The following is a 144,179-nucleotide window of genomic DNA, read 5'->3' as shown; positions in this document are numbered from 1 at the left end:
AAAACAATTACCCAAAGTGGAAGAAAAATAAGACACACTTTGAGATCTAGGAGTAAACCCACCACAAAAGTCAGAAAGTGATTGATAAGGAAATATGAGGGGAGAAAATCCCTGAACTACCAAAGCTCTTAAGAGAAAGGAAACTCAGTTAAAAATCTAGAATCCAAGCAGATAAATCTTTAGGAAAGATACTACTATCAGAAGGGCAGATAGTTGCAAACTTCTCTAAATAAATAGTCCAAGGTAAAGGAAATTGAATCAACATGTGGTGAAAGATAGAACCTTGTGGATTCTCAAGAGATCATTAAATCATAAGATGTTCTGAAAGTGTTCAAAAGAGAAAACAGACTCTGGAAAGAAGTTAAAAGGAAAAAATGGCAAAATTTATGGCTTGCACAATAAAAATAATTAGTAGAATAGAAAAACAGGAATCTATGATAGTATCTTTCCAAAGAAATAAAAAGGAACAATTGATTGAGAACACAATATACTGAAGTGAAGGCTTATTTGAAAAAAAAGAAACAAAAAGCAATAAGTTTAAGAAAACATATGACCTCCCAGAAGACCAGAAGAATATGAAAAATTAAAAAAAAATCTGACTACCACAATGCAAGAAACAATACAAGAAAACTATTCAGAACATATGAATACAGAAAACAAAACTCTAATCAAAAGAATCCAAAAAATCACTCCAGAAACCTAATAAAACAAAAAATATTTTGCTTCAATTTCCAAGAAACATAATGGTTTCAATTTCAGTGACAATTTCAACAACAAACAGCATCTAGTCTTCTGCAAGTAACCAGAAAAGGGACCTTCAAATATAAGGAGATAGAACTTTAAATAAGATGACTTTTCTGTACCCATCAAAAATGGAACAATGTGTTCTGAAGAAAAAAAGGAACTCATTATAAAAACCAAAAAGGCATAACCAGCAAATCTGAACTTAATGATGAAAAAAGGACATTGTAAAAAACAGAGCTCTTTGAAACATTCCTTAAAATAATATAAACAGGAAATCAAACTAGCAAATACTCAACTCTAGAAAGATCACAAAGGTAAACAAATGCAATTACTAAGGCAAGCACTAATGATGATGTAAATTACCCCATAGCTAGAAACAACAAAAGAAAAAAAATAGGTTGGGGAAAACAAACAAACAAAAACAAAACTACACTGCATAATTTAAAAGAAGAAAAAAAAAAGGCAACAGATAAGAGTATTGGCCCTAGAGTCAGGAGAACCTTAGTTCAGAATTCATTCTCTTGACATGTCCTAGCTGTGTGGGCAAATCACTTAACCCTTTACACTTCCAAAAATATACCAACAGAGGATTCATTAACAAATTTCTTTCTAAATGTTCACAAGGGGGTAAATTGAAATTGGAACTTGAAGAAAAAGGAATAATGGTAGCAGAAGAACAGGTCTGGACCTGGACTATGGACTAAATCTCTCTCCACCACATGAATCAATGTATTTTGTGGAAATAAGCTGCAGAATGGAAGAGAGCATAAAAGCAGAGAAGAAAGGTGGGAGATAGAAGGGAATATGTGATGAACATTTATTAAGCAAATGGTAAACAACAAAGGAAAAATAACTCATGGAGTCTCTCAGAAAGAAAAGAAGCCACAGAAGAATGAGCAAGGTGGCAAAGAGAGGAATTGAAAAAGGGAGAAAGAAAAGGGAACATGTCAACTCACTAATAAGAAGGGGTCCCATTGAAGAACACACCCAAGAGGGATGTGATATAATCTTTAATGGAAAATAGGGACCTTATAATTAGTGTAATTTTCTGGGAATTTGTGCTCATGAAGATTACTTTCTTTGGGAGAATTATTGCTGAATTGTCATTTGTTGTTCATTTTCAAAGAGGTCCATGACATTTTAGGGTGATAGCTTGACTTCTGCATGAATTGGATTTAAATGAGGCAGAGCTGTACAAAGTTATTAAATTCACTCTCTCCTTTAGTCATTGAAGTGCAGTAGGACAAAAGTCAGGATGACTGGTGATGGTCCAGGATGCAATGGATGACCCTGAAGTCTTCCATGTCTGACCAAGCTCTAAGCATTCCATGATGCCTCCTTCAGTCAGCATATACATTTTTTTGGCTAGCTAGACTTCCTATAGGAACTTCTTTGCAGAAACATAAATTTCAGCCTGGAATTGTATCTCTAAAGACAATATTTTGCCCCAGGAGAAGGGGAATCTGAGTTCCAGGAACAACCAGAACAACCAGGGAAAGCATGTACCTACAGAGGAGATTCCATAACAGATGGGAAAGAAAATAATTATAGAGAGTCCATTGGATGGCCTCTTTCAGGTACTGATATTTTGAATGAAGAATCTCAGAAATAAGAGTGAAGGGGTAAGAGCTATAAGATTATAATATAAATTGTTTAGAAGCAAGAACTCAGACTTGATACTTCAGAAATTTTAATTCTATGCTGACTATAAAGAGACTAAAAGAGGAATCAGGAATATAAAGACCATTAATCCTATAAGAAAAATTAGGACAGAGAGAAAGGGAAAAGAATTAATGAAAAGAACAAGATAAAGAAATCCCTTTTAGAAAAAAAGGTGCAGAAAGTTAAAAAAAAACATGCCTCTAATAAACAAAAGAAACTGAAGAGGAAGAGAAGAGGGGATTTTAAAAATTAGTTACTTAGCTGACAAGGCATAAAAAGAGGGGAAGGAAGAAAGAAAGAATTAAATAAAAAGGAACCAATAAATTAAGTAAAACTATAATAATAGGGAAAGGATTGACAAATAAGAGGTAGAGTTGAGGGTAAGAGAGAAAGGTGCCCACGAGAATAGGTTTATCTTAAAGTAGATTAAGTGAAAATAATTGTAAATATAAAATTTATCTTCTAAGAGAAAAATGAAAAAGTTATAATAGAGTAAAAAATGGAGGAAAACATAAATCTAATTCTCATAACTTTAAATGTGAAGAGATTTAAAAAATCCATTAGAATTAAAGAGTGATTGGGTGGAGTGATAACCTCCAATCTGTTGCTTAGAGGAGAAAAATACTGAAAAGGAAAGACTCACACAGAATAAAAATGAGATTTATATCCACCAATTAAATCCAAAAGAGGAGTTGAAATGATGCTATCACATGAAGGAAGACAAAAATTAATAATACAAGAAGGGATAAGCTTTGAAAGCAAATTATGCTGAAAAGAACCAAATTCAACAAACCAACACCAAAAGCAAACCTTTATACTCTAAATGCCACAACATTCAAATTTATAAAGGAAAAATTTATTGAATTACAAGAAGACATAGAAAGTAGCATAGTAATAGCAGATGACTTTAATGTCTCTGGGTCAGATTTTGATAAATACTTAAAGGGACAACTAGAGAGATAATTTAAAACTTAATTTGCTCATTCATTTAATCTGACCACTAATTTGATAGGTTTTTTTCCCCAAGACACATTGAATTGAGCAGCTTTTTTGTTGAATTGATAAAGTTGTTCATTGTTTTAGCATCGTTTATACAATCAAACTGTATTATATGTTGAATGTAATACTTCAAAAATTTATATTCCAACATCCATATATAGTACTAGCTATGTAGACATATTGTAGTATAAGCAATTTGGGTGAATGATGATCAAGGGAAGTGTTTCTTAAATTTGGCTTGTCATTTCCTTCATAAATCCTGGTTTACCCTAACTTTATACAAAGAGAAAATATCTGAATAAAAAATAACATAAAAGAGGCAAGGATTAGGATTTGGTGGAGAGGAGGAAGGAGGTTACTACATGAATTTGGAACATCCAGGCAAAGGCTCAGAGTCAAAGATGAAGACTGTATGTAAGGAATCTGCCAGATGGCAACCAACTAGTTGTGAATGTTTGACTGTACTAAAATTATAACTCACTCTCTGTCACTCCAGGGTGCTATCTTGTTACAAGGCATGCGGTGACAGAAACTGTATCAAGATTGCCCATTGCTGGAAGAAAAATAAAAAAAGCCATGTTGGGCTTATGTTATAATGAAGACACAGAGAGTAGTATGTTCCCTTTAATAATGTCACTGATCTTTGAAGAATAGAAAATGTGCATCTGTGAATATAAACACATGCAAGTTTCTTTGTGCATGAATTAGAGTAAACTTCCATTACCACATTGGTCCAAATATAAATCACAATTCCTCTTCTCCCCTCTAAATCTGGCCCTTCTAAAAAACCTGAGTCTAGTAACACCCTTAGTATTGGTCAGAAATAAGGGAACAATGAAAGGGAGTCTGCCAGATGGTACATTATAAGTTGTTTTTTTTTTTTTTTAAGTATCAACATGTAGTGTTATTAGAAACATGAAGACAGTGCAATGTAGCAGAAAGAGTGCTGGATTTGAAGTCAGGAGGGTTCAAATATGAGCCCTATCTCTTGCTATTTGTATGACTTAGGCCCTCTTTGGGCATCAGTGTCCTTATCTATTAAATTAGGGAATAGGGCTATATATCTTCTAAGATACCTTTCTAGTCTAAAGCTATTATTCCATAAACAGTTTAGAAAACAGTAATAAAAGAGGTAGTAGCCCTAATGTGGCAGATGGAATGATAGAATGAGGTTAGAAGCTTTCCTTGGAAGGGAAAATGGCATCCAGATGGTAGATGTCATCTTTGTCAATAATGTGGATATTGAACAAACTGTTCAAGAGAGAAAATGTAATGATAAAAATGAATAAAACATTCAAGTGGAAAGAAATGTGAAAAGCCCTGCTTTGATAGTGAATACATTTTCTGCTAATTTAGTGTGATATTTCCTCATGAAAGTACATATGCACATACTTATACATAAGCATATTTAGAAATATATAGATATAGATTAGATCTGTCATCTTATTGATACAGAAAACTCTTAAAGAGGAAATTCCCTTCCAAATTCAGTTCTCTGCCATTTATAATCTTAATTGTTTAGAATATTTTGAGGTTAAGTGATGCCCAGGGTCACACATTCAGTATATATCAGAGGCTCAACTTGAACTCAGGCTTTCTAAACTGGCCAAAGGCAGCTCTTCTTTTATTACTCATACAGCTTATTACACATACATGTATGCTTGCATGTGTGCATATATACATACATTTCTTTTCTTAGAGATCTCATTTTAGAGCTGTCATCTATAGTCAGGGATAATTTGTTATGGCAATTTGGATAGAATAACTTTGTAATTATATAAAAATCTTAGTGGTTTATGCAGTACTACCAATCTATAAAATTTTACCGAATAAAATTATAACATATGGATGATTATAAGGAGTTGATTATAAATTCTTTAGAGAATTTAAGAGAACAAATTTCAAAACACTCACTCTTTTAAATATATAAAATAGATATGTTAATTATCAGTTATATCTAATCATCATATGACATCCCATCTGGTGTTATTCACTCAGCCTGCACTAATATTAAGTAAGTTGGGTCCCCAGAGGGAAAACTACTATTATTTTTAGAGTTCTTGGTGCAGTCCTGAAGATGGTTATTCTCTTTATACCACTAACTCATGAGCTCTTACCTGTCTGCTTCCTGTTAACAATTAGACAGTGGAATAAAATCTTTTTTCTTTTTTTTTTTTTCTTTTAGCTTTTTATTTTCAAAAAATATGTATAAATAGTTTTTTAACATTCATCCCAGCCTCTTCCTTAGCCAGCAAATGATCCAATATATGTTAAACATGTGCAATTTTTCTATACATATTCCCACAATTACCAAGCTGCATAAGAGAAATTAGGTCAAAAAGGAAAGAAAATGAGAAAGAAAACAAAAAGCAAGCAAACAACAACAAAAAAGGTGAGAATACTATGTTGTGATCCACTCAGTTCCCACAGTCTTCTCTCTGGGTGCAGATGGTTCTCTTCATCACAAGTCTGTTGGAACTGGACTAAATCACCTGGCAGTTGATAAGAGTCATGTTCATCAGAACTGATCATCACATGATCTTCTTGTTGCTCTGAACAATGTTCTCTGGATTCTATTCACTTCACTTAACATTAATTCATATAAGTCTTTCAGGCCTTTCTAAAATCAGTCTGCTGATCGTTTTTTATAGAACAATAATATGGAATCAATTCTTTAGCATAGAAAAATATATACTCAGAGATATAATAAAGAAGAAAAGTTATAAAGCATTTCCTCTAAAAACATGGTATATACACATCTTACAAAGACAGTTTGTGAGGGGAAAGAATAGGCACAAATTTAAAGTATAATGATAGTAGGGTACATATGGAGCCAAGTTAACTCACCTATCTGAATCTGCAGGTTCATGATTTTGGGGAGGCTTTTTGTTTTTTTTTGTTTGTTTTGGTTTCTGGAGGGTCTTTATGAACTCTGCTGAGGTGTATAGCACTGATGACGAAAAGTTGCTTCCGTGCTCAACTGAACTGATTTCATGCAAAGTATGGTGTCTTAGATGGATAGGTGAATTCACTTTTGGAATGAGTCAAGCAGATTCATCGGCTACTAAGCTAGCCAGGGCTCAGTGAGTGCTGGGATGGATCAGGCAGCTTGCTTAGCTACTGGACCCAGCTGCAACTTGGCTAAGATGGTTGTTTAGTTCCTTGGCAGTTCATTTCAGAATAGCTTTGGTGGCTAATGTGACCACTGTGCTCATCACAAACCATAGTTTCTCTGCTAGAGAGGTCAAGCTGCTGGAAACCCAGCAGTGGCTTTTTCATAGACAATTATAGTCTTTTACCACCTTCAGCCACAAGCTTGTCTGGGTGGTACTATTTCTTCAACTGGAGTGCTGCAAAGATCTTTTTTAGCTGAAGTTCCATGAGTCTCTTTCATAAAGAGAATGATTCTACCTAGGATTGGCAGAAGCCTCTCCTTATTAACTCCTCAGAGTGTATTACTCTGACCTCCAGGAAAGAGGTAAGAGAGATTTAACTTCCCCTGTTTATTATTTCTTCCTGGTTTATGGGTGACTTTCCTCAGTTTTAATCTCTATTTTATTTATGATGATCAGTCATATTCCCATTGAGTTTTATGTAGATGAGTGGTTGGAGTTAAATTTTTTGAAAGGTAGTGGTCTTGCTGGCCTTTTCGTAGATATTTGAACTATTTAAGACTAAGATTCTTTTTTACATTCTTTTTTATTACAGCTTTTTATTTTCAAAACATATGAATGGATACCCTTGCAAAATCTTGTGTTCCAAATTTCCCCCTCCTTCTCCCCACCCCCTCCCTTAGATGGCAAGTAACCTAACATATGTCAAACATGTTAAAATATATATGTTAAATCCAATATATATATACATATTTACACAATTATCATGCTGCACAAGAAATATTAGATCAAAAAAGAAAAAAAATAAGAAAGAAAACAAAATGGAAGCAAACAACAAAAAGAGTGAAAATGCTATGTTGTCATCCATACTCAGTTCTCACAATCCTCTCTCTGTGTGTAAATGGCTCTCTTCACAAGATCATTGGAACTGGTCTCAATCATCTCATTGTTGATGAGAGCCATGTCCATCAGAATTGATCATCATATAATCTTGTTGTTACCGGGTACAATGATCTCCTGGTTCTGCTCATTTCACTTAACATCAGTTCATGTAAATTTCTCCAGACCTTTCTGAAATCATCTTGCTGATCATTTCTTATAGAACAATAATATCCATAATATTCATATAACAGAACTTATTCAGCCATTCTCCAATTGATGGGCATCCACTTTTTAGTTTCCAGTTTCTTGCCACTACAAAAAGAGCTGCCACAACATTTATACACACATGGGTCCCTTTCTCTCCTTTATGAGCTTTTTGGGATAAAGTAGAAACACTGCTGGATCAGAAGTTTGCACATTTTGATAGTCTTTTGAGCATAATTCCAGGTTGCTCTCCAGATTTTGAGTTTGATCAGTTCACAACTCCACCAACAATGTATTAGTGTACTAGTTTTCCCACATCCACTCCAACTTTTATCATTTTTTCCTGTCATCTTCGCCAATCTGAGAGGTATGTAGTAGTACATCAGAGTTGTCTTAATTTGCATTTTTTGAGCAGTAGTGATTTAGAGTGCCTTTTCATATGACTAGAAATAGTTTCCATTTTTTTCATCTGAAAATTAAGACTAAGATTCTTTATGAGAACTGGAGAGTTTCCTTTGCCTCTAGAAAGGCTTTCCCTTTACATTTCAATATTTTGGGTCCTTTAACTTCAAAGAGGGAACAATATTACAATTTAAGTAATTAAAAAACTAGTTGAAGCTTTGTCAGCCTAATTCCACTTACTTTGTATATTCAGTGCAAAAGACTTAGAATCTGAAGATATGAATTTAAGTCCCAGCTCCTCCATTTACCAGTAATGTGAATTTAGGCAAATGATGTACTTTTTCTGAATTTTAGCTTCCTCATTTGAAGAATGGTAAATGGAACAGTGGACAGGGCACCCAGCTTGAAGTCAGGAAGACTGATCTTCCCAAGTTCAAATCGGACCTCATTTACTAGCTTTGTGAGCCTCAGCAAGTCATTTAATCCTGTTTGGCTCAGTTTTCTCATCTGTAAAATGAGCTGGAGAAGGAAATCGCAAAATACTTCAGTAACTTTGCCAAGAAAACTGCAAATTGAGTCATGAAGAGGAGGAAATGACTGCAAAATGACCATACAACAAAACAAAGGGTGCTATTGTGAAAAGAGTACTGAATTTGGAATTGGGAAAACCAGGGTTCAGATCTCACCTCTGAAATTTTCTAGCCATTTTATCTTGGCTAAATGACTAAACATGCCTTAATATCAGTGTCCCTACCAGTCAAAAGGGATTAATGATAGCACCTATCTTATTGTATTGTCATAAGGCTCAAATGAGATAAATATGTTTAATAAGAGGAGAAAGGTAGGGATTGGACATGGGATTTCATTGTTATAGGGAATTGCTAGATAGAAACTCTGTCTAACAAAGCAGAGTGGGAAACTTTTCTTCAATTTATAGTATTAAAAGAGTAGCCAAGGAGCAGTGGTAGGTTAAATAATTTGCCATAATCTTTGTAAAAATAAAACTCCAGTTGCCTCATAGGAACAAGGGGGATAGCTAGCATTAATATAACACTTTAAAGAGGGCAAAGTCTTTACAAATATTATCTCATTTTATCCTCACAACAACTCTGGGAGGTAGGTACCACCTCAGGAAGCTCTTGATTTCAGGCCAAATATTAGCCTACCCCAACTAAAATCTGATCAGATAATCTAAATAATTTACAAACTACTCTCTATAATTATTTAAAAGTAATAAGTATTATTTGAAGAAATACTCTATAATTTATATTTCTCATGAACTTTGTGTGTGTGTGAGTGTGTGTGTGTGTGTGTGTGTGTGTGTGTGTCCAGCTTGTTTTAGTGGAAAGAATTGGATTAAGTCAGAAAGATCTTGATTTAAATCCTTCTTCAGCTACATTCTAATTGAGTGACCATTTCTAAATCCTTTAACCTCTCAGCGTCCCAGACAAGCCTCTAAGATTATAAATTGTTGATCCGCATCTTATGAAGAAAGGTCAGAGAATTCCCTATACTGCCTGAGGAAAAAAAAACATTCTCTTTATGAATATTGGCTGATTTTTGTTCCAACTTGTCCAACTAAGTGAGTTTTTTCTACAGAAACATACTAATAATCTTTCTTGTTATAGAAGATTACCACTCATATTTTCCACAGTTGTTTTAGATTAAAATATATACCAGTGTGATGACCTACAGAGAAAACCATAGTTGAAATATCATGCAGCAACAGGTGCAAATGTTAGTATATTTGTCTGGCCTCTAGTCAGTTCTGAAAAAAACTAAAGATGACTTCACTCAGGACTGGACAAGAATTTTCTAGTTCAATTAGTTCAATCCTGATGTAGTGCTCTAATGCTTGGTTCCGTTCCTGGTGTGAGTGCTGTTGCGTGACATCTAAATGTCCTGTTACAGTGTAGTGATCTTAGTCTTTTTTTTAATTCTTGAGACTCAAAAGCAAACCCAGCAGTTCCTATTTGTTAAAACCTTCTACAGATGGATTCAGTGAAAGGTTAAAAGCTCCAAATCAAGCACTGCTAAAGTCAGTGGAAAACAGAATTTTTGAGATGTCCATGATTTTAATAGCAATTGATAACAAAGAACAGAATTATCTTGTGTAAGTTAGTACAACCTTCTAGCCCCCAAAGCACAAATAGTCATCCATCTGTCCAGGTTTCTCCTTGGAAGTGCTTGGCTAATGACATCACTATGATTGCCACCACCCTTGTGGCCCTCCTCCCTGGGGCTGACTACTTTAGTTGCTGCTCAGAGACTGGGAGTCCAGACTGCACTGGAAGGGCAGTGAGAGAAGAGCAAAAGCTCAGGATCAAGATCCAAACAAGAGTGCATCATCTATCCTCTCCTGGTAATGAAGAATTGTGATTTAATGTTTATATTGAATGTCTGTATGCATGTGTGTGTGTGTAAAAGTTGTAAATGAGAGTAAGAAAAATTATTGATTTTGAAAAATGTGCTTAGAGGAAATAAACATTATATAATTAATATTCCTTACAAAATAAAGTGAATAGTTTTTTCAGGTTCCCCCTCACATTCTATGAGGTTATTTTCCTTTTAGACTGGACTTCTAAGGTTTTTTTCAGCTCTAAATCTATGAGCCTCTTACCTTATTGGGGGAATGCTACATCACGAGGTAGTGCGATAGAGTGAAAAGTGTACAGGATTCAAGGGTGGAGGGTTGTATTTAATTGCTGTCTCCACACCTGTGTTACTTTTACCTCCTTTTTTTCCTCTTTAAAGTGAGGGGGCTGGACTAGATGAATTTTAAGGACCTTTCCAATCCAAAATCTACAAGTCCATGAGAGGATACACAAGTAAAATTGGATGGAAGATCGAGAATTTGGCTCTGAATTTGAAAAGTGGTGAAAATTGTCTTTAAGTCAATCAATCAAGAAGGATCTATTAAGCAACTACTATATGTCAGATGAGAGAGAGCCATGGTATAGTGAATAGAGAGCCAGTGGCCCCAGAGACAGGAAACCGTGAACCTTCCTGTAGCAGGACTAGTCCTCCCTCTGACACGCACTGGCTCTCTGACCTTAAGCAACAATCTAAATAACTTGTTAAAACTATAAATTGCAGAGAAAATTCTATTCTTTATTGGTAATCAGAGTTTCCATACCTAGGAATTCCTTATACCAATGATGGGCCAATACCAATACAGTACAATGGATAGTGTGCTGGGCCTGGAGTTAGGAGGACTCATTTTTCTGAATTGATACCTGGTCTCAGATACTTACTAGCTGCAGGACCTTGGGCAAGTCACTTACCCCTGTTTGCCTCAATTTCTTTTTCTGTAAAATGAAATAGAAAAGGAAATTGCAAACCACTCCAGAATCTTTGTCAAGAAAATCCTAGTTGAGGTGAACAAGAATTGGATATGATAGAAATGACCAAACAATGATACTAATGATATCACATCTTTAGTCCCTATCTCTTTGTGCCAGATATAGTGCTAAATTCTTGAAGATAATTTTCTAGGAAATAAAAGTTTGCTGTTCCAAATTCTTAATAAATTTGCTTCATGTATAAGAGACAGCAGCTTTGTAAAAATGACCTGAGAGTTCTTAAAAACTGTCACAGGCTGATAATCTTCATTTATTTATTTATTTTAGTTTCCAAAGTGCCCTTGTATTACATTTTCTTAGTTTAATGATGAAAATACTTTAAAATTGGTTTTCAAGTGTGAGAATGCAAGATGCTTTATGATGCATAGTAACAAGTCTATTCAAGGTCACCCTCAAAGAGCAAGCAAGTCTGCAAGATAAGCAATAAGAAAGAGGCAATATGTCAGCCAGCCTATCAGAAGAGAATACTCTGCTGGGAATTTACAGCTATTCTATTCTACTAAATTTGTTAATCCCAGTAATCAGTCATCACAGCATTTCAGAGCTGGAAAGACTCTCATGGTTTATCTAACCCCACACATTCTTTTATACTCACTATTGTTGTACACAGTTCTGTTCAAGAAGTGAGCTTGGTTCAGGCTCAGTGCTTAGACTTAGGATCTAGAGCTAAAAGAGACCTTAGAAATAATTCATTTCACCCCACTTATTTTCCAGTGGAGGTGATACCCAAAAAAGTTAAATGATTTGCTGAAGGTCATACAGGCTTTTTGACATCAAATCCGGTGCTCTTCCTGTGCACTTTGTCTCTCTTGCTAAGTGAGTGATCTTTGAACAAACTATTAAATCTCTCTGACAATCTGCTTCCTTCATTGGAAAGCTGGAGTGATAGTTGCATTATAGGATTATCATGAATAGTAAATGGAATAAAATGTGTAAAAATTTTCTGAAAACTATAAATTACTTTACACATGTAAAGTATTAGAACTATTTCCTTCATCTCCAAAGTTCTGCTGACTTACTGCTGTGTATGGTTCTATCTTTAAAATACCATATTAATCAGTAGCAGATATTCAGTAGAACTTTTCAAAAATGTTCTTATTTGAGCCACACAGCTTTCTTGTTAGGTAGGAAGGGCAGGTCTTATTATTCTTAGTTTATAGATTAAAAAAATGAAAACTTATTAAAGTTAAAGTGATGTGCCTCAAGTTATATAGTTTGTAAAATGGAATGCTGGGATTTGAACATAGGACTTCTGGCCTATTTTTCTTTCCCCTTCATTTTTCTCTATTTCCCCCCCCTCCATTCTTCTAGCAGTCAGTTGAACAGAAAAAATCTAATAAAAACGTAATTTAATTATTTAAAAAATAAATTTTTATTGATACCTTTTATTTTTACATTGCTTTGCAAGTTTCCCTTTTATCCAACTGATTAAAAAAAACTGAACTTACTGGGTTGGATTTTTTGATTGTGTGTGTATGTGTGTGTGTGTGTGTGTGTGTGTGTGTGTGTGTGTGTGTATGTGTGTGTGGTCTATAAAGAGATCCATCATGGTTCTGGATTCAGAGGACCTGAATTCAAGTCCTATCTCCATAGCTGTCCCAATTTATTTGGTTTTTGGAGAGAAAATATATAGTCACAGTGTTATCTATATTATGCATGGTTAGTAAATGCTTAAATCTGATCAAATTCATAAAATAGGTTAGCATAATACCATTCTTTAATATTTCTTGAGCACCCCAAAATATGCTAGGCACTGTACAATATTTGACACCAAGAGATAGCCCCCTCCTTTTTTTTTTGAAAAGTTTATAATCTTAACACAGCATGACTAAAACTAAATGGCACAAACTCTTATCAAAATAATAGTGCATCCAAACTTAGCACTTACTACAACCGACTATTATGTGAGAGGTGTTTTCAGGATTATATTGATGTGAAGTTTGCAAAATTGCAGGTATTGGATAAGGTGGGAAGCTTCTCTGTACTCCTGCCTTCAGAACTGCATCTATAAACTTCTAAGAAAGAAATAGCATTCATTCCAAGCAATATAAAGAGTTTTACAGCTTCAGTGTATATTTCTTTTTTGCTCACTGACAGGAGATAAAGGACAGGCAGTTGCCCGGGAAGGTTCCCTCAAGTTTCCTTCTGATTCGTCTTGAGCATGGAGAGATCCACGAGGGAGCTGTTTCTCAACTTTACTGTGGTCCTAATAACTGTGATCCTCATGTGGCTGCTAGTGAGATCATATCAATACTAAGAAGTTGAAGCTGGAAATCCTGCCCTTGATGAGCACAGAAGAATCCTTAAGAACATGGGAGCTTTCCTGTGCTGCATTATGCCTAGGGATGCCTTTGCCTGCAATTACCTATGTCTGGATGTAGCTAGGGTAGGATGAGGGTTTTCTCTTTGCAGAATCATCTCTGTCCTGTGCCAATATTGTTTTTTAGGGCTTTAGGTCTGTGATCCCATGCTTCTATGATATGTGGCAATGTGATTTTATGTTTTTCCAAAATTTCTTTGGCAAAAGTTGCTTTCAAGTCAGCATTGGCTATGTTATCTGACACTATAGATATTAATTAAAAAAAACGCACCACTTGTTTGAAATGGGGATCATTGTGAAACAGGATTGTACAATGTGCCCTCTCCATCCCTCCACAGCTCCCATTTGTCAGCCCCTCTGCCAGCCTCTGTTCCCATTGTTGTTTCAAGAGTAAATTAAAAATCAGCTCTTTGGTAGAAAAAACGTGATGTAATTAGTCACTATGGCTGTCATTTAAATAAAAAAAATTAAACCTCAAAAAACATCATTTGGAATTCTCTTTCCTCTCTACTAACATCATCTCTTTTGATTGGGATTAATCAGTAGAGAGGGCTCTACACTAGGAAGAGGAATTTCAAAAGCTTCTAAGCAAAATCCTGCTTCCTAAGAAGGGAGAACTCACTCACTTATGGCCAGGGTAGGGGTTCTAAGCATGAAAATGACAAAGGGCTTGACTATAACACAAGCATTCTTGGGTTTTGAATAAACAGTTTCCAAATCCACAGCTAGACCACAATAAACAGTCTCCAAGTCCTTAGAGTCAATTGACGTTGTGGTTGTTCAGTGAGGCACAGAAGGAGTGAGTTTGGCCAGGAGCAGCAGTGGGGCACCTGGTTAGGTTCACTTGTCAAACCAGGGCATTCTTAGCAGCTACAAGCAAGGGGATGAAGGGGTAAGGTGAGGGGGTAGGGATGGAGGTTCGAGGGAGTGAGAGGGGTGGAGAGGGGAATTGTGCCTTAAACTCAAGACACAACTTCCTTGGTGGACCTTACTTCTGAAAAACCAGCTGTCTACTAAAAATATCTACACAGTTTGCCAATTGTCTCCCCCATCACACTGTGAACTCCTTTAGGACAGGGGCTATATTTTGTCTTTTTTTTTTTTGGTATCCATAGCACTTAGCACAGTGCCTGACACATAGTAGGTGCTTTAACAAATGCTTATTGACGGACTAACTGATTGAAATACTTTCAAGAGGTAGAAAATACTAAAAACTGGAGCTACCAGGAAAGGTTTTATATATGAAATAAAATTGTAAAGGTTGGCGGGAGCTAGCCCATAGAGGACAAGATTTTGTTACCTCTTGGTAACAGGATGCAAACAGAAATATAAGCTCCTAAGAGTCAGTGCTGATCACCTTTTTATCTTTGTATGCTGGATGACAAAACAAAGAGAGGGAATAAGCACTTATTAAGTTTCTAGTAGGATCCAGGAACTATATTAAGTGTTTTACAAATATTATCTCATTTAATCCTTATAAAAACTGCGAATTAGGTGTTATTATCACACCTTTAATAGTCATGAAAGCCAAGAGAAGCAGAGATTTACTGATTTGCTCAGGGTTACAGAACTTTTGAGTATCTGAGGCTGGATTTGAATTCAGACATTTGTGATCCTAGGCCTAACGTTCTATCCACCAGCTGCTTACAAAGTCACTTTCACAGTGACTTGCACATAGTAGATACTGAATGTTTTTTAATGGAATGTTAGGTGAATTAGGGGTCACTGAAAATTTTTGAATAGGAAGAGGACATTATCAGTTCTAGGTAGGAAAACAATCACTCTAGGTCCCATTTTCTTATTTTGTTTTGCTTTGTTTTTGATTAATTAATTAATTAATTAATTAAATATTTTCCCCAGTTGCATTCGAAACAATTTTTTTACATTTGGTTTTTTTATTATAGCTTTTTATTTATAAGATATATGCATGAGTAATTTTTCAGCATTGACAAGTGCAAAATTTTTTGTTCCAATTTTTTCCCTCCTTCTCCCCATGCCTTCCCCCAGATGGCAGGTAGACCAATACATGTTAAATATGTTAAAGTATATGTTAAATACAATATATGTATACATATCCAAACAGTTATTTTGCTGCATAAGAAGAATTGGACTTTGAAATAATGTACAATTAACCTGTGAAGGAAATAAAAAATGCAGATGGACAAAAACAGAGGGATTGGAAATGCTATGTAGTGGTTCACACTCATTTTCCAGAGTTCTTTCTCTGGGTGTAGCTGGTTCTATTTATTATTGAACAAATGGAAGTGATTTGGTTCATCTCATTGTTGAAGATGGCCATGTCCATCAGAATTGATCATCATACAGTATCGTTGTTGAAGTATATAATAATTTCCTAGTCCTGCTCATTTCACTCAGCATCAGTTCATGTAAGTCTCTCCAGGCCTTTCTGAAGTCATCCTGCTGATCTTTTCTTTCTTTCTTTTTTAATAATTATAAATTTTTATTGACAGTTCACATGCATGGGTAATTTTTTGCAACATTATCCCTTGCACTCACTTCTGTTCTGATTTTTCCCTTCCCTCCCTCCATCCCCTCCCCTAGATGGCAAGCAGTTTTATACATATTAAAAATGTTGTAGTATATCCTAGATACAATATATGTGTGCAGAACCAAACAGTTCTCTTGTTGCACAGGAATAATTGGATTCCCTGCTGGTCATTTCTTACAGAACAGTAATAGTCCTTAACATTCATATACCACAATTTATTCAGCCATTCTCTAATTGATGGACATCCACTCAGTTTCCAGTTTCTGGCCACTACAAAGAGGACTGCCACCAACATTTTGGCACATACAGGTCCCTTTCCCTTCTTTAGTATCTCTTTGGGGTATAAGCTCAGTAGTGACACTGCTGGATCAAAGGATATGCACAGTTTGATAACTTTTTAAGCATAGTTCCAAATCACTCTCTAGAATGGCTGGATGTGTTCACAATTCCACCAACAATGCATCAGTGTCCCAGTTTTCCCACATCCCCTTCTGTTGGCATTATCTTTTCCTGTCATTCTAATCAATCTGAGAGGTGTGTAGTGGTATCTCAGAGTTTTCTTAATTTGAATTTCTCTGATTAATAATGACTTGGAGTATCTTTTCACATGGCTAGAAATAGTTTCAATTTCTTCATCTGAAAATTGTTCATATCCTTTGATCATTTATCTATTGGAGAATGGCTTGATTTCTTATAAATTAGAGTCAATTCTCTATATATTTTGGAAATGAGGTCTTTATCAGAACCTTTGACTGTAAAAATGTTTTCCTAGTTTATTGTTTCCCTTCTAATCTTGTCTGCGTTAGTTTTGTTTGTACAAAAGCTTTTCAACTTGATATAATCAAGATTTTCTATTTTGTGATCAATAATGATCTTTAGTTCTTCTTTGGTCATAAATTCCTTCCTCTTCCACAGGTCTTAGAAGTAAACTATGCTATGTTCTTCTAATTTATTTATAATCTCATTCTTTATGCCTAGATCATGAATCCATTTTGACCTTATCTTGGTGTACAGTGTTAAGTGTGTGTAGTGTTCTCTTTTCTCAAATATTATAGTTCTCTGGGAGTAGGTTTCTTGGGGAGCTTCTGGAGGCAGCCTTAGTTTCAATTCAAAGTAATAATCACCTCAAATATAGTCAGGTGTTAAAGGTTCAGATCCTTTTATTGTCTCTTCCAAAATAGCCCGGTTAGTTTTCTTAGAGGCTTATCTCTCTGTTTGGTTCCAAGAACTCTTGCAGCTTGTGTTTTGTCACCTCCAGCTTCAGCTTCAACCTCCAGCTCCTCTGAATCTCCAGTTCTGAATCTTCTCCCTACTGAATTCTGGTTCTGTCAATTTCCCGAATTGACTTACTTCTGTCTCCTCCACTGACTGACTTCACTGACTCTAAGAGTTTCTTATATATGATCTCTTAAAGGTGTGAACCTAAAGGTTGACTCCTCCTCTGAGAGAGTGGGATTGTTGGAGGTGTAACTTTGTGAATCTCCTGGACTTGTGAACTCTAATGTGTGAGCTAATGTCTGAACTCTCAAAGGTGTAAATGTAAGCATTGTTTCTATCAATTCCAGTGAATTAACACTGGATTCTAACGAGCGTGGGTCAATGCCTAGTTTCTGGCATACTAATTTCCAATTTTCCCAGCAGTTTTTGTCAAACAGCGAATTCTTATCCCAAAAGTTGGAGTCTTTGGGTTTGTCAAACACTAGATTATTAAAGCTATTCACTATTTTGTCCTTTAAACCTAACCTATTCCACTGATCAACTAGTTTATTTCTTAGCCAATACCAAAATGATTTTGGTAACCGCTGCTTTATAATATAGTTTTAGCTCTGGTACAGCTAGTCCACCTTCATTTGATTTTTTTTTTTTTTTTCATTAGTTCCCTTGAAAGTCTTGACCTTTTTGTTCTTCCAGATGAATTTTGTTGTTATTTTTTCTAGGTCATTAAAATAGTTTTTTTGTGAGTCTGATTGGTATAGCACTAAATAAATAGGTTAGTTTAGGTAGTATACCTATAATATAATAAAGTCATCTTTATTATATTTGCTCGACCTATCCAAGAGCACTTAATATTTTTCCAATTGATTAGATCTGATTTTATTTGTGTGGAAAATGTTTTGTAATTTTGCTCATGTAGTTCCTGACTTTTCTTTGGAAGATAGATTCCCAAATATTTTATATGATCGGCAGTTATTTTAAATGGAATTTCTCTATGTAACTCTAACTGTTGGATTTTGTTAGTGATAGAAAAGAATGCTGATGACTTATGTGAGTTTATTTTGTATCCTGCAATGTTGCTAAAGGTGTGGATTATTTATAATAGCTTTTTAGTAGAATCTCCGGTGTTCTCTAAGTATACCATCATATCATCAGCAAAGAGTGATAATTTGGTTTCCTCATTACCTATTCTAAATCCTTTAATCTCTTTCTCAACTCTTATTGCCAAAGCTAGCATTTCTAATACAATATTGAATAGTAATGGTGATAGTGGGCAACCTTGTTCTACTCCTGATCTTATTGGGAATGGTTGCAGTTTGTCCCCATTACATATGATGCTTACTGATGGTTTCAAATAGATGCTACTGATTATTTTAAGGAACAGTCCATTTATTCCTATATTCTCAAGTGTTTTTAATAGGAATGGATGTTGGATTTTATCAAATGCTTTTTCTGCATCTATTAAGATGATCATATGGTTTTTGTTAATTTGATTATTGATATAGTCAATTATGCATTCCTGGTATAAATCCTACTTGGTCATGGTGTATTATCCTGGGGATGATTTTCTGTAATCTTTTTGCTAATATTTTATTTAAGATTTTAGCATCAATATTCATTAGGGAGAGCAGTCTATAATTTTCTTTCTCTGTTTTCAACCTACCTGGTTTAGGTATCAGTGCCATGTCTGTGTCATAAAAGGAATTTGGTAGGAGTTCTTCATTCTCTATTTTTTCAAATAGTTTATATAACATTGGAGTTAATTGTTCTTTAAATGTTTGGTAGAATTCACATGTAAATCCATCTGGTCCTGGGGATTTTTTCTTAGGGAGCTGATTAATAGCTTGTTCTATTTCTTTTTCTAAAATGGGACTATTTAAACAATTTACTTCTTCCTCTGTTAATATGGGAAGTCTATATTTTTGAAGGTAGTCATTCATTTCACTTAGGTTATCAAATTTGTTGGCATAAATTTGAGCAAAGTAACTCCTAATTATTGCTCTAATTTCTTCTTCATTGGTGGAAAGTTCTCCCTTTTCATTTTTAAATCTAACAATTTGATTTTCCTCTTTCCTTTTTCTAATCAGATTTACCAAAGATCTATCCATTTTATTGGTTTTTTTCATAAAACCAACTCAGTTTTATTTATTAATTCAATAGGTGTTTTTTTTTACTTTCAATTTTATCAATTTCTTCTTTTAATTTTAGAATTTCAAGTTTAGTATTTGATTGGGGTTTTTAAATTTGGTCCTTTTCTAGCTTTTTAAATTGCAGGCCCAATTCATTGATCTTCTCTTCCTCTATTTTATTCAAATAAGCCTCTAAAGATATAAAATTTCCCCCTATTACTGCTTTGGCTGCATCCCACAAATTTTGGTATGTTGTCTCATTGTTGTCATTCTCTTGGGTGAAATCCTTAATTGTGTCTATGATTTGCTGTTTCACCCAATCATTCTTTAGGATGAGATTATTTAATTTCCAATTACTTTATGGACTATTTACCCCTAGCTTTTTATTGATTGCAGTTTTTATTGCATTGTGATCTGAAAAGAATGCATTTACTATTTCTGACTGTCTGCATTTAATTTTGAGGTCTTTATGTCCTAATATATGGTTAATTTTTGTATAGGTTCCATAAACTGCTGAGAAGAAAATGTATTCCTTTTTGTCTTCATTCAGTTTTCTCATCATACTCAACTTTTCTAATATTCTATTTACCTCTTTAACTTCTTTCTTATTTGTCTTGTGGTTTGATTTATCTAATTCTGAGAGTGCAAGGTTGAAATCTCCCACTATTATAGCTTTGCTATCTATTTTTTCTTTCAGTTCTCTTAACTTCTCCTTTAGGAAGTTAGATGCTATACCACTTGGTGCATATATGTTTAGTATTGATATTGCTTCATTGTCTATGCGACCCTTTAGCAAGATATCGTTTTTTTTCCTTATCTCTTTTAATTAGATCAATTTTTGCTTTTGCTTGATCTGAGATAAGGATGGCTATCCCTGCTTTTTTGACTCCACCTGAAGCATAATAGATTCTGCTCCAGCCTTTTACTTTTACTCTGTATTTATCTCCCTGCTTTAAATGTGTTTCCTATAAACAACATATTGTATGGTTCTGACTTTTGATCCAGTCTGCTCTCCATCTCCACTTTATGGGACAGTTCATCCCATTCACAATTATGGTTAAAATTACTAATTTTGTATTTCCTACCATCTTATTATCCCCAGATTATGCTTTTCTTTTTCTTATCTCCCTTACCCCCCTCCCCAGTATTAAATTTATGGGCACACTTGCCTCACACAGCTCTCCCTCTTTAGAATCCTTCCCACCCACTTTGAATCCCTTCCCCTTTCTACTTTTCCCTTATTACTCTTTTTCTTTGCCCTTTTCCTCTCCCACTTTTTAATGAGGTGAGAGAAGTTTCACTGTAAACCAAATATGTCTATTATTTTCTCTTTGAATTTACATTTGTTTTTTGTGGTGAGCTTTTTCTTCTCAAAACACAGCCAGGTGATAAAAGTTCAGATCTTTTATTGTTTCCAATATAGCCCGGTTAGCTTAGAGGCCTATCTCTCTGCTTGGTTCCAAGAGCTCTCTCCAAATGTCTTTAAATCCAAAGGTCTGGTCCTTCAGCCTCTGCCTCTGCTTTCTTCAGCCTCCCCAGCTCCAGTCTTCATGTCATTCCAGTGAAATCTCGACTTGTAGCGTCTTCCTCTCAAGACCTCTCCGACTGGCCCATTGGCCTATTTATGCTCCTTCCAGAGAGAGGGATTATGGGTAGTTCTACTTAGTACCTTGTTTCAGGTTCTGCCCAAAACATCTTCTTGTAAGATTAGATCAACTCTAATTACTTAGCAGTTAGTAAGGATTCCAACATCTCCCCCTTTCTTTTGTTTTAAAATATGAGATGGAAGATCTCTCTTATCTCCTTCTGGGGGGCCCAGGCACCAATTTGCCGCGGAGAGAGGGCTTCTGGCGTAGCTCCACTGAAGTCCGTCAAAAGTGTTCTCTGCAGCAGAGTCGTTTCTCTCGAGTCTAGCGCGATCAGCCAGCCAAGAGGAAAAAATGTATTCTGGAATGGCTGTCTCGCCTTATATCTGAACCTTCTGAGAGAATGGGATTATGGGTTTTCTCCCATAGTGCTCTCTGGCCCAAAGAGCTTTAAGGTGTGGACTTTGAGTAAAGGTGGAACACAAGCCTTGTCTTGATTAGTTCTACTTAGTACCTTGTTTCAGGTTCTGGCCAAAACAACTTCTTGTAAGATTAGATCAACTCTAATTACTTAGCAGTTAGTAAGGATTCCAACATCTCCCCCTTTCTTTTGTTTTAAAACATAGGGGGTTTCTGAGGGGGTACACATAAATCCATCAATATGGGCCAGAACTTTGTAACAGATATACATGGTATACATAAATCCATCAATATGGGAGGCATTATACATAATTTACATGAGCACATAGCAATATAACACAGGCTAGTAGTAATGTAACAAATAACAAGAATCAATCTGAAAATTTACACATGTCCATAAGTCCTAGAAACAGTCCAATAGGATTCCATTGTCCATTAGTTCATGTGCCAGGAATCTAATAATTCTTATGAGCACAATCAGCAACAGAACCACCCGATATTTCTTGGGTCTTCTCCTTTGTTTCAAGGGTCTGCTCCATCTTTCTGCGATGGACAAGGCGAATGCGGCTCGTAGGCACCCATCTGATTCCTTCTCCACCTGTAGAGATGCAAGCAAATCCTCTCCCCCAAGCAGTTAGCCTATCTGGTCCCTTCCATTCACCACTTTCTGGGTCTCTCCACATCACCTGGTGATTATCTAAAGATAGTGGAGCTGCTCGCACTGGACACTGCTCTTCTGGTGGGTTATAAAACCTGTCTGCTGGAGCCAGTGCATCTTTATCAAAGATTAAAAAATTAATGGTATAGAGAACTAAATTTAGAAGTTCTCTAGGGTTACCCGTGGCTCCCCCTTTCTTTTGTTGGAGGAGTGTCTTAATGTCTCTGTTTAGTGTTGGCAGGCCTTCAACAGCAGCCCTGCTTAAAAAACCGAAGTACTCATTTTTAACCCCAATTGTTGTAAAACGTCTCTTCCCCACAGATTGATGGGGATTTTTTCAACTATAAAAGGAGTAAAAACTCCTGTTTTGCCTTCAAAAGTCCATCTCATAGGGGCAGCACTAACTTCAGCTGCTATTGATCCTCCTACTCCAGACATATAGGTATCTGCTTTAATCTTTGGCCAGTGACTGGGCCAACTGGCACCTCTAATAACTGTACGATCCGCACCTGTGTCTACCAATCCTTCCAATGGTAGGCCATTTATATAGATAGTGAGCATAGGTCGGTCAGCCATTACTGCTGCTGTCCAGTATATTTCTGGTTTTTGTGGTCTGGAGTCAGAACCTGGGTGACTATCACGAGGCTGCTTATTAGGATCCTGTATGAGTAAACCTGATGCTACTACGTCTCCTGGGTGATAAGTCACACATTGACTACCTGTATTAGTGACTGGGATATTATCTACACATTCCCCAGTTTCCCATATCAGTGTGTGGATGGACACTGTTTTGTACATACAAGAAGGTGAAATGGTCAAGCCTACTGTGCCTGGAGGTAAGGGATCCATAGGCTGGAGAGGAACAGATTTCACCTCTCCAGGGGGTATCTCAGTTGTCCCAGCTGCATACAGCTCTATTCTCCCCAATTGTAATTCCCTTCTGCCATCAGGTTGCTTCCTGGCTGGTTGACTGTGTAATCCCCTTCTCCCATCATATGGCTTTCTGGTTGATTGGTCATGTCTGGGTACTGGGCTTCTAGGCACTCTCTGGGTGCACCATTGGCTGCCATCATGCCCACTTCATGGGTGGAACAAGGGGGAGGGAGAGAGACAGAAACACAGTCACCTTCTCCTGTAAAGCAGAATTTGACAAGATTAGAAAAAGCATTAATTAAAGCAAAAAATGAAGGAGAAGATATATCTGATTTTATAAATGCATATCCTGTGATTGAAGAGCTCAACTCCTCAGGTCAAAAAGAGAGAAAATACACTCCTTTTAATTTGGGAAAAATTAAAGATTTGAAAAAGGGTTGCACTCTTTATGGGGCTACATCATCTTATGTGAAGATGTTACTGGATAATTTGTCTTATGAAATCTTAACCCCGAATGACTGGAAATCCATCACTAAAACATGTCTTGAACCAGGACAAAATTTATTGTGGCTTTCAGAGTTTCATGAATTATGTAGGATTCAAGCCCAACACAATAGGCAAACAGGAGCTATTGTACAAGTTGCTTTTGACCAACTAACTGGAGAAGGTCAGTATGCAGAGAGTTCAGAACAGATTTATTATCCCATAACAGTGTATGAGCAAATTTCTAAGGCTGCAATAAAAGCTTGGAATTCTCTTCCTGGACAGAAAGATGGAAATAATGTTTTCACAAAAATAGAGCAAGGTCCCAATGAACCTTTTGCAGATTTTGTGGGACGTTTACAAACAGCTGTAATAAGAACCATTGGAGACAATGCAGCAACAGAAATAATGACTAGACATTTGGCTAAGGAAAATGCCAATGAGATTTGCAAGAGAATTATATGGGGGCTAGACAAAAATGCTCCTTTAGAAGAAATCATTAGACGCTGTGCCACAGTGGGCACAAATGCTTATTATGCCCAGACTATGATGAACATGGAAAGACAAGGTCCTTCTTGGCAGAGGAATTCTAGAGAAACTCGTCGATGTTTTCAGTGCAGAAAAATTGGACATTTGAGAGCTCAATGTAGAAATGGAGATAGAGCGAGAAGACAGGGTGAGAGAAAACCCAAAACATCTTCTTGTAAGATTAGATCAACTTTAATTACTTAGCAGTTAGTAAGGATTCCAACAGTTTTTAAGATTTTTTAGTTCTAGATTCTCTCCCTTACCCCCAACCACAATTAAAAAACTACATGTGAAGTTATGCAAAACATTTCCACAATGTTTTGTGGTCAGGTTGTGAAAGAAAACATAGCTCTTCCATCCTAATGAAAATAAAAACCTCAAGAAAAATTAAGTTTAAAATAGAGATAGAGAGAATAATAGAGAATGCTTCGATCTACATGCACACTATCAGTTCCTTCTCTGGATAGGGATAGGATTTTTAAAAATCCTTCAGAATAGATGTGGATGATTATACTACTCAATAATAAAGTCATTTAAAGCTGGTCATCTCAGAATATTGCTATTACTTTGTATATAGTATATTTCACTTTGTTCATGGAGGACTTTGTAGTTTTTTTTTTTTTTTTCTCCTGAGTGCATCCTGTTCATCTAGGTCTCATTTTCTTTAACTCCCTTTGAGAAGGTTGGATAAAATGATCTTGAAACTTCCTTTCTCCTCTAAATTTTGTCATTCCATGACCCATTGTATAACATAATATTTGACATCAGTCAAGGTTTGTCAACTGCCTGGGACTTGAGCTGGGATGTCAAGGCTATATTTCTATAATTTATGGGTATGCATTAAAAAATACTTTATGCCTATGGATATTTGCTATCATTATGAAAATAAAGTTAATCACTGGCTAAATAAATGTACTACAAACTGGGAATGAAATATTCAAGAGAACCTTACATATACATTTATAGAAGTAACAGAAATTTGCCATTTTAGATCCCTGCTAAATGGTGTAGCTAAATAGAGGGACCACTCTAAATCTTGGAGAACACTTTTATTAGTTATACTTGGCTCTTGAGCAGGACTAAAGACACAACTCAAGGATCATTAAATTTCTTCTATGGCACAGTAGATAGAGTACCAGCTTTGGAGTCAGCTTTTAGCGTCTGGGGTCAAATCTGGCCTCAAACATTTACTAGCTGTGTGACCTGGGCAAGTCACTTAACCCTGCTTACCTCAGTTTCTTTAACTGTAAAATGAGCTAGAGAAAGAAATGGCAAGCTACTTCAGCGTTTTTGCCAATAAAACCCCAGAATGAGGTCACAAATGACTGAAATGATTTAACAACAACATTTCCTAAAATCACCAACAAAATCATATCTACATAGACAAAATAGAAAGCAAATTTAAGGATTTACATAGATAATTTAGGTCTCAAATTATGCCCTTAGGGGCAAAACAAACCCTGAAATACTTCAGATTGACTATCTTCAATAATCTGATCCACTAGTTAAATAATTCAGGCAGTTTTTCAGTATGTATTAAATAACAGCTAAAGTTTCATAAAAAGGCTGGTAAACAATATTAATAGCCTTTATTTGCCTGTGGTTGTTCCCGACACTGTGTCACTACATCTTAAATACTTCCTCTTCTCTCTCCCTCAAATACTCTTTCTTTTCTGAAAATATATGCCCAATTTTTTAACTGAATAATTTCCTGTTTTAATTTTTCAATCATCCTTAGAGACCAAGCTAATCTTCTTCTCCAAATAAACTTTTCTTCATCTCTCTAATTTTGTTACCTAATTTTTCCCTTTGCTTTACTCCACTACAATCACATTACAATTAATCTGGATAATTTTGAAAGCAGTTGAGGAAAAAAAAAGGGAAAAGGACCTATTTGTCCAAAAATAAGTAGTAAAGAACTGGAAATTGAGGCAATGTCTATTAATTGGGAAATGGCTGAACAAATTGTGGTAATGTAATGTAATATAATATGATATAATGTAATGGATATAATGGAATAGTATTGTGCTATAAGAAATAACAAGTAGGTGGATTTCAGAAAAACCTGCAAAAACTTTTATGAATGATACAAAATAAAGTGAGCAGAACCAAGAGAACATTGAACATAGTAATAGCAACACTGTATAAAGATCAACTATATATGACTTAGCTATTCCCAGCAATACAATGATCTAAGACAATTCCAGAGGTCTCAGGAAAAATGCTATTCACCTCCAAAGAAAGAACTGATAAGAGTCTGAATGCAGATGGAAGCATAGCATTTTTGCTTAATTTTTCCATGTTTTATTTCTTTTGGTCTGTTTGTTCTATTATAACATGATTAATATGGAAACAGTTTTACATGATTTCACATATATAAATCTGTATTGAATTGTTTACCATTTGAGAGTGGAGAAAGGGAGGGCAAATTTGGAATTCAAAACTTTAAAATGAATGTAAAATTTTTCTTATATATGATTTAAAAATAAAATTATATATGTGTGTATATATATGTGTGTGGGGGTGTTTTGTGTGTGTGTGTGTGTGTGTGTGTGTGTGTGTGTGTGTGTGTATGTGTGTTGATAGCATTCCACGGAGGCTAATTTGGTTCCTTCTTTATCTCAAATTTATTTATTCTCATCCTGGCTTGTTTTTCTTACTTTTTTGCTTGTGGAGTTGCATAGATATTTTGGAAGGGCTTTCATTTGTTCAGGGTCAAGATGTATGGTCTGTGCTTGGGCACACGATTAATGCTGTTGAACTATTAACAATAAAGGAGGCATTGGTTGTCTAGTTTTTAAAGGCAGTGGAAAGATAATCAGATGCTGATTTCTCATTTAATCATTGGAAAGGGAAGACAGCTTGTATATCTAACAGCTATTTCTTCATGAAATATGTATTGTTTCACTTTCTTTTGATCTTTCAGTCATTATCAACCTGTCTACTACTGACAGGGTTTATAAACCATTCAACATTGCCTGATGAATTGGACATGCTTTGAAGTTTAGCCATCAAAAAAGTGCAATGGGTAGAAATGGACCATTGTTCCAAACTAGAATCAAATTACTGCTATAAAGCAAATTGGGCAATTTTTGCTTATGCCATAGTATAAAGTATTTTAATTTTAACTGTGCACTCTTCTAAAAAAGTCTAAAGTTTGGTCTATTTATCTCAGAATACACTAACAAATTCAATTCAACAAACATCTTTTTAAAAAGTTTGATGGATGATTTTTGCTTTTTATATTATTAAATTACAATTATCAAATTACACCAATTAAAATACACTTAAGCAAAACAAAATAGCACATTGACCATACTAGGATCAATACCCTATTCTGTTGATTGTCCCTTTCCCCACATGCTCTCTATCCCCGCCTCCTCCCATTCCCATCAAGGTTTCTTCAGACACTATGGAGCAAAAGTAATTTTATCCAAGAATGTATTTCTATTGTGTGCTTTTCTGTATTACATTAGAAAATAAGTGTGCATTGTAGAAGAGGCTTATAATGGATTCATGATATCATTTTGGGGGGAATAGTCTCTGTGTTGAGCAGATTATAGCTCATTTTTGCCTTTTTTTCCCCAAGAGAATCTTTTCTATATCTTCTCATACTTTCTTTAAAGGAAAATCACTGAATGTGTATGGAACCTTATTTGGAGGGGTCTTTTAATATTATATGGATACCATTGGACTGGTCCCTTGTTTTTGAAATATGACTGCTCCACCCCTATTTCTAGTTATCTAGATGTTTTTTTCTTTCTTTCTTTCTTTCTTTCTTTCTTTCTTTCTTTCTTTCTTTCTTTCTTTCTTTCTTTCTTTCTTTCTTTCTTTCTTTCTTTCTTTCTTTCTTTCTTTCTTTCTTTCTTTCTTTCTTTCTTTCTTTCTTTCTTTCTTTCTTTTTTCTTTCTTTCTTTCTTTCTTTCTTTCTTTCTTTCTTTCTTTCTTTCTTTCTTTCTTTCTTTTTTGGCTGAGGCAATTGGGATTAAGTGATTTGCCCAGGGTCACATAACTAGAAAAGTGTTAAGTATCTGAGACCAGATTGAACTCAGGTCCTCCTGACTTCAGGGCTGGTGCTCAATTTACTGTACCACCTAGCTGCCCCTATCTAGATCTTTTAAACAACATGTTGAATGTAAGTCTTCTTTGGTAAAAATATCCAGCAGAGGAAATACTTGGACAGGCCGTTTACAAGGAAGTTTCACAATCAATGCCTCTATTGCTTTAAGAATTTATAAAAGTCAATAGTTCTTCCCAGATTTTTCCTTCAATATCCCTTTCTATATCTTTTATCACATACTTTATAGAATCTACTCTATACCCAGGGATTGGAAACTTGACATTAAAATTCTTCTTAATGTAGTCCCAGTCCTAGATGGGTTTGAAAGTCCCTGAAAAATAGATCTATGATCCTGTAAATGTTACAGGAGCTATGACTCTTGGTGTTGAGAGATTTCTGATATGGAGAAATGAAGGAAAAAAGAATGAAATTATGAGAGAGGGCATAGACTTTGACTGACAAATAGGAAGCCTCCAAAGTTATAGGTATATGGGGAAAAGCCAGCAATCAACATGTCCCCCGATTCACAATGTCTATACCTCAGAGATCACTAAGAGATCCCTAAGTGAGCTGAGATTTCATTTCATTCCTGGGTCAGAGTCTTCTTTCTAACCTTCTGTAGTCCATGACCTACAATACTCTTCATGGATCCCTCAACTAGTCTGTTACTTGCTTTGAGACACATATACATATTTTATATGTATGCTCATAATTTATAATTTTCTTTTGTGTAATAAGCATACGGTAGGATTATTGTTATTGTTCAGTTGTGTTCAATTCTTCACGATCCCATTTGGGGTGTTCATAGCAAAGATACTGGAGAGATTTGCCATTTTTCTTTTCTAGTTGATTTTACAAATGAGAAAACTGAAGCAAACAGGGTTAAATGATTTGCCTAGGCTCACATAATTAGTAAACATCTGCGACTGGAATTGAATTCAGGAAAATGAGTCTTCAGGTCTGAACCAGCTAGCTGTCCTATATATTAGGAGGAGAATCTTAAATTAGGCAATTTACAATTTAGGTCTGGGGCAGAAGAATTTCCCTCCCTACAGTGACTAGGAAAAGTGGTTTTTATACTAACCCCACTCCCCACAAAGAATCATGTCCCTAAAATCCAAAAATCTGAGATACATTAGATGGATATCATTCTAAGCCCAATATCCCTCTTAAAGATAGAAAAGTGAGGGAGTAACTGTCTAGTTAGAACCATTTATCTGTTTCTCATAAAGGTAGAATTTCAATCTTCCTGAGAGCTGTGGTAGGGTATTCCAGATACATCTGTATCCATCCATCATCTCTGTCTCTGTCTCTGCCTCTGTCTCTCTGTCTTTGTCTCTGTCTCTGTCTCTCTCCATCTGTCTATATATCCTTCTATCTAGCTATTTAGTTATATTAATGGGCTACCTGTATTCTGTTATGATATCATTTGTTACATTTGTTCTATCCCTTTAGGAAAAAAATTATTGCATTTTTTTCTGAGTAAATAAAATGAAAATTACTTTTAGTAGCAACACCTCTATATAATGCATGCATGAAAGAATAGTAGTAGTATATAATTCAAACTCTAGCCAGTAGCATCTGATTGAAATCTTGCTTGTAAATTGCCTGATTTCCATTCATTTACACACTTTATATTCAAATGCAGAGCTGAGATTCACGGACAAATCCTGGAATAAAATGGAAAAATATCTATTTTCAGCGCACTGAATATTGTAACTATGTGGTGCCAGGTCTTTGAGTTACAAATAAAGGTCAGCAACAAAAAAACCAAGCCAAAAAGTGAGATATTTTATTTAGACTTACTTCTGGAAGTGGTATATTTTAAGAAAAACATTAATAAGCTAGAGAATTTCTGGCAGAGGCTGAACAAGATGCTGAAAGATCTCAAAATCATGTCATATAAGAATTGACTGGAAGAACTGAGAATATTTATCCTAAAGCAGTGAAAACTGGGTCAGAGGGGAAGGGTATATGGGCAGCTTTGGTTTTTGAAGGTTGTCATAGGAGAGATAAATTAAGCTTATTCTTCTTGGTTTTAGAAAGCCAAAATAGAGATCAAAGAGGCAAACTTGGTTGGTATAAGGGAAAACTACCCAACAAGTTCTCTCTCTTGGGGAGTCTTTAATTAAAAACTAGATGATAACTTTTGTGGTATATCACAGTACAATTCCTTGTTTAGATATGGGTTGGACTATTGACAATTTGCTCTAATTCTTAAATTTTGTGACTGTAACATCATCACTGTGGATATTTGCTTTGCTAGTGGTAATCCCATCTATATCTACTCATTTGTGTATTTTCTGCTCAAGACACATTGTAAATATTCTAGGCAGAGGTTCTTCACCTGGATTTAGGCATGTTTTTAAAAAAAATATTTTAATTTGGAATATTTCATTCATCAGATCACCAAAAGGGTTCAGGACCCAGAAAAGATGAAGAATCTCTGAGTTAAGGGATATATCCAAAGCATCAGGGGACTTACTCTTTGACTAGTTCATAATCTCAGCAACCCACTCATTCTGCCCATTTATGATTTCTCACTCTTGCTACAGGACTGGTCTGCTTCCTTTTGTGATGTTATCCTTAATGATGCCTTTACACTATTTCAAGATGATAACATTCTTTAGTTGCCAAATTTCCCATGACAGTTGCCAGCAATTTTGATTCCTATGAGGTCACAACAATCCACAATTCATAGGCATTGAGTATCAATTATATCAGCAAGCATTCTTGTACTAGACACTAGGTTGTGCAGAAATTATAGAATCAAAAATGAAAGGTTTCTTTCCAAAACACTGTTCTACATCCAGTAATAGGGGACAATACATATATATTTTACATACCTACAAGTATGCACAAAATAGTTATATGTAAAATAAATTAAAAATATTTTAAAGAAAATTTTATTCTATTTTCAGCCCTAAGTTGTCTCCCTCTCCTTTTCCTTTCTCACAAATTGAGAAGGCAGGAAAAGTAAAACCCATTACAAATACATAGAGAATGTGAAATAAATTCCCACATTAGCCACATCAAGAAAAAAAGAAGGAAGAAAGAGAGAAAGAAAGCAGGAAGGAAATAAAGGAAGAGGGAAAATGTGCTTCAGTTTTTAATCTGAATCTATCAGCTTCCTAACTCAAGGTGGATAACATGTTTCCTAAGGTCTTTTCATAATATTCTGAAATTATGGTTGGTCATTGTATTGATCAGTTGCTGTCTCAAAACTTTACAAAATACAAAAAATCTTCTCCACTGAATTATTTATAATGAAGGTGGAAAGGTTAAGTTGGAATCAGGTGACCATGGGTTTAAATATCAGGTGGAAGAATGTCTATTTAATTCATACAGGTAATAGGGAATCACTGGTGTTTATCGAATAGGGGAGTGACAGTCAAACTTGTTCATTAGGAATATCACTTTGGCAGCAAGCTGAAGGATGTACTGGAAGAGTAGAGTTGGGTGTTGAGACAAGGATGATAAATGGGAGACTAAGGCAATAAGCTAGGCAAGAAGTAATCGGTACCTGAACTAGGGTGGTAGCCCTGAGAGAATATTTTTTTTAACTATACCTGTACTTCTTCAAATTGTCTCAGAGAAATGCTTGGAGACACTGACAGATGAAGTATCTTGCCAGATCAGGGTGACACTGCTTATCAGAATTGGGACTTAAATCTATTGAGGAATTCTCTTGATTGAGAAAAAAAGGATTACTTGAAAGAGGTATACCTGTTAGTTGTGGGATCCAGTGATTATAGATCAAAAGTAGAAGACCAAACTGAAAATAGATAAATATATTAGCATGCTAAGAAAAGTTATTAATTTTGAATAGCATTTCAGTTTCTTATGATATAGATCTGATTTTTATAACCTTTCAGACCCTCTTAGAGAAAATAGCAAATCATCAGCATGGTGCAGCAACTTAAGCTGGACAAGTAAAGTATTTCACAGGAGATGGGAGAGTAGAGAAAGACAGGGAGCAGCCAAGGAGGAAAAAAAAAAGTATTTAGAATTCAGTTGGTGGTATTTACTATCAGAATAAGAAAACAATCCTTGCTCAAGGGTAAAAGATTACACAAAGTGAAAAAACTTCAAGATATCTTATCCAAGGAGGTAGGATTATCTGCTTTAACATATCCTTGAATAGTTTGTTGATGTTTTCTTTCTCCTTTTTGTATTAGATTGCCATGTAGTTGGGAGTTTAGTACATCAAAATACTTCTCATTCCTATTTTTCACCTACAAACCCAAGTTCATGATAAAAAAAAATGTCTTTTGTAACATTTCATAATAGGCTTGTTGAACCTACTCATTGAACAAGCCAGCCTGATCTATTTCTCTCATTCAATTTTGGGTTCTGTTTATTAGCGCTGCAGTATCTGAAAAAGATGGACTAACTCAATGGTCTACTCATCTAAGAGGATACCATAATCCAGGCAACATAGTTTTTCATTTGGTTTATTTTTCTAATGTGGATGACTAAATTGATGTATTTTGACTGACTTTGGATTTCACTGGAGACATTCCAGTGTTCTCGAGTTTAATGAAATTACCATGCTGTTATTTCCAAGCAGATATAATGATTAATAATAATAATAATAATGTTCACATTCCATAATTTTAGGGTTTACAAAGTGGTTTTCTCCCCACAATGACCCTATGAGGCAGGTATTAGTATTGTTATTATTATTATGCCATTTTATATATAAAGAGGAGCAGAGAAATTAAATGACTTACCTAGGCTCATACTATTAGCAAAGATTGAATCAAGACCTGGAACTTAGATTTTCTGACTCTTAAGACCCGTTCTTTTCACTATACTATGTTGACTTTCATGACATTAATGAACATTTTATAACTCCCTGCTTTATTCTTGATTGATGTCGGTACTTGGTGAATTGTTAAGATTATTTCCATGGTTGCACCTCTCATAGAAGCTTGCATGATGTTACTATATTAAAATCTTGTTTGACCAAGTTAGAGTTTATTTTAAAATGAATAGTGAGTGAGATTTTAAATTTCTACCCTTCTAAGATAATTGTGAAATTTAAAACATTCAAGAGAATATAAGCAAAATGAATGTTATTCTCATAAGATTTTGTAGACAAAAATAAATAGATGAATTGGTAATTGCTGATGTCCTTTTAGTCACCCCTTTTTTGGGGGGTGATAGTACCATTCATGACTTTTCCTATTCTTTTAAAATTTTTTTCCTTTTGAAGGTATCTTGAAATATTGCTTTTGATTTGAATTTTTAAAATATGTATCAGCCAGCACAGTTTTCTTCTTTTTCTTTTGAATGTATGTAGCAGAATTTTAAAAAATGATTGCTTATTCTACTATAAAAAGAACTGCTACAAATATTTTTGAATACATGGATCCCTTTTTTCTTTCTTTGATCTTGATATATAGATATAGAAGTAATATTTCCAGGTCAAAGACTTTGCAAAGTTTAGTGAATTTGGGATATAATTGCAATTTGTTTTCTATAATAACTGGACTAATTCACAGTAGTATATCTATATTTTTGTAACCCTTTCAACTTTTGTCATTTTCTTTTTATGTCATCTTTGCCAAACTGATGTGTGTGAGGTAGAAACTCAGACTGGCTTTAATTCACATTTCTCTAATTATTTAAGATTTGGAGCATTAAAAAATTTGGTTTTTGATAGCTTGAATTCCATCCTTTGAAAACTCTGTTGATATAGATAGATAGATAGATATAGATATATCTATATCTATCTATATATTATTTATCTATTGGGGAATGACTTTTTATTTTTGAAGTAGTTTACTATATATTATTCCTTGGATATAACAGCACACTTCTGAAATAAAATTTGCACATTGAAATATATTTCCTTAAAGCCTTTTGCATTTATTGCCTTCTTTCCTTTTCTCTCTCTTCCTTCATCATCCTGACATTTCAGTTGCCCTAAATATGTTTATTTTAATACCATGGGGATTAAATCTGCCTTCAACTGGCTCTCCTTTCAAGTCAAGACTCTTTTATCTGCAGCCAATTGGCTCTCCAAAATAAATAAGCATTCTTTCCAACTTCTTAACCTACTGTAAAAAATAAGAGTACAAGTCTTCTAGTCTGAGATATACAAATACATGGGCACTGACCTAGGAGATTCCAGAATAAAGCACTTCTTTCAAAAAACAGTAGGATTTTGCCCTGTATCAGATTTCTTGCTGCCTTCAAAGGGCGAGGTGGGAAGAGAGAGAAAAGAAAAAAAAATGTAAATCAAGATCTTATAATAGTAAAATAAAATAAAATAGAGAATGAATTTTTTTTAAAAAAAGCAATAGAATTTGGGAAAAGTAAAAAGGAACTTGGGGTCCAACATGATGGAATACCAATGGAATAAGTTGAATTATTGGTCTTTGGATAAATTTACTGGCCATTAGATTTGGCATTTTAAAAGTCATTGGTTCCCTTGGAGAGAGTGATTTCAGTTGAGTCATGAGCTTGGAATCCAGAGGATTTAGAAGAGGAGAAAAAAAAGAAAATGTGGAGGTAAAGAGTTAGTCTTTCCTAGAAATTTTGTTGTGTTAAGGGAGAAGAAGAACAATTTCTTAAAGGAATGCTAGGAATGATAGGGTCAAATAAATTTTTTTTTTTTTTTTTAAGGAATGAAGAAGTACTAAAGATAAGGGATATAGATAGCCTTTTCTAGAAGTTTGGGATGAAAAAAAAAAGGGAGATCTAGAATAATAGCTTGAGGGTTTGGTAAAGCCAAATGAAAATTTCTTAAGGACAGGGGAAAGGAAATATAATCTGTTTTCCGACTTATATTCAATGTCTTTCTAGCTTATTAGAAAATTTCAGTGCTTACTCTTAATTGGCACAGCTTCTTAAAAATCTTTGAAGTTTCATGGAATAGTAGACAGAGCCCTAACTTGTAATCAGAAAATACATGTTCAATCTCAGCTCTATTATTTGCTACCTGTGTGGCATTGATCAAGTCACCTATTCTCAGTTTTCTCATCTGTAAAATGAAGAGGTTGAACTAGTTAAAGGATTCTTAAACTTTGATCCTTGAAGTAGTTAGGTGGTGTAATGGATGAAATTCTGGACCGAGGGTCAGAAAGACCTGAGTTTAAATGTGTCCTCAGACATACTGAAAAAGTCTTTTAACCTCTTTTTGCTCTAATTTTCTTATCTGTAAAATAAGGATAAAATAGCACTTCCTTTCCCGAATTGTTGCAAGGATAAAATGAGATGATATTTGTAAAGCTCTGTGCAAACCTCAAAACACTATGTAAATGCAAGCTCCATACTATTTGATTTAAAAATTGATAATTATATTTTAGCATAATCAATTTTATTTTATGAATTTAATTTAAAATATTATTTTGAGAAGGGGTCCATATGCTTCACTATCCTGCCAAAGGGATCCATGATACAAAAAAGGTTAAGAACCTAGAAATGATGTCTAAAGTTTATTTCCTTTCAGCATGGTGATTATGTGAGTGGATTTCAGGTGAGCAAGATAGCCTGTCAAAGACCTAGAAGCCAGATATATCCTGTTAGGTTAAGAGAATGTCAAGGAGACCAGGAAAGGGTGGATATATCTGGATAGATATTTTTCCTCCCTCAAACCCTCTCCTATTTCTTCTTCCCTATTAATATTAAAGGTACCACCATTCTTCCAGGTATCCTAGTGTGTGACCTTGACATTGTCCTTGAATTTTTTTTCTTTGTCACTGCCCCTATCCTCTGGCTAATCAATTGCTAAATCCTGTTGCATTTACATTTACAATATCTCTTATATATATCCCCTCTCCTCTTCTACTGGTTGACCTTCCTAAGTTGCTTCTCCCCATTTTAGTTTATCTGTCACTCAGTTGTCATATTGATTTTTCTAAGAGACAGATCTGACCATGTCACCTCATCATTCAGTAAACTCCTGTAGTTCCCTATTAACTTCTGAAGTCACATATAAAATCCCCTGCTTAGTTTAAATGTCAATTACCATCTGGCCCCTTCCTACTTTTCTAGTCTTCTTATACTTTATTACTTTATTCCCCTGAATATGCTTTGTGAGAAAGTAAAACAGTCCTGCTTGCTGTTTCTCACACAAGACACTCCATTTCTCAATTCTGCATTTTTATTAGCTATTTCCCATGCTAGAATAATCTCTTCTCATTTCTGCCTCCTGGCTTCCCTGGTGTCCTTTAATTCTCAGCTATTAAAACCCTACTGTCTGTAAGAATCTTTTCTTAATTACCCTAAATGCTGGTTATATCTGAGATTGCTATTTTATAATCTGTCATATTTGTCCCTATCATTTGTTTTTTATTTTTCTTTCTTTTTCTTTTTTTTATTCTTATGTTTTTATTGAACTAAATACAAGATAAGAAAAAATGGATAGAAAAAAGAGAAAGAAAAATAAAACAGAACATTGTCAATGCCCAGTAGAATATCAGGGAGAATTCAAAATATATAACAATAAATTTCAATTCCAAGAAAGCATATGTTGTAATGAAAGAAATCATATTATGACTGTCTACCTTTTCTTTGCTTCCTTGTAGGTTTTTTGTTCTCTGCTGTCTACTTTTTTACTTTATTCTGTTTTTCTCCTTTCATCCCTCCACTTGCCCCAAGCAGGCTACAGTTAAGTCCAGATATATTTATATATACATATATACACAACACATACACATATATACATACACATACCTATTTCTCTCTCTCTCTCTCTCCATCCATATACATTCATATAAACCTACCCACATATATCTATATTTATATATACACATACACAGAACAACATGCAGGCATATTTATACATACATGTATCACATATACACACATTTACCCATGTGTAAACAGGCATTTAAAACAAAATTAGTTTATATTATGTAGATTTCTCTCTTGATTGACTCTTTAATTTTGACTTTAAGTGCAATGACTACTAGACTTACTTTTTTTTTTTTCTAATAAATTCTACTCCTGGTCCTTGTAGTGTTTGTGTATATCTTTTCTTTCCTATCCCTGTTAACTCTTCTACTTTAATTCTACTCCTTAACTTGCCTTGCTATTTCTTAAACTCTCCCCACTTATAGATCCCTTATCTTCTTCCCCTACCCTTTGCTTCCACTTCCCCTACACCTCCCCCATTATTTCTTTATAAATTTTGAGAGGGTGCTATATCCTTCATGGTATATATGGAGTATTACCTATTTAACCCATTTTTTATGTGATTAGGTTTTCAGAACTATGAGCCTTCCTCCCCGCTTTAATGTCTTTATGTCTATTCTTCCTCTGCACTTTATTTGTATAACACAATTAATATATATATTTTTAAACTTTCCCTGGACAACTTTGCTTTTTAGAGTGAGAACATACTCAACTCTGCCCCAATCTTTCTTTTGAACTACCTAATTACTGATATAATCTTAAATATATGGTACACATTTCCATGTACATACAATGCTAAATTCCTTGAATTTTTGATATTGGCTTTTATATTTTAAATTTTCTATTAAGTTTGGATTTGGTTGAAAGTTCTGAAAAATCTGAAAGTTAATTGAATGTCTATTTTTCATTCAATGTTATGGATAATTTTTTGGATATGATATTTTTGGCTGTAGATCTGATTCTTTTGACTGCCAAGATATATGATTCCAGGACTTGCAGTCTTTTATTGTGGCTGCTGCTAAGTCCTATATAATTCTAATTGTAACTCCAGCACATTTGAATTTTTTTTCTTGTTTTTTGCAAAATTTTCTCTTTGATCTGGGAGTTTTAAAATTTGGCAGTAATATTCCTATGTGTTTTCCACAAAGTATCTCTTTAAAATGGTGATTGGTGGACTTTTTCTACTTCTACTTTCCCCTCATGTTCTATCACTCTGGGACAATTTTTTTGGAATATTTCTGGCATTGTTGTGTCTAAGTTCTTTTTTCTGGTCACAGCTTTGGTAACAATTATTCTTGTATTTTCTCTTCTTGATCTGTTCTTCACATCTGTTGTTTTTCTTCTATTTCTCATTCTATTCTATTTTTTCATTCTTTAGAATCTGTTTTGTTATTTCTTGGTCTCTCTTAGCTTCACTGGCTTCCCCTTGCCCAATTCTAGTTTTCTTCTTTAAGCCTCTGAATCTTCTTTTCAAGTTGGTTCCCCCTCCCCGTCCCCTCCATAATTTTCTTTTTTTCTTGGATAGTTTTTTTTTTAATTTAAATTTTAGTTTTTCCTTAATCTTTCTCATTTGATTTTTAAAGTCTTATTTTTGGGAATTCTTCCATAAACTCTCTAGAAAGGAAGCCATTTACCATTATTCTTTGGGGTAGATGAAGATTTTTTTTTACTTCAGTGTTCTCCTCTGAAGATGAACCTGGATCTTTCCTATTATCATAGTAAATTTCTATAATTGAGTTCTTTCTTCTTTGCCTTTTTTTTATGAGAACAATTAGTGTTAGTACCTCTAATTGTGTGGGAAAGATAGTGTTTCTACCTTGACTTCAGCTCTTCCCTCTGACCTGGAACCCCAACCAAGAACTCCTCCCTCCTGCAAGTGCATGCAGCCATCAGCATCCCTGCTTCTGCACCCCCAGTGTGCTGGTTCTTTCTCACCCAAATCTGAATCTCTGCAGCACAGGTGGGCCTGGCATTCCTAATCAACCCAGTTCATTCTGTTCCACCCCCTCCCCCAACTCCTCACATTGTCTATTTATTGTTCCTCAAACTTTTTAAATAGGGGCCAGTTCACTGTCCCTCAGACTGTTGGTGGGCCAGACTATAATAAAAACAAAAACGTTGTTTTGTGGGCCTTTAAATAAAGAAATTTCATAGCCCTGGGTGAGGGGGATAATCGTCCTCAGCTGCCGCATCTGATCTGCGGGCCGGTAGTTTGAGGAGTTTCTCCTGCTGAGGTTCCAGCCAAACCCAACTAGCTCCCTGGAGCTAGTCCCTTACTTGGTGTTTCTGCAGAGCTGGCCTGGAGGTGTTTGCATTTCACACAGGTTAATCCCTCCATTACATAACAGGAGTAATTTTTCCCTTTCTTCAACCCTAACTATAACCCCTGACCCTAAAATACACCCTAACCCTAATCCTAAAATGTGTCCTAACCTTGGCTCTAACTCCAACCCTAACTTTAAACTCTAACCCAGACTAGGCCTAAAGCCTGGCACTTAGTAAAGCCTTAATTAATGTTTGTTTCCTTGACTTATATAATTATTTGAAGTCTTTCACAAAATAAGTACTTGGATGACTGTTAAATTGAATTTAATTAACTTTTCTGACTTATTCCTATTATCTATAAACTTGCTAAGGCTTCCCTTAACTGCCACCCCCATCAGCAACCATCATAATTTTCTTTTCCCACTCTCAAACTTCCTGATAATCTAGGTTTTCTGCTTCCTCTCATTCATCACTCCCTCATTTCTTAACTGGTATTCTAACCTGCTAAGATTTTATGTAACTATTCTCTACAAAGTCACCATTATCCTTGTGACTTCCAGACCAAATACAATGGCTTTTTTCAGTATCCATCCTATTTGACCTTTCTTCACTATTTGCTAGTATTGGTGGCCCCTGATCTTAAAACTCCTTTAATTCTGTAGATTCCCTTCCTATGTACTTGTCTATTTCTTTTATATCTTCTTTATCATTCCTTCTAATTATGGATTTTCCCTAAAATGCTGTCTTAGGCACCTTAATCTTATCACACTCTCTTTTAGTGAGGAAGTTAAGGCTCAGTGGAGAATTATAGAGATTTCTGGAGTCAGAACATCTGGCTTTAGATCCTCTCTTTGACATTAAATATATGATCTTGGATAAGTCATTTTAACTTGTTACACTTCAATTTCCTTATCTGTAAAATCAGGGGAATGAACTAGACCAGTGGTTCTCAAAGTATGGTCGAGAGCATCCTGGAGATCTCTGAAACCTTTTTAGAGGGTCTAAATTCAATTCAAAAATAGTTTTTATTTCCAATATGGTAAATGTCTATAAATATAATCCAGATAAACAAAAACTCTTTGGAGAGAACCTCAATAATTTTTAATAGGATAAAGATAGTGAAAACAAAAGTTTGAGAACTACTGAACTAGACCTTTAGACTATCATTTAGCTCTAGCTCCCTTCCTTCCTTCCTTCCTCCCTCCTTCTTTCCTCCTATCCTTCCTATTCCCAGTGTCTAACACAGTACTTAGTCCTTGCTTTTTGAGGATCCTTTGATCTTTTCTATTTTTGTGGTTTCAATTATTGCCTCTATTTGTATGAAAAGCTGCCCAAGAATAGTTTAAGCCACCTGGCCCAGATGAACTACATCCTTGAGTAATAACAATAACAATAATAATGGTGATAATGATACTATTAAACAATTCATATTTAAATAGAACTTTTATAGAATAAAATTTAAATAGAACTTTTATAGAAAGAGAAGTTTTATGAATTACTTTACTATATTACTTCACTTGATCCATACTACACCTGTGTAAGGTAGGTGCTATTATTATTTCTATTTTATAAATTAGAAAATTAATGCTCAGAATGTTTGTCATTTGCCTTGATTCACAGCCATTAAGTGTCTGAGGCAAGATTTGAGCTGAGGTCTTTGTGGCCCAGAAGTCTACTGCTGTAGCCACTGTGATGCATAGAATTGCCAGATTTGATTCATAAGTCATCATTAGAGATCTTGGAAAGATTATGAAAAAAATGGAAAATTTACTGCAAGATTGGAGAAGAGCAAATGTTGACCTAATTTGCTTAAAGTTACACAACTACTTAGTGACAGAATTTGGATCAGGACCTAGCTTTTCTGACTCAGTGCTCTTAGATTAAATTACTAAAAGAGGATGTTCCTAGAGGAAAGGGTCACATGAAAAAAGGCTCTGGAAGGGACCTGGAGATCATTTAACCAAACTCCCTTATTTTTCAGATGAAGAAATAGAGACCAAGAGACTTGCTCCAAGTCCCATTTCAGCAAAAGGAGTTGGGACAGGATGTTAGGCTTTCTTTTCCAATGCCAGGATTTTTTTCATTTGTTTGTTTAACAATAGCACAGAACATCAGAAAATTGCCTTATTTTGGAGGGAGTGGAAGAGGAGAGAGAAGGATCTGTCTTCATAAACTGCAGGTGTTAAAATTGTGAAGCTAGTAGCTGGTTTTCTCTCCTTGCTCTCAAGGAATATGATCTAAATATGAGCCATTTGGAGCTCTGTAGCCTTGGCCAAGCATGCTTCCTAGTGAAACAGTATCTTTCTCTCTTAAGGATCCAAAGGAATTCTTTCCACTGCTTCCCTTTACTGGAGAGTGGAAAATAGACTTGACTGCCAAAAAGAAGCCTAACCTTGCTGCTGACACATCCTTTCGTTTCACCATGCAGAAATCCCTGGATTCAATCAATCCTGACCCTAACCTATAAAGTTAACCTAAGCAGGAAGATAAACAAGTAGTTTGGAGCTAAGTGGCACTGGATTTGGAGATAGGAAGACCCAAGTTCAAATATGACTTCAGACATCTACTAGATGTGTAAATTTGAGCAAGCCATTTAACTTCTGTTTCCCTCAGTTTTCTTGTCTGTAAAATGAGTTTAATAATAGCTCTTATCTCCCAGGATTGTTGTAAAGATCAAATGAGATAACATTTGTAAAATGCTTAGCACAATGTCTGCCACCTGATATGCACTACATAAATGTTACCTGTTATTGTTATTATTTATTGTTATTAGTTAAAGACAAACTCTTTTGCACAAATTTGATAGGGCAAATTTGCCTTTGTACATTGACTTATATATTTTGATTTACACATTAGAAAAATCTTTGCTGATTTATAGGTAGCTTGAATCTTATCTCTAGAAGTCAACTTTATTCTGCTCATCTTTCCTCCAAAGCAATCCAGTAAGAATCTAGTATGTCTAAGGAATTAGAGGCAGGATGTTGTAGTGAAGCAGAAGTAGGCTTCAGAGTCAGGAAGACTGATTCAAAAGTTCTTCTTCAGGCCCATGTTGGTTTTTGTGATGCTGCACAAGTCCCTTAACTTCTCAACAATCTTAACTGATTACATGATCCAGATTTGTCTTAAGTTATGAAGTAATTGATGATTTGCACTGAGAGAGGGAGTTTCTTATATCAATAAGATAACAGATCTATCTCTAAAACATGGGAGTTATTAAGGATAAAAAGACAAAATGAAAAATAATTCTTGTACAATTCTAACAGTTCCCATTCTTAAGGAGGTCCAGTTCTATTGGAATGTAATTTTCTTACCTTACTTTCTTAGTCATTTGTTTTGTATAGGAGTTGTGCTATTTGCGTTGTATCCAACTCTTTGTGAGTACATTTGGGGATTTCTTGGCAAAGATACTGGAGTAGTTTGCTTTTTCCTTCTCCAGTTTATTTTGCAGATAAGGAAACAGACAAATTGGGTTAAGTGATTTGTTCAGTGTTACACAGCTAGTATCTGAATCATATTTGAACTCGGGTCTTCCTGATTCCAGACTTGGCACTTTATCCACTGCACCACCTACCTGCCCTTAAGAAGTTTACTTTAGACTGTTTAACTCTCTTCTTTGTGGTTTTCTTTCATCTAGTTTGCCTCTCTTTCACTTGTCCTGCTGGGTCTGAAAATAATCCTTCTCAAAGTACTGTCACTCAGCTCAGAGAATGATTAAAAAAAAACCCAAACATAAAAACAAAAGAACCCCAATCTGCTACTGCAGTTATTAACCTTCCACTACTTCCTAGCTGGCACAAACTGTCAATTCCTGTCAAAACAACTGCAGGGAATCTGTCATACAACTCTAATGGGAACAGAGGAGAAAAAAGGACTTATTCCTGCAGAAATTGCAAAAGTCTGTAACTGGGTCATCTCAGTTTCTACTTTTTCTTCTTAAAGATATGGCATAGATTTTCTTTTACTACAAGAACACAGCATGTCATTTCCACTAAAACTTCATTTGTTGCAAAGAAGTGAACACAGCATTTGTGAGTAGTATTTACAGAACACTGTAAGTTCTTTAGGGAGATACAAAGTTTATTTGATCTTGTCCTCATGGAGTTCAGAAGCTAATGAAGTATCTTTGTGTATATATGTGGGGATGAAGGGAGATGATATGTAGCAGTCCTAGGCTACCTAACCTTTGAGACAATCCCAAGTTTTCAGCTTGGGTCCTCAGAAAGTTGACTACTTTCTCAAATTGTAGCAGTCTTGGGCTACCTCACCTTTGAGATAGTCCCAAGGTTTCAGCTTGGGTCCTCAGGAAGGTAATTACTCTTTCAAATTCTATGTTTTAGAGGTACTCTGTGGGTCTACCTTCCTAAGTAGGTCTAACTTACTTAGTTAATATACCTCTCAGCAGTATGTTTATGTTAAATAGGCAGCCAAAAGACCTAATTGGTTCAAAGCAAAGATCTTTTCTAAGATGATCTAATAAGAATATTAGGCAAACAGTATATTCTCCCATAAATTTCCCACAAATATTTATCAATTGGGTCAAAGTACACAAACTTAAAGTATACTGGTAGAGAGGCAAATGTGTAGAGAACACATGTGGTTACGACAACTCACTCTTTTGGCACTGAAGGCGCTCCAGTTTCTTTTCCTTTCTCATTCTGTCCTCTGTTTCATGCTAGGAGCAATATTTTTACTGGATGGGTCAATAGGCTGAGCTCGCTGGGTCTGCTTTTCTCCATAGCTCTACTCTTCACTGACAGGGGAATATCTCTTGAATATAAAGTCAATTATCTTTTCACAATCCCTGAATCAAATATCCACCTATGAAGTTCTGTGTTTCTTTCTGTCTTTTTAAAAAAGCTGCCAAGGGTTTTGCTTATTTTAAACAGCCAGTAGATAGCTGGCATTTAAGTGGCACAATATGTAGAACATTGGCTCTGGAATCTAAAAGACCTAAGTTCAAATCCAGTCTGGGGTATTTACCAGCTGTGTGATTTGAGTAACTCAAATAACTCTTATTTGCCTTAGTCATCTTACCTCTAAAATGAGGATAATAATAGTACTCACCTTTCAGGGCTGTTATGGGGATCAAATGAAATAATAATTGTAAAGTGCTTATTATAGTGATTGGCAGATTTTAAGTACTTATAAGGTTAGCTATTATTATTAGAAGTATACTTATAGTTTGTTTTCTAGTTGTATCAAAATTCTTATTTTATTTTAAATCAAACTGCATATTTTGAAAAGGCATGAATATATCTCTGTATTTAATTTTCTTGCCTCCCTCTAAATTCAGAGAAATCAGCCTTCAATATGTCTTACTGCTAGTTTGGAATCAGAAGTCCTATGTTTGAATTCTGCATTATCTGAGTGGTTTTGGACAAGTCACTTTGCCTTTCTGAAATCCTTTCCAGGTCTAAATGCTATCCTATGTGTGAATAAGTATTGGGTTGATGATATGTATAAGGAAAGGAAACATCAGGTAAGGAAAATCCTGAGAGTAGAAATAGAGGTAGGAAAGTACAAGGTGGTATGGTGAATAGCAAATTTAATAATAATAACTAGGGGCACTTAGATAGTGTAGTGGATAAAGTACCAGCCCTGAGGTCAGGAGTTCAATTCTGGCCTCAGATATGTAACACTTCCTAGCTGTGTGACCGTAGGCAACTCACTTGACCCCAATTGCCTCAGCACCTCCCACCCCCCAAATAATAACTAATATGTAGCCTTATTAAGTTTGCAAAATACAAGCATACATGATTTCCTTTGAACTTCATGGCAGTACTCTGAGGTAAGAGATTATTACTACTACTGACATTATTATTCCCATTTTTATGGATAAGGAAGATGAGCCTTAGAGGGGTTAAATGATTTGCTTGACTTCACATAGCTAGTGTGAATGTGAGATGAATTTTGAATCTAGATCTTCTGATTTCATGTCCATACTTTGGCATATTAGTATAGAATATAAAAACCATACAAGGGAATCATAAGAAATAAGGCTTATGGGGTAGATTGAGGACAGATGTTAGAAGGCTATCTATAGAACTTTGGCTGTATTCAATAGATATACAAGATCATTGAAGATTTTCAAGTAAAAGAGTGATGGAATCATAACTGTATATTAAAAGCATTCACTTGGCAGTCATGAATGGTTTGTAGGAAAAGAGACTAAAGGAAGAGAGGTAAGTTGCAAAGCTATTGAAGTAGATACTAAGTCTGAAGAGGAAGTTGGAATTTATAGCAATGGAAAGGAGGAAAGGTATCCTGGATGTAGAGCTGACTGTATTTAGTGGTGGAGTGAATGTGCAGAGAGAGGAAACTATAGATCAGCAACATGGCTAATGATGCCCACAAAGTGTATGTTTTAGATAGAAATACATGGATGAATTTGACAAGTTGGTCAATAATATATTTCTTCTTCACATTGTTATGCATGAACAGGAATGAGAACTAGTCCAGAGAAAATTGTAATCAGTGAAATTTTCCTTAGTTTCTACAACCTCCCTTTTAAAAAAAGTATTCTTTCTCTGATTTTCAGCCCATTATCATTCAGTGACCTAATATCTTTTCACTTTCCTCCACATTCTTGTCCATTCCTCATTAAAGCTTGCTCTCAAAGGACCAGAGAGGAGAAACATGATGGAGAATACTGACGTGAAGGTTAAAATGGGGAGAGACATGTAATTTTATTATTGGAGTCCATTATGACAATGACAACGAAAAAATAGATGAGTTTGGGAAACAAATCACACAAAGAATGACACAAAAACATTAAGTATGATAGGGAAACTTCCATTATCCAGACATTCAGCTCTGTCAAAAACAGAGCACTTAATAACTTCTTGACTTGCATTATCCTTTTTAAAGGTGGAAGGGGGAATTCTATTCTCAATCTAATTCTAACTAACATGAAACAACTGATTATTGAGGTGGAAATAATGAAAACATTAGAAGGAAGTGACCTCTCCATTCTAGATTCTGTGATAAAAAAACTAGAAGCAATTTGGGTATAAACATGGCTAATATGAAAATACTTTTAATGAATGCACATGTATAGTCTATGTAAAATTGCTCACTTTTCAATGAAGACAGAGGAAAGAGGGAGGAAGAGAATCTGGAACCCAAAATTAACAACAGCAACAACAAATGTTAAGAATTGCTTTTTAGCTGTAATTAGAAATATATGTATAAATATTCCCCTCCCTCAAAGAAATCTGGGCATACTGTGATATGCACTCTGTACATCAGGGAAGCAGACATCAAGGGGTTCAAAGGAAAAATAGTAGAATCCCACAATCTAAATGTTCCATGGGAAGTTAACTCAAGAAGGATGATAAATGAAATTCTGACTACCACAAAGAGAAACAATTTCAATGAAGAGGAAAAACTGGACATGTCTTGGGAAGAAACTGATGTGAATGTCTGAGGAATTTGACAATAAATCCGGTTTTAAAAAAGAAATTAACCGAGGATCCAAGAGGACACAAAGCCAGGTAACAGAAAATAAGCATAGGAGCATGACATGATGTAATCTTTTAAAAAATAGTGTTAAAATGTTAAATCTTATAATAACCTGATGCTGTTGAAGGAATTTAAGGGCAAAGCTAAGTTAAGGTTGTAACTATATTGAGATAAGAAGAAAATCAAAAAAGGAAATGGAACTTTGGGTAGATGAGATGATGACAACTGAAAGCAGAGAGAAGGTAGAATTGTTCAATTTTTAATTTTCTCTCCAAAGAAAATTAAAAACCTTATTTGTTCTTTCCATCCCTGCTAACTATTGTCCTATATCTCTTCTTCCTTATCTGACTAACCTCCTTGAAAAGATTATCTATAATAGACCCCTCTACTTTTTCTCCTCTTATTCATTCATTATTCTCTTAAAATCTGGCTTTTGACCTCACTGACCTCAACATTTCATTGAAATTTCTCTCTCCAAAGTTACTAATGGTCTCTTAATTGTCAAATCCAGTGCTATTTTCCCCCTGATTCTTGTTCTCCTTGATCTTTCTAGAGATTTTGATGCTGTTGATCACCCTCTCCTCCTTTATACTTCATTTTCTCTAGATTTTTGGTACACTATTTTCTCTTGTTTCTCCTCATTCAGGGTCACACAGCAAGTGTTGGAGACATAATCTGAGACTAGGTACTCTTGACTCCAAGTATCCACTTTATTCCTTTGTCTTTCTTTCATGACACCACTTTAAAGGTGGTTTGATCATTTTTACTCTGGAGGGAAAATGGAATTTTCCTTATTGTTCTTATTAGTCAATGTGAAATGCTTCCTGAAAAAGTCAATATCTAAAGGTCATTCTTTTTATGACATTTGAAATCCAATGTGGATTCTTTTGCTTTTCAATTCTGTGAAGATTGTTTGCTAACTTCTTATCATCCAGTCAGAGAGCTAGCCACAGTACTGAAACAAGTTAGTGAAGTTTTACTAAATTTGCTATCTTACTGAATTATTGAGATGAGGAAGACTTCAGCCTTCTCATTTTAAATACAAGTTCAGTAAAGCCCATAAGGTGAAGTGACTTGTAAAGGACACACAGTGAACAGGGTCTAGAACACAGACCTGCTGTCTCCCAATCCAGAACTCTTTCTTTAGTATTTCCAGTGCTCTTATCTATATCATACTGCTGAACACTTGTACAGCTTTTACTTGTCTCCAATTGCTTCATATGTCATCCGATTATCTTTATATTGGGATTGTAAATGTTTTTGCCGTATTCTTTTGTATCTTTCTTTCCTCCTCTTTTCTCTCAAGTGCTGAGCAACTGATATGTACTATAAATATTCATTGGCTAATTGATCCAAAGTGAAATAGAGTAATTTAAAATAATGGGTTCCCCATCTCTAAGATTGTTTGGGAAAATTGTTTGAGATGCTGAGGAATAATTTCTGACCGAACAGAGAAGGATGAAACTATATGACATCAGCAGTTCCTTCCAATTTTGAGATTATGACTTTTCTACTTCATTCCTTGCCTTTTTATTATTCCTTTTTCTTAGGATCTCCTTTCCAGTGTCTAACTCAATGTCCTTTGTTTTGTTCCTTAATTGCTCATAGCTTCTAATAATGATGCTTCTGTCTCTTCCACATGCTCTCCACCTGCAAGTATATAATCTTGGGCACTGCTCAATGCTCATGCACATTATTAGACAATCTATTAAATGGTTCCATGTCAATATTATTGCATGTGCTAATGGATTGACCTATTTTTAGTCTTCATGATAAATGAAGCACAATTCAGAGAAGTTCCATTATGAAAGAAGTCCTTGGCATGGGAGCACTATAATGGAAGTTAAACATGGAGTAGGGTTTGGGGAGTCAGATACTTCAACTAGGACTCTGAGCATCTAGCAGTCAGTATAAGATCTCAGGCACCTAGGAATTGGTTAAGAAGCATTATGATTGGGCGATCAAAATTTATTAAAGCAAATTTATAGATATCGTAGCAGTGACTGTATTCATTTCCCTAATAACCCTTTACAAAATAGTATCTGATAGTTACCAATTGGATGGCATATTTATGAAGATTTTTTCCTTTATGTTTACATATGTAGTTATTCAGAGATACCCAGAAAGACCTACCTAAAATCTATGGGAGATGATGATGATGATTATGACAATAGCTTAGGGGTGGACCATAGCTTGGATAAAGGTTAAATGTCTCTATAATATTCGATAGATATGTATCTTCATCTTCACTATTTCTCCAAGTATCTTCTCTCTTCCTTATCTTCATCCTCCTACAATGTTGTTTTCTTTTTTTAATTGCTGCATGAAAATGTCATTGTGGTATGATTAGATACATAGTTCCTATATTTTTCCCATGGATATAATCCCTCTAACAGATGAAAATCCAGGAATGGTCTACTGTCTATACAAGGCCCCTGGGTCCTATATTTATCATTATTATTTTGAGTCACACATGAATTTTTATAGTACAGATAATGCTGGCCTTATATTTAGGAAGACTTGAGTTAGAAATCTACCTCTAACTCTGAGCAGTCACATAATAATTCAAGTCAATAGGTCAAATCACATAGTAATTCAAAACCTCAAATCCCTCAACAATGAAATAGAGATAGCAACAGCAGCTGCTGCTTAGAGTTGTTGTGAGGAGCAAATGAAATAACTCATACAATGAACTTTACACACTTCAAAATACTTGTGATACTTATTATTGTAGTTATCTTAATTTTTAAACTCACATGGACATTTTTCTATCTTCTGAATGGCTTTAGTTAATCAGGAAATATACATTTATATAGTATACAGCATTAACTCTGTGCCAGATGTTCACTGTACTAAGAGTTTTTTCAAATACACAATCCTCACAACAACACTGGAAAGTGGGTGCTGTTATTATCTTCATTTTTACAGAAGAAGTAAACAAAAGTTATGTGACTCACCCAGGTTCAGACAGCTAGTAAGTGTCTATGGCTGGATTTGAACTTGGATCTTTCTGATTCCAGACCCATATCTCTACACATCATGTCACCTAGCTGCTATGAAAAACTTCTCTAGATGTGCCATTTTTAATCGAATTCTAGATTTAGAACTGGAAGGAACTTTAGTGGCTCTCATTTTGCAGATGGGGAAAATAAGGCTAAGAGAGTTTAAATGACTTTCTATATTTACATAGGTATTAAGTGGCAGAGGCAAGATTATTACCCAGGTTATCTTATTCCAAATCAAGAATTCCATAGCACTTTACAAACACCATCTCATTTGATTTCTCACTATAACATTGGGTTGAAGATTCTATAACTATTCTCATTTGATTTATAGATGAGAAAATTGATACAGGCTGAAGGTAAGGGACTTTCCTAAGATCATATAACTATTTAGTGTCATAGATTGGTTTTGAACTTAGATTTCATGATTTCAAGTCCAAGTTTTCAATCCAATGTGCCATCTACCCTGAAGGAGCTTGCCATTTATTTTTTGTTGGTAATTGTATCAGAAAAACCTAGTTGTTTCTGGAAAAATATAACAGGTTATAAGAAAAACTTCAATTCTTTATGATTTTTCAGTGAGTGACTAGTTGAAAGGAAGGACTTACATGTGAAGCATGTTTGGGCTGGTACCTCTAGTATATCAACATGACCTATGAAGGAGTTACTCACTGGGAGTATAATTAGGCTTTCTCATACCTTCTTGGTGACTGGATCTGTTTATTTAAATCAAATTGCTCACTCTTGTCAAAGAACATAAATGTAGTCTAGATTCTTAGTCAATTCTCTCCTGCTTCCTATTCCTCACAATTAGTTTTATTTAGTCAATTTTAGCTAAGTGGTACAGTATACCATAGTCTGTGCAATCTAAGTTCAAACCCTCCCTTTGATGCTTATTAGCTGTGTGATATTGGACAAGTCCCTTTACTTTTCTGTGTCTCAGTTTCCGCATCTGTAAAGTGGGGAGAGTAATAGCACTTACCTCATCAGGCTTTTGTGAGGATCAATGGATTTAATGCATTTAAAATGCTTTGCAAACTTTAAAGCATTATATAATGCTAGCTATTATTGTTTTCCTCCTGGAACCACAAAGCCAGGAACAGAGACAATAAGAACACAGCCAAATCGCATCTTCCTTTAAAAAAAGCATTATATAATCTCTAGCAAAGGATGAGAACATCAGCAAGAATTCATGATCTGTATGATGAAAAAAATCTACAACCATTTAAAAGAAAACAACATATTGATTGAAGAGCAAAAAAGGTATGCCAAGAAGTCCCTGGAGTGTAAAGAAAACCTTATTGTTGATTCTGTAATTATTGAACAAGCTAGTCCCAAACCTCATGACATATGTACTACCTTTGTTGATTATCACAAAGCCTTTGATACAGTTCCACTCTCATGGCTTAATCACAAAATGCAAGTATATAAAATAAATTCAGGCATAGGGTGCTGAGTATTTATTTTATATCCACATGGAAAATTGTTACATATATAAAATTTGCTACCAATATAATAATGTCAAGAACAATTCTTATAAAATGTAGCATTCTTCAGGGAGACACTTTAAGTGCATTATGCACTAGTCTTAAACCTATTATCATCTCTCCTAGATAAAACTGAGAATGGCTTCTGAATATGAAGTAGTTAAACCAATACTGAGAGTCAGAATTGTGTAGTATGTAATATGCTGGCCTGAAATTAAAAAGACCTGGTTCAAATCCATTCTAAGTGAGTCATTTAAGCTCTCTATTCATTGGTTTCCTCATCTATAAAATGTGACAATTGTATTCAATGATCTTCAAGTCTGTTATCCTGTGATATCATTAACCAGTTGATGAGTATGGATGGCATCAAGCTGTATGGTTCCACTAAAAGACAAATTTTAAAAGTCCATCTTAGGGAATTTTTCTCCTCTTCTATTTTGAACTCAAAAAAAGGATACAGTTCTTAATGTATGCCATGGAAAGAAAGAGATTGAAGGCCTTAATCTTGAATTCACATTGAGGTCATAATGAACCAATAAATAAAAGTGGTACTGACAGGTAGTTTGATCTACTCCAGGCAAGATATTGAGAATAATGATATCAAAGAGAAACAGATTGGTAGAACATGTTGACAATTGAAGTATTGAATAAATGGTTGAATTATGTGGGTTTGTTTGTGGAAATAGAGGGGTTTATGATAGCAATTTAGGATCAGGTTATTGCTACCAGAAATTACAATGAGGTTATCTTTAAGGAACCCAGGCTTGGTGATCAATGTAGATTATGCAAGATAATGATTGGGACAGTACAATATATATATAACTGCAGCTTACCAAAATTTAGTACTACTTAACACCTAAGCCAGGATCTAATGGGTAGAATTAGACATCAGAAATCACCATCTTTAATGGCCTGAAAAAAAGAAAATAATACTATACATAAAGATCTCCATAGTATCTGAAAGAAATCAGCCAATAAACTGTATTAGACTCACTAGACAAAATCTTCCTCATAATTGACTAATATAACATTGATTCATAAAATGTTAAGTCCAATGTTTTAGTAGATGCCATCTCCCAAATACTCATAATCTATTAGTTACATGGAATGAAAAACTTCTGAAATATAAAAACTTGTTTAAGGACATCACAAATTTATGAGGAAACAAAATGAGGGGCATATCATCTGTTAACCAAAATTGTATCAAGGATGTTTTGAACGAGCCTGTAGAGAAGGAGCTTATATCTGAATACTTTTATTTAGCTCTAATAAGCAGCTTATTTTATCTATTTGCACAATAGCCCATACAACATCAGATGTAAAAGAATCATAGCAAGATAGCTTACTCTATTATTTCTATATGAGCTTCACTGTCATTTATATCATTGAGTTGTCATGGGGATTTGGTTCCACTGATCTTTTGGGCATGGCCTTGGAAGAAGAGTATGAGATCACAGGACTAACAATTCCAAACCTTAGCCACTACTATTGGAGAGATCTCCAGATTTTAAACAGGACAACTCTGGGGAATGTCACAGAAATGTAGTCCTGAGGCTTCACTCAATATTGTCAGAATAAAAAAAAATCATAATTAATTCCTCCAATATTATTGAATGACTACAATTTGTAACACATTGCACATGATGGGTAGGTAGGTTTATGATAAGCTCTCCAATGGCATCCCTTTCTTGATCAAAGTTGATAAGAGGCCTTGAAGGGATGGGATTGTAATTGTATATATGAGAATAATTAAAGGTACAACTCTTAATATATAGTCTTCCATTTAAAAAATATTAAAAAAAGAGCTCTTTCCAGCATGGTCAGAAGGACACAGGAAATCCCATTCCATTAGGTTTGCTGATCAGTTCAGACATGCCAATTTGAAGATTTCTTCAAGGAGTGGTAGTTTTGAGAGCATTAATAATGTGGAGCCCCAGATTTACAGTTAAGAGATGTGGACTGAAGTACTCCATCTGCCACTTGCTTCTAAGCTTCTATTCCTAATCTGTGAAATGTATCTAATAATTTCTTTACTACCTATTTTAAAGTATTATCATGAAGACCACAGCAAATAATTTGTATGATGACATTATAAGTATAAATAATTGTACAGATATGAGATATTATCATTATTCAAATTGATTATAAGTCACAGAGAGTTAGATATGACTGAAATGATTGAACAAACTGAGGTCTAGAGAAGTAACTTGCCCAATATCACATAAGTAGCTAGTAGCAGAGCCAAGAGATCACTTATGAGGACATAAAAGTTGACAACATTAGAAATGATTTGGAGCAGGTGTCTTCTACCACCTTCTGATAGAAGAAATATATGTGCCTGCCTTCTATTTTTCCCTTGTCCAGATGAGGAATCATACCTTTATATTTGGGTGCTCTGCCCAAAAGAATATAAATTTCTTGAAATAAGCTCTAGAAAACCAGGCTTTGGTAAAGCTGGAATTCAAATAGAGCTATTTATTTATGTCTCAAATCCAAATCAATCTGGCTCTCACTGATTGGCTAATAATAGGTCCCAACCCATGTTGTTGGTTTTTATTTTGGTACTGATGGCTCATAGTGAGTGTAAGTAACAATTTTTTCTCTTTTGGTTCTCTTTTGGTCAGAAATCCTGAGAGTCTCCCTCTTAGAAATTATTATATTTTGAGTAAGTAAAAGAGGCTATTCTCCCCCCCCCCCCAATTTCTTACTTAGCCTTAAATAACTCAATAGGTATTACATCAGATAAATTAAGACTTGGGAAGGATTTTAGCTAAAAAAGGGCAAGGTCTTCCACTGCACCTGGTGAGCCACTCTAGCCATGTGGGCCTTTGTCTTAATATTGGACTCTCATAACTCTGGAGCAGAATAAGGCTGGTGACTCTGCATAGCCCTGCCTCTCTTAAATCAAATTCACTTGCAAGTCAAGACATCTCCTTCCTGATGTTATTGGTCCTTTTAGATAAGAAGAAATAGGTAGTGCTCAGAGTTCTTTACTCAGGCCCAACTCCTGACCCTGGAGAAGAAAGTTTGGTTTTGTATCCTGAATTTGATTCCTATATAGGAATGAATTGGCTATAAATCAGAATTTAATTTATTATTTTCTTCATCTAAACATAAAAGCAAGTAATGAAAAAATGGTAGTAATACAGATTAATTTTCTTTAGAGTCAAAAGAAATCCCCACACATTCATACTTCTATATTTGTCACATGCTCGAACACTTTACCTAATTCATTCATTCAGTTAATATGTATTTGTCAAATACTTACTAATTGCCAGGCACTGAGCTAAGTGTTGGGGACGCAAAAAAAATTGGTAAAATATGATCCCTGTTCTCAAAGAACTCTCACTGCTTCTATGTGTTATCTAGAACTTTTCCTTGGGAACAGCAGATTTCATATCTATTGTGCTGTGGAAGTTGTACATTGTCTCAGAACTCCCTCAGTAGTGGGCCAAGTTTCCAGAGGATGACTCACTACTTCTCCCTTCTGGTTGTGGATCTCACAGGAGGATACTTCATGAATGGTTTTCAGAAATAAAATTTGAGTACTGGGAAGATTCTGGACCATGATTTTTATGCTTCTCAATGAAGTTACCTGTTCAGCTGTCAGCTCTTCTTCCAAGTGGAGAGAAACCACTGATGAGAAAGAAAAGGAGGAATTCTTTGATGTCTGATCTTATTGTTTTGGTTATTAATTAGATTTGAGGAAGGAACTATGATCTCTAGTGATAGAACAAACCTCTACCGTAGTGAATAACAGGTACTTGAAATATTGAAGTAAATATATAATATAAAGCTTTTATTATTTTGGATTATTGGTTTCCTCGTTGCCAGTTCTGAATTTGGCAAGTATTGAAGGGGCTGATGGAAAACCAACAAATTTTCAAATTCTGGCTTTCTGAGAATATTGATATTACAATTAAGTTCTTCCCTGTCATTCCTTACTCTTGTTAATTATGTTTTTCTCTTTCCTATGACTAGAATACTATGGTCCTTCAACTCATAAATCCACATGAGAAATTAATTTCCTTCTCATCTTTTATTAAAATTCTCATTCTAACAGAGAGGCTTGGAAAGATTTACATGAACTAATGCTGAGTGAAATGAGCAGAACCAGGAGATCATTATACACTTCAACAACAATATTGTATGAGGATGTATTCTGATGGAAGTGGATATCTTTGACAAAAAGAAGATCTAATTCAGTTCTAATTGATCAATGATGGACAGAATCAGCTACACCCAGAGAAGTATGAATTGTTTGCATTTTTGTTTTTCTTCCCAGGTTATTTTTACCTTCTGAATCCAATTTTTCTTGTGCAACAAGAGAATTGCACGGATCCTCACACATATATTGTATCTAGGATGTACTATAACATATTTAACATGTATAAGACTGCCTGCCATCTAGGGGTGGGGGTGGAGGAAGGGAAGGGAAAAGTCGGAACAGAAGTGAGTACAAGGGATAATGTAAAAAATTACCCATGCATATGTACTGTCAATAAAAAGTTATAATAAAAAAATCAATGAGGTAAGCATGCAAGGATTATTGAAAGTGAATGCTGAGAATATTTAACATTAAATGTTGTGGGATTATAAGGAAAGGATTTAGTGATCTAGTCAAATCAATTCAATTTAATTCAGCAAACATTTATTAAAGAAAAATATTTATCAGTGTTTGTTAAATTCATAATAAAAAGAAAAAGGTGATGAAGAAACAAACAAAAAAATTCTCATTCTAACTTGAACTTTTGAGTAGGGTGGAATCATAACATCATAGAATGAAAACTTCAAGGCAGTTCCACCCCAGTTTTTTTTTTTTTTAGCATGTTGTTACAAAACACCCTCAAAATTATTTGAGCAGAGAATTGTGAGGGATAGGTGACTTTTCTATGCCCTTGAAGGATAATAATTACATTGGTCATGGTTAACAATTTCATATCTTGGGCTTTGTCGTCAAGGAGAAAAAAATTCTTGCACTTCATATAGCCACTTCATTGGTCTGTTAGTATTGCTCTCTTGTGCCCTCTCAGACTCACCAGCATATCTATACTCAATGACCACATTAATTTCCAAGAAGTGAATCCTAGACTTGGAAATCTCATTTTCACTTGAATTTAATCTGCTGGACACCTTTTCAACTTGCTCTTAAAGTTCAGTCAATTTTGTTGTGAGAACATCTTTCTTTGCTATCATTTTGTGCTATACTTAGAGGGAAATAAATTTATTTTAAGTTTCCCTGAAAAAAAAAAAAAGGAATTCAATTCAATTTAATTCCCACGTAGTAAGTGATCGTTGTTGGAGATATAAATTTAGAACAATTCCAGGGTCTACTTTTCTCCAAATTGCACTATTTTTAGTGGGACAAGCTCTCAGAGGATGATGTATTACTTCTGCCCTAAGATTTCTAGAGGTAGTCCGAAGATGGTACAGGCTGTTATTGTTCATGAACCCCACCTAGCGTATTCTCCATTCATTATTATCCCAGAGTTAACTACTTTTTAGGAAAAGGTATTTAGTAAGTAGGCATAACAAAGCCCACTTATTACATAAATATATCCTTTCCCTGAGGAGTGTGGATCCAAACTTAGAGAGCACATCTGAGCAAAAGGTAACTCACATCTCCTGGTAACTGAGCATCTTTTTCTCCCTTCATGGGATCCTCATGAAGTTTCCTTTTAGTTTTCTGTTGAGCTCTGAGGGTTGAAGAATTCTTTAGCTGCCTTTCTCATTGTATTTACTATATCTGTGTATCTCTCTCAGCTTCAGATATGGAACAGCTAATAGCTACTTCTGCTGAGGACAATGTTACCAACTCCCCTTGATAAATGGTTTCAAATGATGGCTTCAAAGAATCACCTTCATTATCCTCAGGGGCTTGGCTAGAGCTTTTCTACCAGTAGACTAGCCCAGTGTTGGAATATTTCCTTATGAATTGTATTGTTGGGTTAAAATTGACCCAAGAATATGTCTGATTTTTTTTCTCCAAGCAATCATAAGAAATTTTCCATATAGTGTAATCTCTCTTTATCCCATGATAAAACTACTTTGATCCTCCCAAATTAAGAACTTGTTTGCCCCTAATTTATACCTTTATTGATTCAATGAAGAAGTCTGAGCCTTCTGTATTTTCTTTGATTGGGATAGGATTAGAAGCTATCATGTTTACACAGAGATAGAAAAGAAAACAGTCCAATCTTTCAAAAAGCTTATATCTTAATGGAAATAGATACAAAATATACTCTAATACAAGACAGATGATCGGAGAAAATGAGAACTTAAGACAAATTGATCTAAGGAAATTTGGAAAGCATAATAGTAAAATAAATTTGGAGTCAAGAAATGCAGGATTCCGTTTCTGACTCTGATATACACTAGAGCTATGATCATGACAAAAATCACTTCCTTTCTCTTAAGCTCAATTTTCTCATTTGCAATAGGAATGATAATTAAAACCTGTAGTACTTGTCTTACTGGATTGTTCCAAAATTCAAATAAGATAGTGTATGTAAAAGTCTTTTATCATAAATACCATTTATTATTAACTTGAGGATATGATTTATCACTTGAGCTAATATAATTGGGAAGGCTTCATGGAAGAAAAAGCACCTCAGCTGGGACTTGAAGGTAAGAATTTCAGCAGACAGAAGTTAGGAAGAGGGACATTCCAGCACATGAGATGCTTTCTATAGGAATGCATCAAAATGGGAAGGAACAGAACAAGATCAATCAAGAGCTAGTAGCCTTTTTGCCAACCACATGCCATGGTTTAGGAGAAAAGCCTAGTTTAAGTCTGAAAAGGTAAGTGAGAATCATACTGTAGAGGACCTTAGATGCCAATCTAAGAGGTTTGTATTTTATTCCATACAGTAGAGAATCACTAAAGATATTTGAGTGAAGGAATGATATAATTAGACTTATACATTCGGCAAGTAGGTAGGCAGGAAACAAACATTTATTAAACACCCACTATGTGCCAGGGACTGGGTTAAGCCCTTTACAAACATGATCTCATTTTATCCTTCTGACAACCCTTGGAGATAAGGGCTGTTATTATCCCAGTTCTACAGTTGAGATAACAGAGACAAACAGAAATTAAGTGACTTGCCCATGATCACATAGCTTGAGTTAAGATTTGAACACAGATTTTCCTGCCTTTAAATCTTGTCTTCTATCTACTATACTACATAGCTGCCGGAAAATTATAGGAAAACTATTTTTGCAGGTGGATGAAGGAAGCTTTGGAAAGTGGGAAGGCCAGAGGAAGTGGGCCAATTAGGAGGCTATTGCAAATAGGATTTTCAAAAAAGTCAAAAAAGTTGGGCTGGCCAATTGTGCTAATAGCAATAGACCTTTATTTGGAGCTTGTTTTAACTCTCACAATGGAAAAGCACAGTTCTACTCTTGCCTCAACCCAAAAGCAAGGATTGCAGCACCTAGGAATACTGCAGACACCTAACATGTGAGTGATTGAAATGTCATAATATTTATATATCTGTGTCTGAAGTTTAATAATTATGCAAGTTTTTTACCTCAAGTCTTGAAATGTATAGCAAAGTTAAGATTAAGATTACCTGGTTCCGAAGTAAACTCTTCTCAGTTTCTTCTTATGGATAGAGATGGAGGTTAAAGTCTGGGATTCATCTAAAAATTTCTATCCAGACTAAGTCCCTATTTTGATGGTTTTATAAACTCTCAAGTGCTTGCCTTTTCCAGCCATTAAGGCAAAACTTGAGCCCTGTAGGGCTCCTCCTCCCACAAGTCCTACTAGGGTTTAGGAAGTGAAAAATATATTTCATAGTTTCCTGTGTCCAGGGTGTTTAGTCCAGTATTCAATCCAAACTAGCTGTTCCCTTGCCAGAGGGTGGAGGAATTGAATGACCTTTGCTTAACTGGATGAGTTTACTCTGAGATCCATTGAGAAAGTTTTTATTTGCTTGTCTCCAGTGGCATAAAGAATAAAAACTGAATGATCTGCTGCAAAATTAGTCACTGAGAAACCAAATGCAATACATGATGATCAGGCCAGAGGTGTTGTGGTATAATGTAAACCCTGATAACAAGGAAGTTGAAGCTGGTGAATTACTTATACCCGAAAGTTCTGAGCTGGAGTAGTTCCAAAGCTGACTGAGTAACTGCACTATATCTGGCACCAATATTGTAAGTTTCAGAACAGCAAGTCTACTAGGCTGTCAGGAATAGAGCAGGTAAAAGCTTCTGCACTGATCAGCAATGAGATCAGACCTGTGAATGATCATTGCACTTACAGCTTGGGTGAGACAGGGAGACGCAGTCTCAACTCCTCTCTAAACAAGTGAGCAAGCAAGCAAGCAAAAACTATTGATGGGTTATTTAGTAAGCATAAAATGTTGCTCATTTTGATATTTGATGGCTCTACATTGTCATAATGTTCTGGGTCCAAATGAATCACATGATTGATAATGACTATGTCTAAGAGGGAGGAGTGCCTTGTCTTTTTGCACACATGGGAGGTCTGCAGTGCAAGACCACCTTTTTTAGTATAAGAACAAATGTGCTCATCTTCTGTAGAAGGAGATGAGATGTGCTTATCATTTAGCTAGGGATGTTTGGATAGAACTCTTTTCTTCTTTTCCCATAATTAAAATTTTAAGTGGGTATTCTCCAATAAGAAAATATGGCCATGGAAACAGAGCAATTCATTCAGGATGTTTAAAAAGAAACAAAGTTACACATTTTCACTCTTTTTACCTTTTATATTTTTGCCTCCCCCAACTTCTCCTTCAGTGATCTTGGTGAAAATACATATTCCCCAAAGACGTGTGAGTAAGAATTCTAGTAATTCTAATTATACACCAAAAATTAATTAGTCTCCATTCATTTCAAAATATGCACAGTCCTGTTAAAAAACAATAGAAAGACCATACTTAAATAGTCAAAGGAAAAAAATTGGGAATGAACTTGAGTCTTTCATGTCATCAGTTACAGAAGTCTGAACAGAGAGACAAGAACTTGTAAAAGTGACAAACAAGATAAGAATCATTTCACATTGAAACAGGTAAGCAAGAAATTGGAAAGGACAACAGACACATGTGACTTTCAAGAACTGATTGTGTGTATGAAGTGATACCTTAGTTGTCACAGGGAGGTTATGGGAACTAAAGATACTGAGAAAGTGAGCTCCCAACATGGAGTGTCTCCATGTTCACCAGCTTTTCCATTTACTTCCCATCTGTGCTGGGCTACTCAGGTATCAGTGCACATTACTGCCTCCTCCCTTTGCCCAGACTCAGAAGGTCGCAGGGCAATAACAGATGTGATGAAAAATAAATCCGCCTGATGTTTGAATGATACTAAGAAAAGGACCTAAGATACCTGGAAAAGGCAAAGCAGCCAAGAAGCAGGTAAAATGCTCACTAAATTCCGTGGGACAGCTATAAAAGAGAGTAAAGTTTTTATACTGCATCTTCATTCACTCTCTCCCCTATGTGAGACAATCTTATCAGGTATTAAGAAAAATAGACTGAATCCCATTCTTTCATTAAAACATCAAGTGGCGTAGGTTGTAGTTGGAACAAAGAACTCTCTTGAAAAGACATTTTTCCTCTGAAACAAAGAAATTTTATCTCTGAGCATAACTATATGATATATAGTCTACTCCAAGTTTCCTTTCTATGAAACCCTCACCCACTTGCTCAGATACATATCTAGAAATTCTGTGTGAACAAATGAATAAACAACAAATCCACTAAGTTCTCTTTTAGAATGACATGTAATTTATTTATATAACTGACAATTACTTGGTCAGTACTCAAAAGTAATTTTCATATGCCAGTGATAACACAAACTTCTAATAATACTAAAATTAATAGAAGGTATAAAATACCATGGATATTAAATGCCATGGTAAACATCAATTGACAGACTACATTCATCATTCCAAACTAAATGGGGAAGGTAGAGGGGCGGGGTATTTTTAAAAATGGTTTTATTTCCCTCCTCCTCTTTTTAATTGTTACCATTTCAGGATTTGTTTTTTCCCTCTTTTAAGTAACATCCCATAAGAGAGGATTAAAATTTTAATTTAAAGCAAAAATTGCAGAAGGGAATCTTTTAGATTTCTCCTTTGCCACCAGTTTCCACACACAATATTCATGCGTGCTTTCTCCCAACACACACACAGTAAGCTGTCCCATTCAGCACTCAATTCCCCAAACACAAGAGTTTGGATCAGAACCAGGCTGTAGACTAAGCCTAAGTGTCAATAGGAGTCAGGCAGTGGAAAAATCCTTTGGAAGGGAAACATCTTCTGTTAGTGTTCAGGCATCACAGATGGATTTAGGCCCCTCAGCCAATTCAGTAATGGGAGTAAGATAATTTGATAGTTAGATGGCTGGGATGGATCATGACTAGGAGACAACACAATGGAATTCTGCCCTCTTTTGAATGAGTAGCCCCTACAAAAGCTTGCATCTGGTAAGCCTCATTACATATTCATGAAGCACAACTAAGCTTGCAAGGAAAAGTTTGGCTTATCATGTGTCTGCCTGCATTACATTAAAGTGATATACTTCATTGGAATGAGGCCCAAGCACTGACTTGGCTTGAAATGCCAATAGCAGCAGTCAAAAAAAAAAATATCAATAAGTTAAGAGTCTTTCACAGTACAAGATTCAGCTAGTTATTTCACATATACAAAACACAGCTATAGAGAAATACAATTCTTTGATAATGAATTATGAGGAGGGGGGGGGAATAATCTAAAAAAATAGAAAAAACTCTCTTCATACCTGGATGTCAAGATGTAACACTGCAAATTGCCACAATATGAGCACAATTTGATGGCAGATTCCTAGAAATAGTATCTGGGGATCTGATACATATAATAACTAAAATAGATAAAAAATACTGCACCAAATAGCATGCAAACAATTGCCATGTTCATTCAGTATGGGAGTTGTGACTTAAGCAGAGCTCTAATACAATAAGTGAGGCAGTGTTCCAGTATTTTCCAATAGAATAATAGTGATTGATTACATATTGATTAAACCTTCTGAGGCAGCAAAATGGGGGCATAATGCCATGTTTGGATTCTGCAGCTGTTTTAAGATTCTCTTGCGGAATTTTTCCCGCACACGATTAAACTCCATTATGTCCATGGGGTCCTCTTCAATCCAAAACTTATGAAATTCATGCATCAAATAACCTGAGAGAGAGAAAATAATGTTAAGAAAAAGGGAAAAAAATCTCCTCATTAATCTCTAATTTAAAATCATCTTGTTTGGCAGAGAAGAGAGATAAAATTATAATGACTCACTATTTTTTTCCTAGAATGTAACTTATTTGTACAAGAAATATCAAGGAATATCCCAAGAAATAAAGTTACTGTTGGACGGACAGATAATAGATCCATGAATTCCTTGGTAAGAATACTCCCCTTCTATCATGCCTACCTATATTATATAGGTCTTATCTAAGGGTTTCTTATAAGTTCTCTAAAAAATACTTCTACTAAATCTATTGACAGTCTTTTATTTAAAAAAAATTCATGGATATCAAATCCATCTTTATGAACTCTTAAATAGATTTGTAATGTCATAGATGCAGGCATTTCCTCCAAAAGTGGACAAGAAGCCACCATAATCCATCTTTGATTTACAACAGATGGCCAAATGACCACTCCTTTTATTATTCACTAGACCAGAAATTAAATCTCTTGAATTTTTCATTTGCCACCTATTTATAGACGATTTAAAAACTGTGATTCTTAGCATTATCAATCCCCTTTACTGATATTCTGCCATGTTGTTGAGATCATGTTCAAAGCCTTCACAGTAGTATCTGTGTTCCATTGGCATAGCCAATGAGAACTCAGAGTAAACTTCTTGAGAAGAGACAGTAAAGCATGATTTAATGAAGACCTTTAAACACAATTATTTAAAATGTAGGTTTTCTAAAAAATAATTGAATGTTGCATTTATGGGAGGTTGTAAAATTATTATGATTTCTTTTATAATAGGAGACAAATTTTGTTAGCTTTGGAATATGGATTATATTTAGAATAACTTTTGAAGGACCAACAACTTTATTTTCCTTTTTTCATTCTAATTAAATTAACATAATAGTCTAATTTTTCAAAATTATTCAGTTTCCTTCTTGGCATCTGCTTGATTGAATTTTTATCTGTCCAAGCATAATTTAAAATTTCAATCTAACAATATATTAAAAGATAAGAAAGCTACTTCCATTATGAACAATTCAGCGTAATCCTTAAGAAACATATAATTGTTAGCAAGACATCCATGATAAAACATCATTTGTTCATTGTCAATTACCCTTTTGATCCAAACAATTTACTTATGAAATCATGATCTAGATTAGAAAAACCTCTTAGAAGAAAATATTATAAATACTTAATAAAAAAGCCCTTTCATTTTATTCCTTTTTAAATTTAAAACTCATATATGGGTAGTTAAAATAAAGGTAAAGCCATATTACTTAGTAAATTTACAGAATATTGAGCTAATTTTAACCATTCCAGAAATTTTCCTTTTAAGAAATGATTCTAGCTAATGCTTCGAAGAAGCCATCAAGATGGAAAGGACACAAAAACTATATTCTAATGAATTTGTTCTTAAGTGTAGTCTGTGGATCTTTAGGGATCCCTTTAACTCTGAGGTCAAAATTATTTTTAAAATAACAATGTTTTAATTTCTAACTTGTATAATATTGATAGAAATTGCCAACATAAACAAGTTCTTTGGAGAAGTTCTTCATAATTTTAATGTGTGTAAAATGGTCTTAAAATAAAAAAGTATGAGAACTACTGCGTTAGTGGTTTTCTCTAGTGAAACCCTAGCTCATACAACTTTTACCATGCTGGAAAGTTTTCCATTATAGTTCCTGAGACTGCCTATTTGCTGTCAGTGATAAGCCTTAAAAACTAGGAAGATGATGAATTCTTTGTCTGTAGAGATCCATGAAACAAAACTTAAATACACACACAGAGTATATGCATATGTATGTATCTTTATACATGTATATTTTGTTTGTATGTATGCATAATATGTATATAAAATATTACTGAATGAAGTGAACCATACCATTATGGACAGCATTACCAAAAAATCAGAACACTTAAGGAATTTGTAGTTAAAGGCAGTGATAATTCATAAGTCTTCTTGGAAGAGACAAAGAAGTTGGGTTTATCATGTGCCCAAAAGCAAAAAAAAAAAATTTAAAAAGTGGGCAGGGGAGCTGGACCCATGACTAAATTAGTGTAGTGAAAAATATTGATTTCATCTTCTAAGGTAAATCTGTACCTGCTCAATAATTTGTAGTCTTAGATAGCCTAAAGCACTGAGAGGTTGTGAGTGATCTGTCTGGGGTCACATAGGCAACATGCATCAGAGGTAGAATGTGAACTCGCATCTTCTCGACACTGAGGCTTCCATTATGTCATAGTCTCTCAACAACAGCATAGGATTTATAGATAGAAGGGCTTTTAAAGGTCAATCTAATCTGATCACCATTTTATAGATGAGGGAACTAAGACTTAGGTTAAGTGATTGGTCCAAGATCATACAGAATCATTAAATCATAGATCCAAGGCTGAACAAGCCACAGAATCCAGCTAGCTTAATCTTACAGAGAAGGAAACTGAGACTCCCAGACGATGACTTTCCCAATGTCACATAGGTAGCAAGAGACAAGTTGTAGGTAGACAGAAGTAGGGGATGGGAGGCATTAGCATCTGAACTCAGGTCTTAAGTCTCTAGACTCAAAACTCTTTCCATCATTTCACACAATGTTTATAAAGTACAAGATGAGTCCAAATGAGAAGTCCACATGAAGTAATCACAGGTCATGCAACAATGTTTATTGATTATAAAGAGATAAAAAAATTCTATGGAAAAAAAGATCATCTAAAATAAGCCAAAGTATATGCATTGATATAATCATAATACCTATCATTCATATAGAGCTTACCACAAGCCAGTGAATGAGCTAAACTCTTTATTCATTATCTCGCTTGATTCTCACAGGAACCCTGGGAGGTAGGTAATATTATTACTCCCATTTTATATTGAAGGAAATTGAGGCAAAAGTGGTTTAATGACATTAGCACACAGCTAATAAATGCCTGAGGCTGGATTTGAATTCAGGTCATTCTGACTCCAGACCCAATCAACTGTTATTAACTGTGCCACATAGCTTCCTTACTTTAGTGAATAGGTAGACACAGAAAAGAAATTTTAAAAATTCAGAAAATATACTTTAAGGTTAAGAAATGCAATAGGCTAATAGATTGTAGTCAATTTAGTAAACATTTTCAAACATTATGGACATGGAAATGAAGAGGATAGGAGAGGAAAGCAAATCTGCAGAAAAATTAAGCTAGACCATCAAAAAAGCATTTACAGATAAAGGTGGATGACAGGTGAAAAATTGAGCAGGTTTATAAGCATGGTTATAACAAACACTTTCCATTACTGATAACAACAATATTGAAGCCCTAATATCCAATCTCTGATGTACTAAATAAATCTGGAGAAATGTCACCAAAGAAATTGAAGATGGAAAAAGTAAGGGACTCCACTAAGTAAAGACAGAAGAATTTCATGTTAGTGATAAGCAATATTACAAAAGTCAACTTACAGAAAGTTTGCTGGAAGTGAGACAAGGTTGGGGCTTCAGGTGCAACATTGTAGAAATGGGTTTTCAGAGCACCGCTTACCAGCAGGTTATAGGCCAGGTCAGTAATATTAATGCCCACAATGGCAAAAGAGTACCTGTAAAAAGCCAGTCACACTATTTACTTTACATTAAATATTGGGGCTTAGCACATCAAAAATGGGTAGCATGATTTTTTTTTCTTTTAAAGGCAATATAGTTAAATTTATTTCTCAGGTGGACAGAATCCCTCCTTTTGCAAACACTACAGTTTAACAAATAGATCTTGTTCCAACATGCCTATTAAGGACATGTGATTGCTGCTTGGCTTCTATCCATTGAAACTGAAAGGAAACTAGCTTTGAGACTCTCAAATATTCCATGGTTATATCAGTGCTACACAAGATTAAAAACTTCCCCTTCAGGAATAACTTTAGAGTTAAGGACCACTCCAAAGTCATTGTAATCAAAGTCAAATAGCCTGGCAAACTCTTGAAATGAATTTTACAAGTAGCTCACTATGTTATCTACTATTAACCTAGCATTTAATTTATGCAAATTTAAAAAGGGGCTTTTAAAAATAATTAATATACATTTACAACTTTCTATATTTTTCTACCTGGGTAAAGGATAAGTATAATTTGCAACTAAAGTGTTTTCAAAACCTTTAAATGGACTTTTGTACTTCACTTAGCTTCTAAGGACTCGGATCTGATTATGAAATTCTTTTTTTACTTTCTATAGTCCCTAGTATAATACCGTATATATAGTAGATTCTCAAAAAAATTACCACATGGTTCCAGTCCCTTAAACTTTCAATTTTTGTACAAAATTACAAACTTACCCAATTGCTTTATCCAACCTTTTCTTTTCCCATTCTGCTTTGCTGAATTTGCTGAAAAATTAAATTGTCTCTAATTGATATATGCCATTTTCTATTGTTCTTCACATTAAAATGTTAACCAAAGTACTTTTATGGCATCTGTAACTCAACTTTGAAAGATTTCCTTTTCCCTTTGTAATTGAATATACTTTAAAATTCATGATTAATTTCTATGGAAATCTATGCAATGCGATACTTTTCACACTTCCAACACAGACACTGAATTCATTCTAGTGTGGGATAAAAATAAACCAATACTGATGTTTACCTATTAAGGTATTCTCTCAGATAACAATTTGTTCCATAGCAGCTAGTAGTGTTCTTGGCACACAGTAGGCACTCAACAAATGCTTGGTGACTTAAATTGAATAATTGTAGCTGAACAAAACAATGTTCATAGCTTTCACTTAACATTGAGACCATGGAATTGGTACTGTTTCCTGAAATGATTCAAAGTTTCAACAGAACTGTTATTTCACTGATAAGGGCATTCCTTCAACTAATATTCCCTTATGCCTTAATAGATGTGTTCATGAATTGCTTTGTCCAAAATAATTCATTACCTATCAACTTTCCTTCAGCTGATAATGAATCTTTTTGGACTTAACTTGACTGTTTGGATGAAAGGCATGTAGCCAAACATTGGGAATATACTCTCAGGAATAATGGAATCATTGATTAGAGCTAGAAGGGCCCACTAGAAATGATCTAATACAAACTTGTGATTTTATAAATAAGGAAATTGAGGACTAAAGAGTTTTCAGTGATTCATTCAAGATTGCAAATTACTAAGTCCAGGATTGATATTTGATCCCAGACCTGTTTATTCCAAATCCAGCCTTTTTTCTAGTCATGGTAAAGCCTTTCTGTTAAGGTCTGCCTCAGTCTGCATTCTTCTGGCTCTGTGACCCTAGGGTCTGCTCTATCACAATGAGACATTAGAAGGTGTTAGCAGAGTCTCTTAAACATCTTGTATTTTTTTCAGAACACATCCACACACACACACACACACACATCCACACACACACACACACACACACACATGCCCTCCCCATATATATACCCACATAGATAATATATTCACATAAACTACACACTCACACATAAAGTATTGCAAACACAAACCAGTACTATCATACTCTCAAGTAGTGAGTAAAGCAATATTTTGTCACTCTACCTTAATGTATTCACTTTCTATTCCTGTGAGCAAACTGCTAACTACAATTTAAAATAAATTTATAACATGTGTCAAAACATGCTATAGCTTTTCAGAGCACAAGCAACTACATCGTAAACAGAAAATGAGCAAAGGAAGCTCCTTTTCTAAGTTAAATAAAAAAATAAGATAAATTTTGGCTGAAATTTAGAAAAGCATCTTGGGTGAAGGTTCGTATATGTGATTTCCTTCCTTTGTGGCAAAATCATAAAAATAAGCAATGTGGCTCCTACCACACTTATCAAACTAAAGTTGTGTTAACACTAGGAAAACAAGAAAGGATCATTTACCAAGCAGAGAAAATCCATTGTATGACTTTAAGATGCCATAAATCAAACATGAGGGTCAGACAGGAAGAACATCTTTTGATTTCTTTCATCCTATTCAGACACTAGTGAAACAATGGCTAGGAGGAAAATTTTCTCTTGAAGGACATAAATCTATTATTCTTGTTTCTCAAGCTTCTTGCATCTGAGTGATGCAAGCAAATAGAGCAGGCTTGCACTATGCCTACTTACTAAAGACCACATGCATTCAAAGCAATATTTTTTTCATGGCTAGACTGTTGTCTCTGTCCAGAACCCTCACAGTTTGGCACTTGACACTAATTGTGTTGACAATTTAGATCCCCTTACTCCCATTGTTAACAAAAGAATAGTAACTCTTAAAGGGCTATTTTCTATTTTTGAATCAGGTCATATTTAGTAATATATTTTCACAATCCATATATTATTTCACCTTTGAGATTTCTCTAACAATTGAGGATCAGAGGAAAGAGATTTTGACTAAAATATATGTATGGGTATAGCAGCAGCCTATTGCAGCCTTAGGTAACACAATTTAGGATGCCTTGCTTTGGAATGACTTACATAAAGGAAAAAAAAAACAAAGAGGTTGTTTAAAAACATGAATAATGCATTTCCATTATCCCCCCCAGAACAAACCATAAGAGGTTCTTCATTTTCTGTCAGATGCTCCCTTTGGCAATGCTAGCCATGTGCTCACAGAGCACATCCCTAATTAGTTTTATCATTAGGTAATTTAGAATCTTTATGTACCAATAACATGCAATGTAGAATACATTCTATAGAAGTGACTAGATATTGGTCACATGAGCTTGAGATAGCTATATTTTTATAGTTTTTTTTTCAAAAGGAAGTAAAAAAGAAAGAAAGCAATTCTCTTTGGCATATTTTACTTGTGAAATGCCACATAATTTAACAAACTCTAGCCAGTTAGATCCATTAGTCAGACTCAAACTAAAATAAGTATCATACTGAGGAAATAAAAATACTCTATTCATGCTCTTTCAGGGGAAAATGCTATGGTATAATTTGACTTTGTTTAACAAACACATATTGCTAACTTCTTTAAGAGGTAGAGCAGAAAAAAATGGATAATTTTGTGGCCATAAAACAATGGAGCTTCTTTTAAATGCAGTGACCAGTATCTATAACCACTATTTAGTCTCTATAAAGATTACTGACAGATTATTATTACTGGTAGTAATTTTGATGAATATAAAACAGATTCAGTTTGGCAAGTGCTAGAATAGGAGAATTCCCTAGGGAAGGCAGATATATGTAAAGGGTTACATTTTTCTCATCTCTTCAATCTCTCTTACCCTGCCCCCCAACCACATGTAACTTTCAGAATTATTCATTATTTTGGGTTTGATCATGGCAACAAATGGTGGAATTTTCAGTGTTCTAGGGAAGATTTTTAAAAATGTTATCTTTCATTTTGAATTAAGATTCTGTAAAATATCTATGACATATTTTCTGCCAGTCCCTTGAATTTCATCCTAAGAAAGCTTGCCAAATATGCTAAGATGAAGCCCAAGATAAATGATATGTTAAACAAGCAATTTGGAACTGCTTGCTTTTGTTAAGATTTTTAATCAGACAATTTAAAAAAAATCTTACTTTAGACAAAATTTCTAGAAATTAGATAAAATAAATATAACTTAAAATTCAAAGAAAAATACCTTATTTCTTCTTTAGTGACCTCCCTTTATGTGTACAAGAAAAGAAAATTTTTAAAGGGTAAATTAAAAAAAAGTACAAATGAACTGAAAACCAGAATATGAAATAAAATGAAAGCAAGCAAACTTAAGAATCTCTGCCCCTCTTTTCATTATCACTACTCTCCCAACCATTCTATTCTTTTTGCTGTCTCTATTGCTTTTCTTGTCAACCTCTAAATTATCTTCCATGACAATTGGAATACTATGAGTATTTTTAATTCCTTCCCTCTTTCAGAAGGTGCTATAGAAGCTCTAGATTATTACAAAAGAGTATCTACAGTTTACCCAGTTTATTTAAATTGGTCTTCAATGTTATTTCTATCTAGTTTTAGACCTATCCCAATCCCACTCAGAGCCAGTCATTTCTATGGTTTTTGTGAATGTGGATGGCCACAGGTACCTACATCATCTACTTCTAGCTCTAGACAAATTTGCAATTTCAATCTGTGAAATATTTCTTAACCTATTTAGTCAAATGTACAAGCCACACAAGAACAGAAGTTTATGGTCAAACAATGACATCAATTCTAGGAATCTTAGACCTTAAGAATCACCTGTATTTTGGATGAAGGGAATCAGAGAGCACCTGTTGAGCTGTAACCACGTCCCATTCAGCAAAATACCTGTTGTTGAAGAAAAATATTGAATGAATGTGCACTTCATATATTTCAAGGACAATTTTAGTGATTGATGTTGGCACAAAAGCTTCACCCACTTTAGCTTCTTTAAAAGTAATGGTTCAGGAAAACAACGATAATTGCCTTTAAACACAGTATTAGAATAGGCATGCTAGTTGGGCTCTATAGATTTAGCAATGTTTCTAATATCTTGAAAAATATGTTATTAGAGGTGAAAGGTAATGCATTATTCTCAGGTTTATGAATTAGACCAAGGGAGAAAGGACTAAGTTGGGTTTCATGTGATCTATATTCTATATCCAAATTTCATTCTGTGACTGAATCACCAAGTAATCTTCTCTTTTTGAATCTTAGATTTGAAAAGTCCTGGGAGCTTTTCTTGAAGAAAACACACTGATCATTTGAACTTTGGAACAAAAGTGGAAAAGAATTACAAATATTTGAAAATATAATATACTTTGTGATGAGTGATATTGTTTCATCACTTCATCATTTAGTTCACACAAATAAGTGAAATGATTTCAAACTTCTAAAATTCAAAATAAATGTTTCATAAACAGATTTTAAAAATAAAATATTATGTAATATTTAATTCTGTGTGCTCAATAACTATGCCTTTATTTAATTAGGATAGAAAAGAGATGAATATTTTAATATTTTACATATAGATATATATTTCTTACTATAGAAATTTATATTATACCTTTCTGACAGAGAGATTTTGTATCTATTTACTATCTGGTTTCATGTGCATATTTAGCCAAATGAAAAAGGTAAAAAATATTTTTGAGTTTTCTAACAGCTGGAAATTATTTTAACATTAGGGTTCAGAGGGTTGATTCAGAGACTTAGCCAGAATGAGGGAGTTTGTTTTGCATATCTATACATATTTGTAATGGGTTTTTCTTACCTTCTAAAAGGAAGAAGGAATTGAAAATAAAATAATATTGCCTTAATTAAAGAAAAAAGATATAGCCAAATGCTATATTGTTTTTCTCTCAAGTAATGAAGAAAAGGGGCTGGTGACAGAAAATTATGAAATATAACTGGTTACAACTCAGAACTAAGTTTAGAAGATAATCATCAAGTAGCACTAAATGTTTTCTCCTTCTCCCCCCTCTGGCCAGTAGACCTGAAATTTTTTGTTTGTTTTTGATGTTCTCGAGGGGCAGTATAGTAATGATAGTCTTGACCACCAGGGGATGCCATGCAGAATACCAGCAATTGTCTCTTAGCAACTGATGTTTATATGTAGGAGGAAAGGAGGCTGGATATGTAACTTTAGGCAAATTCATTTCACTGGATTCCAGGAAGGGCCATATTCTAGCGAGGATCACAGTCTACATATCTGGGTTTTAGTAGACCACAATCTGGGGTCTTCCTGGTAGGATTTCTAGTAAGATGAGAGAATGGGTAAAAGGACTCTTTCTTCCCAATTTAGGGGTTAGCCAGGGCTCCTCACCCTTACCCCTTGGGCCAGACATCTCTCCTGAGTTCCAGCAATTAATGCTAGTTCTATACAACCATAATAATAAACAATGTCAACTTATACTTTATATTGCTTTAGATATATTATCTCACATTCGATTCACACAACCACCATTTTATACCACTACATGAATTCTACAGATGGCAAAATAGAGAAGGAAACAGGTGATCCTCAGAGAAATTAAATAATTTGTACTGGCCACACAACTAGTTATGAAAGAGCATGTACAGAAATAGCACCATAGCTAAAAATGAAATTGGCCTCATTTACCAGTGATCTAAATGAATAATGGTATTGTTATGTCTAGGTCTCCATTTTGCAACTTTCCTGGAAAATTAACCTTAATAAGTAGATCTGATTATTTTGCAATTTTGGCTTATGGGACTGTAGACATGCAGGCACAATCTGAGTGTGATTTATATTTGGTGCTAAGGTTTGGCTGCTGTTTGCCTTATGGTTGGACTTTTGAATTTTAAAGTGTTAAAAAACCCAAATTGTTACCTTGGTAAAATATATTTTTTTATTTCACTTTTCCAACTCCTTTGTTTCTTGTTTGTTTATCTTATTATATTATAATATGTCGTAAACAATTTACAACATGATTTAAAATCTTTCAAATATACATTTTTAAAAAGCTCAGAATGAAAAAGATTTTATTAAAAAATAAAAAATGCAGGGGGAAGCTAAGTGATGCAGTGGAGAGAGCACCAGCCCTGAAGTCAGGAGGATCTGAATTCAGATATTGTCTCAGACACTTAATACTTCTTAGCTGTGTAACCTTGGGCAAGTCACTTAGCCCCAATTGCCTCAAAAAAAAATGCAAGTCCATTTTCTAAAACTCAGAAACTCTTTGGGGATTGAGTCTCACAGGTATCTACTCATCATATTGGGAATTGAACACTAGTCTGGAAATCAGGAACCTGGCGTTCTAGTCTAAGTTTTGTCAATAACTAACTGTAAGAACCTAGGTAGATCAATTGATTTCTAATGATTTTAGTTTTTTGAAAAATGAAAAGGTTGGACCAAATAATTTCTAAAACTTCCATTAAGATTCAGTGAATTTAAAAGAATCATATAGGATATGCAACAATAAAGATAAAGAAGATAAGTGAATTTTACAATTAAAACAAAGACCTAAATGTTTCCCCATGTGTTAGCCAAGAAACACTTTGAAATTGTATTAAAGAGAATTTGAGCTACTCAAGTTTGCTCAAATAAACATTTAAAAAAATAGAATAGTGGTTCTGTCATTTTACTTTTAAATACAGCTGACCTTCTGCATACTTACTCCAAATTATACAGTCCCAGAAGTCCCATCCCTCGAAAATCTGTTTTAGGATCATCACCTTGGAAACCAATTTCACACCACTGCTTAGAAATCCGAGCTTCCAGAGGAGTATCAGGCTTTAAGAATTTCCATAACTGGAGATGAGAGACCAATATAACTTGTTAATGAATATATGTAACATATACTTTGAGAAGAATTTTCAGTCTTAAACCTTCTGTATTGAGATAAAAAAAACTGTATTAAGAAGAGTAGCTGATTATATTCTTCTTGAGAAGAATTACTTTTAGTTATTTATATTTCTGAGAAAGCAGGTTAGGGTAGGAGACTTGTAAGTATGGATAATTGATATCAATAGATCATCTTCAAAACTCTCTTTATTCAGTAGGTAAAAGCTCTTAAACTAAATCTGTTAATAGAGTTGTTAATAAAATGAGAAAAAGAAATAACTTGATTTTTAGTAATTTGGGAATGGTCAAAGAGTTAAAGGACATGAAGAGAGGAATGTGTAATGAAAAGTTCTTAAATTATATACTTGCTCCCTTACATGGTCAAGTGCTGTAGAAACAGTGATAATTATTCATATTTATGTTAACAAAAAATAAACTCCAAGAGGAAATATCACTTTAAATGATTCAAAATAAACTCCAATAAGAAATGCCACTTAAAATATGATTCTTTTCATAGTTTTATAGAATAGTTCCTAATTTTCTCTTGTTTCCCCTTTTTTTAAAATTTGAAAATGTTATCACATTTACAATGAAATAATTACAACAACGTACAAAAGGTCAAAAGAAAAATAGGAAAATCAATGATCATTACTTTGAAAGTCTTGACAATCCAAATTATCTTTGTCAATCAATGAAATCAAGCAATATAATATCTTAACATATTATTAGTTGCCAACATAATAGACATAGGCACAGTTGCCTATCACTCAAAACTGAAGTGATAATATTTTAAAATTTGTTCAAATACAAATGAAGGTCTTTCAAAGCAATCCTCTATCTGGTGCTCCAACTTTTCTAATCTTTCTTTTTCCTCTTCTTTGCTGATAAATCACCTAGACTACACCCCAACTATCTCAGTGTGACTATTCCCCAAGGTTCCATCCTAGGTCCTTTACTCTAATACACTGTTTTTCATTGATCTCATCAGTTCCCATGTGTTTAATGAGCTCCATAGTGATGATTCTCTGATCTATGTATCTAGCCTTTGTCTCTCCTTTGAGATTCAGCCTAGCATCACCAATTGCTTATTGCATATTTCAAACTGAATATCTTAGATATATCTTAAACAGAACTCATCATCTTTCCCTAAAACCCTTCTTTTCCAGGCTTCCTTATTATTGTAGAAGACATTGCCATTTTTATAGTCTCCTAGCTTTGTAACAATGATGTTATTCTGGACTCATTATTCTTGACCCCATCTATCAATCAATTAATATTAAGTATCTATATCCAATTAGTTTTCAAATCTACATAACTTTTGTCATATCCAAGCTCTTTGCCTTACTCATTAACTACAACCTTAATTCAGGTCACCATCACTTGTCAACTAGATCATTGCAATGGCTTCCTAATTGGTCTCTTCTCCTTAAATCTTTTCCGATGCTAGTTCATCTTCCACACTGTTCCTAAAGTAAAGAGTGTATGTTTCATCATACTCATCACCTATTCATTCACTTCACTGGTGGTCATTGCTTCTATGATAAAGCATAAACTCTGTTTTACTTTGTCCTTTCTATATCCAGGGTCTATCCCAAGTGCTTGGCACATAATATGTGCTTAATATATGCTTATCAAAGAAACATTTTTCCTTCTACCATTTTTATTTCACAAATATTTCTGTCTGCCTCATTCCTATATCTCCTCCTTAGAAATAATTATCCATTTTCATGTTAAAGTGCAATTTCAAGCACAAACTATATTTGAAGACTTCAAGGATCTGTATGTGGCAAGTCCCTCTATGCTCTATGATTTCCTTAATTGAGAGTATTTCATTCCCTTGAATCCAATCTGGTTATGAGCCTTTCTGAAGTTAGCTACTTTAATTTTTGAGTGATGACAGATATGACACTTTGACAAAACATCTGCTTTACCCAGGACTTGTGTTCCAATAGTGTACCTTTTGAGGGCCAAGATCACTGTCACAAGATAACATAAGAGATGGACTTTACATGGAGAAAGCTCAAGTAATTCAAATGCCAATATCTTGATCAAGAGTTAAGTACTACAAAATTCTGTACATGACATTTATGTGAATTAAAATATGGTTTTCAACTAATAAAAATTCAAATAAAAATTTGTAAATTGTCCCAGTTATTCTGGGATCTAATCCAAAGAATTCATCTAATATGATATTTTATCTTTCTGCCATTACAGGGTAAATATAATGTTCCCAGAAAAATGGCAGAAATAAAAGGTATTTGAAAAAAAAAAGTTCAAAGCAAATTTTCCTGTGTTGGTATGCTTTTGGACCCTAGTTTCTCAATTACAATCTTATATAGTTTTTTTACATTTATCAAAACAGAAATTAGATCTCATTTCAGTAAAACCTTCAGGGTAGATAATTATTGAATGTTGTTTTTGTTGTTCAGTCATTTCATTTGTGTCTGACTCTGACCCCATTGGGGGTTTTCTTGGCAAAGATGATGAAGTTATTTGCCATTATTGAATAGTCAACAACTTTTGCTTCAGTAAAAGTATTCTTAATTTCTCATCTATAAGAAACTAAGAGAACTAACTAATTGAACATCTTCATTGGGAAAATAAATTCAAACAGGAGTGAACAAAGTAAATAAGCTTCTCAGTTATATTAAATGTACTAATAGTCTAACCAGTATTAAGATGATCTTTTTCCCAAAGAATCAAATGCAGGAATTTCTTTTCTGCATGTAGCTTGAAAGTTAAAAACTATCTTTGCATGTATTTTGAAAATTAAAATTAATTTAAAAATATTATTAAAATTAAAAAAAATAAAAAAGAATTTGTGACTGGAAGGGATTTTGTAGATCCAACAAATTCCTGATTCACAAATCAGGAAGCTGAAGCCTAAAGAGGCTTACTAACATATTTAAGTTCATACAAATAAAAAGCAGCAAATTTGTGATTCTTGTCTTCTTGCCACTACCAATTCAAGGTTCAGCAGAAAGAGTGCTAGATTTGTCATTAGAGACTTTAGGTTTGAATCCAGGCTCTGCCACTTGTTTTCTTCATGAACTTGGTTGTCATAGCCCCTCCAGGTCTCAGTTTTCTTATCTAGGAAATTAGAGATTAAAGTCCTTTCTAGTTCTAGATCTATGACCTTTCAGTATAAGCTATTATATTAATAATTTTATCTCACATGAAATATGATATTCACTGTTTTACTAATTTTTGAACTTTTTGAAATTCTTCATTGACAAGTTATGTGACTAGGGAGTCTGGTGAGATGTCCTAAATTTTAAAAGTAAGAACCATTTTGATTTTATAATGAAACTTCATAAAAGCATATTAGTGTCATAGGTTAGAAATTCTGGAGTAATTTTTACTTTTACTTTTCCTTCATTCCTTAAATCCAATCTGTTCCCAAATCCTACCTATTCTTTCTTCAATATTCCTCTTAAATTTGCTAATTCTTCCTAATGTCTAGGTCTTTATTATAAATTATTGTAAATTGCTTTACTTTAAAGATTAATTTTTTTCTAGTTCATTACTTTCATTGTTTTATTCTTATATCAAGTTAAAATAACCAAAAATCCAGGTAGCTATTGTCCTGCATATCAAATCCAAACATATTTGTCTGGTTTTTAGAAACTATCCATAAACTGAAAATTCTTAATAATGCTTATTTCCTGAAACATTTACTTGTAATGTCCGGGCTAGTTCTCTTGAAGACCTTAGGATCAGATAAAGTTTTAGGGTGGAGAAGTGAAGGAGACAGGAGAGTCACCACATGATTGGTCCATGATGGTGTGTGGAGTCTGTGTCTGGAGTCTGAAGTCTTCTGTGGCTGAGAACTGCTACTAAGATTTGCGGCTGAGAGAGAGCCCTCTGTCCCTGGGCTTAATACCCCTTAAATACCCCAGCACGACTACATCACCACACCATACTGGGCATGTACAGCTGTAGAACATCCCATTACTACATTACCCTAAGTATATGCCAACTAGATTGACCACATCATTATATTACATCAAGTATGTGCTTAGAGAACCACCATCTCAGACCAAGTAGGTACTTAACTACAAACACCCTATTGTATACCCTTTCAGAGTTCCAGCTGCTACATTTCCTGCTTTCTTTTGTTTTAGAACACAGGTGATCATGCCCTCCATGATTTCTCAGGAAGGGAAGTTAAAACACCAAAAGAAACAAAGCTTTACTCCTTACCCAGTGCTTGTGACTAGAATTTTATTAAAGGCCATTAAGCCAGCAGTACAATTATGTAGGATAAGACTTGACAAGACATACACCTTTTATACCAATGCACAAATTAATCTATGCTGTGAAACCACCCCAGAGTGGCAAATTTTATTGGCCATGGCTCCAAATTTTACACACAGATCTCTATTAAAGATAACCTGGCTATTACATAATTGATGATGGATTCTTGAAGAAAATGTTTCTAGAGTTTTTCTTAAAGGACCAACTATCTTTACAGATGCATCCAAACATAACATCTGTGCTGTGTACTCTCATGATTTAACCATAAAGAGAGTAGTCAGAACCCCTTTTCAGTCCACTCAGCAGAATGAATTGTATGCAATCATTCTAGCTCTTACTTATTATCCAGGAGATATAAATATAATATTTGATTTGACCTATTTAGTAGGTGTGGTACAAAGTATTGCCAAGCCCAAATAAAATTTGTATATTCTAATATATATGTCAGCTCTTTAAGGAACTTCAAGAGCAAGTGAGAAAACATCCAGGTAAGATTTATATCTTGCATGTCTATTCTTATAGTGGACTTCCAGGTTCTAATTTTTTTATGGAAATTCAAAGGCAGATAGCTTTCTAAGCATGTTAGCCAATACTCCTTTAATTCAGGCAGCCCAAGAATCTCATTCTTAATATTATCAGGCTGCTTGAACTTCAGGTTTGCAATTTGGGATAACAAAAAAGGAAGCTAGGAACACAGTAAAAGCTTGTACAACTTGCCTTCCTTTCCACACTCCTACACTGCCTCCTGGGAAGAACTCTCGTGGTTTGAGACCCAATGAAATTTGGCAAATGGATGTGACCCATTATACATCTTTTGGTTGTCTGTCTTTTATCCTTGTTGTAATAGACACCTTTTCAGGATTTACTTTTGCAATACCAGCAGCAGAAGAGAGAGCCCTCTGTCCCTGGGCTTAATACCCCTTAAATACCCCAGCATGACTACATCACCACACCACACTGGGCATGTGTAGCTGTAGAACAGCACATCACCATATTACCCTAAATATATGCCAATTAGATTGACCACATCATTACATTACATCAAGTATGTGCTTAGGGAACATCATCTTACACCCAGTAGGTACTTAACTACAAGTACACCTTTTCAGAGTTGCAGCCTACTACATTTAATCTATATTCTAGTCAAGCCATTTCTTCACTATTTCCTACATATTCCCATCTTTATGTCCTTGCTCATTTGATTCCCCATTTCAATTCCAAACATGCCCCCTTTATTTTGATTCCCAAGATGTAACTGGCCTATCCTGGGCTATCCTGAATTATGATGGTAAGCAACAATTAAAATGTTCATGACAACATATAGGTAAGTGTAGGTTCTATGAGCATGCCAATTAATGCTAGTTTTTTTCTTCCCTCAAATTCTACTGAACTTTTTGTGACCATGACAATTTGAAATGCTTCCTATGTGTAAGTGTTACTGTTTCAATTAATATTATTGCTTCAATTATTGCAAAATTTGAGGAAATGAACCATATCATGCTTTTTTTGTATTCTATACATTTTTAAATATCCAATACTTTATGGAAACATAAAATAGTCAAAAATGCACTGAATAATTTAAAGAATTTAAGCTTAATGAGTGAACCTTTATTTAGGACTTTGATTTATTTGTCTAAAGGCACTGTTTAAATCTGTCTAAAACACATTGACACTTGTAAAATCACTTATGCTTCACTGAAGATGAGTGATTGACTCTCAGCAAATAGGAATGTACTGATTAACTTGGGACATTACAAAAACATTTGGGGATTGAATGATGGGCTCACATTCTTAGAGATTTGAGTCACTCTTTTATACTGAACATATAAAATGGTGTCAGTTGAAGAGACAGCCTTCTGGGAGAATCCACTAGATTCAAACAGAAACCAGCAGCAGAAATCAGAAGAATAGACTTAAGTCCAGGGGAAGAATAGATCCACTTCCAAGGTAGGAAAATCTGTGTTTGCAGATAACCATGTCATCCCATTCAGAACACTCCAAGAATTTTCTAGAACAGAGAAAATGGGACTTTCTATGCTCTTTCACAAAAGCCTGAGTGGAGGTTCTGAAACCTAGTTTCTTATATACTATCCAATAATCATAACCAATGTGCATTATCATAGATAACTAACTCAGTTGTATATGTCTACTCACTCATGTAATGACAAAATTGCAACTGGATAAATATTTTTACAATTAGATAAATTTAAAGTGGGTAAACAAATGTCTTCTAGCCTTCTCTTTTCACTTTATTTTAGGATAGATTATTAGAAGCCCCAAAACTCCACTTATTTAAAAAATCAATTATATTACACATAAGCAATTTTCAGAAGCCATACTTTGTCTTCTAGGAAATCACTGGTTTTAATACAAAATCTAATATTTTAAAGAATAATTTATTAATGTTTCATGTTACTCTCAAATAATATACTGCTCAAACACTGTCCAATGCCATTTTATACTTCTTTCTCCAACAGTTCAGATATATCAGATACAAATTGTGACTTCCTCTTTTAATATCCTTCTAGTTGCATGAATAAATAATCACCATTAAGATCTTGGGTAATTTCCCAAGGGAGCTATTGCTTAAAGCAGAAACCAACTTCATCTTCTTTGATGTGTATAAAGAGTGATAAATGAAAATCCCAGGTCACTACTTGGCAAACAGTATTTCTTGTTTTAGCATTTAAAACCATTTAACCAGCCTGAATTTCAGTCAAATATCCAACACTCAGGGAAATAAACCTGGCTGTTTTCTCAGTAGGTTTAGCCATTCAAAATTGGGCCTTATTCTTAAGAAAATGCATGGGAAAAGAAAGTAGAGAAAGAAATAGAAATTATTTTTCCAACAGTTAAGCCAGCAGGAAAATTACAGGAAATCATAAAAGGCTTACTATAATAGGTTCCAAATACAATCCATATACTAACCTTCAAAAGCATTTCTTCATGTTGGGGATTATCTGAATCGTATGGCTCTCTACGCAGCTTTTCAACCTCTGCAATGAGGTTTCGATACCCTACAATTTGCAGAAGACAAGCCTGGAGAGAGATCCCCAACCTAAAGCATTCACAAATAGAAAAAAACAATAAATAACAATGAAAGCTAGTATTTTGATGACATCTGTTCATTAAATTCATCTTCAGTAGGATCATTTTTATGAAAAAAACTATCAGAAAATTTTTCACATATTTTGAAATTTGTTATTGTAACTACAATAGCTATATGAAAATTGATTAAAAAGTACATCTTATTTTGATTTTTCATTTAAGCCAAGATGTCTCAAATGATTAACCTTTAGAAGAGTTTTGTTTGCTGGTTTTTTTTTTTTTTTGGATAGATTCTACAATGTCTTCGAGATGTTACACTAATGATAGGATCAGAAAATCTTAGAGGTAGAAAATTCTGTATTGGCTATGTAGTTCAACCACCTACCTGATACAGAAATTTCTTATATAGTAAATATGGCAGGCATTTATCCAAGTTTTGTGCAAATACTTTTAATAATGGAGAGTTTACTATCCAATAAGAAGTTCTACAGAGATGTTGGACTGACCTCATTGTTGTATGCCTGTGAAGCCTGGACAGTACACTAATACCATCTCAGGAGATGGAAGCACTTCAATTTAAATTGTCTTAGGAAGATTCTGAAGATCATCTGACAGGATAAGATACCAGACACTGAGGTCCTTTCTCAGACTAAACTGCTGAGCATTCCAACTCTACTGAGGAGAGCACAGATATATGAGATGAGCTTAGTTGGAGAATTCACCCCAAATGTAAACATGGACTATTTGTGCCCAACCAGTGGTAGAGCATTCTGAGCTCATATTGATCTTATCAGTCACAGTTGGAAACATTGTAATTCGAGTCTAGTGATGTCATTTTGGTCCTCTTTGAGAATAAAGGACACCAATCAACCAAACCCACCCCAAAAGATAGTCTACTCCAGCAGTGGACAACTGTTGTCAAAAGAAAGGTCTTTCTTACATCGAGCTAGAATTGGCTTTTATAATTTCTACCATTTTGGTTGCATTGTACTTCTGCCCTCTGGAGTATTCGAAATGTTGCCACATTCTATTTGACAGTCCTGTAAGTACTCTTTTCAGTCTTCTTCTCTTCAGATTAAACATGCCCAGTTTCATTCTCTATTCCTCATATTTCATGATTTCAATTCCATTCTTCTTACTCAGTTCCTTTTACTACTCACTGTAGTTTGTCAGCTTCCTTTTGAAAATGTGACTTGCAAAATTAAACACAAGACTCAAGATATGGCAAGCATAAAGTAAGACTATTACTTCCTGAGATTTTTATTAAAGCAACCCAAGATTTCGTAAGCTTTTTAAATGCTGTTTTGTTCACGTCAATTAAGCTTATGTTCAAGTAAAACTCCTATGTATTTTTCATATGAATAACTGCCAAATCAGTTAGATCTCTTTCACCATACATTTACACTTTCTTTTTTTTTTTAAAGTAAATTTTGGTGATAACTTCATTTGTATTTTGCTTAGTTTTGTCCATGTCAATATCTCTTTGTTCTTTTTTTTTAAAAGCCATACCTTAAAACAAAGATTTTTTAAAGAAAAAAAAGAGAAAATATTCATTAAAAGTGATCAATACAATAAGAAAATCTGGTTATATGTATTGCTCCTCACTATAGACCTTATCCTCTACAAAAGAGGCAAGAAGTTGTATCTTTTTGTATCTCTTCTTTAGGGAAAATCTTGCTCTTTCCAGTTTCAAAAAATTCATTTTAGTTTTTTTGTGATTGTCTTTCCCCTTATTTTCCTGAGGTCATCACATCCATTGTTTTCCTAGATCTGTTCACAGCACTTTGCATTAATTTGGGACATTAAAAAAAAATAAAACCTAAACATAGGACTTTATATTCATCTGTGCTCAATTTTACCATTTTGGTTTCAGGTTCATTTCTATTCCACTGAACTTATTGGGTCTATTTATTTATAATAGTGGCAATTCCTTTTTATCTTCTTCCAAGTTACTGATAAAATTGTTGAACGTGATAGAACAAAGGACAGAACCCTATGGTATTACAGTAGAAATCTCCATTCAGCATGATATGGAACCATTAATAGATAACACAGATTTAATATTCTACCATTAATAAGGTGAAATGAAATAGAGATAAATATTAAGTCTAGCACTTAGGGATGAAATCCAACCATACTAAAACAGAATACGAAAGATCTGGTTAGACAGCAACTCACATAGAAACACAAAGGAGTTTTAATGGATTTCAAATTCCATGTGAGTCAATCATATGATATAGCCATTTAAAAAGATTTTATCTTATCCTGCAATGATTAAAGTATGATGTCTATAGCAAGAACAATAATGGTTCTACTCATTTCTGCTCTGGTTACATTATATATGGAGTCATTTGATTAGCCCCCGGATGACATCTGATAAGTGACACTGACAAGCTGGAATACATCCAAAGGAAACTGATCTATGAAATATCTAAGAGACTTGAAATGCCATATTATACAAAGATCTATTGAAAGAATTTGGGATGTTCAGCTTGGAGAGGGTAAGATTTAGGGGTGATATAGTAATCATCTTCAACAATCTGAAGGGTTATCATCAGGAAGAAAGCCTGGACATTCCTTGTGCCTTCAGTAGGTAAAAATTTCATGAAATTATTTCAGTTTGATATTAAAATAATTTTCAAACAAATCAGAAATTTAAAAAATGGAAGAGCTTTCCTTGGAAGAGCATGCATTACCCATCACTTAAGAACCTGAAGTGGATTCTGAATGACAAATTTTTGGTTATACTATAGATGCAGATTGATATTATCAGGTATGATTTCTGATATAAAAGGTCTATTGCTATGCTCCAATTTACTTATTTATTCAGATGATGTGTTTATGAGTATAAAATAAGCTTACATAAAAATGAACATAGATGTCGATATTATGTAACAATTCTATATAGCTCTCAAACATTTTATTTCTGAAAATTCTTTAATTCATGATTTCATTTAAATTATTATTATTAATCATAATGGTAATATTTGACATTTACATGGACATTTAAAGTTTACAATGTGTTTCAAAGACATTATCTCATTTGAGTCTTACAATGTGTTTGTGAGTCTGGTATTATTATCCTCATTTTATAGATTAGAACTGAACAAGTTAAGTGACTTGCTTATGATCGTATAACTATTCAGCATCTATGGCAGGATTTGAATACAGATCTTCCTGATTTTAAATAGAACTCTCTTCATGCTGCTCAGCATCTCATCTTCTTCAAGACACTGAACATTTGTGGTGTTGAGAGTAATAGAACAGAGTAAATATAGTATGTTAATCTACCTTTACAGACTAGGTAAATTGGCAGAAAGATTAAGTGATGTCCTAATTTGAGGGTAAAAATGGAATTAAATTAACTCCTCATGTTGTGTGTACTATTCCTAAGCTGCTGAACTCTTACACTACCCAAAGTTCCTAGGTAGTGTCATGTGGAACAAAAGGCAGAGTCAAAAGACTTGGGTTTGAATCTTAACAATTCCACTATGAGCTCTGTGAACTTGGATAAATCACTTCAGCTTCTTAAATTTATGTCATTTATAAAATGGGGACATCACCTATCTTCCAGAGATTTTGTGAGCATCAAAGAAGACCATATATGTTAAAAAATCAATATACAAATATCAGTTGTATTTACTATTGTTATTTATCTTTGTAGGGAGTCCATCAATATTTAATTAAATGAAAAAAAAGATTTAGTTGAATGATATTCATATTCATTTGCATGACACTGGCATATTGTATCAATTTCCAAATTACGGATAACAGTGACACTTTCTTCAAGAAATGGAGATAATAAAGAAAATACTTAACTGTGTGGCGTCCATGATTAAAACACAAAGTTTACATTTGCATTATATAATATTTATAACTTTTACAATACTTTTTTTTTTCCCCTGAGGCAATTGAGGTCAAGTAATTTGCCCAGGATCGCACAATTAGAAGTGTTAAGAGTCTGAGGTCAAATTCGAACTCAGGTTCTCCTGATTTTAGGGCTGGCGCTCTATCCACTGCGCCACCTAGCTGCCTCAATACCTTGTTTCTTTAAATCCTCAAAACATAACTATGGGGAAAGCAATATAAATATCATTATTCTCATTCTGCATTTGATGAAATTGAGGTTCAGGAAAATTACATGACTTGTGCAAAATCAAACAATCAGTAAATGGGATGACCAGGATTTAAACCTAGGCCTCCAAATTTCATATCCAGGGTTCTTTGCACTTGACATATGATTTCTCTGCAAAAGGGAGGAAAAGCGGAAGAGGTAGGAGAAAGCAACAAAGCAACCAGTTCTGTTTACGCTGATTCATACCCTCATAAAGTATCCTCCTAATTCTTTCAATGAAAGGGCTAGCAAGAGCTCCTGAGTATACAAACTTACATATACATGTATGGATTATTTCTTTTAGTATATTTATATTCTTAGTGCTTAGCATAGTAGTTTAGCACATAATAATATTTGCTGACTGATTCATACCATAATTTTCATAGATGAAATATTGTCAGGATAAACTCAATCTAATTAAATCTTTCTCAGTACTTATTGGGCCATTATGCACATTCAGGCCCAATTATTATCTTATGTCTTAAATTCTTAGTTGAATTTGATATAAAATGAATTGAGATCCTCCCAAATTTCTTCAGAAAAAAATATCAACCATGTAATTTTAATATGGCATTTACCACATGATAATAATGGAGGAAGGAAATAAGCATTTATTAAGTACCAACTATCTACTAAACATTGTCCTAAATGCTTTACAAATGTTATTTCATTTGATCCTCACAATAACCCTGGGAAGTAGGTATTATTTTGTCACTTTTCACAGTAGAGGCAAAAAGGGTTAAGTAACTTGCCCAGGGTCACACAGCTAGTAAGTGTCACATTTGAACTCAGCTTCTTGATTTAGATCAAGTAGTCTCTCTTGCTTTTGTTGTTTAATCATTTCAATCATGCCTGACTTTTCATGGCCAAATTTGAGGCTTTCTTGGCAAAGATATGGGAGTAATTTGCTGTTTCATTCTACCCAGGGTCACACAGTTAGTAAGTGTTTGAGTCTGGATTTGAATTCAAGTCTTCTTGACTCTAGACCCAGTACTTTATCCACTGTATTACCTAGCTGTCTTGGTATTCTCTCTACCATAACATTAATTCACTTTCTATAAATAAACATAAGGTAAAAATAAGAAAGGCAGCATGAAGGTATATATAAAAGGCTAGAATCAGGGAGACCTGAATTTAAGACCTGTCTCTGACACATACTAGCTAGGTATGTGAGGACAAGCATTTAACTTCGCAAACACCACTCGGAGACTGCAAGGTGCATAAGTATTGTCTACATTGGTAGCAGGAGTTTCCACAAGGAGTTCCCTGTTCAAATGAAATAATAAATCTGGATCAGAAAAGGCAAAAAAGGAAAAGGAAATGAAGGAAGTAAAAGAATGGAATATAACCAATTCCAGAATTGGAATTCTATTTAAAAACAAAAGTGCTCTAGAACAGTGAATGATGCCAAAATCAATCTCTTTTTTAAAATTTAAAAATTAATTTATTATTAATTAATTGATTAAATTTATTTTTAAAAATTTTTAAATGTTCTTTTAGATTCCTATTGGCTACAATTCTTGGATGTTGGTGCTTGCCATGTTCCCTATTTGCAAATACTTAAAATAGTACTGTCTATACATTAGAAAGTTTCTGATGTACAGCTTTTATCATCTTCATTTTATAGATGAAGAAACTGAGGCTCACCTAGGTTAAATGATTTGTCCATAATCACAGAGCTATTGTCACAGAGGAGATTATAACCCCGATCTTTCTATTTCCATATCTGCCATTTTCTCCCCTGCATGAGACATGTCAGATACCTGGCTCCAATTACATTCACTCCATCACTAGATTAAAGTGTTTCTAGCTCATTAATCTTGGATTCTTCCTGAAACTCCCTTTACTAAAGACCTTTGCCAAAATCTGACTTAAAAGTCATGGAAAATGAAGGGTTAATATGAACTAAGACTGAGTGTGGAGCAGCTTTCTAGGAAAGTATCCCTGAAGCAGGAGGAGCTGTCCACCAGATTATCAGTTTCTCCTGAACTACATAAAGGCTCATTCCTTGATAGAGCTGAGGACAGACAGGTGCAGTGACAATGGGAAAATTCTCTGTTAATGTGAAGCAGACACCACATAAAGAAACCATGCAAGTGTTCTTATCCTCCTGGTTGTATATAAAGCATCTTTTGTATCATCTTTCTGTGTCAGAAGCACTAGTGCTCAACCCCAAAAGGATGAACATGAAATCACTGATCTGTCTTCAACTTTCAGTTTTAGACAGTTTCCCAGAGCACTAAGATTTTAAATGACATGTTTATGTGTGTTAGAAACAAAACCAGAAACCAAATTTTCCTGACTTCATCCACTATTCCCCATCCCACTTATGAAACTACATCGATGATATGTATTAATTTTCATTAGTCTGTTGGGACTGTTTGATTTGAAAATCAGAGAAACATGGCTCATTATCATATTCTAAGAAAACAAAAGGAAAATTAATAGGTGGATTTTCTATCTTGAGAGCTGGCATAATGTTATGGAGTAGTGCTGAACTCAGATAGAAATAACATAAGGATTCTTGTGGGTAAATATTTGACTTAGGAAAGCCACATATTAACATTGTCTAGATACTATTGTATTTTTAATTATTTGTTAAATATTTCCCAATTACACTTTAATCTGGAAATAAGGGGGAGTGAATGTAGTCAGGTGTTTGACACATCTCTTGTAGGACAGAAGAGGATAGAAATGGAACTTGAAAGATTTGGGTTTTCATCCTGTCTGTGACAACACCTGTGTGATTATGAACAAATCCCTTAGCTTGGCTGAGTCTCAGTTTCCTTTTCTATAAAATAAAGATGATAAAAGCTATAGCAACTATGTCACAAATTTGTTGTGAAGCTAGAGGGCAAAATGAATAGGGCCTTGAAGCTGGTGTCAGGAAGATCTGTGTACAAATAGGACCCGAAGCATTTACTGATGTGATCGTAGAGAGTCACCCAACCTTTGTCTTCCTCAGCTTTCTTATTTGTAAAATGGGAATGATGGCAGCACCTGTCTCCCAGTATTGTTGTGAGAATCAACATGAGATAATATTTATAAAGCATTTCCAAACTTTAAAGCACTATATAGATTCTAGTTATAATATATAAACACTTTGAAAACCTAAAGGAACCACATGTCCATGAGCTATTATTATGAGCATGAATGAAATAAATGAAAAGTATTTAAGATCTTATTATTGCCAAGTACTGCTTGACATCATTTATGCAGATGAATATAGAAAGAAGTACCATCTTTTATATTTTTGATTCAGAAATGCTTACTGTGGATTTATGTCAGGATTGATTTTTTTCAGTTCCATGATGTCATCAACAGTCTTTTCAATTGCATCAGGGTGAACACTTATTGAAGTCTGCAACAGCTGCAAAGCATGTTGAAAGCAGTTACTTCTTTGGTCAATTGCTTTCCTTTAAGAGCTCAAACAATGGTAACTTTAAACAATATCTATGTTTATAGAACTTTGAATCAGAAGGAAGAAGTGAGGAGTCTAGTCCAACCTCCTCATTTGACAGATGAGCAAACTGTGATGACAATCAGTGAAATAACTTGTCCCAAGGTCACAGGAAACTCAGGATTTGCTTCCAGCTTTTCCAACTCTAAATCCAGTGTTCTATCCACTATATCACCCTGATGGCTAAGGTGTCCATGTTTCTGTTGCATATGAAATTATAAAATTTAATAGCAAAAAATTACTACAAATCATCCACATGAATGCTTAAGAAATTAATATATACATACAAGATAATATTTTCTCTAAAGAAAATTTATCTGACTTATTTAGAAAAATTTCTTATAAAAATATATAATGATATAAGTAGTAGAAATGGCTTTTATGAATTCTGATAGGATTTCTTTTTGAGAATTTCCAGCCCTATTTTTTTCTAACTTAGTTTCAATGAACAGACTCTTTTGTTAATGAATATTTTTTTCCTTTTTAAAAAGTTAAAAAAATTTAAATTAAAAATTTTAAATTTTTATAATTTTTTCTAAATAGTAAGAAACAGCATGACACCATGGAAAGGGCTCTCAATTTGGAACTACAGAAGCTGGGTTTTAATCCAAGTATTGCAACTAAGCACTTGTTTTCAAGGGGAAGTCACTTCTTTTCTCCAGGCCTTAGTTTACCTCATCAGTAGAATGAGAGGATTGGACTTGTTGTTTAGTTGTTTTTCAGTTATATCTGATTTTTTGTGACCCCTTTTGAGTTTTTCTTGGCAAAGATACTGTTATGCCATAGTTCTCTTTTATTGTCCAGACTCAGTTTCCCTAATTATCCTGACTCAGTTCTGCCTTGGTTTCCTTGCTTTTTAGTTCTGCAAAACCTCCCCTCCCTCTTTATCAGAATACTTGATAAGCATAAAAGATCTTATGTTTTAGAATATCAGAATGCCTCTCCCCATCTCCAGGGCCTCTTCTTGATTATGTCATCCCCTCTCCGGAGGCTCATCCCATCCTGTCAGAATCCCATTCCGATCTCAGTACCCTTGACTCTGTCCCTGCCTCAGTCTACCCTCTGTATTTGAGCCATGTGTATATATGTCATTGAAAACTCTGATTGAATTCTTGGAGATGACAGTTTCATTCAGCCCTGGGACCAAACATGGATCCACTTGATCCCAGTATATTTCTCCATTTAATAAATTATTAAATACTCTCTAATCTCCATCTTGCTAAATCTCTCCAGCATTACAATACTTGAGTGGTTTGCCATTTTCTTTTTGAGCTCCTTTTATAGATAAATAAACTGAGGCAAACAGGGTTAGGTGACTTGACAGGATCATACATAGTATGGGTACTCAGGTTTGCCTGACTCCAAGTCTGGCATTCAATTCACTCTGCCACCTAGATGTTGTGAGGGTTGGACCAGATTACTTCTAATATTCCTTCTAGCTTTAAATCCTTATGATCATATATACACAATCAAACTTTCCAAAACTAATGTTTTATCTTCTAAACAAAAATCGCTTCTAATAGAACTATAATAAAATACATAATGTTTAAAAAGGGGCATATGGGAAAACTCATTTGATAGATGATTAAATTAGAGAATGAAATTAAAAAAATCAAAATTCACAATAAAAGAAAAACAGAAGAGTCTGAGAAGTCATCTTTTAAAAAGCAATTATGGATTTCTTGCTTCACAAGGAGTGCTAAATTCTGTGTATTAAAAGGCTAGTGTATGTTCAAAGTACAGGTTTTATTACTGGGAAATCCTGACTATGTAGTGAATTGATTTAGATGTAAAGAAAATTCCACTTCCTAGATGTGTGACCCTGGGCAAACCACTTAACCCCAATTGCCTTAGCAAAAAAACAAAAACAAAAACAAAAACAAAACCGATTTCGATTGTATTTCTCATTTTCTCTTCCCTTGCTTCTTTAAAAAGAATTCACTCTTTAAAAAAAAACAATGCTGTTATTTCCCAATGATCCTTTCCCTGCTGCTTATGGAACCCTCTCTTGCCTTAATGAAGCATACTCAAACAAAACAAATAAACATATCCATTTCTACAAATCTATGTCTCATTCCACACCCATTGCCTATCACTTTTCTGTGAAGGGTAATGAATGAATATAGGGGACTTTTACCATTAGTCCATTCCTTCTGTTGTAAAGAAAATATTAAAAAGGCATTGTCCAGTAATATTAATTTTGTACTTTGTAAAAATATAAGAGGATAATTTCAATGAAGTACTTTGCCAATTTAGAGAAATGGACATCAGAAATATAAGCTTCCCTATTTGGTTGTGCCAAATATTTTGTATATTTTTAGGAAAAAAAAACCATGCAAAGGGTCTGCAACTGAACCCAATGCTATGGTTTGAGGGAGGTAAACATTCTCATCAAGTCTTGGTGATCACATAGCTCTGAATGTATCTTGGTCACATCCTATTTTGGAAATGAGCATCAAATGAAAGTTACCTGGAACTCCATGAAAAAATGTAGAACTTAACTTACCTTACTTTTTGAGTCCTTCAATGATGATTCTGTTAAAGAAATAAGTGAAAATGTCATTTAACAGTTTGTTTTTCTAGATATTTTATTTTGTGCACATTAGATATAAAATTACTTTACTTGAACATGACCTCATATAACTCTTCCCACCTTTCCCAACTCTCTATTTTGTCATTCATTTTAAAATTTATTTACCTATTTTCATGGTTCTGCCAGCTCCTGGCTTATTATTGTAACAGATTCTTTGTAGTTCACATCGTCCTGTTAGTTTCCTCACCACAAATTTCATACAGCGCCACAGGCACTTGCAGTAAAAATACACGCAAACCTGGATCAGCATCCTTGAAAGAGGGGAAAAAACAAAACCAAACCAAGATTTCAAATGAAACAGTGGGACCATAATGATTGCTTTGAAAAGTACCACCACCAAGAGGAAAATAAGCTGCTATCACTAGAAAAGCCAAACATGACACATTGGAATTTCTAAGCATGTTAAAAAAAACCAAAACAGAATTATAGAGATTAAAAGGGAGGAAAGTACCTAAGAGGTTACTTGGCTCTCCCCTTAGCTCAACAAGAATCTCAAATACAGCAAGTTGTCAGCTTCAGCTCAACGGTGCAGCTCAACATACTTTTGGATAGCTCTAATTATCATGAAACTTTTTTTCCATCATGCTGAAATCTCTCTTAATGTCCATTTTTTTGGTCATAACTCTGTCTTATGGGGCCAAGCAGAATAAATTCAATTTCATCAAATGCTGAAGGCTGATAAGATGTTTCCATTTACTTTAAGTCTTCTCTTCTCCAGGCTAATGACCAAATTTCTTCAAATCTATTGACATTTGTTCTTGAGGCTTTAAGTTGCAGATTTTTTCCTAGATGATACTTTGAGTTGGAAGGGACCTTAAATATCCATCCTAGTCACAAATTCTTTTTGCTACTCTTTGACAGAGGGTCACTGGCTCAGAGAAGCCAGGTAGCCCAGTGGATAGAGGATAGTGGATAAGCCTGGAAGAAGGAAGATTTATCTTCCTAAGATCAAATCTGGCCTTGGACACTTAATAGCTGTGTGACCCTGGGAAAATCACTTAACCGTCTTTGGCTCAGTTTCCTCATTTGTAAAATGTCCTGGAAAAGGAAATGATACATCAGTGCAGTATTTTTCCAGGAAAACACCAAAAAGAGATATACACAATGGAAAAGATGCAATATCAACATCAAATTTCCACTCTGATCTTTCTCTTCAACTACAAACTCATACAACTAGAACCTTACTATATTCAAGGCTTTAAAATCTTCATGGATACACTATTCATACCAATGCCTAAGATTCAATTACTAGTGGTCTTAGGAACTAAAGGACAAAATCAGTGTCCTTTAGGAGTGAAGGATAATTCAACTAGGATTCTTGGGATAGGAACCAGTTCTGGTTCACAATGTCTTTTTCTGACAACTTTGGGATGATGTTTTATACAGAAAAGCATCACTACCACTTTTTAAAAGGTATGATCAAAAGATAGAAGCAGAGACAAGTAATTTATGACATATTTAAAAGTCTGTTATAGTATTGTAAACATATCAGAAATGCCAAGGCTCAGAACATTCTCAGGCTGACAATAAATGAGACACAACAACAAAAAAAATTTTTTTTAAGTTATGGATTGGGGGGAAGGGGAGAAGAAACTCAAGGAAGGAATAGGGCAATGAAAATGTACTATGGAGGGAAAGAACTACTCAATTCCCATTTTAGATCTGTTTTACTTAACAAAAATAATGATCTTCAGACTAGAAAAAGTAGAACAAAAATAGTTCACAGGAAATTGACTCAAGATAAGTGAATAGATGATAAAAAAATATACCCAGCCTGACTTCTATAAAAGTTTAAATCACTATACCAAAGGTATCAAAAGAATTTAATAGCTACTATTGTTTGGTTGTCAGGTGTAATCTTTTAAAACTGGGCTACCAAAAGAGATCCCGATGAATTGTAAGAAAAGTATATGAAACCAATTTTCAAAAAAAGAAGAAAATGTTTTCTTCAAACAAAATACTAATGTAGCTTAATGTAATGAACACTATGTGTGATATTGGGGTCAAAATAACATGGGTTCAAATCTTGCCTCTGACATTTTATTCATTATATAAACACAGACAAATCATTTAATACCTTAGAATCTCAGTTTTCTTGTCTACAAAATAAATTCAATTGTACCTTCTATGCAACAGAATTTTTATGAGAATCAAATGATGCAATGGATGTAAAATGTTTTACAAACTTTAAAGTGCTTTATAAATTTGAATCCTTATTTCTGAAAAATTCTAAAACCCATTAAAAGGATGGTTTGGCAACATTTAGAAAAGCAAGCATTTGATCTTTAGTAAACAGCTTGAGTTCCTTGAGAAAAAATTATTCCAGACTTTTCTTCTTCCCTTTTCTTACATAGGATCAGATTTAGATTTATAAGTGTTTGGTTAATCTAACCTCCAATTTTGCAAATAAAGAAAGCTATGAAAGATGACATTTCTTTCTTTCTTTTTCTTTTTCTTTTCTTTTCTTTTCTTTTTTTTTTTTTTTTGAGGCAATTGCCCAAGGTCACACAGCTATTCTGAGGCTGGATTTGAACTGAAGCCTTCCTAATTCCAAGGTCAATATTCTGTCCATTGAGCCACATAGCTGCCCAAAAGATGACATTTATTTGTTGTTGTTGTTGTTGTTTATTAAAGCTTTTTTTCAAAACATATGCATAGATAATTTTCAACATTCAAGAGAAAAATACTTAAGTCTAGTAGTTTAAATTAGGTAATATATCTTTTGAATATGTTAATGACTTTAGGGAATGGTAAATTAGGATAAACTACATTAGACTCTGGTCCTTTGAGAGGTCTTTTATATTGCTAGGGCCAGAGCAGTTTCTCAGGAAGGAAACTTGTGAGGAAGAAGAAAATAATGATTTTGTAAGTTGCTAATGTTTTTAAAAAAACAAAACCAAACCAACGCCAAACAACAACAACAATAATGCCTAGTCTTACCTATCCATATTTATTGTACTGCCCATAAAACCCTCCTATTACTAAATCATTTCAATAAATGCTGATAAAGCACTAACTGTGCAAGGCTTTTTGCTAGGAAGTAGGAATAGTAAGATGCAACACTCTTTGCCCTCAAAGTTCACATTCTACATTTACTAAGACAAGGAAATGACTGTCCTTTCCTACTTCTACAAACCTCTCAAGCTGCCTTTGTGATTCACTTAACCTAATTTCACTTGTTTGTTACAGAATAAGCTCGGTATAATTTATTAATGTTCTATACTCCACTAAGGTTGATCATGGGTCTCTTTTGGGATTGTGACAAAATGACCTCCTTACTATTAATATCTATATTATCACCATCTAAGAAATGACAAAATTTCAAAAAATAGGATTCTGGGAGACTATTCCCTGGGAATAAGGAAGGTATTTAATAGAAAAGCTGCATTTATATTCTTTGATGATGATTATCACACTCTCCACACCAAGTATTCTAAACCTTTTCTTTTCTCTTTACATCATCTACTCCATTAATAATTCATCCAGAATTGGACCTTTCCTCCTAGTTTGTTAAGAATATCAGTATTATTTGTCATTAACTCCTTCCTTAATCCAGATTTTAAAATGCTACCACGTTATTCCCCATTCTCTTCTCCTTTCCTCCAGTCTCCAAGAATGGTCTTTATCCTTGCTCAAACCAACTCTACTTGTGTTCTTAATTCCATCTTTCCTGAAAACTTTCCCTACCCATAATTCCTTCCCTCTCATTTTCAATCTATCCCTATCTACTATCTTCTTCCTTGTTGCTATTAACATATTCTGTTCTCTATCATCTTTAAAAAGCAAACTAATAAAAAAAAAACTCCTTCACTTAATTTTTTTCTTCTCAATTTTCCCTTTTGTCATAGTCAAACTCTGAGAAAGAGACATTTGCATTTATTAGCTCTATTTCCATGTCTCCCATTGACTTCTGAGCTCCTTATCAATTGGATTCTGACCTCAATACTCCAATAAAACATCTCTTCCCAAGATCATCAATGATCCCATAATTACAAAATCAAATGAAATTTTCTTAGTCTTTATTCTACTTGATTTTTTTTTTCCTGAGGCAATTAAGGTTAAGTGACCTGATCAGGATCATACAGCTAGGAAGTGTTAATTAAGTATCTGAGATAGATTTGAACTCAGATCTTCCTGACTTCATGGCTGGTGCTCTTTCCACTGAACCACCTAGCTGCCCCAACTTGATTTTTTAAAACAGATTTTAGCACTATTAGTCTTTGTCTCTTTTGAGATATTATCTTCTTCCTTAACTTTTGAGATTTTCTCTTACTTGGTTCTCTCCCTACTGACTTGATACTCTAAGGTCTCATGCATTACTGGTGAGGTTGTGAACTGATTCAGCCATTCTATGGGGCAGTTTGGAGATATGTCCAAAGGCTTATAAAGCTGTGCATACCCTATGACTAGAAGTAAACACTTTTAAGTCTATAATCCAAAAAATAATTTTTAAAAAGACAACAGAAAGAAAAAGTACCTATATATAGAAAATGTTTATAGTAGCTTTTTTTTCCTGATGGCAAAGAATTGGAAATTGAAGTAATACCCATCAATTGGGGAATGACTGAATTATATGTGATTATGGTGGAATACTATTGTGCTATAAGAAATAATTAATAGTCCAGCAAGATCTCTACTGGATCTATATCCCCCAAAAATAATTAAAAAGGGAAAAGGACCCACATGTGCAAAAATGTTTATAGCAACCCTTTCTGCAGTGACAAGAAACTGGAAATTGATTGGATGTCCCTCAGTTTGGGAAAAGAATAGTTATGGTATATGAATGTAATGGAATATCATTGTTCTGTAAGAAATGATGAGCAGGGTGATTTCAGAAAGGCCTGGAAAGAATTACATGAACTGATATTGAGCGAAGTGAGCAAAACCAAGAGAACATTATAGCCAGTAACAACAAGATTGTGTAGTGATTAACTTTGATCATCTTGGCGCTTTTCAACAATGAGGGCATTCAAGGCAATTCCAATAGAGTTGTGATGGAAAGTGACATCCACATCAGAGAAAGAATTATGGAGACTGAATGTGGATTAAAGCATAATATTTTTTACTTTTGCTTGTTTTTTTTTCCTTTTGACCTGATTATTCTTGTGCAACATGACAAACATGGAAACATATTTAGAAAAATTGCACTTGGTTAACCTATATCATATTTCTTGCTGTCTTGGAGAGGGGGAAGAAAAAGAAAAAATTTTGGAATACAAAGTTTTGCAAAGGTGAATGTTGAAAACTATCTTTGCATGTATTTGGAAAAAAATACAATACTATTAAAAAAAGAAAAAAATGTATCATCAATGCTTAACAGAATGCCCTCAGAAAAACCTGGAAAGACTTCTATAAGCTGATACAAAGTGAAATGTACTGTGCACAAAGTAACAGCATCATTATAAAATGATCATCTGTGAATGACTTAGCTATTCTCATCAATACAATTATCCAAAACAATACTGAAAGATTTATGATGAAAAAAAATATATCCCCAAAGAAAGAACTGATGGTCTCTGAATACAGTTTGAAGCATACTTTTAAAACTGTCTTTATTTTTCTTCAGGAGTTTTTTTTGGTATATATTTTGTCTTACAATATGTCTAATATGGAAATGTTTTACATGACTACACATATATAATCTTTATTGAATTGCTTGCCTTTTGAATTAAGCGACTGGGGACGGAGAAGAGCATCTGGAACTCAAAGCTTTAAAAATGAATACTAAAAATTCTTTTCACATGTAATAAAGGAAAAATAAAATACTAAATAATTTTAAATCCCTCTCCCCAAATAATCTCTAGCTTCCTTCAAGGCTCAGTTTAGGCTCTATCTCTTCTGACACCTTTCCTGATTCCCTTTCATTAGTGCTTACTCTTTCCTGAAATTATCTTATCTTTAACTGTCTGGGTTGTATTCAGCTAGCATGGGGTGGGCTTCCTGAGAACAAGTATTATTTCATTTCTGCTTCTTTTCCTCTAGAATCTATAATATTTCTTAGTATTTAATAGTAGATGATTAATTATGTTCATTTAATTGGATTGATGACTTAATCTTGACAAAGATACCTATCTTGTGCAAAGCAAATCAGTTGACTTTTCTAACACTATTAGAAAAAAATTATTTTAAATTGTGGTCACATATATAGACAAACTATGTGCCTTGTACTTCTAATAAGAGATCCTCAATAAATGTTAATTTCATTCATTCACTTTCTTCTTTTCCTTCTAACTCTTCACACTGATTATACTTTCTAAGCATAAACATGAGATAACTGGCTGTCCTTTGCTGGTAATTCAGTGGATAGAGTGCTAAGCCTAGGGTCAGAAAAGTAAGTTCAAATTTGATCTCAGATCTTTATGAGCTATATGATCTTGGGCAAGTCAACTAACATTTATTTGCCTCAGTTTCCCCAACTATGAAAGTATAGTAATAACACCTACTTTCCAGAGTTATTGTGAGGATCAAATGAGAATATCTGCAAAAGTGCCTTGCACATAGTGCCTGGCACAAAATAGACACTGTGTGTATGTATATATACACAAATGTGAACATACAGGATGTATATGCATGTGTACATCATGTATGTACAAGCATATATATTCATGATTATGTGTATATACAGACATGTATATTTGTATATGTTATATAAACAAGTTTATATGTATAATTTTGGGATTTAGTTGTTTTCCATTTCTCAATTCTAGGTTTAAGCTTCTTAGTTCTTTGGGAAAATTCTCACTTAACTCACTAAAATATTCTGCGTGATCCCAGGATTATAAATAAGTGTTCAATGTCCAAGGAGGAAAAAAAAACATGTTTAGTTATCTACTATCTCTATATAAAAATGCATATGGGAAGTCTGCTGTGGGAGAATAGAAAGGACAGTGATTTTTTTAATGTGAAGGCCTGAGATTGAACTAGCCCTTCTCTTTGCTAGTTGTGTGACTTTGGGTAAGTCATTTATGCTTTTTAAACTTCCTCATCTGTAAAATGGAATAAAAAAACCTATATTCAGGGTTATATTCACAAGGTAGCGAATACAAAGTGCATTGTAAACTAAAAACATGGTATTGGTTATAAATCATGTCAGATTAAATATATGGCAAAACATAAGAAAGTTTTCATATTTTGAGACTGCTCAATCAATTTGTGATTTAGTATATGAGTTCCAGCAGTTTGCAGGTAGAAAGAGATTAAGGACCTTGCTTGATTTGAACTCAGATCCTCTTGAATGCAAGCCCAACATTCTCAATCACAAGCCATGTTATATATGGAGGTCTAGACTTGTGATTTCACTGTTAGTGAAGAAACTCCTACTAGCAACAAAGATCAGCAACTGTTCTACCTCTGAAAGGCATGAGAGGTGCCTGAGAAAATAAGCAGAATTAGAGACAGATTTGAATCTAGCTCTGCCTGATTCCAAACTGGTTCCCTGTCCCCTTTCCATATGGCTTATGTAGAAACAAAATAATTTTGAAAACTACAGCTCTAAATGCTATGATGATGCTATTAAAAAACAAAAAAACAAAAAACTGTCTGTCCCAAAGGGGTTGACCTTAATTTTGCATTAGCAGAATCTGATTTGATGTATTTTTTCCCATAAATCCAGGACAAACTCTACTGGCATGCTTTGTTACTGCTATATATTCTCAGAAGGTATAGCTCAGTAAAGAAGATGACTTATGACTCTATCAGGAGTTCCCAGCAGGATTCTTTGGCCGTTATTATGTTCATTTTTTATTATTTAACATTTATCCTCCTGCTTGTACCTAGAATAGCTACCAAAAGCAAATTATTCAAAATGGATCACATGGCTGCTACAAAATAAGAGAGAGGCTAATTTTCTATGAGGCACAAGTTAAGATAGCAGTTTCTGCAAGAATGAGTCTGTTGAAAAGGAAAAGAGAAAAAAAAAGTCAGGACTAATAGCAAGTGCGGAGGTGGGGGAAGTGGAGGAGTGGAGTGGGGAAGGTCAGGAGAGGAAAGAGAGGGGCTGGTACCTTGTAATGTTATACTACGCCTCCACTTTATGTGTGGGTGAGTGACATCGCCTTTAGCGACATAGAAAGAAAAATGGCTTATTTTGAACAGTTTCAATAAATGAGCTAATGGAAATTAACTCTTGCTTGAAGAAATCCTGCAATAAATAAAAAGTAAACCAATGAAGAGAAGGGTTAATGCTATAGAAACAACAAACAATATGGTAAGACACAGATGACAATGAGAAATTTTCATTTTGTTTCCATAACCATCAGAATTTACACAACAAAATCAATCTGTGTATAGGGAGCAAGAGGAAATACCATACTCCTCAGGACCTTCATTGTTTCATACAGTATTCTGAAACCACCACATTATTTTAGTTACAGGGAAGCTGCCTTCCATTTAAGCTCTTCATTAGGTGATGCTGGCAACTCAGCATGGAATCCTTTTCCAGTGTGACTCTAGTTCATTGCCTGAGGTTTCCTTGTGAGGGAAGACGCTGGGAGAAGACTGTTCAGGGGTCTCTACACAGAGGTCCTGGCAGTGTTTCATGGCAAAGGCTTGTATCTTCTCACAAGGGCAAGGAAGAAGAACCTGTTTCATCAAACTTTAAATGTGGAGAACATCTAATAAAATTTAGGAATTGGAGAATTAGCATGGAAAAGTCAGAAGTTCGCGTGGTTCCAGTTCAGACATTAGTGATTTGTGTAAACATGAGCAAGTCACTTACTGTGGAGAAGGAATATCAGCAATAAGCTTCAAAGACAAAGGGAGGAATTTAGATATGGGCCTAAGGAAAATCAGGTTATGCAGTCCAGAATTGTTTATCTGAGGACAGTGTGAAACTGATTTTGTTATTATTGCTATTTGAGGATTTAATAATCTTTTACAGAATTTTTGTCTAATACTTTTTAAATCCTGAAACTGTAGCAAAGAGATATATCACACATGAATGGAGTTCCTATAAGCTCATTCTATGATTTTTTCAAAACATAAAGATGAAAGACCCATACTTTTGTGAAGATTAAAAATATGCTTTTTTTTTTCTAAATCCACACATTTTCTTTCCCATTTCATTTATTCTCTTTTCCTTCATTGATTGCCAAACTATGGCACCATGACAAATGTTAACTTGTATCATCAGAGGATACTTACCCAATGTGCTCCCCAAATTATAATTTTAATAATTAACATTTTTCTATTTGTATTAAATCAGAATATATTAAAAGCAACCTTGACTTCAATTCCAATAAATGGATTCAACATATTTTTATTAAATATGGGCATGTCTTCCTTTTCCTTAGGGAGAAATAGGGTACTTTTTTTAAAAAAGGGAGTACCTTTTCAGTCAGTCAATATAATTGTTATCATGGGAGACATTTTGCTTGATATAAATTTCAAGATTTCTGGAAGTTACTGGTCTATAGTTTATGAGATCCATCATCTTCCCTCAGAAGTTTTATTACTATGATGCTGGGAAATATAGGAAGGGTTAGTGAAAACTAATTTTGTATTAGATAAGACAAAGGAGACTATGTAATGGCCACTTCAATCATGATCTTTATAGTTAATATATTTTTCAAAGTATCCAGATATAGGTCATAAAAAAATAAAAATTTACTAACTTTCTTATCTTACTGATTGTTGTAGTTGAGTGGGGCAAGAAAAGGGATTCCATAAATCACAGATTAATGAGCTTGATATTTCTATACAGAACAATTCTACAATGGAGTGGCACTTTTAAATGCTTAGAAAGGAATGATCATTAGGAGTCAGAATGATTTTTCTAAGAAGTTAGGCCAGATGAGCCTCATTTCTTTTCTTTTCTTCTTTTTTTTTTTTTTTTGGCAGGATTACCAGAAAATCAGGGGAATATTACAGCCACAGTATGCTGGGATTTCAGCAAAGCCTGTGACAAAGTTTTAGAATACCCTTATGGGTAAATGTGAGCTGAATTATAAAAGAGTGAGATGAATTCAAAAATGGTTGGATGATTGAATCCAAAAAACGTTCATTAATGAATTGAATTCAGCATCATGGCATATTTCTAGAGAACATGCCACAGGGATCTAATCTAACACGATGAACTATAATTAGGATGAAACAGAGAATCCTGCATTAAGTTTAAAAAGAATCAAATGCACAAGCAAAAAATGAAAGAGTAAGGAATCCAAAGGAAAGATAGGAGGTTTTAATTGTTCATGCTTGCTCTCTCTTCCATTTCTGGCTTTTAGGATCCCTGTTTCTTTTAGGACTTGGCTCAAATACTACTTCCTCCAGGAAGCCTTTCCTGATCCCTTCATCTGTTTGTGATATCCCATTTAAGGTGACCTCCCATCTACCCTGTGTTTTTCTTTTATATTTTACTTTACATAATCTCTCCCATTGGAATGTAAGGGAACATTTTTGCTTTTTCTTTTTGTTTCTAGTCCTTTTCATAGTTCCTGGCTTAGTAAGTGCTTAATAAATTTTTGTTGATTGTTGAATGATTAACCACAAGCTTCATACAAATCAACAATACTAGTCAGTATCTATAATAATAAATATCATTTCTGTGTCACTTTGACGTTTGCAAAGGGTTTTATAGAACTTCATTTGAGAGTCAACCCCTCCCTCCACAATGAGGTAGATATTTTAGTCTAGAGTACATTTAAACATCATTGACATTTTATAGGTTAGGAAACAGACTTGGGATGGGGGGAATGGTCACTTACATAGTTAATGTGAAAAGTAGGAGTTGAAACCAATTGTCCCTGGACCTGAAGTTTAACATACTTTCCAGTATGCAGTATTGCTCCTCTGTGAGCATCAAAGGTCTGATATTGAATATACTGAATGTGCTTTTAGTTTGGTACTGAACAGCAAATTTAGGTCTTTTGACTAATTTAATATCAAGTCTCAATGCAAATGCCAAAATATCTTGCTTATTGTGCTAACCTGTTTTTCTTGTTCTGTGTTTTTAAACAAATAAACACTTTTGAGATAAAAGGAAAATAAATGATTTAGGATGAAATGAGCTCATCATTCTTCTCACTGGAACACAGAGTATCAGAATGATGGATTTCTATTCACTGTGCCAAGATTAAATCATTGTATTCTAATTGGTTCAAATATACTCCTGCTAAGGAACAGCAGCGAATTTTTTCATTTCAGCAATAAAAACTAAGAGTTGGAAGGTCCCTCACTCAGAGGTCAATTGGTTCCACCCACTCCTCTACCAGAACATAATCCTTTCTACTCCATGAATTAAATTAAGTTTCTTTGAGGGTTTGTGATATGAAAATATGAGGTACATAAAATGATGATTTAATTATTTATTTTTGAGTATGGGTCTGCCTATCTTGCCCAGGCTGAAAATGTAAGGCTATTCATGTTCCAATCCCACTATTAATCAGCTTTGGCCTGCTCCAATCTGGGTGGGTTTGCCACTTTTTAGGTGCCTGCCATTTTCTTGCTCTGGATGATGGGGCTCCCCTATTGGTGTCTTAATACTGCAGCTCAGAATCTTCATGTTTAAATAATTCCCCAACCTCATCTTCTCCCAGTAGCAGGGGTTATGGGAGTATGCCACCATGTCCAGCTCAAATTTGATTAAATTTGCAACGAAAGCAAAGTAGGGGCAATCTACACAAGCCCTGATGATAGCATAATATTAGATACAGTACAGTTTAGTGGAGAGAACACTGGATATAGAATGGAGAAGACCAGAGCCCTAATTATACTAGATACTAACTACAATTGTGACCCTCTTGCAAGCCTATTTCCTCATCTCTAAAACGGCATCTTCCTTACAGAAATATGCTGAGAATGAGGTGTGATAAGGCCTAGTAAGTGCACTGCCAATCTAAATACTATGGGGCTAGAAAGAAAGCTAAAAGTAAGATATCAACAACTTGGGGTGGAAAAAGAATAAGATTATATAAAGCCTAGCATACAGTAGGCCCTTAATAAATGTTTATTGATTAGTTGATTGAATTTTGCTACACATAGCTAGGGCCTTTTGATTTTGTGAAATTTCCTCTGGCACATAGCAGGCTGGAGAGTAACAATGCCAGAAACCACTTCATAGCCTTTGCTCACAAGTAGGTTGATTTCAAGGTAGCTGTTTTGAAATAAAATAAAAACCAATCCATTAATACAGGAAAATTTTTTCAAGGTTTTTCATATACCTTGTTGAAGGTCCTGAATTTATTTCTGAGCTCCCTCTTTAGACACTTTAGCTTTCTATTAACCTGGTATTTCCATGGAAAGAAACTAGACTCACATTTAGAAGGAATTAAAAAATACCAATTCTTCATTAATGTAAAGCAACCTTAGCAACCAAAAGGCATATCAGGGCATGTTCTATCAAGTATTCTTGCGATAATTTTTAAAAAATCTTTTTTTCCCTGTAGCTGATATAATCAGATTGAGACATATTCTGCATAACAAGAGAATATCAAACCCTGTAAGCCTATTGAATAAATGACATCAAAAGAGGTTCTATAATTCTAAGATTTTATATACCAAAGAAACATCTTCACATTATAAACCAGAGCATCAGTGAATCCTGAGGGCTCTAGAGAGGAATAACATGAAGGAATTGTGGGAAAGAGCAAAAAGAATTAAAAAACAGAGGCAATTGAAATAATATTTTCTAAAGTAATTGAGGTCATCTAGAGAAACTTAAGCAGAGCAAGAAAGGAGAGTGCACATGGTGCTTAGGAGTCTTAGAAGAAAGACTCTAACTCCTATTTATTTATTCCATCTTCTAATTCTATGTCTACATCAAAAGCATCAATAATATGGGTTATGATAAGAAATTTTTCCAAAAGATTTAGGAAGAAAAAAATGGAGGACAGAATTGATGAATCAAAAATGCTTGCATTCAGAGGTCTATACACATTTTTTTTGAAAGCAAGATGAATCAATCAACATATTCTTATTGAAGACCTACCATGTGCTAAGAAGTATTTGAACTAAATTTAAAAGATCAGAAATATTTTTAACAATTCTGTTTTTAAAGTAGTTTTGGTGTTCCTTACACATGCCTTATCTTAACCCTCTTGGTCCCCAACCTTAGACCATCACAATTGAATGCTGTTTTCCAAAACCCAGTTCCTGAATTCTCATATTAAGAAATAATCATTTCTTCCTCAATCTCCACAAAAAATTTTACTTATATATTTCTTATGCATTTATGCTCTATTTATATTACAGTTATTTGTGTATCCTTGAAAATATATAAAATATTTATTTTTTAATATCCTCAAACCAATTTTAATATTTTTAGCTTAATTTTTTTTTATAAAAGTGTGGTCATTCTCTTGGACCTTTTCTTCAGCTTTTGTCATTGACTATACTCTTCTATTAATTGGATATTCACTCCTCACTTAATTTTAGTGATACCATATTGAACTGATCTATTTGCTAACTTTTTAAAGCATTCTCTGATGCTTACAATTGCTCCCCAGTTTCTTCTTAGTTACTTAATTTGGGTGTTTTCCTGAGGGTCTTACCTTCACCCTCTTATCTTCTAAATTTTGTCCCTTGACAATTTCATTTACTCTTTCAGCTTCAGCTACTATTTTTGTGACTTCTAAATCTACATTTATAGTCCTGGCATCTCTTTTGAGATACTGATACATATCCCCACTTTTGCTACAAATTCATTCCTGGATGCATGTCTTAACTAAGATCTTAAACCAAACCATGTAATTCTAACCAAGATAACTACCCAAATGGGAGACAAGCCAGATCACTCATCTCTCATATATCTATTCTAGCAAAACTCCAGTTTGCAACAGACTGAAAAATAATCAGAAATCCATTACAGTATTTTTTTTTTGCTCCAGAATGGTGCAAAACCCATCCATAAACCTGATGATAATTCCCACCAGCAAAAGTGGAGCAAAGATATTCCCATTAGGGCAGAGTAGCCTTTCACCATAATCAGAGACAGTATAGGAGTACATGTAACCTGCAAGATCCTGAGACTAGAGGCAGAAAGATCAGAGAGCTCCCCCAAGAAAATCCCAGGATGGGGACCTTAGAAGCTTTGGGATATGCTAGTGGCTACTATATCATGCAACACTTGCATTAAGTAACACTGGGTTTTTGGGTGCCTAACATTCTATCCTGAAACTCCAAAGAGAACCTTGAAGATTTAACACTTTGGGCCTTAAGGGTACATGGAGGACTTTTCTTAGGAGGTGTAGGATTAGTACAGAAATGCAGGGGAAGATGTACTTTATACAAATACTATATGAATTTCTAGAAGAAATGAAGCAAAATATAAAAGATGATATAAAAGCACTAGAGCAAAGAATTGAAAGGAAAAAATGTCAAATCTCACTTGAAAAGGGAGTCCTTGAAAACTAGAAGAGACCAATCAGAATTCAATGACATCATGAGATAACAAAACATATTAGACCAAAACCAAAAGATGGAAAACAGTAAAAGAAAATGTAAGATATATGATATAAAAAAAATGACCAAACTGGAAAGCAGGTCAAAGAGGAATAGTTTAAAAATCACTGCACTCCCTGAAAATCACAATGTTTTAAAAAAGACTTTGGCATTATATTTCAAGAAATCATGAGTTAAAAACTGAATAGATCTAATATAACTAAAAGACAAAATGAAGACAAAATCACCCATCACTTGCTGAAACTAAATGATAAAATTCCAGAAATGTCATAAAAATTCATACTATATATCAAAAAAAAATATATTGGAAGCTAGAAATAAGTTCATGTACCAAGGATCCAGTGTCATGATCATGTAAGAAGTCAACTTTTACTAAAGATCAAGAGATCTTGGAATACAATATTCTAAAAGGCAAAAAAAATAGATTTACAAAAAATTAAATATAATCCTATAGGAGAAAAATGGACCTTTAAAGATCCTTCTAAGAATTTCTGTTGAAAAGGTCAGACCTGAATAAAAACTTTTAAATACAAATGCAAACTTCTAGAGAACTTAGAAAGATAAAGTTGTTTGAACATTTCTATTAGGAAGGCACTATATGATGAGCTATGTTAACATTCCAAAGAGGTAAAGGAACCAAATGGCTCTTCAGAACTTAAATATCTTTAATGCACAGTAAATGTAAAACCAGAGCTCCTGAAGAATAGATTGATTTTGTTTTAAGGGTTTGAAGAGATTAAAAAATGAATGGTAAGAGAAATGCACAAGCATAGAAAAGAGGAAGAAGGGAATGGAATTTGATATTTTCTATTAGTGTGGTACATGAGAAGAAATGTATATAAAAATGGAGAAATAGGATATGGACAACAGATTAAGTCTTATTCTTATCTGAAAAGGAAAAAGGAATGTTGAATACATATATGTATCTATTCACAATTTGGTATAGAAACATCATTCTCTTAATATTGAATAAGATAAAAGAAAAAAAATAGAATCTAAGGAGCTATCTCAGATTGACTTTTAGACATTTGTGGGTTGGCTATAGAAATTGTGCTATATGAATGTAAGAGATTATTATTACATCATAAGATATAAAAGAAACATTTCAAAGAATCTTGGATATTAAAAATGGATACAGAATGAAAGGATCAGAAAAAGACAACAATGTTGTAAAGAAAAGCTACTTTGAAAGACTTAAGAGCTCTGATCAAAGCAATGAGCAATTATGTCTTCAGAAGAATTCTGATGAAGCTTATTATCTACTTCTTCACAAAGAAAAGAGAGGAATAAGGTACAGAAAGTGACATAGTTTTGGACAGTGCCTCTGTGTGGCTATTATTTCCCCTGTTTAATTTTTTTTTCTTATAAGGATTTAAATTTTTTTCTAAATTTTTAATTGGGAGCAGAGACAAAGAGTAATACCAAAAAGAAAAAGGAACACTGAAATATTTCCTAAAACACGCAAAAAAGAACAGAACAGAAATTTTTAAAAAGCAAACAAATGTTTTGAAAATAACACTGTATGTAGAATTTATGACATATTTTTTAAAAAGTGACATAGTTTCATAGAACATCTTTTTGTGTTCTGCTACATGCATGACAATGATCATTACTGTTGCTTAAGTTCAGAATTTTAATAATCTAAACTTAACAGAATTTTAAAAGCACTGAACTTAACAAATCAAACTTCTTATCTTTCCCCCTAAACTCATTTTTCCTTCTGATTTTTACTACTGTGTCACTACCATTTATTTATTATTCTATAGTCCTTTGAATCTTTGTTCTTAACTTTCATATCCAATCAGTTCAATGCATCTTGTCAATTCTGCTTTCATACTTCTCTCATCCATCCTCTCTTTTCATTTTCCAAAGTCAACAATCTAATATACCTCATTATTTTCTTTGTGGAATAATAATATGGTAGTGTCCTATTAGATCTTCATGTTTTCTTTGTCTGCCCTTTCTAATACAAATCACTGCTGGAATGTTATTCCTCTGCTCAAAAACTTTCAGGGGGTTCCTCCTGATCTCCAGGTTGCCTGGAATTCAAAGGCCTCCACAATTTGGAACTATAATATCTTTCCAGCCCTATTTCATATTATTCCTTTCAATAGAGTAAAAGCAGTGTGTTCCCAAGTCAAATATATAATTATCTCCTGAATATTTCCCAAGCTGCTATCGAAAACCTTTCCTAACCCCCCTCAGTAGATAACAACCTACCTCTTTAGACCTAACATAGTACTTTGTTGTATTTCTACTGTATCTATTATACACGATGTCCCCAAAGTTTCAATGCAATTTTGATTTAATAATAAGCTTTTTAAAAATGCAGTTTTTAGCTATTAAAACTTAAAACTTTACTAAGACTTTTGGGATATTGTATATAATATTGTATATTATAAATATTTGTTTAAGTTCCATTGGGCAGGGATCCATCAATCATTGCCTCCACTGCACAACTCTTTGCACTGAATGAGTCAGTCTTTCATAAATGTTGATTAGGAAGTATTTGCAGAACTGAGAAGAAATAGTGACAGAATAAGAAGACACCAAGAAAATCTTGTAACCAAAAAAGAAGAGAATCCTAAATGGTTTATCTATCAAGCAAGCACGAACCCTAAATTTGTGATATTTTAAATTGCTTAATTCAGGAAAGGCATTCAACATAAAACTTCATTGCTTTTAACAAAACAAAATCTTTCCATAACTAATGTCCAGCGTGCCATCTTTCATGAAATTGAAGACATGAACAAGGCTGAAGTTTAATTCTCTTGTTCCTTCATGTTTGTGGTTGCTGGTCCTTCTGCTTCTCTTTTCATTTTAAGACTCCCCATGAGAGTTTAAGTAGAATTAAGCTGTAGCACAATACAACTGTGATAAAAATAGTATTTCTCCAAAAACACAATCTTATTAACTTAAATATTGAGTGATGTGGAAAGATGATAATAGTAACTAGTGCATACCAGTGTGTACCATTAAGCTAAAAAAAAATCTTACCTCAGGAAGTGCTTCATTGTGGCGTTAATGATTTCCCAAATGCTATACAGAATCTTCTTCAAATAATCACTTGACAATTATTTGGGCAGATTTTTAGGCTGTAGAAATAAATGAAATAAGTTTATCAAAAGGGGAAAAACCCAGCTAGCTGAAGGAGCTCTGAATACATGTGGGCATGGGTGTGCCTATGTGTGCACCTCCACACATATCTCACATACACAAAGTAGATCATATGATATACTCATGAAATTAAAATGCTAATACAACTCAATGTACTTCCATCTATATGAAAATATTGAGGATTCTTGTTTCTTTATTTACACTAAGTGGCTTTGTGGCAATGTTTAGGGAATTACTGCTATCCTCTATAGACTATAACATTATTATATTTGGAGTGTCTATACTACAACCTGAAAAACAAGAAAGGTAAGACAAATAAAACACCAACTAAAAAGCTATTGAACCCTAGAACTCAGTTCCTTTGTGAAAAGAAGAATTGAACAAAGTAATTTCTAAGGTTTCCTACTTCTAAGATTTGATGATTCTATATATGAAGCAATGTAACTGAGACACTGGAATAGAAATCAAAAGATTTGTGTTCAAGCTATTACTTTGGCACTTACTAGCTGTATGGCCCTAGACTAATCACTTTCTGAGGCTCAGTAGCCCCATCCATAACACTAGAATGTACTTTTATAACTGCAAAGCACTATGTAAGTGTGAGCTATTATTATTTAGCCATAAGCATCCAGGTAACCTCAATTTTGCAAATGAGATGAAAAGCACTTTAAAAGCAAGCAATAAAGCATCTAAAAGCAACAAAAATAACTCTTATAAAGCTCAGCAATTCAGTCAATATGGAAAATATAGAGAGATTCCTTCTACCTTGTCAAGCATATCTTCTCAAGAAGATATCTGATTTAATTTTAAACAGATATTTTATTACTGGTCAGGGGAAAGTCTAAAGCTCTTACCATCAAAATTACCATCAAAGATGAAAAAGGCGAACAGCTGATGTAAAAAAGTTAGCAGCCCTGAGGAAATGGGCAGAAAAGAACTCATTCCTCATGGAATGATGTGGTAATTGAAGGCCAAAATGCTAATGCTAGATAAGACAGAGGGGTCAGTAAAGAAATCTGGGGCCATTAATATAAGGACAAAAAGTGTCTACCTCTGAAGGAAAATTCCTAAGAAAAGGCAAAATTAAAAAATCAATTATTTCAGTGATTTCAAGAATTTATGTAAAGGACCAATATTATGCTCTATAATTTCACTAGTCTTTGAGTGATCACTATGTAGAACAATAACTGATATTTACAATATTCAGATTCATTAAAGGATAAACGACATTCAAAACTCTCCATTTATTAGGGTGGACAAATGTAATATATTTTAATTTTTTTCTTTTGGAATGATTAAAATAAACTTTTAAAAATGTAATTTACAGTTAAACCACAGGTTTGATGCCTATTCCTATCTCTATCCTGGAAATTATCTTGGATTTTTTATTTTCTTAAGCTCTGAAAGGGACCTTATAGAGCACCACTATTTCATTCTACTCTTCTTATGAGTAAACAAACAAGAGTCTCAAGGAAGTGGAAAGACTTGCCCCCAAATCACATAACTAGTTAATACTTGGCATATAGTAGGCATTTAAAGAAATTGCTTCATTCTTTGAGTGAATTAATTATGAAGTCCTGATTATAATGCTGGTTTCCTGACTTCTAGCCCCAGTACCTCTTGAACTATACCATAGATCCCTGCAGAATAGTGAGTTTCCCAGTTTTGCTAGACCAGTCCTGCCAAATAAATAGAAAAAAGGGCATACATAAGTATCTTTGTAAGTCTCATATTGACTCAAAAAACCACGTGTTAATACTATCTATGCTTTATTTTATTTTTTTTTATTTTGTTAAAGCTTCTCCAGTTACATTTCAATCGGACTTCAGGCTGCACTTAGCAGAGTTATAGGCTGCAGAAAGCTTCATATTTACCCTCTCTATGCTATTCAAAGTTCATTTACATTTCTTCAGTAATCATAGGATTCATAGGCTTTAGAAACCCTTACAGAACAACTCCCTCATTTTATAGGAGAAAGATTGACATTGGTAGAAGCAATTACTAGAACTGGGATTTAAACCAGCTCTCCTAACTTCCAGTCCAGAATTTTTTCTGTTATAACATGTTTTTTATTTTTTGGGAAACAGAACTTTTGTCAATCAACAACCAATAAAAGTAAGTATTGAATGTCTTAATTCACAGCACTCCCTAGGCAGTATGCCACATTTTAAATGCACCAGGAATGCTCATAATTTTAAAGGAATATTTAATGAATTCTTCAATGAAGTAAAGTTTACTTTTATAAAATTAAGAATCTTTGAGATTCTTTTAAGATGAGTGCTTCACCTCCCTCCCCAATCCCCCTATTTCAAGCCAATTCAATTTAAGTGCATACTATATTCCAGTTACTGTTACTCCTAGGGAAACAAACAAAAAAAGCAAAATACTTCTTGTCTTTAAGGATGTCACATTCTATTAAGTGGTTGGGTGGGTGGGTGAGGGGTATAAACAGATAATATTCAAAGTATATCATTTGCAAAGTAAATAAAAAATAACTGGCTACAGGGAAGAGTGCTAATAGCTGAGGAATCTGGAAACGAATTGGGTAGGAGTTAGCAAAGGCTTGAGTGGAGCGAAGTCGGCTAAGAAGTGGAAATGAGGAAGGAAAACTTTCTAGGTGTTAGACAGAATAGCCTCTGGAAAGGCATGAGGAAAGAAATGAAATAGGTACAGGAAAATAGCAAATTGACTAGTCTGCCTAAAAGAAAGATTGAATAAAAGAAACTAATTTGAATTCTGTTTTCACAAAATAGACTGGATGAAGAATGGGAAGGGCTTTCTGGAAGTAATGTAAGACTTACATCAGGTATGGGGAACTTGCAAGCATGGAAACTTTCCCAAACTTCTTCCATAATTTGTAGTCTTCAAGAGTGGCCTTGAGCACTGAGAATTAAACTAACCCCCTTGTCTGTGTTTATGCAGCTCATATTTATTACAGAAAAAGTCTTGAATCAAAACTTTCTGTATTCTAAGGTCAGACCTCATCTCCATTATGCCAGATTCTCTCTCAGACTATTCTAAGTGGATAACAACGATTTGCTGTTTTTTTAACAATTTCCATAAACTACAGAATCTTTGAACAAATTTCAGGACAACTTGTGTTTCTGACAAGTTTAATAGAATATAAACATTGAGTTGTTTTTTCAAATAATCCTAGTATAATCTTTTATTGAACTTGTAATGATTGACAGAAAAATGTCTAGATATACCCAGGAGTACAATCTGAGATCACATAACAGATGAGCTAATTGTCCCATAAGGAAGTCAAATCTATGATGTTAGTCTTGTTAGCTCGTGCTCTGACCAAAAGGGCTAATTGCCTCAAACATGGGTATGCATTTAGAGGGTACGGGGTGCAAGGCAACTGGGGCTAAGTGACTAAGTGCCCAAGGTCACACAGCTAGTAAGTTTTAAGGTCTGATTTGAACTCAGGTCCTCCTGATTTCAAGACCAGTGCTCTAGATTCACTGCACCATCTAGCTGCCCCTATTGCTCTGTACTTAAGGTCACTTGAAGCATGAAGATCCTATGAACTTGGTGACTTTGTGTAATTTGTTTATTACATTTTGCTCTGTAAAATCCTGATTTCCTTCCTGATGAATACTTCATAAAGATGATAGGAGGCTGTGAAAAAGTGCTTTGAGCTCAGATAAAAATCAGTAAAGTTTAACCATTTTAAAAAGGCATAGAGAACAAAGGCTATTTTTATGATTCATACAGTGTCATGGGTTAGTAAGACTGATAAAACAAGGGGATATTAAACCTTGGTGTCACATTTTAATTGGGATGGGAATAAATACTATCTGAAACCAGAGACAATATCACATTCCATACTTCTAATCAATGAAAACATTTAACTAAATTACCTGTACTCTTCCATTTCTAGATCATACTCTATCTACACATTCCTGAAAATTTTTTTCTTTTAAAAAAAATCACTACAAAGTGCCATATGAACTATACTTTTTCTTTCCTATTTCTTAATCCTAGGAAACAGAGATAATTTCTGAGGCAAACCCCATTTTTTTTAAATGAAAATTATAAACATTTTAAATGAAAGGAACATGATTATACAATAAGTATCTCTATTACCTATAATAATATCTAGTAGCACTGTCCTAAATTGGCAAAAACATTTCTGGAGAAATTGGTACTAATTGGTACAGTAAATAATACTAGAAGTCAACTGAAGGATTTCTTCCTATTCTACTTAGGGCCATCTGGACTGGCTGTGTTTTCTAGTTGATAGGGATTGGGGAGGGGAATTGCTTCTGGAAACTACCTAGTGATAAGGCAACATAGAAATTTATCCTTTTCGTATGATGAAGGTTGTAATTCCTCCAACTCTTGGTAATATGGCATTGAGATTCACTGTCTTGATAGAATTAAAGTACCTCCTGGTTACTTTACACATCACAGAATGAAAGCTAGATCAAGAAGAATAAATACCTTTCTAGTTTGAATTCCTATACTAAAAATGTTTTTTCTTTTAAATTATTATGCCTTATTTAGAATTCCTGTCAAGTGAAAGAAGTCATGATCACAGAGAGTTAGAAAGACTTTGTCCAGAACAAATCAGATCATTACTTTTATTTATTTATTTGGTCAAGATTAATAGAAAGTTACATCAGAAGAATTATATACTGTCAATACAGTTTAGAATGCTGGGACAAGAGTGGGGAAATCCCGAGTTCAAATTGTGACCTCAGACTCTCATTTAGCTATGTGCCTCTATGCAGTCATTTAACCTCTATTAACTGTAAAATATTAGCACCTCTCTCCCAGAATTGTTATGAGGATAAAATGAGAGAATCTTTGTGAAGTATTTTGCAAAAACTTAAAGCACTATATAAACAATAGTTATCATTATTATTATGCTGTTATTGTCTAGAGTTTAACAAAGGCTTTGACAAAATATCTTTTATCTTGTATTGAACTACTTTTTATTTGTTTTTATACAGCTAAGTGGTACAATAGACAGAGCACCAGGCTGAAGTCAGGAAGATATAAGTTTGAATCCAGTCTCAGACACTTTCTAGCTGTATGACCCTGGGCAAGTCATTGTTTGCCTCAGTTTCCTCATCTAGGAAATGAACTGGAGAAGGAAATGGAAAATTAATCTGTATCTCTGCCTGAAAAGTCCCCAAATGGGGTCATGAAGAGTCAGACAGAATTAAAAAGATTGAACAACAACAAATACTTATATTGTTTGTATTTATATTTTTATATGACTTTGTGGTCTCCCTCTTTAGAATATAAGCTCCTTCTGAGAAGGGATTGCTTTATTTATTGTATTTGTGTCCATGGTGCCTAGCATAATGCCTGGTACATCTACATCTGTTGATGTGATTCTGGATTGATGGATGTGAAACCTGGATTGGTATGGTCTAGATCAAAGAAGTTAAACATATTAACCCACAAATCACATGTTGTTCACAACATTCCTAAGTACAGCCCAAACCAGATGAAAATGTATCTCCTATTTTATTTTAATATATGGCTTTGTAAACATAAAAAGAAACATAAAAATGTGTTGATTTCTAAGTCAATAAGTGGCCAGCAAGACTTTTTATGTTTGATTTCTGAATCCTATTTCTTTTTGAGTTTGAAATTACTAGATTTGATAATGCCATTAAGTGGCTATGGAATCAGGTGAGTATCTAGGTCCAAAGAGTAGTTGTTAATCATTCAATGTCAGCTTTAAAGGATGTTTCCAGGAGAGTGTCTCGGGATCTGTGTTTAGGTTCAGTGCTGCGGAACATTTTTTTTTTATTAATGTCTTGAGAAAACTGCTAGACAACATATTTATGAAATTGGCTGATGGCATAAATTTAGGAAGCTGATAAAAAGACAGTTTAGAGTTTGATACACAGGATGTCTTAACAGATCTCTGTAGATGTTAGATTGGGCTTCCCTGGGTAGTAATGGGTTTCCCCATTTTGGAGGGAACTTCATTTATAACAAGGATTGGATAATAACTTGTCAGGTATGCCATAGACATTATTCATGCTGAGGTACAGGCTTGCATCCTCCTAATACTGAGATTTGGGATTCCTGTTGATTTTGTCATTGATTTATGCTCCTAGCTTTTTTGACGTGGCACAATCTAATCATGACTAACATCTGCATGCAAAAATAAAATTGATTATAAACTAAATATCCCCAGTGAGTAATTCTGATTTGAATTCTCGTTTGTTTGATGTTACAATATGTCAATCTTTTAAACAAGTGCTAAATAGCAAAACTTCTTAAAACTGTGGGTTGCAACCCCATGTATGGAGTCATGTAACTAAACGTGGGAGTCAAAAAATTTGGCAATGGTGAAAGGTTTCTGAACACAACGACCAAAAATTAATTCAAAATCAAATGTGTAATGAATCCAAGGTATTTCTGGCAGCACTTGCCTCTCTTACATCATGTGCCCTCATTGCAGCTTTGATTGTGAACATACAGCAAGTGTGAAAGCCGGAAATACCTTGGCTCAGATTTGAGTTGGGGTCATGTAAAAATTTATTGGATGAAAAAGGATCATGAGTAGAAAAGTTTAGGAAGCCCTGCTATGTAGCATGTGTCACTTTTTAAACTACTGTTAATACATTTTGATTAAAAATTTTTTTTTAATAATTTGAGACTCCCTCTTATCCTAGACATAGACCCACACTTAGATATCAGAAAACAAGGGTGGAAACTATTAAAATGAAGTTTTGAATTGGTAGACAAGCTAATTAGAATAATCATGGAAAAACTTGCAAAGGATATATTCAATGAAAATTAAAACAGCAGAGATTGTTGGAAGCAAATCTTAAATGTGGAACTGCACATATGTCTAATTTATATCTGGGAATTTGTTGCAGGACCCACAGATTAAGAACTGTTATGTCAATGGAATTAATTTCTACCTTTCACTGGTCATGGTGAACATGTTTTCAGAATGTTGTGAATCCTTATAAGTATAATATTGAAGCATGCTTGTGTTAGTAATAAATTTTAGAAAGGAAGCCTCCTAAAATACAAATTTGAAGTTACTGGAAAGTGATAGTAATATAGTACTTACTTCACGGACTAGTGTAAGAATCAAATGAGATATCCTATGGAAAATGTTTAGCCAACTAGAAAGTACTATATTAATGCTAGCTATTATTACTATTAATTAATGTTAATCTACTCCATATAAGACATAGTGCTTGACATATATGTTCACTTTGTTGACACTGACTAAAAAAACAAATGAAAAACCTTTCCCCACTTTAGGCATAAAATATTAGCCACAATCTATATTTGTAATTTATAGTTTCACTGCCATTGGGAATATAGTTTGGTGTCTATGTGATTTTTGGTTTATGAGACACAATTTTAATATTTTGTCATGATACCAAGTGATAACTTTCTAATAATATTATTAGATCACATATATTGTATATTACAGTGTTGTTAGCGTTCCAATATACAATATGCAATCTTTCTCTTTTAGGATCTGGAAAAATGGAAAAATATATAGATATATATTAATAGGTAGATTATATATATAGATTATATATATTTCTGTGAAGCAGAAATGTAGGAATGCAAAAGAGTGATAAGGATCACTTTTTTTTTTAATATCGTCCTATTCTTTTATAGTAGAGAGTTGAAAAAAAGACAAATTATCTTGGAAAATAATGACCTCAAAAGACCTTTCAAATAGCTAAAATGTCATATGGAAAAAAGAATTAAATTTATATTGATTAGCCCTAGAGGACATAACTATAAAATAGTGGAAGTTTACAAGGATCTTCAAGGTACTAGTTGCTGACAGTTTCAACAAAAAAGGATATCACTCTAGTTGGTCTGTAAACAAGTATTAAGTGCCTATTACGTTCCAGGTATTGAACTAAGTGCTATGGTACAAAAAGAAGCAAAAGACAGACCCTGCCCTCTAATTTAATAGAAGAAGGCTATCACAATCTAATGGAAGAAAAGAAAACAAATGAATAAATATATACAAAAAACTTTACACAAGACAAAAAGAAAATAAGTTAGGAGAAGGAAGACACTAAAATTAAGAGGGGTTAGGAAAAGCTTCTTGTAAAAGACAATACTTGAAGTCAGAGAAGTCAGGAAGTAAAAACTAGGAAGGAGAGCATTTCAGACCTGAGATAGGCAGATGAATTGTTTTGTTCTTGGAAGGGTAAGGAGACCAATGTCACTGAAAAGAAAAGTATGTCAAGGAATAAGGTATAAGTAGGCTGTAAAAGTAGGAAGAATGAGGTTGCAAAAAGGTTGAATGTCAAGTAGAGGATTTGTTCTTAATAGCTGGAAATAATAGGGAGGGAGTTCTGGAGTTTATTGAGCAGGAGAGGTGATCTGATGGACCTATACTTGAGAAAAATTCTTTTGGTGGTTGAATAGAGGATGGCTTTAGCAAGAAACTGGTTTTTATAAGAACCATCCTCTTCTCCTGCTGTGAACCACTCCTCCCATGCAGAGATTTTTTTTTTTTTCTTTTTAATTAAGCAGGAAGCAGAACTAAAGAAGGAATAAATAAGCCTGCTCAAATACAGCACATCTGGACAGTAATAAAATGGGACATTGATTGCAAAACTCAGGGCAGCACAGTATCCATTTCAAAAAGGTAGATCCTTTTTATTGAGCTATTTTGAATGAAGAGGAGAACTTTGGATGAATTACCAGTATTTGTACCATAAGAGTAATAACAGCATTTATGTAGCACTTTTAAGTTTGCAAAGTGCTGTGTAAATATTATCTCATTTTCTCTCTATAAGAACCCTCATAGGAAAGTGTTACTATTACCCCTTTTTACAGATGAGGATATTAAGGCAAACTAAAGTTAAGTCTTGTTCAAGATATGAGTAAGGCAGGGTTTGAACTGAATCCAGGTCCAATCCTATATTCACTGTGCCACCTAGTTCCTACGAAACAACCATATGTAAAAGGTCTGAATTTATCTAAATTTAGTCATCTTACTTGCAAAGAAGGAAAGCAAGCAATATTGTAAAAATCTTTGAATAATGAATACACTAATCACCTATGCAAATTCTGCACCTGTTATCCAGCCCACTCAATAACATACAAATTCATTCATAAAGAAGTCCCCAGGGCTAAACTCTGATACTCTCTCTTATCTTCCAGGCAATAGCCTATTTCTTTTTTTTTTTTTTTTTTTGGAGGGGGGGAGAGGAGAGGGGTGGAATTAAATTAACCAAGGCTTGTTTTTTAATGTTGTTTTATTTTTGACAGGACTTCATGTTGTCTATGTCTATGATTTCTATCATAAAAATATATGGCAGAAAAAGTCTTAAGAAAATTGTCAGAATGGCCAGGAACAAGAAGTGAGTATGAAAAGGGAATATTGCTCCCAAAATAGATGCTGATCCTGAATGTTCATCATTGATTAGGGAGAATATGGCTGGTTTTGCTAATTGAGTTTAATTATTATTTATTTATTATTAATTAAGAAAGACATTATACAGACACTGAAAGCACAAATAAAAAGCTTCTCCCAACTGTAGACAAAAAATACTAGTCTACGATCCTCTTTGAAATGTATAGCATTAGCAGTCTTGGGAATTTAGGTTGGTGTCAACAGAGGTCGGGAAATAATTTGGAAGCTTAGTTCTGCTCTACAGTAAAAGTATATTGGCTTTCTGGGTTTTCTGGAGGCTTTCCTCCTCCATCCTGTATCTTACTCTCATGGGAGAAAGAAGAGAAGAGTAAATTATCTCTCTGAAGCAAAGCTAAAAATAGCTCACCTAGCAAAAAGAGAATTAAGAAAAGATTGTCTTTATTGGCACTAAAACATATTGCTGTGTATTTGAAGTGAATTCAGTTATGGTTTAATGCTTTGAACTTAATCTTAAGGTTTTTTTTTTAAACATAAAAATTGCAATAGCCTATTTCTTTGGGGGGAAAAATCAATCAGAGATAGGTTTTTTTTTGACAGAACTTCATATCATTTATGACTGATCTCTATCAGAAAAACATCTGACAGGAAAAATATAAGGAAAATATTATAATATTCAGGAACAAGAAGTGAGTATGAAGAGTATATTATTCCAAAACTAGGTGCTAATTCTGATTGTCCATCAATAATTAGGGAGAATATGATCGGTTTGATAATGAAGAGTTTCAAACCATTAAGAATTAAGCAGTTGTGGATATAATGGGTAGGCAATAGGATAATGGATTTGACATCAAGAAGACCAAGGTTCAAATCCTGCCTTTGACATTTATCATCTGTGTCACTAAAAGTCATCTGACATCTGTAGAACAGAGAGAATAATACCTATAAATATCTCTCATAGGGTTGCTATGAAGTTCAACTGGGATAACACACAAAATATTTATAAGTTTCAAAGCATCATATAGATGTCATTATTTTCATTAGGCCTATGCTATAGAGAATAGTAAAAAGCAAAAACAAAAAAAGCTCACATTAGGGCAAGCATTGTGCACAGTTTTCAATAAATATTTGTTAAAAGAGTATCATTTTAGCCCAGGATAAACTACCTAGTAGATTCTTAATTCTTTATGTGGGTGAAATCAGGATAGAACAAACCCATTATGCATTTATTCATGTCCTGTGAGCTTGAGGTCTTTCTTGGCACTTAGGAAGCCACCTCATTTTCACCCACTGATTGCCTGCCTGAACACTTCCAGGTTCCTGCTTTTTCTTCTCACTGTGAGGAAGCCCCAAAATGTGGGGCTTGGGAAAATGTCCTTATGCTCTAGAGCTGGCTATGAAGGTACAGACCTGAGAAGAACATGGGAGGAAAACGTGGAGGGAAACTAGGAAAAAAAATTCTATTTTCTCTTTTGATATACCAAAGGAAGACAGTGATCCCTTGCTTTGGGACACAAAGTATTCTTTGCTTCAAGGTCAAAAAGAGGAATAAAGCCCCATAATAGTTGACATTTACAAAGGTTTTAAAATTTGTGAAATGTTTCTATATATTAGTTCATTAAAAACCCTCAAGAATTTTGCTACTCAGGTATTATTATTCTCATTTTATAGATGAGGAAACAGATTTAGAGTGTTTAAATGACATGCTATGGCCACATAATGGATGTCACATATGGTATTTGAAGCCAGGTTTTTCTGACTTTTATTTTGTCTACCATGACATTCAGCTAATCAACAAGCATTTATTAAAGACTACTGCATACCAAGCATTATGCTGTGTCCTCAGGGTACATAAATAGGTAAAAATATAATAACTGTTTTTGAGGTCACACTCTAAAGGAAGACATGACGTGCAAAGGTACAAGATATATAATTGGAGATAATATCAGAGAGAAAGCACTAGCAAATGTAGGATTTAAATGGAATCTTGAAGGAATTCTGAGAATTCAGGAAGCAGAGATATGGAAGAAAGCCACAAAACCAAGATATTCTTAATAAATACAATAAATGGGAAATACAAATAATAAGTAACTCATTTCCCTATTGTGTGGATGAATGAAAAATTTTAGAATATTTTAAAAGAAAATTTCTCCTTTTTGAGAGAGGTAGAAACTACCTTGATAACATAGAAATGCTTGCTGGTTCCTGGACAACCAAAGTAGTACAGGATTGCTCACTGTGTTCTACTCCAATAGGTAAAGGTTATCTCATTTAGGTCATATTGACTCAGGTTACAATGGCTCTCATTTCTAGTAATCCCTGGGTTGTAGGTTATACTGCTTCTAACATTTCTTAGTCTAACATATTAAAATGAAGCTATGGTACAAAAGAATGGAGAAACAATAAATATGGAGTCAGAGGACTGGAATTCAAAACCTAGCTCTGACAGTAATCACCTTGGATAAAGCTTCATCTTTCTGAGCCTATAACATAAAGGAGCTGGACTATTATAACCTACACTTTAGATGTAAATTGTTAAGGGGGATAGAGAGGAGTTCCTATCAGTGTCAGTACAAATGTGTACTCATTAGTACTCATATTCATGAAATTATGAATATATGTGGTCAAGAAGAATGAATGATCACCCAACATTTCACTGAAACTTCCCTTGAATCCATATGACTCTACTTTTAAAATTAAAGAATCAGAAACTTAAAGAGGAAAGGGAACTTTGCTATTAACTAGACCAATCACTTCATTTTACAATTGAGGAAATGAGAATCTAGACCAGTTAAGTGACTCGCACAAGTCACAAAGATAATGTCTGAGCCCACATTTTAACCCCTTTCTTTTGACCCAGTGCTCTTCCCAGTATACTGTAATGTCAAACAGTGACACAATATATATGTATAAACATCAATTGTAACTGACATGTTCAGGAAATTGTTTTTAAGAAAATATTCCCTCGTTCCACTCACAATTAGTTGTGAAATCCTATGTATTTCCTCCAATTGCTAGTATAAAATCATCTCTTCTTTTTCAATGCATATATTGAATATTAAACAGAAAATGAAACTTTGTGGATCCCCAATTCTCAGTTAATTTGAAGAGCACTGATGATTGAGAAATCCTGAGGATCCATAAGTGAGTGAGCAAGTCTTTTCTGGCTCAGCTGAATAGCCTTATCTACTTATCCATATGATAACTCCTCTCTATACAACCCCAGAAGGAGAATGTTCCAGAATCACATTTCTATTGCTTTGCAATATCAAAAATATTTTGCATAAACATTATATTAGCAGATAATTATCAACAAATATAAAATACACATGCCTTCCTTATACTCTTTATGAACTAGAATGATTTGATTTCTATTTTCTTTTTTTTTTTTTAAATGGAATTACTTCTAAAATGTACCAGACACATTTCCTTGATTCTTAAGTATAGGCAATACTTGGAACATAAGTCTGACTCTGATTCCTCTTCATAGTATTATTCTAGTCCTAAAGGCTATTGGAATTCATGTCATTACAATCCATGAAATAAAGAAAAACACTAAAACATCTCCAGCTTAGTTCAGAGTCTTGATAAACATCTCCAAACATATTACCATGAAGATAATTGTTTCTTAAATGTCAACTTTTCTTAAAGAAAATAAGACAGTGAAGTTATAGGAAGAATTTGATAAACATCCTCCAGATAAAATAAATATATTCTTTGGAACTTGTGATTTGAATGCAAAGGTGGGCATAAGAAAGGAAAGAGAAAATATTTTTGGAAAATATGGCTCAGAAATAAGAAATGAAGGAAATCAAAAGACTTTTAAAGTAAGAATTTAATAACAATATATGATGAATACTTTCTTCAAGAAACAAATTGGGAGGTATTGGACAAAGTGAGCACAAAATAACAAAAAATGAAACAGATTACATTATGATGGAGAGGAAAATATTCATTACTGATATAGGTTGTTGTTGAATCATTTCAGTTGTGTCTATTTATGACTCCATTTGGAATTTTCTTGGCAAAGATACTGGAGTGATTTGCCATGTCCTTTTTCAGCTCATTTTACACATGAGAATCGAGACAAACAAGATTGTGACTTGTCCAAGATCACACAGCTACTCAGTGTTTGAGGCCAGATTTGAACTTTGGGAAGATGAGTCTTCCTGACTTCAAACTATGCCTATCTGCCCTTACTGACAGGGGATAGGTTTAAATTAGCTATCTATGTAGTCAGACCACCAACATATTAAGAGCAAAGATCACAAAACTGGAAATATCAAAATGAGAAAAAGACAGTGAATAATGACAGATCCAACTTAAAGTATTCAAACTGAGAATTAAAAAAAAAGGAGAGGAATATATGGGGCAGGTAATACATGGAGAAATAAACATAGACATAAATTAAAATAATTTTCTAAAGAAGTTTAATTGATATAGGACAACTGCCATAATAAGAACAAAAGAGTCTGTAAACTACCTCATCCAGTCAGTCAACAAATTAAGTCCTTAATCTGTGTTAAGTACTGTACTAAACATTCAAAGTTACAAAAAGAAGTATATATATATATATATATATACATATATATATATATATGTATATATATATATATATATATGTATATATATATATATATATATATATATAGTGCAAAAACATAGTCCTTGACCTCAAGGAGTTCACATATATATAATATGTGCAAAAACATAGTCCTTGACCTCAAGGAGTCCACAATCAAGGAAAAATGATCTCTTTATCAAGAATAAATAAATAAATTCATTTGCTATTCATGACTACCATGAGCTTTTTTATTGTAATTTATTTGACACACAATTTTATTTTTTTGGGTACTATGATATTGGATCACTTGTAACCAGCTATAGATCATTACCAAAAAAAAATATGAATAGTTTTAAAAAAATGAGCTTTTGTTTTAGAGAGTAGTTCATTTTCCATCCAGGATACACGTTCAAGCTACTTGTACATATGAGCTCTATAGATTGCCTATATAAATACATGCCATAATTTTACTACTAGGCATTATTTATACATTTGGCTTTTCCTGTGTGATTAGTTAGGTGAGTCTTTTCTGAATGATTATATATCCCATTTACAAAGTTCTACAGTATTCTGTATTGATTATAAATACATGAAGTAGTAAATTGAAGCATATGGAATCCAAGTTAAAATCTTGATCTTATATAAAAAATGATTACTAAGTGAAATTGCTGATGATCATTTTCCAATTCTGAATAATGATTATAGAAAACATGTATTTCTTTTCAAATTAATTTGATATAACTTCTTAAAAGTTTCAGAAAAAAGTATCTGACATATTCTGCCATCTTAGATTTATTCTAGATTAAAAAGATTTGATATTAAAATTTATCTTGAAAAATAAAATCCTACAAATTTGGCTCCTAAATTCTGAAAAGAATTTTTAAATTATTCTTTTTCACTTGAAAAGATAATAAGCCTACATTTTAATTAATTCTGGAGATGTAGTCTGATGTTTGTTATATTAATTGGATGGTGAAATAAGGTAAATTTTGGAGCAGAGGATAGCATCATTGGAAATAGTTATAAAAATTAAACAACATCTATGGGGAGAAAAAGAAAACAATGTATCAACAGGGACCAAATCACAGTATTTTTTCATTATTTATGCAAAAGAATATCTCTTAAGGGTTACCCAATTTGTATAGATTCCTATATCAAACAGTCTAATTAACCAAGCACCCATTCTGAGAATTAGTACTAATAGAAATTATTTTCAAATTATATTGAAAGTTAAAATCAAATGGCCTTGAAATTTTGGCACATAGGCCTGTTGAAACTTTTCTTTTTAAATAAATAAATAAGAATCCTTAAGCATTTACCTTCTTCAGCACTGAAAGAATTAAAAAGGGAAATGTGACAAAACACCATGAAATTATATGAAAAAATTTTGTCTAAAGACTCTGGAGCAGATAGATGTCATTCAAACTTACTCCAATCCTATTAAGAATGGTGCTGATCGTATCAGAAAGCATCAGGATTTACAGTTTATTTCATAGAGACAGACATGCATGTAAAATAGTATTTTAGGGAAAAATTATTTACCTTCCATTTTCTGAATTAAAAAAAAAGGATCAAGAAATAAATGGTTCACCCAAGGTCACACAGAAAATATAGACCTTATTAGCTTTCTGACTCCCATTAGCTTTCTGAGTTAGGGGGAAAAAGGAACAGAATATTTTAAATATTATTTAATTCATCTTAACAAATATTTATTTACCCTTAATTCTAAAGTTTCTTTTTTTGGACCTATTTTTGCTATTCCTTAAAAAAGGATATGGGCTTCGTTAGAGTGCATTAGTCTACTTAAGTTAACCTTAGAGATATTACCATGTTAAATTTTGCTTTTGTAAAATTTAGAATATGAATTTATTTTGAAAAAATTTCTTCAATGTCTTTTAATACAATCAACAAATTGAACAAAGTCAATTAAGTCTTGGTTGCTTCTTTTTCATCTGGGTATAACTAAGACATGAAAAAATTATTCAAATTGTCTAATCCCAGTGATAAAAAATTATCACATAGGAAAGACAACTAACATAATCATGAATTAAGAGTCTATTTCTATTTTTAGGGAAAGTTATTAATTAACTTAAGGCTCTGTTTTTAACTTAATATACTTAAGGTAAGTCTTAGCTTAAGATTCCTTAGAATGTGTCAACATGTGATACTTATAATACTGAATGAGCCTAAATCCTTACAGTGAAAAACAATTTGTTGAAAATCAAATACACTATAATTTACTGGTGGACACTAATAAAATCAAAAGTTCAGAGAGTCAGAAGAATTGATATCCACATAGATTATCAGAGTTGAGGCCAGAAATGAAAGTGGATGGCTGATGAATTTGTTAATTGTTCATTCCTGCCTGGACAGCCACTAAAATTCAGCTTTTTTTAAAATTTTCCTTCTCTTATTAACATAGTGCTATAGTTCTGAAGCATAACGTGATATACATACATACATTTATATCTACATCTATCTATCTCTCTCTCTCTCTCTCTCTCTCTCTATCTATCTATCATCTGTCTATGTTTAGAACTAACTGTGTTTACTCATTCTGAATGGGTACTCTCTGATACTATAAGCATCTGCTTATTTTCCACAAATCATTATTCCTGCAAATCCTACATTGCATCCCCTTTCTAACCATCAATATCTTTTTTACAGGGAGCAGGACCAAACTGGAACTTTGGACTAAACCAATGCCTCATTTGCTATTGAAAAAACAACACAACCACTATCTCTGTTGATGGCACCATCATCTGTCACACAGGCTCTCAATTTCCAACTCTCTTTTTCATCTTCTCCCCACCCCCCATTCCCCATGTCTAATCATTGCCAAGTCTCATCCATTAAAAAAAAATATCTGCAGTCTCTTGTATATCTATTATCTCCTTCCACTTATGTTGTCACTACCTTACTTTGGACCTTCATTACCACCCATCTGGTCTACTCTAATAGCCTCCTGCTACTTTACTGCTTTATTCTTTTTTACTGCTTTACTGTATCTCCCCTCTTCAACCTTTCCACAGATACAAAATAATCTTACTAAAACTTACAAGGCTGACTTTGGCACTTTGCTACTCATAATCCTTCAATTGCTAATCACTACATATAAGAAAAAATATTAACTCCTAAACCTGGTATTTAAGGCCCTGAAAATTCTAACCCTAACTTTCCCTTTTTAAAAAAAAATATTTTTCCCAATTACATGTAAAGACACTTTTTATCATTCATTTAAAAAATTCTTTTGAGTTCCAAATTTTCTCTCTTCCTTCTTTTCCTCCTTCTCTCCCATGAGATGGTAAGCAATTTTAGATAGCTAACTTAAAATTTCATATTACTTCCTTACACGCATTCTGCATATTTGCCAAAGGACTGCCAGATATTCCCAAAATTAAACACACCATCTCTCAGTGTCCCATGTCTGGAAATCATCACTACCACATTTTTTACCGGTTGAAATCCCTTTCTACCTTCAAGGCACAGTTCAAATTTCCTTTTGTCCAAGAAGACTTCTTTAATACAACCCCTGAAAGTGAGGTCTAAAAATGACCTTCCTGAGAACTTCTTAATTGCTTTCTTTGGACTTTTCCTTTGGGCTATTCCCTATCCTTTAATTAAACTTTAGGATCCTTGAAGGCGGAAATTGTGTCATTCCTCCAATCCCCCAACCCAGAATTTGACCCAGTGTCTTGAACATATTAATACATTTGTATTTATTTGAGGGCATTCAAGTGGTTCACTGGATAGAGATCTGGACTAGCATCAGAAAAATCCGAGTTCGAATGCTGATCTAGGCACTTACTAGTTGTGTGACTCTGGGCAAGTCATTTAACCCCATTTGTTTCAATTTCCTCTTTCTAAAATGGTGTAATAATAGCACTTACCTCTCAGGATTGTGGTGAAGATCAAATGAGATAATATTTGTAAAATATTTAACAGTGTCTAGCACACAGTGGATAATATATAAATGTTTGCTATCATCATCATCATTGCTATCATCATTTGAACATTAAACATGCCAGTCCATATTATCTCTGGACTTTATATATTCTGATCACTTCCTCAAATAAATAGCTACAATATTATATTTGATTGACTTTTGATCCCAAAATTGAAGACCAAAATGCTTTATATACATATTATATGTGATGTTTCATATGTACTTATTAAACTTACTCACATTATAGAAACTATTTTCCTTAAAGAAATAGAGGGCAACTAACATCGATTAATATTTAATTTGCCTATTTTAAGGCCTGAAATTAATCCATTTAAACACAATTGTAATGGTTTGAACTGCCCAAATTAATTCCAGATTAGCAATGATTTATGCTCTAGCCCAGTCCCTATACCTAACCATGACCTTCAAAGGAGGAAGGAAATATTTCTGGTGAGTTGGTAAAGATTTAAATGGAATGTGATGGAGGAATGTTGAGATACCTGATTGCTTGTATGGCAGTGCCTTCAAATAGATGATTGCTAGTAATAGATAGGTAGGGGGTTGATTGGGGAGATCCTTGTTTACCTTGACAAGATATAGCTGAGGGGACCTTGGGGATTTTGAAAGCTGTGTACATGCTCACGGTTACTTTTTTTGAAAAGGATATGGATAAGTCTTGGGGGGTAACTCAGGTAGTTCCCTGATCAATCTGATCTTATATCAATGACTTTTGTTGGCTATTGTTGATAATGGAACTAAGAGAATACAGATGAATTTTGTGACTCAAATTATTATGGGAAAGGCATTATAGGAGAAGCTATCTCCTTTGTTCTGGTCTATAAAATGGAAAATTTCAGGCATAAATTTAGGGACTTTTCTCCTTTTTTAAGGCAGGACTGGAACACAAAAGAAAAAGATCTTAGATCAATATTCTTAGATTGGTGATGATTGGCATTAGTTGTTTTCTATCTAAGAGCCAATGATGACTCCCTTGAAACATAGGCACATGGAATCTGCATGGGCACCAGGTTCAAAAGGAATTCTTGATCTCAAATTCTTATCTCTGGACTTGGAAAGGAAGTAGTATAATCCTTCAATCGAAGAGGTGGCACCCAAAGAGGAGAGAACCCTATGGTTAAATGACAAGAGTTCCTGAACTCCAGACTTTTAAAGAGAAGCATAATCTTGGGGGAAAGAGAAAGAGAGAGAGAGAGAGACAGAAGGAGAGAGACACAGAGAGAGAGACAGACAGAGAGAGAGAGAGAGAGAGAGAGAGAGAGAGAGAGAGAGAGAGAGAATTCCCAAGCATTATCAACCAGTTCAGAGTTTTAGTTTTCTAGAGAAAGAATGAGAGCTTCTAAGAATCATGAGAAAGAAAAAAAAAAGGATCACACACATGATCTTTGGGGCTAGAAAAATTATTATATGAAGAGAAGGTCTGGATTTTGTCCTTGGTCCAGATTACATTATCCTATTACATAGGTGCAATGGGGAAAAGGCTGGCAACTACAAATCATTTTCTTTCTGGGAAGAGTTTAGCCCACAGAATAAAATGGAATGTTATCCTGGGATAATTTCTTTTCTAAGAGGATTCTATATTCTGGATGTAAGACCTTGAGGAAAGATAGGATTCACCTATCTTTCCTCGATAGTTTGTGGGTTTCTGAAGTCCTTTATGTGTTTTCTACATTTTCTATGGAGTGTAATAAAATCTATCCTGTGTTCAATATATAAATTGTTACCTTGAATGCTTGTATAGGGACTGGAGATTCTTTTACCTACATATGTAAATGCATAGGCACAAACTATGCTCAAGATATATTCTGAGATTTCCCATAGGCAATTTCAAATGAGGCTATACAAGCCATAAAAAGAAATGTGATAAGAAGGAGGCATTGGCCCTGACATTTAAACCATTTCTTGTAAGTTCAAAACTTGGAGAAAAGGACTGACTATAGGTTAAACAAGTATGAGGCTCCAATCACAAGGACTCCAAGTAAATTGGACAAGATATTTGGGTTCTTGAGTTAAATTATTGAATTGAACTGTTTTAATTTTTTAATGTCTTTTTGGAGAGTGTGGCTTGGTAATGAAAATACTAGACTCTGAACCAGGTCTAGTTGTGTGATCCTTTTATCCTCTGTGAGTCTGTTTCCTCTTCTATAAAATGGGATAATAATACTTGCCGTACAAAGTTGTTGTGTGGAAAATACATTAAGAAAAATGTCTTTAGTTAACACTGTTTAGAATGTGGCCTCTTCATACACGCACTTCTAATTCTACAGAATTCCTATTTAATAATACCCTCCTGGCTTCAGAAGCAGAAACAGGGTTAAGTTTTTTTTTTTATTTTTATAAACCTTATTTTGAAAACCAAATATTTTATGAAGTGATTAAAATGTATAGTCTCCTTTCTGTTAATTCTACGTTTAGATAGCAGCCATTTATCAAGGTTACATTATTTAACAATAATTAATAATTTGGAAGGTTCTTGTTTTTAAAATAATTCTAAGACTACCCCAAGTGTTTTCCTCATAGAAAATTATTTCAGTGATTTTCTTCCCAATAGGAGGTGTGCAAAATAGCTTCATTTATCAAGACTGAAGATCTATGTTATACAAATACACATATTGGCAGGGAAAAAAACTGCCAAGGAAACATCACATCATTTATTTACAGTGATCTTTGTTGGAAGATGGGTCTCTTAACAAGGGCATCTGTAAACTGAAGCATTTCAGTTGAACTATTTATGGGCTGATAGTCAAGACAAAGCTATTGTTTTATTATCATATTTAACCAGAGACTGAACATCAAACACAACAGAAAAATTCTGCACAGGTCTTCTGGGGGTGGTGGTGTTGTGTACCTATCTTTTTGAAAGGAAAAACCAAATCCTTCCATGGTAGGGCCACATTAAGAAAAAAGAGCATCCGCATTTGCCTGTTTGCTAATTAATTCATAGCAATGGTGCAACGGAAATTAAGGCAAATAGAAGAAAATATACCCTACAGTCCTTTGTTTTTAACATGAAGGTGCTTGGCATTAATTGGCCCTTCCTGCACTATTTAGGCAGAACAATCCATGCAATTACTGAGAAGGATGGCATTTCTCATTCCTGTCCAAATACATTTAGACTCTGTAACCAAAGTAAAAAAGATTGCACTGAAGAAGGTTCCTGTCTGGTTGACTGTGGAGCAACTTCTGAGCTGAATATGACTTAGTCACATTGTTACCATATGATATCAAAAGAAAAACATGCATAAAAAAGATGTTCGTCTAGTCAGCAACATCAACCACACACTACCTGCTTTCCACCATGTTGGTAGCTCCTGTTAAGGACAGTTGTCAAGCTAGTAACACAAACACGCACACACTGCGGAGCTGCGGAGCAGAGCCTGGAGATCAGCCCAAGACTTGCCTCCTTTTAATTTGCCTATTAGGCTAGGATTTGGAGGAGAGGGTTACTGGTAAGCGATAGCCCTCTCTCCTTAACCTAGGAGTTTCCTCGAATTCAGAAAGCTGAAAGCTCTGGGGAGAAGTTGACCCTGACTATTCAGTGCAGAAAAATGGGCATAAATCTACTGATTAAACTCTTACAGAAAGATAGAGAGGGCATTCCTACAATATTTATAAGGTGTCTTTCAGGGTGCAACACAGAGAGGATTAGCAATTCCTCTGTGAGTAAAGCAATGCCGACACCTATACTTTAAAAACACGAACACCCAATAATAAAACACAATCCCTCCCAAACACACACCCTTGCTTTAAGGACCAGTCATCCAGCCCTACTCACAAGCTTCTTCCAATTCTATCTGCCCTAGGAAAGAAGAGATATTATTTCCAGCAGGTAGTTTCAGCCTTGAAACTCTTTAAGCAGGTAACCTCAGAAATCACAAGCTTCAGGGTTAGAAGCTAATTAGCTTCCCGATTTCCTTCACCAACTGCCGGTGAACTCAACAGCCTGGCAAACCTCAGATTAGGGAAGAGGGGGTGCTGAGGGACCCTGGGTCCGGCCACGCCCCCTTGCCCTCCTTTCACCCTGTTATCTCTTCTTGTCTCCACACCCCGCCTTCCCCTTCAGGATCCTTTACTGTCCTGTCGCTAGGCGACTTGCACTCTGGCTGAACTGGAAACAACCTGGCACCCCAACCTGCAGACAACATTTGGGGGAACCCAGTGCGTGCTCTTTGGAAGTGTCAGGGTGTTAGATGTTGCCCGCTACTGCACTCTGCAGAGCGGATAAACCCAGTGCTTTATTACCCCACCCATCCCATTCAGAAACCCGGTTCTCACCCTATTATGTTTTCTCCAGCACCCAGTTTGCGATTTGTGCTGCGTCCCACTTCTACTGCAGCTCCTTTCTTCTCCCCGCCCCCCTCCTCATCTCCTCTCTTTCTTGGGCATTCGCCTTCTTGCTGTTGCCTTCTTCCCTCCTCCCCAGCTCTGGGCCCCAGAGCACCAGCACTCACCTGTGTTCTGGAGACTGCCGCAGGTTAAACTGGTCCCATAGGGCGGCCGCCCTGTCTCCATCCCTCCTTAATGAGCCTCCCCAGACTGCACACTCTCCCGCTGCCTTCTCTAAGCAGCTGGCTCGCTCTCCGCGGTGGCAGCGGCAGAGAACAACTCTGTCACCGGGTGCCCGAGGCACGGGAAGAGCAGCCGCCTCAGATGCCGCACTGGATCCAGGCAGGCTGGGCGGGAGCGAGAATCTGGGTCATTCTGAGGAGAGCAGAGCTGGGCTGCAACCTGGGTGGCTCCTGGCGGGGAGGGAGCCGACACAGGCACGGCGAGTGCAAAGGCTTCCCACTGGGCGACCAAAGCCTACCCAGCTACTGAGCATGCCCAGTCTGTGTAGGGTAGAGTCAATGAGGGTGCAAGATGCTCCAAATAGGAAGTGAGATAGACAGTATAAAAGGGACCTCAGAGATATTAACCTGCAAAAAGGTCAAGATAATAGGAAGAGAGCCCTACGGCTCAAGCCAATCTTGATTTGTGACTCTTTCTTATATTACCTCCACCCCAAAGAAATGGATTGAGTGTCATGGCACTTCAAGGGTAGGTAGATGTGACTTTGGGGCCATCACTTAGTGAATCCATTGGAATTTCTACCGGCAAAATACCTTGGAACCATCAAAACTACCCTGAGCAAAAACTCTAGATCACTCCTACTGCCTATTTCTCTCTTGCTACCATTCCCCTAGTTCTTGGGACGGAAGGGGAAAAATTATTGGAGCACTTTACCTGGACATGTCTTCCTTGGCAGTAACCTCTGCTCAGAATTTTTCTGACCTCTTATGAAAACTTGGGGCAGAAAGGTGACTGGGATTGGAATAGGGAAGACTCAACTTTCTAGGCTCAAATCTGGTCTTTGACACTTAATAATTGTGTGATCCTGGGCAAATCACTTAACTCTGTATACCTCAGTTGCTTCATCTGTAAAATGAGCTGGAGAAGGAAATTGCAAACCACTCCAGTATCTTTGCCAAGAAAACTCCAAACGGGGTCAGGATGAGTTGGACCTGACTGAACAACAACATGAAAACCTATATGCCCTTGTCATATTACTTGAAGGCCTTCTTTCCCTTAATGAGTAAGTAGAGAAAAGGGTTGGTATATTGTACATTGGTCTAGGAAATAATTTCTTAACCACCAAATAGCTCTGAGGGAAGATTTCATCTGTAGTGGAAGATCAGTGGGAATGATATTGGGAAGGACTGGGAGGGAAATATTCAGTCTTTCTGAACTTCTCAAAGTAGGCTTCCTGCTTTTATACAGTATATATGCCCTGAAACTAACTTAACAAAAATGACTTAACCTCACTGTGTTTCCTCACTTATCATATGAAGATTTGGACTATAGATAGATTTGGGTTCAAATCTAACGTCTCATTTGGATACCTTAGAGTTTTAACTTCCTTCAACAATATTTTCCTCAACTGTATGATGAGGAAGTTGGATTTGATGGTTTTTAAGGATACATTTAAGCTCCTGTTTTATTATTCTATGATGATATCCATTACAGCTCTACAACCTATATATAAACAAAAGAAACTATTATTCTGGCCTTCGAGCTTTTATCAATAAGGACTCATCTGGCTTCCTTTCATCATCTTATTCACACTTGATAGATAAGATTTTCTAAATACCTATAACTTCAGGCAAGCTATTTTTCCTCTAGGTCTCTGTTTCTTCATCCACAAAATAAAAATATCAGCTTGGATTATTTCTATGTCTCTATGTCAGCTCTGAAATTCTGACTTTCTTAAAAATATCTTATCATTAGTTAAATGTCTTTGTTCTTGTGATTGAAAACAACTGGACTTTTTAAACCATGAAGCAAGATATGTCTAAATAGCGAATCATTGTTGTGATTTGTCCTTTGTTTTGAAGAGGACTAATGACATGATAGGGTGATGTCTTGATGTGCATGAGAATTACATTGAAGTGAGATACAGTTGCATAGTCATCAGCCTCATTATCTCTTTCAGGGTCATAGAAGTCTAATGGCAAGACAAAAGTCAGGAGGACTGATGATGGTCCAGGATTCAGTGGATAACCTTGGCATCTTCAATGTTTGATCAAGCTTTGAGTGCTACAATATCACTTCAATATATCCTCATATTAAATTTGTAAAAAAACAGAGTTACCTTGTTCATTTATTGAATTTATTCCTCACAATAGTCTTTTTTGCACTGTGGTGTTTGCTGAAATCCATGTGGTGTGCTGTTTTTCTTTGTCTCTTCACTTAAGTTTTATTTCTTGTTTAATAAATCATTTTTCATAAAAAATGCATTAGGAATAATTCTATTTGTATTATTTTGTGACGGCAACAAGCATCCCCTACAATTTTGTATCATTATCCCAGATTAATCTGAATCATCTACTTTACCCAAGTAATTAATTAAAACAGTAACACTGGTCCCAGGATGAATCTTCTTACAAGTGAAGTAATATGGATCCTGCTCTCCATCCACATCACCAACTTTGGCTGGAGGTTGAGGAGAGAGATTGCTTCCATCCAAAACACAATTACAGGTTGCCTAGTAATAGTACGAGGAAGGATCCTAATAGATCACGAAGGTAAAATGAGAACCTAAGGATGAAAGACATGTATGGGAGTGTCTTACCACAGAAAGACCACTCTCTTCTTCCTTTGCCTTGTCCATTTAGTCAATGGAGTATGATGATGTAAGAACAAAGGAAAAAAAGTTTGTGAATGGCCGTTAGCAGAAGACTAATTTATACAATGTAGGACAGTGACAATGTAAATAAAAAAATAGCTACAAGGAAGTGAACTCTGAGTAACTGAAATACCAGTAATAGTCCTAGAGAACAGACAATGAAACATATCTTCTCATTTCATAATGGAGACTGTGATTACTGGAGTAGAATATTGTATACACTGTAGTCATGGTCATTGAATCCAACATTATTGCTTAACTATTTCAATCTAGAATGAGAGGAAATGGAATTTATTTCCAGAAATGACTGACACAAAACCAAAATTCATCTACAAAAAGTATCTCTGTGGCTTCAACAATGTTCTTTATGAGACATATTTAATACTCCCTCCCCACTCACACACAAACACACAATTTTGGTGCTGAAATGCTGACCAGTAGCTATTATAGATTGATTCTTTTAGCCAGCTATATATAAGAATGTTATAGCAGAAGGGAGTCTTGAAGCTCATCTAATCCAATTCTCTTGTTTTACAGATCAACAAACTGGAGCCTGGAGAATAAAATGATTCATCCAAGCTCACATAGCTAGCTGGTGGCAAAGTTCAGAACATCTGACTTCTAATCCAGTGTCCTGTATCCCCTCCCCCCCCAATATATCTTCTTGCAGAAACCTAACAATCTGTCTCATTATTCATTTCTGCCCTAACTTTCCTTCTATCATTCTGAACTCAACATACTTATGCCAATTTCATGTTTTCTGTAGCACTCATCTCAACTCATCTTAGCTTCCTGCCTCAACTGAGAAACCTACCTATGTAGCCTTCTGCTCATATTTATTCTCTCCTTTATTCTTTCTCCTTCCTTTTCCTTAATCTCATGGATTTGGGCAAAATTACCTTCATCTTATTCCTCATCAAAAAAATTGGATTTCATCTAGTAACAATATACTGTTCAGACCCTTCAACTCCTATCAAGGTTGAAAATCTGGATCAGATCCATGCCTCTATTAATGCTGGGAAAAGGATGGGGAAAGGGGGTAGAATAGAGAGGGTCAATATATGTAGATCAAGTTATCTCCCTATCTAGGAAGTGTACTCTGGCAGTATGGGAGTGAATCTCTCTAGAAACTAGATTCAACAGACTTTTATACTGGAATTCTATTCCTTGATTACTCAATTCTACTTTCAGTGCTATTACTACTTTCATACCTCATTTACACATTCTCAAATAGTTAACATAATCTTGCTATTGTCTACTAAGTTCAAACTTAACCTCTACTTTCCTAAATGACTTGAAAATTTCATTCCTTTTTTTCCTTATCTATCCAGTCTTCTAGCTACCTTATTCAGAACTTCCATTATTAATATCTATAGGGCTCCAGAATTCCTCTCATTCCTGGACTCTGATGCATTTTTAATCCAGCTCATCAATTGCTCATTTGCTCATCAAATGAGACACACCTTGATTGTAATTGTCACAAGATGCCATGCCTCTCTGATATCACCAGTAGAACACATCATGTACTTACCTGTTCTTTTCCAACCACCCTTTCTTATCATGCCAGTTTCATGGAGCCTGCTTCATCTATTCCTTGTTATTTCAAGGATGACAGGGAAATGAGGTGGCCCATTCCATAACATGAAAAGTACATTGTAATTTCTGAAATATTAAAAGAAAGGGAGAAAGGTCTCTACTGTGTGAGGATGGATTATATATGAAGAATTTATAGAAAAAGACAAACAAATTTCATAGCATTGAAAGGTATGGCACATATATGGATGCAAAGCAAAAAAAAAAACCAGAATCAGGAAAACAATACAACCAATTACTGGAACAATGTAAATGAAGAGCAACAGCAACAGATAATCAAAATTCAATGACATGAAATTGGAATGACCAAGGTTATACCAAAGAAGAGATACTTCTCCCTATTCATTTGAAGAAGTAGGGAAATAGAGATGATGTAAAAACAAAAGACAGCAATACATCTGTGTGTATGTACTCACATCTATTGCTGTTTTAGTTTTGTGTATATAATTATATACACATTACTGTCTTTTGTTCTTATATAAGATATATATATTTCATATATATATATATATATATATATATATAATATATATATATATATGCTTCTCCACTTCCCAGAGATCCATTTTTATGATAAAGAACCTGAAAAGGCAAAGAAAAATGGTTCAGCAAAACTAAGCAATGTATTAAAAAGTGTGATATTATACATACTTATGTATATTTGTATGTATACATATATACAAACACAAACACACACATACCGATATGGCATGGAAAGTCTGGAATCTGCCTGGGCAAAGGAAATAACAAAAAATTGAAATTATAGATCCATAAATACGTTCAGGTTCTCATTTCCACCCACTATAATTCTTCCTTTCCTTACTGCTTTTTTCTTTGTTACATTCCACAGAAAATCAATTTAATAACAGCTCACCAGTATTCCTTTTCACCCAGTATTTTGCTTTCTTCTTTAATATTCAAATCTTTTCTAGATACAGATCAACATCTTCCTTTATCTGTATTAATGGAGTTTAGAGCATTGTTGACAGATCCTTCAAGATCTAAACTGAGTGGATCCAGTTACATGCTTTTCCTGATAAGTTCGCTCTTACCCTTAAGGCAGTTAGGTGGAGCAGTTGGACTGGGAGGAAAGAAGACCTGAGTTCAAAACTAGCACTAGACACTTAGTAGCTGTGTGATTTGGGATAAGTAGCCAAATAGATCTTTGCATCAGTTTCTTCAACTATAAAATGGAGATAATAATAATACCTACATCCCAGAGTTTTTATGAGGAGCAAATGAAAAATAAAATGCTTAGAGAGTTCCTGGCACATAAAAGGAAATATATAAACACTAGCTATTTATTTGATGTTGGCCTTCATAACTAAAGAAGACTAAAATGACATCATGATATCAGCATCAATGTACTATAAATCTGATTATGATTGATCAAACCAATAAAAACTCAGGTTAGGCACAAATTGTATGAACCTTTATGAAGGAGTTGTCTTTAAATTTGTGTATTTCTCATTTTTTTTTTTTGAGCTGCTATGATTGTGCTTTGCTCATAGAGCACAGTGCTACTTGATGTGGTTATATGATATTAGGTGGGCCTGTGGCTGGATCTTCTCTGTCACACAACTGATACAAATGCTAACTATTGTTGCTATACCACAACATTGTTATTTCTTCTCCCAAACCATGTGCTGCTTCAAACTGTCAGGTCTTTCTAAAGTCTCTCAGCTACCCAACTCTATCAGTCTTCTCCTTAGCAATTAATAATGACTCTACAATTCAGCAAACATTTATTCAACAGCACTACATCCAAAATTCTGAACTAGGGGCATTGAGCACACAAAGAAAAAAGGAAATAATTCTTATCTAAAAGGAATTTGTATTTTAGATGTCTAGGCCTGAAGTTTTCATACTTTTTGGTCTCAAGACCCCTTAATATCCTTATGGCCTTTGTTAATGTGAATTATATCTATCAATAATTGTCATTAAAAAATAAAACTGATGAAATTCTAAAATATTAATTAATTAAAACAACAATAATATAGCTAACATTCATTAATATAAGTAACATATTTTAAGGAAGAATAATTATTTTCCAAAAAAAAAAATATTAGTGAGAAGTGACAATGTTTTTATGTATTTTTGCAAATTTTTTAAATATATGCATTAATAAAAGCTAATTGAATGCTCACAGATCATTATGCAGATAATTAAAAATAAGAAGAAAGTATATTCTTACACAGATATGTAATTAGAAAGAGGGGAGTATTTTACTAGGTTAATATATCTTACTATAATTATGAAAATTGTTTGACCCCCTAAATCCCAAGGATCAGCACTTTAAGAACAATTGATCTAGACCTTTAATGACTAACTTCTAGTAAATTATTTTGTCTTCAAAACATATTATACCTACAGAAGTGTTGTTGTTTGTTTGTGTATGTGTGAGAATTTTTTATCTTTCTTTTTCTTTTAAACCCACAGGATTTTTCAGTTCCAAAGAGACCATCATTTAGTTTCTATTGATCCTGTAAGCTACACAAAATTATGCTGCCCAATCCTGAGTTTTAAAATTGACATTTTATGTCTTCTAGAAGAGTACCTCAACTACCTTCTTTAATTTCCAGGCATTTCTTTTTCATTTCATATGAATTAAATACTAACGAAAGATTACAAAATTTGAACTTGAATTCGGAGTTCTGAGTAGGCCACTTACTAATTTGGGCAAGGGACTTGAATACTCTTGGGCTCTGTTTTATCTGTAAAACAAGTTCTGGACTAAGATACCTTACACCTCTAATTTTCTGTAATTCTGAGATTTCTAAATCCTCAAAGATGCAAGTCAACATTATTCATTTAGAGATGTTTTTCTAAATAACATGATCAAAAACCCAAACAAACCATTTCCTATCTAAAACCACTGTGCTAGAATGAATTTAAGCAGTAATCAAATCCTACTGTACCTAAATAAGAACCCCCTCAATACCACTCCCCACTGATAGTCTTTGTTTTTTGCTGCAAGATTTCTAAGGAATAGGACCATACTGTCTCTCAAGGGAGCCCATTTTACTTTCGGATTGTTACTCTATTTGGGAAATTTTCCTTTACATCACATTTAATATATGCTTTGGGAACATCCCCTCATTATTCAAATTCTGCTCCAATTCATCTTTACTGCCAAATAAAACAAGTCTAATAATCTTTCTTCCATATAACAGCTTTTAAGAAATTTAAAGATGGCATGATGTCAATTTTATTCAACTTAACAAACATTTATTGAGCTTCTTCTATCGCTAGGTATTCATCATGTTTCCTATTCTCCAGAATAAATATCCCTAGTTCTTTCAAGTTAGTCTGAACCTAATATGCATGGTCTCTAGTCCCTTCATCATCCTTCTTGGTTACCTATTAAACTGGACACATTTCAGCTCACTAATTTTCTTCTTAGAGTGTAGCATCTGGAGCAGAATACAGTATTGTAGATATGGTCTGACCAGGGCAGAGGACAGGAGACTCATTACCTCTCCTCTTTTGGGCACTCTGCCTCCATTAATGAAGCTTTTGTTCTTATAGTTTAGTCATGATCTTCATGATCCCATTTAAGCTTTTCCTGACAAAGATAGTGGGGCGATTTGCCATTTCCTTCTCTAGATCATTTTACAGATGAGGAGAGTGAGGCAAACAGGGTTAAGTGACTTGCTCAGGGTCACAGGGATAAGAAAAATAAGGCCAGATTTGAACTCAGGAAGAGGAATGTTTTCTGACTCCAAGCCTGGCACTCTATCCTCTATGCCACCTACCTACTCCTTAATGCTTCTTAAGCGCTCATTAAATTATTTGGCTGCAATGATGCATTGTTGACTCATAGTCAACTTGTAGTCTATCTTTTCCTTATGAAAAGATGCCATGTTTCCTGCAACTTGTCCTTGTACAATGATTTTGAGCTCAACTTTTATGCCTGTTAAATTTCATCTTAAAAGGCAGCATGACATGAAAAAATACAAAGGGCTCAGAACCAAGAAACCAGAATATGTACCCTGGCTGTGACACTAATTATATGTGCAGCATCAGCAAGTTATTTAATTTCTTGAAGTTAGCATTTTCTTTTTATTTTTCTTATTATGCATTTGATAATCAGCAACAAATGTGAATGTTTAAATGTTCAACAAACAACAAAATGTATATTTTAATATGCAAAAAAGAATCAAAAAGAAGTTATTGTACAAAGCATCAAATTTGTTATCTACAGTTTTAAATTCATATATTAAATTGAACACCAAAATAACATAATTGCACCATTTATTTGTGTCCTCTTCTGAACTATATTCTGGCCATTTAACAATGTTCTATTGGTGCTTTTTTTCTTCCTTTTTTTTTTTTTTTTTTGATTTCCATCACTCTCTAGTAACTCACATGGCCCTTCCTAGAAGTCTTTCCTAGTATCAGTCAATTAAACAAATCAATATTTGAGCCTTTAATTTTCTCTTTGATAAATGAAGATAATCGTGTATATGATACCACTTCCCCAAGATTGTTGTAAGGAAAGTGCTTTTAAAACCTTAAAGAGATTTTGAATAATTTCTATTATTACTATTATTCTTTCATTATATTTTGTCTACACTTTTAACTGGTGAAGATCTTTTAAGGTCTTGACTTTACACTTTCACAGCACAATGCTGGACATTGCTTAATAAGAATTACACTGACAGGGACAATAGAACACATAAAGAACATAGAGGGAATGGACAATGTGTTATAGATAGGTTGAACACCAACTGCATTCATGGGACAGTGAGTTGGGAAGAACTATATTGTTATTGAATGGACTGGAGATTATTGCTATTCCTCTGATAGGTCCAAGAATATTTCAGGGAGCATTTCCTTTTTGAATGAGGGAAATGGTTTTTGGATGTTTATGGCAAAGGATACTCTAGATATTGCTATTCTCTGAAAGAATGGTCAGAAACAGAAGTGAAATGACTGGACAATGGTTCCATTTAAGACATTAGCCTAAGAGAAGCAAAGGAATTGTGGAAGAATTAGAGAAGCTATGAGAAGTTAGGCCACCCTGGTGAGGGTCTTTGAAGCAGAGGGTAAAGATGTTGGACCTGATCTATATAGCATGATGGTAGTTACCACAGAGATTAAAAAAAAATAAAATTAAGTGAGGAGCCCTTTTAGGAAATGATACTTGTCTGGGCATGAAGTGATTAAGGCTCAATGCTATATTTATAGAACTGAAGAGAAAAAAGATATTGTGATACCATTTCTTCCTGTATTCTATTTTGAATTTCTACCATTCTATCATGGCTAACACACTCTGGGAATTTTTCTTAGGTAAAAATGACTCCTTGCTCAGAAGAATTTCTTACTGAATATCATTCTAGGTATTAATTGCAGGAAGTAAAACCTCACCCAGAGATCCTTGAGCAAAGTTAAATTGAGCAATAAGGCAAAGAAGTATTTCTCAGTTAGACAATTTTGTAGGTGGAGTGGGAATGCTTTTCCTCTGGAATCATGATCCATTATTATTCTCAAACTCCTCTGGTCTTGAGAGATGTAACTTGTAGAATAATGCTGGGAAAGTAAATTTTTTTTTCATTTCAGGTGACAAGATGGAGTAAAATCAAAAGGGATTTCTGTAGAGAAATGAAACACAATGTTCCTTCTAATATGACTTCCTAATTAGGTAATTTTTATTTTTTTTTTTAATTAAAGCCTTTCATTTTCAAAACATGTGCATCAATAATTTTCTTTTTTTTTCCATTCTGATTTTTTCTTTTTTTATTAAAGCTTTTTGTTTTTTTAAAACATATGCGTGGACAGTTCTTCAACATTAGTCCTTGCAAAATCCCGTGTTCCAACTTTCCCTCCCTTCCTCCATGCCCTCCCCTAGATGGCAACTAGTCTAATATATGTTTAAACATGATAGTAACATATGTTAAATCCAATATACGCATACATATTTATACAATTATCACGCTGCACAAGAGAAAAGGTAAAGCAAAATAAAATGCAAACAAACAACAACAAAAAGTGAAAATGCTATATTGTGAACCATACTCAGTTCTCATAGTCCTCTCTCTGGATATACATGGCTCTCTTCATCACTGAACAATTGGAACTTGTTTGAATCATCTCACTGTTGAAGAGAGTCATATCCATCAGAATTGATCATCATATAATCTTGTTGTTGCCATGTATAATGATCTCTTGGTTCTGCTCATTTCACTTAGCATCAATTCATATAAGTCTCTCCAGGCCTCTCTGAAATCATCCTGTTGGTCATTTCTTGCAGAACAATAATATTATTAGGTAATTTTTAGGAATAAAAATAAAAATTTCCCAGTTCCCAAGAATTATCTATGTAAATATAGTCATCAAAAAAATTCCCAGTTTCTAGTTCAGTGCTCCACACATAGAAGGCATTTAAAATAAATGCTCATCAATTGTTTTTTTCATTGCTGTTGATTGCTTAGGAAAATGCTTACAAATGTCCCATGTTCATTTCAAATTTAACACATCCACAACAACATGCATAATAAATCTTCATTCTTTCTCCTTTCCAATCTATCTCTCCTCTACACTTCCCCATTACTGTTGAAGGTACTGACACTCTTCATCAGCTTACCCCGATTCACTACCTTGCCCAGCTTGGCACCCTAACCTGGCATATATTCACAATATGAATCTCACAGTCAAGAATCAGCTATCCAACTAAATTGAGCATTATCTTTCAGGCAAGAAGATGGACATTCAATGATAGAGGTGAATTTAATTTATTTCTGATGGAAAGACCAGATCTGAACAAAAAATTTGATCTCCAAGTACAGAACTCAAGAGAACCATAAAAAGGTAAAAAGGAAAGAACTTGTGAGAACTATATTTCTGTTATGGATATACTTAGAGATTCCAGGTATAATTTGATTTTATTGTGATAATATAAAAAAGAAACTAGAGGTAGAAAGGAAATTGTACAGGAAAAAGAGGAAAATTTCCACTAAAATGAGGGGAAATTACATTTCATGAAGAGGCAAAGAAGACCTATTGTAATTGATGGAAAGAAGGGAGGGGGGTGAACATTGTGTGAATCTTATTCTTACCAGATTTGGCTCAAAGGAAGAATATCAGACATATTTGGTTTCACAGAGAAACTTCTCTCATTTTGTAGGGAAGTGGAAGGGGAAAGGAGAAAGGAAAAGGAGAGGCTAATAAAAGGACAGAAGTATTAGGGGAAAGGTGTACATTGAACTACAGAATAATAAGAAAGAAATTAAGGAGGCAAATAGAATTTTAGAAAAGTTAGATATGATAGATCTTTGGAGAAAATTGAATGGAGACAGAAAGGAGTATGCTTTTTTTTCTTGGTGGTTCATAGAACCTTTACAAAACTTGACCATGTATAAGGGCAGAAAAACCTCAAAATCAAATGCAAAAAGACAGAAATAGTAAATGCATTTTTAAAGATCATGGATCAATAAAATTTATATGCACAGTATGAATCTTACCTACCTTATTAGACTTATTTGTATTTTCCCCCTTCATCTTCTTCATTCCTGCTAGTTCACTCCATTCATGACACTCTATGTACCATCTCCAAACTTTTGCCCAGGTGGATCCCCTGACTTTATATTTGACCATATACTTTCTTCTTAATACTGATTCTTAGAATTCTTAGATCTTTTAACTCAGAGTCTTTCTAATGGAGATTTTTCCTGAACCCTCTCTCCATTGTTGCTATTTTCTTTTTATTGGAATTATTTTGTATTACTTTCTATAGTAATAATAGTCTTTATAAATATTTATCTGTGTATAGGTTGTGTACATCCAGTAGATTTTATTTCTTAATTAAGGGTAAGGGCTATTTTGTTTCCAATTTTGTATCTTTTTGAGTACAGAGCAGTCTTTCATAAAGTAGGAACTTAATTGTCAATGTAATTGAGTAAAGAAGGTAATGAGGATCAGATTTTGTTAAAAATCTGATGACAGAGAGGGCTTTTTCAAAAAAGGGATTAAAATATCCTTCCCATATTCTCTTATGAAGGGAGATAAAAAAATTATGGAATTCAGAGGGTTGTCTAAGTAAGGCAAACACTGGTCCATGCACTGTACTTATATATGCAATGTATACTGGTACATGCAATGCACTTATAGTGGCTCCTTATGCCTTTGGGTAATGTTATGTTTCAGTCCTTATTTGGATATACATTGAGAATCATTTAAATTAACACTGAAATATAAAGATAGAAAAAAGTATAAAAATTAAAAGTTAGACAATTTTGACTATAATTCAAATTTTTTGCAAGAATGAAATTGGTAAAAAAAAAAAGACACAAAAGAAATTATACAACAAAAACAATTTGAATCAAACATCACTAATAAAATTTTGATATCCAAAATAGTCTGGGAATTGACAAATAAATTACACCAAGAGCCATTACCTAATTAATGAAATAGTAATTAACAATAATTAATAATGGATACATAGGGTGTTCAAAGAGAATTAGTAACTCTGCTATGAGGCCTTATTGAACCATTTTCAGGGCTGAATATCTTTGATATCTACTTGTCACCCATCTGTGGCTCCAAAAAGCATATGTAGTAGCCGTATCCTGGTAAAACCACCTCAGCAAAAAGGTTTAATCAGATTGAGGGTAACCAACAGCCCTCAAACTATTCAGTGAGTTAGAGCGCTGTCTAGCCCAAGCATATGTTGACTTTCCCCAGTGGAATGGGCAGATGAGAACAATGAAGGTGCCTGAAACAAGTGCTGTGGAGCACTTAGAAGATAGTTTGACATTGAAGATGTCAAGGTTATCCACTGTATTCTGAGCTATCACCAATTGTCTAGATTTTTTTCCTGCTACTAGACTCTACTGGAAAAGAGTAACTTTGAGCAACTCTGCCTCATTTAAATTCAAGTCACGAGCAATCGAGATGTTATTCTTATGATGTCATTGGTCCTCTTTGGAAATGAAGGATGAACAATAATAATTAATAAGAGGTAAAAGTTATGAATAGTTTTCAAAAGAAAAATTGCAAATTATAAATAACTACATGAAAACATGCTCTCAAAGTCCAGTAGAAAGAAAAATGCACATTGAAGAAACTTTAGGTTTTAACTCATTCTGTGCAAACTGGCAAAGAAGAAAAAAGGAGAGAACAATTAACGTTGAAGGGATGTATAGAAAACAGGCACAGTGTTGCATTGTTGTTCAAGCTATAAAGGGGTTCAAACTTTCTGAATGT

The 144,179-nt window shown here is 34.3% G+C and overlaps 2 protein-coding genes across 5 annotated transcripts; one reads left to right on the top strand and one right to left on the bottom strand.

The window, feature by feature from the left end:
* The first annotated feature begins 10,256 nt into the window (after positions 1-10,256).
* SLN (sarcolipin) lies at positions 10,257-14,170 on the top strand. Of its 2 annotated transcripts, none has more exons than XM_051991292.1 (2): positions 10,257-10,368; positions 13,466-14,170. In XM_051991292.1, the coding sequence occupies exon 2, from the start codon at positions 13,530-13,532 to the stop codon at positions 13,623-13,625; it is 96 nt and encodes a 31-aa protein (XP_051847252.1). In that variant the 5' UTR covers positions 10,257-10,368; positions 13,466-13,529; the 3' UTR covers positions 13,626-14,170. The 2 variants fall into 2 exon arrangements, with proteins under 2 accessions (XP_051847252.1, XP_051847253.1); XM_051991293.1 differs by having other exon boundaries at positions 10,297-10,368; positions 13,469-14,170.
* A 46,572-nt stretch (positions 14,171-60,742) lies between these two features.
* Positions 60,743-131,017, bottom strand: ELMOD1 (ELMO domain containing 1). Of its 3 annotated transcripts, none has more exons than XM_051986925.1 (12): positions 130,672-131,017; positions 108,233-108,330; positions 90,947-91,092; positions 90,755-90,783; positions 88,061-88,158; positions 80,555-80,684; positions 73,203-73,336; positions 70,342-70,410; positions 69,749-69,772; positions 66,507-66,557; positions 65,648-65,781; positions 60,743-62,195 (listed from the first exon to the last, which is right to left on the bottom strand). In XM_051986925.1, the coding sequence occupies exons 2-12, from the start codon at positions 108,247-108,249 to the stop codon at positions 62,023-62,025; spliced, it is 1,005 nt and encodes a 334-aa protein (XP_051842885.1). In that variant the 5' UTR covers positions 108,250-108,330; positions 130,672-131,017; the 3' UTR covers positions 60,743-62,022. The 3 variants fall into 3 exon arrangements, with proteins under 3 accessions (XP_051842885.1, XP_051842886.1, XP_051842887.1); XM_051986926.1 differs by lacking the exon at positions 130,672-131,017 and adding an exon at positions 129,996-130,074; XM_051986927.1 differs by lacking the exon at positions 69,749-69,772 and having other exon boundaries at positions 130,672-131,015.
* Between the last annotated feature and the right edge of the window lie 13,162 nt (positions 131,018-144,179).

The sequence above is a fragment of the Antechinus flavipes genome, chromosome 3 (genome assembly GCF_016432865.1).
Source record: "Antechinus flavipes isolate AdamAnt ecotype Samford, QLD, Australia chromosome 3, AdamAnt_v2, whole genome shotgun sequence".
Classification (NCBI taxonomy): domain Eukaryota; kingdom Metazoa; phylum Chordata; class Mammalia; order Dasyuromorphia; family Dasyuridae; genus Antechinus; species Antechinus flavipes.
The sequence above is the reverse complement of the archived record's forward strand: the minus strand, read 5'-3'. Positions and strand labels throughout refer to the sequence as shown.

What these genes read in the sequence shown, in the direction of transcription:
- SLN (XM_051991292.1), top strand. Translation starts at nt 13,530, where the DNA reads ATGGAGAGATCCACGAGGGAGCTGTTTCTCAACTTTACTGTGGTCCTA.
- ELMOD1 (XM_051986925.1), bottom strand. An exon ending in AATCCTGACATAAATCCACA is followed by an intron (nt 80,685 to 88,060) that starts GTAAGCATTTCT and finishes TGAATGCTTTAG; the next exon opens with GTTGGGGATCTCTCTCCAGG. An exon ending in TCCCTTCATCCAAAATACAG is followed by an intron (nt 69,773 to 70,341) that starts GTGATTCTTAAG and finishes GTACACATAAAG; the next exon opens with GGAGGTCACTAAAGAAGAAA.